The following is a 144179-nucleotide window of genomic DNA, read 5'->3' on the forward strand; positions in this document are numbered from 1 at the left end:
AGACGACCTAGGCAGCAAAGTTACGAACCATCACAGAGATGATTTGACCATCGTGTCAAAATTACATTTAAGGGTATGATTAATGACAAACCGTTTTAGATTTTTAAAGTAGGAATATTTTGATTCGCTCAACGTCGACGTTGCTGTTGTTTACTAAATTGAGGATATATTGTTCCTTTTGTTTGATACACTCATATTAAAATTGGTTACCAGTGTGGTATGGGTAGACTTTGGCTGAGATCTCTGCCTCTTTTCCTCATAACTGACTTTCAAAATTCTTACCCGAAAAGCAATTTTCGAATTTCTTTACTTTATAATATCACAAATTATCGCGATGGGTTATACATCGATACTTTGTCTATATTGCCATTCACTGCTAAGCATGGTTCTAGCAGACAGTAAATTGATGAAATACAGTACCAGGAAGAGCACTTTCAAATCTCTGGAATTGATAATATTTACAGCAACAGAACGTGCCGTTTACGCTATTGGCGTGACAGTCCAAAAATAATGTGCATTTCAAAGACGTCAGCGCGTGTCGACAAAATCCTATGAATAAACATCAGAATCGTCAAAAGTTGACAACATTCATTTTGTCTGTCGATAATGTCCTTAACAACCTATTCCATAATATCCAATACATCAGAAATATCCTTTATACTGGTATTAGCGGGTATCATTTCAAGTCATGATTAATCTCACGTTTTATGATTCCTATTAGCCTAAAATAATTCATAATCGACTTTTATGCAGTAACTTTTGTCACAAATGTGTTTTTCCCGCGCAATGATTACACCCCCCCCCCCCGACAATGATCTTGTTGTGTTTTTTTTAAAAGAATCATAAACCTCGATGTAATAATATTTGTCCTCTCGTACTTTTCTGTCCCCGAACTTTTGTTTAAAAAAGAAAGACTGAATTTTCGCGATAGATTAAACACGGATCGAAGAATTCAGTTGCCGAGTGCTATTGTAAGTTGTGGTCAATACAGCCGTGATTGAAGAGTAGATTTTGCAAAGACCGACAATCTTTGACAGATATGATTCGTTTGCCGCCAGCGGTAAAAAAGTGCAGACGTGGAGTTTGTATCTGCATAGTGTTAGTATTAATGAAAGGGGCTCAATTTACAACCTCGTTACTTACGTTCTTTAATCTAATGCAATACAATACGCCGTGTCAACATTGCAAAAAGTGGTCGGACACACTCTTCTTGTTGATAAAAGAAACGAATAAAAAGAATAAATACATTTCTAAAAAGCTGGGACTGTTGTCAGTTTTATATCGCCTGTATTTTCATAATGGGTTATTTCAATTGAGCAAACCGTCAACGGAGTAAAAAAATCTTCTCATTATGTTGGAACTAAGGCTAAAATAATTAAAACTTGCTCTTTTTCTGCTATAGAACGGGGAAAACGCTACGACATCGCACGCATGAATAACGCTTGTATCTGCGGGACGGGGAGACAATAATGCAATCACGCGTGTCGCAGGGAAGATCGTACAGTAGAATTCAAGTACTGGGATTAAATTCGTGCCATGAAAATAAACCAAAAGATTTTTCACTTCATTATTGTGTCACTGTAGTCATTTCAAACAGGATTAAAAGGAAATAAAAATATATTGCAATATTTTTATGTGTACATGATTCGCACCATCTTTGCCACAGCTTACATTTTAATGTTTAGGTTTTTGTTTATCATGCAAAACCTGATCCCCGATCTCCAGCATTTTGGATTTGCATCGTCAATGAATTTCTGCGTGAAAAAGGACAAATTTTACAGCGCACGATACAGCGGTGCCCGCGAAAACATCGCCTGTGTAGGTCTTGCTACGGTTTGGGATTGCGCTATTTGCATTGTGAAATGTGACGAGCGCGAATTTGATGGTCTTTGAATGGCATTTAAATGAGAATTTAACAAGGCGAACCACTTCCCTATTCCAGCAAAATCTAAATACAAATGAGCGGTAATAGTTACTTAACAAATCTCATCCAAGGTTCCTGTTTGTGAACCATTTAATATTGAATAAACCCGTGCCTGCAACAAAAGGCGATGAATTAAAGTTGTGAAAGCGCTCTGCCTATAAGTATCTCCTCTTAATATTATTTTAACCAGCCCCCTTTATGGAGCGATGTGCTCGTTTTTTACCCGAGTGCAAAATTAGTGCGCGGCGGACAATGGACACGAACCGCGCTGCAACGGCGACCGCTCGACGCCGGCACTGGAAAACGTCGAAAAGGACAAAGAGGGTGGTTGCACGCCGCCAAGTTATGAAAAGAAAGATTGACGAGTTTGAGATCTGATTCTCTCGCGTTGAGAAAACCATGTACAAACCTGAATGTAGATTTAATTCATGGGTTTTGATTAATTAACTAGGCATGACGTATTGGGGTTTACATGATAGAAATTCAGTTGACAGTTCATAGTCATTTAATCTGATGGACATACGGCAATCTATCTGTCTATCTATCGATCGATCTATCTATCTATCTATCTATCTATCTATCTATCTATCTATCTATCTATCTATCTATCTATCTATCTATCTATCTATCTATCTATCTATCTATCTATCTATCTATCTATCTATCTATCTATCTATCTATCTATCTATCTATCTATCTATCTATCTATCTATCTATCTATCTATCTATCTATCTATTTTTGCGTTGAGCGGTTTTTATCGAGTAGTTTTTGTGTGCACAACAGTCAACTCCAATATCTCAGAAAAATACAGTACAGTTTATCTATACTGTAGATTTAATAACAGTATAGTGTGTGTGCTCACTGCAATAGCATTCACAGTCCTTTCTGCTTCACTGCTCTCACCGGAACGCTAAAATACAACATGCTCGCTGCAATATTTATCCAGCATCGTTAGCTGCTGCACTTTGAATAAAGAATGGAGCTGAAAGACGTTTTGTTCGCTTCATTAGAGCCGTTTTTGTTCGCTTGTACTTCCATATTGATTCTTGAAAAGATAGGACGAGAAATAAGCGGTTTCCGGGTCCCGTGAGAGGAAGACCGGTGTGCGTTTAATTCTGCCGAGTAAGTGACTCGACCACCGCGACAAACAGGTGGAAAGCCGGTGTTGATGCACTCCGATTAACTTTAGTCGATCAACAAAGCGGAAAGCCGGAACATGAATCGTTGCAGACTGAAGTTGAGGGAATGATATATATATATATATATATATATATATATATATATATATATATATATATATATATATATATATATATATATATATATATATATATATAAAGTTGGTTACAATAATGGAGCTCGCATTTTTCTGGGCTATGAGAGACGCAGTAGTGCAAGCTCTATGTTTGTTTCTAATAGGATTGATAGTTTTGATGCTCTTTTACGAAAGCAAATGTATAGTCTGATAAAAAGAATATCTTACTGTGAAAATACAATTATTGTAAGAATGGTTAATGATGTACTGTTTTACAGTTCTGACTTGCATAACCTGTGGAGAAAGTCAATCTTAGTGAATGAATTTATATATGGATAGTATATCCAACACCAGTTGTATTTTTGTATCACAGTATCTGTATTTCCTTTGTGTAATTTATATGGACGAATGTAGTCCGAAATAAACGAGTATAATAATAATACATATACTTCATTGTATTGCTTTGAAGAATGTGGCTTGTGTTATCATGGTAGGTAAAAGTCAGGAAAATGAAGTCGAAGAAACTATAAACTATCAGGAGAAGGAATGGTTTCTGATGACAGATTATACAGATGTAGAATAGTAATGCCTAATAAGGTTAATGTTAACGCCGAGAGATCTCGGAGATGAGCTGCAATGAGTGGTGACACTGGCAAACACACACGATACTGACGTCACAGATGACACAGAGAGAATGATGACATAGTGAGAATAAATCCAGAAGGAAATATTGCAAAGAGAGGCTCTGGTTAATCAGAGAATCACTATCATAATGGCTCTATTGCTTTTTCACGATTTAGGTTCAGTTGTGACGAGGCGAAAGAGAAACGGAAGGGTATTCTATTTTAAGCACTTGACTTTTATCAAAATCTTCTTAGCTGTTTAGCTGTTACATTGACCTGCCACATCGCCAATTGCCTCCAATTATAAGTAGCGGAAATAGAAGTGTGGTCAAACAAATTTACACCCTCACAGCTTGCAAACATGTAACTGATCAGTTTCCTCAATCCGTTTCACCGTGTACATTTCAACGAAATATTGAAACTTTCCGATGAACATCACAATTTTAAAGTCATCGATATATTCGATAACAAGGTTCTCCACCAAGCAAATCTTCTCCTCAAAAGGAAGTAGTTACTTTGATCTATAGTTGGTCTCTTATTCTCTGTCTGCCTCTGTCTTTGTCTCTGTCTCTTCCTCTCTCCTGATTGTAGTCTCTTCCTCCCTCCCTGTTTCTGTCTGTCTGTTAGTCTGTTAGACTGTCTGTTAGTCTGTCTGTTAGTCTGACTGTTTGCCTGCCATTCTGTCTGTCTGTCTGTCTGTCTGTCTGTCCGTCTCTCTCTCTCTCTCTCTCTCTCTCTCTCTCTCTCGCTCTCTCTCACTCTCTCTCTCTCCCTATCTTTCTCTCTTTCTCTCTCTCTCTCTCTCTCTAAGATAACAGACGGCATCTACTAAAGCCTTTTAATAAAACCAATAGAGTGATTTGTATCGCTTACAGTAACAGTTCTACAGTTCCTCAAAAGGAATTGTTCCTACGTATAAAGAGCGGATTTAAAACCATTTAAAGTACCGTCAATTATTTACATTTCTCAATCCTATTGTACGATAACAGTGGGGACCAGAACGACTTAAACACGCTCCCAGCAAAGCAATAAGCCGGACGCCAATTTCAAACATTACCATTGAATAGTGATCGCTGGTTCCATATGTAATCGCTGTACCATTAACATATAAAACATTAATACTTGGAAAATGAACATTATATCAGTAATTCATTAAAAAAACACATTTTAAACGTATAAAATGTAGTTACTAGAAGTGAAGAACTGCCCTACTGAAACAAATTGCATTTTGTTTTTTTGTATATTGATGACGATTTAGCTACAGATACTTCGAACATAGCAAGTTGTTATGAAAACCGCGGACGAGGCTGAGTTGTCGAGTGAAGATAAACGAAAAAGCAAAATGCATCAAATTTTGACGAAAATATTAATGAAAATCATTGACCGATCACACGAGCCCAGACTTGTCACGTGACCCGCGTGGACAACTTTCCAGGAGGAGATTGTCATCAACAAACGCGTTAATGATTTTGCCCTGGTCAATTATTGGAGGTTGGCTGGGTGTAATTACAGTCTGTGCCAGGGCACATACAATGGCCCTGCTATAAAAACGACAGTCTGCGCAATCATAACTCAGAGATTATTGCGCAGTCCAGAAAATCAGAAGGTAAGAACTTCAACTGTTGTTTCCAGACTTTGTTCCGATGGAAATCGTTTTCTTTTGCGGAAATAGCGTGGCTTGGTTCGATTCACAAGGAATATAACATAGTTTGTGATATGGCTTCTCACTTTACGTAAAACACGCATCGAATAACGTATTTCAAAACGCTTGCGAGAGTGTATTAACAATTTTACTGTAATTTGTTTCATAGTATGGATTACTGAGGTCTAATATTCTTGCGGTGTAATTTCATTTTCGTCTTTGTATTTCCAGCTTTGTTCTAGTTCTAGTGTTTTTGTAGAATAATCTGGTGTAACTTTGTTCATGAACTCCCTCAGCTGGAACTCATTTAGACTCGTCACACTGCCGTTTTATCCTTATAATAATGAAAGACGTAGAGGTGATCAACTTTCCTTCCGTGAAACTTGTAGACATGCAATCAGAGAATCAAAGCATAAAATCTCGAAGTCTTCGTTCAAATATAACAGTGCCATTTGTTGATAGCATCTTTCAATTTCAAACTTTTGTATCGCTATATTTTTCTCAGCTTGTCAGTTTTCTAGAAGTTACGGCTTGACTGAGACATCAGCAGACGGTTTATAAGAGATATGGACTCATCGGCCTTACATCAACGTAAGTATTTAGAGAGAGAGAGAGAGAGAGAGAGAGAGAGAGAGAGAGAGAGAGAGAGAGAGAGAGAGAGAGAGAGAGAGAGAGAGTATAAAATCGCAAGGCGATTTAAAATTTGTAATGATAACTCGCGATAATGTCTCGTGATAATGGCAGTATTAACTTTCTGAAACCAGTGACATTTATTTTCGTTTCCTTCATCTTCACTGAAAAATTTTGTTAAAAGTTTATTGCGCGCGAATACATAATAATTATTTTCCTGTTTTCGTTTTGCTTCGAGCATTTTTCATGGCGTTTTGTGAGCAGTGATAATATCCAAACAGCACGAAGTCATTATTGGTAGAAAGTAGTTCTGACTCTAAGAGTTCCGTTCATTTCTCTCCGATGAAACAAGTAAAGGTTTACATGTTTTCAAACTGTTGTTTGGGCATATTCAATCAAATTACATTGAATATCTCGTTGAAACAAGTAAAGTGTTTTCTTATGTGCGACAATGCATACTAACCTGAAATGGGGAAATACTATTGAAGCAGTTTCTTGGAAACCAACATAACATAATATCACCGTGAAGTAAACCAACCGGGGGACTTTGCGTGAGACTTTCAAATTATCTAACGTTGTTTTACCGCCTCGTTTTAATAGAAAATCGTTTACGTATAAGATACTTAGACCAATATACAGCGAAATGTGGAGCGTCAAATCGAGATCAAAAGATCCCAAAGTCTGCGAGGTTGAAATTTTCCATCTCCAAAAAAAAGACTATGATTTAAAACGTTTATCATTGTTTTGTTTTATTTGGGTCTGCCAACTGTCGTGTGGTATTTGTTGCAGCGATTAATTTGAAGCAACCCACGGGACACTGCTATAAAATTGTTGTCTGGGGAGTTCTTTCACACAAAAATCAACTTGAATAGAAAAAGACACTGGTTGGTGTGCAATGACGATTGTCCCACGACGTTCCAAAATCCCAATATCCGTGATCAGTAACTCCCAAGTTTTTTAGAGCCGTCGCACTAATTAACACCCTTTTTGACAGTTCATTTGGGAATAATTGGTTGTCGTTTCGCGATCAAAGGAGAGCAATCAGTGGTAATTATTTATGTTATTGCTGTTGTTTTTGTTCGTTTTCCCACGTCTTGTAGATGCTCCAAGCACAATGCCTCATAATAATGTCGTTAAGTTTGTCATGTCCCCCTTAGTCAAGTGAACATTTCTTCTCAGTTCTAATTAATTCCTTCCGGTGAACACAGATTGTCCAAGTCAGTATTTATGTCAGCGTGTAAACTTAAGACTCGCAAATTCGAAATATTAAGCACAACGTCTCGGGACAAATCGATATTTACTGTATTTTAGCAAACCATTTCATTGATAATTACTCTTTTATTCCTACTGCAATATAAGCATCAATTAACAATTATTAATAGTTTGTGCAATTGAATTACCTCTTGATCTGTCGAAATATCTACCCTTGTCGAAATAAAATCTCTCTGGGCACATTGGAACGTTCTAAGTTTCATCTCAACTATTATTTTACATCTTTTCGTTCAATTTCTGTTGTAACAGTTGTAATTATTTTATCTTTATCATGTTATCCTAAATTAGTCTTCAAGAATTTTATTGCCCGATTACCTCGCCCTTCTTCAGATGCGAAATGAGAATCATTGAAGTTCCACCTTTACAAAATGACGGCTTAGTGGCATGCAGGTTCGTTATAGCACCACGCTAAAAATTACTAATCGCAACATGGACGGGCAATTTCTGATAGAGAAACGGCGTACTTTGTGACATGAGATTTAGCTGAAATAATCTACCCTCATCTCTCAACGGTTTGTTTTTTTTCAGAAGCTGGCAACCTGACCCAACTAAGTGGTGTATTCGTCAACGGGCGTCATTTAACGGACCCATTGCGCCATCGTATGTTGGAATTATCACACATCAGATCATCAGACCTATCCCGACAATTACTGTTATCACATGGATGCGTCAGTAAAATATTAGGTACGTTATCGACCGCTTATCTTATAATCGGATGTGTTATCAAAACGCCACTTTATGACAGGATGTTTCAGCTCTCAATTCAAGGATTTGACTCAAATATGCTATGGTTTCGTAATCCCTGCGATCAGAGATGTGTTGTCCGGTATCTCAAAAAATTGATGATGGTGGGTGGTGGTGGTGGTAGTGAGATGATGATGATGATGATTGATAACTTGATCAATCTATTTTAAGGAACAGTGGCGTTGTACTTTACAAATTTTGAAGGAAAACTTTACCGATTTAGAAGCTGAAACAAAGGGAAAGTAATTTCTAGTACCGATTCAATTTTGTTAATGCGCTCCTAGATCATATTGGTAAAAGTCGACGGTTTAATAAGTTGAAAATAGAATCTGTTTCCTAAGATCAAGAATTATATCAAACATTTCCATACATGTAAAATGAGTGTCCAATGTAGTCACATTGTACTGAACGCTGGTGTTTTGAAGTCTCATAGCTGAGACGACCATATACTGGCAGATATTTCTGATAGGGACAAGCTACAACGGCATATCTTCGGTGTCTATTTTGTTGTCTGTAACCGACGTTGACCTCTTGTTCACAACGTTTATTTAAATACTGCAAGCCAATTAATCTAAGTGATTTCTCAAATAACACAAAAATGGCTAAATAAACAATCCGAAGGGACCGTCTTTGTCTCGGCTATGTGTTGAGTGCTACAATCGAATGGCCATCCTCTCACATCGCATTACGGTGCATTTATGTTGACCGTTTTGTGCCATGGAAATGAAGCTGTCGCTAAGGGACCTTGGGCCAAATCCTCGACTTCGTTTCTCTCCATGAAAACAATATTTTTGTAGTATAGGCTACTTGGCTCATCGTTAACTCGGAAGTTAAAAAGCTATCGACCGAATCAAATCACGGTCCAGTTAGAATTCTCTCACGTTCAACTGACGTTGGACTCTATACGTGCTATTCAAAGCCACAGTGCAGATGTTGTCAAGGGGACAAACGAGGGATATTTTCTCACACTTCTCTATTCATTTCACTAAATTCACATGGCCAATAATAGTCGCAGTCAACGGCTGGTTCCGACTTATTCCGTCCCCATGGTATACGAATTGGTGCAGATATAGAGACTAAAACCAACCATAGCAACGCGATGCGAACACCGAACCTACTGCGATGTCAATAATATTGTGAAAACCCACTTATTATTAAATTTTTCATCTCTCTCTCTCTCTCTCTCTCTCCCCCCCCTCTCTCTCTCTCTCTCCTCCTCCCCCCCCCCTCTCTCTCTCTCTCTCTCTCTCTCTCTCTCTCTCTCTCTCTCTCTCTCTCTCTCTCTCTCTCTCTCTCTCTCTCTCTCTCTCTCTCTCTCAGCTGGGCGATACTACGATGCGGCATCTATTCGGCCAGGGACAATAGGAGGAAGCAAGCCGAAGGTAGCGACGCCGGAAGTCGTTAACAAAATCGAAACTTACAAACAGGAAAACCCTACGATCTTTGCGTGGGAGATAAGAGATCGCCTCATAAGTGAAGGTATGAAATTTAAATTGTTAGTAAAGCTTTAAATATTGATGTCGGCAGTGTGACTGATGGTGAACTGCTTGACTTCTCTTTTCGTCACCGTTCTCTAAAATGGCATTAAGATAAAAATGACTGATATTTGGGAACGTGTTGTGATTATAAAGCAACTACCCGTTGAAGGAACTCTGGCGCTGATGTCGCTTTGTTTACTCACATCAAGACGAATGATAGGATATCTAGCGTTGGGGAAACCCCTGCCTTTCTCCGTCTGATCGTACCATAAGCCTTTGTTTCATTTAAACTGCTAAAACTAATGCGATGTACCGTTGTCGCTTTTCGTTTCATTGCTTGTGATACCACTGAATGGCTGCAGTTATACTCGTCCCCGACAGTGTGCAACCCTCAACATTTGAATCAAAACTTTCACTTCGAAATATCGTTTTTCTTGATTACTGAAACCAACCATACCGCATACGCCCTGCTCAACGAAAATTGTTACTAATTAAGTCAATATCACGGTCCAGTGGAACACATTTTACCGTTTCCAATTGCGATTGTTTCTTGTATCAAGCTTAAACCATCGGGCTTTGTATCGATTACAGCAATGCCCCGGGGAGGTACCCAATTAAAATCCGATCGACATTTCACGGTGTGTTAAACTTTTGAACTTATTCATTGATTGTGATGTCTGAAACAAGAATGATTACTAGCGACGTATGCAACTCTTTTTTTTCATCATGGTCAGTAACTTGAAAAGAAGATACGCTACTATGAAAGAAATCTAAAATTCTCATCGCTCCAGGGTTATTCTCGCGTATGTTTTTGCTGAACTCTGAAATGAAGACGCTTCGAAAAGGGAACAATTTACTTCTCCCCGTTGTACACCGCAAATGCTTTTTAAATGTACCTTCGTCACTCTCGCCTGCGGGGTCTGTTAGTGCAAATGTGTGTATGTGTTTGTGTTTCCAGCGATTACAGAATTCAAAAAAATCGGATCGAACTCCTTACCGGTGGCCGAGGCAGGGTTTCAATGGTTTGAGAAGAGAAGCCACGTTTACGGTGCACCGTCGTCATGTCGACAGACATGTTGCAACTTTGTTGAAAAGTGGGGAAGGGCCACATATGGCGGCCAATCTGCCAATGTTTGCCTTCTCAACGGTTTACATTCTGCTTAGGCGTAGAGATGCAAAATGTGTGCAATCTGTCTCTGAACTGAGGAACAAGCGTTGTCCTTTGTGTCGCCAAGTATCAAGGCTTTAAAAGAACCCTGAAGTTTCGGTGTGAAACGAGAGGTGGCATCAGCCCGATGATAAAAACACGTCGACGGCGATTTGACGGGACGCGCGTCTTTGGTGTTTGCTTATCGATTTCATGTTCCGGCGATACTTTCACATGGCTCCATGAGAACACGATAGAGTAAGTGTTCAGCGACAGGGTGAGACTGGCCTGCTTTTAAATAGCGCTCTGTCGATGAAACAACCTAATTAGCCCTAGTAACGTTGCTACCTTACAAAATTTACTGTAAATCGCCGGAACAAATTATTAGAACAAACTTCTAGTTCTATAATTGCCTTCACGCAAATATTGTACTAAACCTTGGCTATACAACAACAGTTTCTTGTCCACTTCCTACCACATTCAGAAACGCCCAGTACTCAGCGTCTAAGTACAGTCCGCTTTGTACGGATCGTTCACTGTTGTAATTACTGTCTGGGGGAATGAATTGAACAACGAAGTGATACACATTGTGAACTCACAAAAGCGTGTACAATGCCCCAAAATAATGAATAATTCGTCATGCTTCATCAATTTGAATCACACAAGTGGGTTGCTTAACCTCCCAGTAAAGAATGGGGGAAACTTGTCCAAATCTACAGCTGTTTTCTACAATGGCTTGCAACAGAGCCCGGATGTACCCCTCAGGCTAAAGTGATCGCCAACAAATGCGGCTTACAGACACAAATACGTGCTTGACAACGCAGATTAAAGGAGACTTACGTGACAAGAAAAACTACATTAAAAGTAGAATGTTAAACTATACATAAAAATGACACATTAAGTTGCGCCATTATTTTTACGTGGTTTCTTACTTATTGAAAAATGCTATATTTTGTGAAACTTTATAAGCACCATGGTGAAACATTTCGAATCAAGGTTTGAGTCCAAGAATCATGTAATCAGCAAATCAATTAATTAATTGAAAACATAAATTGATTAAGTTAATCTGTAAAAACGGAAATATCTTGGGCGTGTGTTTCTTACAGAACAAGGGAAATAAATACATGCAGTAATTTGGTCAGGGTATTTTGTCTTGTTCCAAATTTTCACCATGTTTATTGGATCTACAGTCGCAACTCACTTTCCACTCAGAGTCTCTTCTGATCAAATCTGCTGTCTGTATATGTTACTTCGAAAACGCTGAACGTACTCCGTCTTTTTCACTGACGTTTGGTATTTTTCTTTTTTAGGTGTGTGTACGAACAGTACTGTTCCCAGCGTCAGCTCTATAAATCGCATTCTTCGAAACAGGGCAGCCGAGAGGGCTGCAGCCGAATACGCCCGAGCGGCCGAACAAGCTTTGTATCCACATTACCCAGTGTCTTGGCCGGCTGGTTCTCCGTTCACAGCGCCCTCTATGCTACCTCAATATCCGCTAGGTGCACCGCTTGCTGCTGGTAGCAACACATTCTGCCCGGCGTCGATACTTAGCGTACCCCCGGTGTCAATAGGTGAGATGTTTCATTTTGTCTATAATTTCCATGACCGATGTATTTTGACGGTTGTTTGTTACAGATAAGATAAGATCAATTAAGATCTTTAAGTTCAAAATTCGATTTGATCTTTTGACTTTTGCTTTTTACTGTTGTAATTTTGTTGTCACAGTTAGAGTTTACTCATCTTTCTCGCGGAATGTGAATGCATTCTTGGCGTGAATGTCAATTTTTTGAAGGAAAGATTAAAAGATACAATGACAGACAGACAGACAGATAGGTACACAGACAGAGAGACATACGGACGGACAGACAGATAAACAGAAAGAGAAAAAAACACAGAAAAAGACCACAAGGATCAGACAGAGACGAATAATTACCACCGAAAGGCCGACATAAGGAGACATTGACAATTTTTTCACATTCAGGAAACATTCAACTACATTTTTTTCATATTTCAGGTTTGACGCCCTCTACGTCGACTTCACTGTCAACACAGAATCGAGAGGAAAATAGACATCAGGATAACCTGGAGTCGCAGAAGAAAAAACTGAGACGAAGCAGAACAACATTCAACAGCGACCAGTTAGATATGCTAGAGAAAGAATTTGAAAAGACACACTATCCTTGTGTCAATACAAGGGAAGATCTAGCGTCGAAGACACAACTATCTGAGGCAAGAGTACAGGTATTTCACTCTGCGCACCCCCATAGTTCAATTGACTGTTCCAATGAAAAAGTGCAGGCCACTCTAATAACAAAATGTCCTGGTAGTCCATCATTTCAGTCACAGAGTGATCAATTTATAGGCATCATCGACAGCAATCTCCAGTTCACTATCGACTATAATATTTTAACATTTTTATACCCCCTAATATATAGTTTGTGACTAACGATGCGATAAAAACAAGTTTTACCTCTCATCATTTCGTTTGTCTGTTTGCTAATCATGCTGTCTACATTCCGCACCCCTCTCTCTCTCTCTCTCTCTCTCTCTCTCTCTCTCTCTCTCTCTCTCTCTCTCTCTCTCTCCTCTCTCTCTCTCTCTCTCTCTCTCTCTCTCTCTCTGCGAACTATTTCTACTCCGTTCTGTTTGAACCCGATTGTTAAAAGCAACTATTGAACAACTCTTGATCTCGTTGGCTCGGACGTCTTCCAATATCTACCTGTTTCGGTAATTTATTTTATCACTGAACATTAGCATAAGTTTCTTATATTTTTCTAACGAATTGCTTACCTTAAAACAACTTGCACGAAATATGGTGTCATTTTACAATCAAGCTGTAAGCAGTTGCATTTTATAGTTAGTCACTTTGTTTGTTTACTACTGGTAGGTCTGGTTTTCAAATCGTCGGGCGAAATGGCGCCGTCACAAGAAGATCGGATCCATGGCTCACCCAAGTCCAATGTTACCTGTGACGTCAGCTTACACATCGATATACAAACCGGTTCCCGTCCCGGAGAGGGCGCCCCCTAGAGTCGTAGCTCGAGAAGAAGGTTTGAAGACCCTCATTCCTTCACCGCATTCAGCTTTCACGGCGGCTTCGTCTCCGATCATGACGTCATCGCCCTCTTCACCATTGGTTGTTGTGACATCATCACCATCAACGTCACCTGTTACGTCATCAGAACCGTCTCCGAAAAAGTACACCTGAGTATGCTGATGAAGAATTACAAACTATCAGATTTGTTTGTTCACAGTGCAATCACATCAACCAACAGATGTTATCAAAGTAAAAAGGGACCTGACTTTAATGGCGCCATGTATTTCAGTTTGTTAACGTTTAGAAGAATTGGTTATCACCATGACCACCAATTGTCACGGCAAATTTCTACAGAATACAATGTACATACTTCAAATCACACACGGTAAAACGGACTCCAGAGCGATGTTTATTTATTTATTTATTTATTTGTTTATTTACTCATTCATGTATGTATATTATCTATTAAGAACTGACGGCAACTGTTACAATGACTGACGGTTGATATATTTTCGTTTGATGATTTTTTTTGTAAATATATCAGCAAATACTATAGCCTTACAATTCCCTGAACGTCGACGACACTGGACGACACTGAACGTCAACGACACTGAACGTCGATGACATAGCAGTTTTCCAACATTATGTGATGGTTATTCTTTAAACACATCCGTTTTCCTACAGTTAAACTTCAGGTGAATTACTCGCCAGCAGGAAACGGTCTTACCAAATAAATGACCCCGGTTTTCGAGAACGCTCGCCTAGCAACTGTAGATAAAGCGAGCCAGAGGGCATGCACATCGAGAACATATTATAAGTTGTAAATTTCTGACTCTTTGAACTCATTTTAAGGATGACATGCAGATACTGTCATCGCCTAAGGGAGAGATGAGGTGTTAATGCCATGAGGATATTTTGTCTGTACTGAAACACAGCCTGAGTGCAATGAAGCCATTCACCGGTATGTGCCTTATCAGAAGAGTTACGTGGCTAATTTTTGTTATAAAGTGTCTATTTAAGAACCTGTTTGCCTAAAACACGATATGCTTTACCCGTTACAATGTAATGTGTGTTCTACACAGTGCCTTACCCGAGTCTGAAATTCATTGCTGATTTCGTACAACTTGGCAGTGAAATATTTTTATTATAAATTAAATTTAAGAATATCGTCACTTCCCGATCAATCAGTTTCCTTGCATATATAAAGTACAACACGGCAATCCTACGTACTTAAGTATAAGTATAAGAATGTTTTAGAAAGTGCAATGTTCAGAGATTGTGATTCGAATCTCCCCTAAAACTTACAAGTTTCGGAGTGACAAGAGCGAAGTGCAACGAAAATGACTTTGAACAGAGAATTCACTATCATATATCATAATGACAAAATAGAGAAATTTCAACGTCTGCCTTTTCGACAAAATGTCGTGTACAGTTGCGTATTAGATATTTGGTTGTAATTTTCACACGTACACACACACACACACACACACACACACACACACACACACACACACACACACATATACAGAGTCATAAAAAATCAAATTCACAATTTAAAGCATATTCATAGAGATCCACCATGAAGTATCTTTTTCGTTTTTATTACATTATGTTAATTAATATATTGTCTGATGTACACATTTTGTTATTGCGGTCTTTGTGATTTTTCTTGTCTGCTGTTTTGTAAAAATATATTGTAAAGTCGTTGTCATATCAACATATTGTGATGCATTTTCTGTTTCATTATTTGTAAAAAGGAACTTTGTCATTGTGAAGAAGTAAAACTTGAAGGACATACAGATCTCTTAATTAATTATTATTCAAATTATCCCAACAGATGTCTAATCGTGCAATATGTGTTTATTTCCATATAAATCGCGCCGCTTCAGATATGAGCATAAAGCCTACGGGATCAACCGCTAACTTTCTTTTCACAACTTATATCTGCCTGTAAATACACTTGATGTAAGTTTTCCTGATTCAATAAACGTTATATCAAACTTAAACAATATTATGTGTCTCAGGCTACGATTTAGATTACATTGAAACTGTTCTCAGTGGAGTGCAGAATGACGTGCTGCGCTCTTTAGATAAACGTAAAGATGTAATTTTGATTTTACTCGACCTTTCTTCTGTTTCCTCTGCGTTCGGTACGATTGACCATGACATTCTACCACGCAGACTGCGTCATCGGTTTGGCATCACAGGTATTGTTTTGGACTGGTTCAATTCTTACATCAGGGGGCGTACACAGTCTGTTGGCGTCAAGTCAGTCCTATCGGAAGAACATGTCGTTGTTTGTGGTGTTCCCCAGGGCTCTGTCTTTGGACCGATTCTCTTCAGTCTCTGTGTGGCACCCCGGAGGACATCATAAACAACCATGATTTAGATTACATGATGTATGCTGACGACACCCAGTCATATATTACTTGTGACAGTGACCTGGTCCCCATAGCAACGACTGAGTCATGTATGGGTGAGATTCGGGGATTAATGAGGGCCAATATGCTTGCACTCAATGATGGTAAGACAGAGGTTGTGCATTTCTCCTCTAAATTTGGGATTGAGGGCCTTGTCCCTCGATGCAATTTTCGGAGTGGTGATGTCAGTGTATATCCATCTGACTCAGTTAGCAATCTTGGCGTCACAATGGACTCTGCCTGCACTATGTAAGACCATGTTACAAATGTTTGTAGTATAGCATCACATGTGATTTGGAGAATGGGAAAAATTCGCGATCTTCTTGACCAACATACCACAGAGAAACTTGTCCATGCCTTCATTTCATCATGTTTAGATTACTGCAATAGTCTTCTTTTTGGTCTTCCGAACTTTGAAATACGTAAATTCCAGGCTATTCAAAATTCAGCGGCCCGGTTTGTTAGCAGAAAGAAAAAAGGACCACATAACACCGGTGCTACAAAAGTTACATTGGCTTCCAGTCCAGAAACGACTTGATTTTAAAATTCTATGCTTCACATACAAAATTATTACAGGCCAAACCCCAGATTATCTAGCAGAAATGCTTACAGTACGTGATACTGGTCGCACCCTTAGGTCCCAATCCAGTGTTGCGATCATTCTGCATCAGCCAGTCTGCATCACAGCTTTTTATGGCAGCCATTTCTGTATGTGCCCCCCTTGTGGAATGCTATACCATTTGACATAAGGCTAGCTAATTCTTTTAAAAATTTTAGAAGTCGATTTGTTGGTTTACGTTATTGATAATTAAGAAATAAGCTTACAGTTCTAAATAAAAACATTCAAGATCAAAATTTGGTCCAATTTTAATGTAAATGGTCAAGTGAACCGATGAAATAATGAACTTTGCCCATATTTCCACTGCCATTCTTAAATGTTCGGTTGAAAAAATGGTTGACTGAGTAATGTCACGGATTCGATCTGAAGAAGGAAATTACAATCTAAAGAGGGGTAGTGGGGTTGTCTCTGTAAAAGCGAGTTACAATTACCATACTGTAGGATCTCTCCTGGGTTAGACTTACGCAGCCCCTCGCTCGATGGCTGGCTTCACCTCAGACCATAATACCGCCCTCAGCAGTTTAGCTGAGCAAAGTTTCGCTACGCTTTAGCACGGCTGGCTCTGTGATCGCTACTTGTTAGAAAGACCGTTGAGGGCTCATAACTGCGTAGCGGACGAAGGGGAGAGTCAAGGCTAGAGTGTTAGAATGATGCGCTCCCATAGTATGAGGGAGCGTAGCGTACACCGTCACCAAGGAGACGTCCCAGACTACAATTACCGCGGAAGGGTGATTGTATTGAGCATAGGTGCATGTTCCAACAAATCGATAAAACTAATGAATTCACACGCACCGTGTAGCGATGATGTGTTCGGCTTGCTGCGAATCCGTAGCCTCTGCCACTCGGGTAGCTTGGTCATTGGAGTGGTAGCACTCCCAGCAGAACACGTCAAGGAGTGGCAGGGCTCGTTTTCGGAGCAAGTGTTCGGCTTGCCCAACCCAATTAATCACACCATTTATGAGTTAGAGATCAAACATGAGTTTGTTTTACCGGAAGATCTGTAAATCAGACTGAATCAAAGTGACCAAGTAAGATGACAGGTAATTCAGAGTTTTAAATGGCCAGTAATGTTTTTATTGTGCACCATCATAAATTTTATCACCAACCCATGCATCTTATCGTTTTTCCACGCAGGCGAATATATACGTAAACCGACAAATCGACGGTTTCACAAGAGATACCATCTTGCTCGTTCAGTAAATCACGAATGTTTATCAGGATGTTGTACACTTTGTACGATTTCGAGTGATATTTTTACAGAAACTTTTTCCGAGTAAAATCAACAGATCTCTTTGTGTATAGACCTACTTTATTTCGCTCTCTTTACTTCACATCATAAGAGAGCGTTCAGTTATTATGGCCTAGGGTGGCCTGCAAATTCTTCCTGCGCATCAGTCAAAATAAGTGAACCCCCTACCCATTGCACACAAAAAATTATGACCCCCTTTTAAGATGACAAAAATGTCATACCCCCCCCCCCCATTATTGCTTAGGTAAAGCTGCACACACATACACCTCTGGAGGGGGGGGCAATAGAATCCCAAAAAAGATTCTCAGATTTTTCAAAACTCACAAGGTGTTCATGTTCAAATTTCCCCCTCTGACTTGCTATAATTTTGAAATTACCCCTCAAAGGGATTGGACAAATTACAGGTGGATTGCATATTTTTGCGCAAGCGTGTGTGTACCAATTTTGATATTTGGATTTAATTGATAATCAGTTGTTGATATGTTGATTCACCATACATGGTAGTCTATTAGAAAACTATGTAATACTTTTTCAATACAAAACTATATCTATGCATTTACAGATATCTGATAATTGACATGAAAGTACTTAATTGTAATAGGGCTGTTACAACTGGTATGTGGACAAAAAAAATGATTTTAGAATTAAAAATGTTCATTTACTATACATGGGATTCTGATAAAATTGTGAATAATTTTTTCCAATGAAAAACTTGCTATACTTGTGCATATACAGACGTTGAATAATTAACATAATTGTACTTGATTAAAATTTGATGGATTTACAGTTAAATGACTTCAGAGAATGAAATCATTCAACAAATCATTTTCATCTCTCAGAATATTTCTGAACACTGAAACTGCTTTTTGACGGGACGGATACTTATGAAAATTAAGTGACCACCCCTCTGAGCTGTTTGAAAAATTTATGACCCCCCTTTGCAGTTTTCAAATTTAAGGTGACACCCCCCTGGATTTGCTGGCCCAACCCCGGCCGTAAAAACTGAACGCTACCTAATGGTAATATGACCGTTGGATCTCGCTCACCAAACAGATCACCAAGGCATCTGATCAACGTGCAAATGAGCATGCTTAACCGGTTTTTTTGTTCATGTAGGAAAACAGAAAAAAACTTAACATAAACAACTGAAGTAAAAAGGGTAAAACTTGACCCGAATAACTAAAGTAGGCCGATTGATATTCAATGTGAATACCATTGTTGTCATTGTACGCTGACTACGATACGTCACTACCATCCATTCCTAAGCAAACAAATCAACATAGCTTTGCTTGCCAACACATATTTACAGCGTTTCTTATCAGGAATTTCTTTGTTGTTATGCCGCCAGAGTTTACAACACTACACCGCTCTATAGCTCAGCGGCTGTCTTTTAGCAGTTCATTTGTTTGACAGCGGCGCTAGTATAACATAAAGCCACTACCATGTTGCACAAAAATCGTCCTTTGTCATGTTTAAATTAAAGATTCGTTTTCTAATGCATGGCATAATTTTATAAGGATATATAGTTCATTATGACAAATTTGAGAACGTATGATGCTAGACTATTTCTAGCCATGCAATGGTAGCTACCGTGCAGAACGTATTACTTCCACCATTGAGAGGCGAAGTTTTCTTAGACCAGCCAACCAAAGAGCTATATTACATGAGCTGTTTTAACGTATTCCAATAAAATTAAATTTGAATGTGAAGGTGAAGGGTCTTCGCGATTGAGTCCATAGTTTTTTCCTCTCTTTTCCATGTTCTTCACGAGGAATATTGGGAGTAGCAGTTGCCCATCTCCACACTACCAGAATTCCCCACTGATCTGTTGGCACTATCAAAGTCCCCTCTGTCATATCTTTGCCCTGTGTTTCGCTGAACAACGAATGCGGCCTTACTTCGAGCGAAAAATTACTCACCTACCTGCACGATCCACTGATACCAAATTGACATACATTGCCTGCCCCCTCCCCAGCAAAGATCCCGCCTTTTGTCACGGTGAAGACATTCTCACGGACAGCTTTGTACGATTCGTCTGCTGACTTTCTTAAAGCTTCTTGACGATGCCGGGAAGCGGCAGGGAGAGGGTTTGTAGCGCATTTCGATGGAAACTCATCGTGGGGCATACATGATTCAAACTGAGGCTGTACATATCTGAAGTCAGTGAAGACTGCGAAAGGGATACAAGACGGATATATGAGAGCGATAAACAAACGTTAGGTCCGGTTCAGTCAGGATCACACGATGACGTAATGTCCAAAGTCGCTCAATGCGACTGACAAGTGTAATCAGTGAGATTTACCGAATATGTATGTTTCGTTTGTGTGACATCGATGTTCTTAGAAGACACGCCCATATATTACTCAGAACTTTTGCGCCGTGCTTATCACTGTTACATAATATTACAGCAGAGTTATCAAGTTCACGATTATCGATTCAGGGTCAACATAACGTTATTACATCCATAAACCTTACAGTGTCACATGCAGCATTCAAAGAAACGTACATGATTCACTTTTAGGATTCCTTCGAATATAAATTCGTTTTCAAGTAGACTTTTGTGAATTCACATCATTCAAATCATTACAAGGATAAAAAACTGAGTCGTTTTGCAATAATCGAAGAAAAATAACGGATACCAATCTCTGTGTCAGATTAAAGTAAAAGATAGAAGTGAATGGTTTTAAGAAATGACAAAAAACAAAACAAATTTGCAAAATAAATATCACCAATAGTATTTTAAATAACCATGCTTGAAGATGACGTGCGGCCAGACACTATGAAGTAATTTAGAGGATAATTTCTACTGGCGACTAAAAAGCAGTGACTGAAAAAAAAGCGAGGTCATATCTGTGTTGCTGTCACGTGACGATGGCCTGATTGGGTTGACTCTTAGAGGTTGTGGACGTGGCACAGTCCGTAACTAGCGGCAGTAAGCACTCTGGCGAGTGACAGGCTAAATTTACAACCCAGCGGATACATCTGGACAAACTAGGTCATCGTCAGGTGCCATTTAGGTCAACAGGTGAATAATCACGTGACGCTAGAGTAATCAAACAGCTTTTGATATGTGACTACCTATGGTTGTCGAATTCTTTCTTTATTTCGTATAAGCATGATATCAAGTGCAGTGCTTGACGCTGTGACGGTTACACCATTTTTATCGCTACTTTGACCCCGATAGTACAGCTGAGTTGATGTCAACGATAACATTGGACACTGCAGACTGTATTGATAAGCTGAACATGACGGATTCCAATACCTTTGTTAGAGAATAAGAGAGGTTATTTTACCTCAAATAGCTCAAAAGATACCAAATGTCAAAGCTTATGGCGTTAATTTTATCTTTGTGATAACTGATTCTATGCCCTAATGAATAGAAGTCCACTTACTGGTGATAAGCAGCTTGTGATAAAATATCAATAAATCATTAAATCAAGTGATCTATAGATCGATCAAGCAATCAATCAAGCAATCGGCCAATCTTTGTTATCACTGCATTTAGGTAGGGGTATTCTAATCATTTATCATCAGATCAACGTACTTGACGCTTTGTGATTAGGATAATCCGTAAAAGATTCAGTTGATCGTTCTGCCGGGCAGCGAATTTCAAATTTCATTTAACTTCGTGTGAAATATCCTGCCGATAATCGACAATCTACCTCTGTTATACTCAAAATCTTTCAATGAATTTAACATGTCAATCTACCAACGCAACAAATCAACGTGTCCCTCGACTAAATATCTTTTTATAACACGATTGGAACTAATTTGGGATCATTGGATTTTCATATTTTGCAAATTTCTCAAAAGTGTTAGGTGCCATATAGCTGAATGTTGCAATATCGCAAATATACTCATAAAAACAAGCGTGTAATATAAAAAGAAACGCAGATCATAGATAACATTTGTAGATTAAATTGGCATTTCTTTACCATCCAATTATCCCAAATTAGTATTTTGATGCACCAATTTTGATATTGGACAAATTTTGATGTGCTTTAGTTTAAGTAGTATGATCCTTTGCTCAAACTTTCCTCAAGAACTATGTCAACCATTCTCTTTCTCAATCAAGAATAAAATCGAGGGTCACCCTGACCATACTAGAGAAACAAATTACTCAAGAACAACTTATATTTAAAATTCAAGATAATTTTCATCCCTGTGTTAACGGGAGAAAAATAAAATTTTCGATTTGCGAAAAACTAAGGCGGTAAAATGTCTTCTTACTCCAAGAGCTTCAAAATGAACCCTTACAAGTGGTAGATCAGAAAAGAATTGTAAAAGTTTAAGGGTCCGAATATCTGTCCCCGAGGCGCGTGCTACCTTACCCATGATAGCTCCCACCCCCCACCCCCCCCCCCGCACTTGGTCACATGCTTTCATGCAGACTTCTACAAGCCTCCCTATCTCCGTCTTTCCATCGCCAAGATCCAAAGCGAACTCTCAAGATACCCTTTTCCAAAAATCTTAACATTGGCTCAGGGCATATTCCGAAATAGCAAATTACGGGAAAACGCCGCTGTCGATGAAGAGATGTCCAAGGTCACTAAGCTTTAATAAGGCTCAGGAGAGAAACCTGTGATCTGAATGTTTTATCATGTAACATTTGCTTTGCCATCACTCCGTACTGTACATCAGCAGAGTGTTGGTGTTTCGTTCACTGATTCACAGTCTCCCCCCCACCCCCCGATAGAAGGACTGTGACTGATTGCATATTTGCCCGTCTGCCTAAGAATCTGTCAGGAAACTGTTGAAACGCTTTGCGGAATGTTAATTCGTCAGATTCACCTGATAAATAGACCCTGGTCCATCACGAGACGCGAAACTAGCCCTGCTTATCACCTTCACAATGTCTATCTTAGCAAGCGCGGTTTGTTTCCGGAGTGATAATCGACGCTGGAGAATTACAGTTACGGAGAGTTCTTTGCCCCGTACATATAGCCTTCACAAAGTTGAAAATTCTACTGAAATATAGTTTCGATGCATCTTTGTTATCGTCCTGGGATATAATTTCATTGACAAACTCAATTTTAGGAGATAACAAGCTTTTCTCGAAATAAAGGAAGCGAGAGTTTTGATGCATTCTGCACTTTCTGTCGGTTCACACCATTACAAGTGATCAGATTACATAATGTATATTCACATTGATAGAATATCCTCGTCATATTATCAGTAATTCATTAGTTTTCCTCGCAACGACGCCAGTTTTACATTTCGTTCAAAATGACACTTGGTTTTTCGTAACACATAAATTTACCCAAACTATCACACAATCGGAAAATCACATATAGGGGGTTCAAAATGGCAATCAAATGGTGACATCAGTGTTAAACATACAAGGGTGATGACGGCGATGACAAATTTCGACCTCTTTAATAAATACTCAATACAATTACCATTTCCGATTCCAAAAGGCAATGTCCTCCCGTGGAAAATGACTGCAGGCCAGCTTTGATAGGTTTAACGGGAAAAAATCCTGTAATAGGAGATATTTTGTTTCGGTTAAAAATTGAATGGTTCCAAAAGAGATTGATTCAAAAAGATCCTTGGGGAAGTTTCAAAAATATATTCTAAACGCCTCATTTTCGAGGCGAGCATCACATCAATAAACCATACTAACAAACCAGTCTAGTCTTCACTGCCAGGCGTTACTGAACATTACAAAGTATCGGATTATTTCCTTTAGAATCAAATTTGTTGGACTAAATAATATATGATAGTTTGTTTGCCTTTTAAAATCATACCGTTGGTTGAGGTCATCGCATAAAAGTTCATCTAGGGTCAGGGGCTGTGGTCAACCAGAGGTCATTTTGCTCCAAAATGTGGAGCATTGAAGGAAAAGGGGAACATGATGTCTTTAGGGAAGAATTACTGTGAAATTATACAATAACAGTCACTCTCTACTTCTGCAAAAATCAAAACAGCGTGTTATATTTCAATTAAAAGTTCTGTTTCCCCTTTGATAGCATTTCAACGTTATCGCAGTTATTTCCTTTAGTTTTGCGCCGTTTCCATGGAGACGACAGACAATTTCACGTTTAGTCCTCTCACGCAACTCGGTTATCAGTTATAGTGACAAACCCTAGCGATTTAAATACCTGTATCTCGACCTTTGACACTTATACAGGTCATGCACGGTAAGGAGTTACCGCTTACCGCATTGGCCCCTATAGGCATACCGTTTGATAGGCAAGGTATGACAAGTATGTAATTATATCTCATTTGAATGGCCATTGTTCCAAATGATCAATTCTGGCTTCGTGCTTTGAATAATGTTGACATTTCTTTGTTTGTAAAACGTTTTAAAGTCCATTCGTTGAGTTTATATATGTGTTCAGTAACTCCATGACAGTTAACATCCACCTTTTCCTAACTTATCTAACTTATCCTTTCTCTCTATATATTTTCATATCCGGTTTTACCCTTCCTTACTCCCTCCCATTCTATTCGCCCCTCTTTTTGTTGTCGTCTCGCCCTTACAGATGTTTGTCTCTGCACCGCCACCCCTGCTTTTCTACCTGTGTATCTGACTGCCTGTCTCCCATAGTCTCACAACTCAAACCTGAGATGATGGCGAGCGAACAGAGGCGGCCATGCAGAGAGGCATGCAGCTATCCGATGCCGTGTACGTTAAGTATACAACATACTTTTGACAGAGTATACTCGCACATGTTGTGTATGCTATGTGTATATTCTGTGGGGTCATGTTCATAAGATTTATTGCATTCCGAGCCTCGGTTCATGGTTAGGCAGTATCTAGAGTTGAAGGGAGCAGCAAAGAGTGTCTATTCTTCTCCGACTGTGTTACTTCAAGAGTGATTCCATCCTGCTGGGCCACAAATATGCTTCAACAACACACATGATTACTAACGAAGAGTATGTGCCATCTGGATCAGATCCCATGAATTTAGAAGACATTTATGTACATTTAGATGGACTGCGATAAAGTTAATGTCGTGAAACTGTTTGCAGCTGTCGTCCCTTTAAGATTTAAAAATATTCCCTTCTTACCTAATAATGTCCCCTTTTCATTCCCACAAGAATTATTACCCAGTGTCTTTCTTGAGCTAAATAAATATTTCGCATTTTTTTACATTCTCTTAGACGAAGAATAGACAGCCCACACAGAAACCATTTGCGAACACTTTTTTCCGCACAGCTATGTTGACTGACCCTGTGTTGAACTCGTTTGACTGGCAGAGATAATTTGATACAGATAAAGACAAAGAGAGAGATGGACAAGCTGACTGACAGAGAAAATAAAAGAAGCGAGTGAGACATATGTCCAAGACGTTGAAAGGCTACATGGATCATACCAGTTTGATTGTCTGTCGACACTGCTGCAGGTTGCGAGATGAGCATCTCTAAAAATATGGCATCCAACGTCGATATCTATTGTGAAAGATAAGACAACGAAACATTGTTAATGTGCCATCTATTTATCACTAATTGCTAAAATATCGGCGTGAGATGACACCGCTACAGACCTCCAATGATACCAATGATACCTCAGTAGTGTCATCAAATTTTCAGAATCTTGCCTGTGTTCTGAAATGTTCCGATGTAACCATTGATATATATCCATCAAAATGTCATACAGCAAAGCCAGGTCGCATCCGCTACAATAAACAGAACCCCCTCCTCCTTCCATATCCTGTAAACCGGCATCCACAGAACAGTCAAGTGATGCGGGGAGATGGCAGTACATATCTATGGTGAAAGCCTCTTGGCAGCCAACAATTATCTCTAGTCTAAATTGCATCTACTCGCACTGTGAATTAAGTCCTGATAAAAAGAAGGAATTGAAACTAACATTGTCAATAAAAGTTACCGAGTTTTGACCCGCTTGGTTGATGTGATCGCCTGCCAGAAACAAGAAGTTAATTCTGTCAGCCGGTTCTGGTTGAATAGGATATCATGTTTCACTATATGTCGAGCTCTGTATCGCGCACGTTCCAAGTTATCTGATATGTCAGGCATCAAAAACTTCGTTAAACATAATTTATTATGCAATTCTGTCACTATTGTACGGACTGAGACCATTGACTGTGTTTATATTTATTGTGTCAATTTGGAAGAATCTCTTGCATAGGTAATTTTTTGCTATTTGAAGGACATGATGGAATCTCTTCTAATGGACACGTCCCATGGCACGTGATCCCTGGTATGTGATGCTACAGAGTCAAGTAAGGAGAAGTCCCTCTCCGCCCCCCCACTCGATGCTAATCTTCCTTCATGATCATTTGCACTTGTGTCAACTATCTACATTATCGTAACCATGCACGTCTTCGTAACACGACATCATCATCACCACAACCACCAACATTATCACACATGGATAGCAACCACCGTCGCAACAACCATCATCATCATCATCATCATCATCATCATCATCATCATCATTATCATCATCATCATCATCATCATACTAAGACATTTTTCATCACATTCTTCAGACGATGTTTGTGTAGAGAAGTCTTCATTTTTGTTGTGCTGTTGAGAATGCTTCATTGTCGTCTGTTGCCTAGGATACGAAACAACGCCACAATCATCCTTTCACTGGAAGATGACGTCATTTGGCGTTTCATGTAACCATATTTTAGTTACTTGTCAGTCACACTGAAGACACTGAGTTGATCAAGTTTTAATTTCGAGCTTAGAGCTCCTACTAAAGCATAAATCATGTTAGCAGTGTAATCAGGTAATGATTTACAAACTTTAAGACTGGCTAGCCACCAAGCCTGACACCGGACCCTAGCAATTGAATCGCTCCAAGGTGACCAGTAATGCCGTGTAGTATCTGGGCGGGGCTGAGCTTTGCATCGAACAAAATGCAACCTTGCATTGCATCATACCAACGTAATCATTCTTAGTTGTAAATGCTACTGTGTGAGATTATGAGTTATCAACGTTATCTTCAGAGAACAAGAATGAATATTAATGTTAATTTTAGTCTCTTGTCAACAATAGTTTTGATAACATAACCAGTAAAACTATTATGTAAGGCGACACAATAAAGTATATATGGTGTGTTTGTAAGTACAATTTATAACGGTGTTTTCATATTGATAGACAGAAAATAAATTGTTAACATTATGAATTACACCTCATGTGTTGCAGTATGTATGTATGTATGTATGTATGTATGTATGTATGTATGTATGTATGTATGTATGTATGTATGTATGTATGTATGTATGTATGTATGTATGTATGTATGTATGTATGTATGTATGTATGTGTGTGTGTGTGTGTGTATGTATGTATGTATGTATGTATGTATGTATGTATGTATGTATGTATGTATGTGTCTCTGTCTCAGGCATCATGTCTAAAGTCTGTAGGTGCGCATATCTGAAGATTGTCATGCGCCGCTTATTCACACACGTACAACACTTGAATCCTGATTGATTTAGTGAAAGACACGGCAATTCAATTCAGTTATATATTCAAATACGTCATGAAATTTATTGATTTTATGGCGAATGTTCCGCCCCGTTCGAGAAACCTCCAAACCACAATACTGGGTTTTATTCTGAACCGCACTACCAACACACATTACAGATGAATAAATCATCATATGTTTGTGTAAATTTGTTGCCAGACAGTCAAACCCAACATCTGTACTGTAATTATTGTCACATGCCACCGGCCTGTTATCATATCTGCCGTTTCTAAAGTTGTGCAACGTCAGATAAACAAAACCAACACTTCGTTTGATAATTGTCATACTGCTTTAGTGCTTTCTGAGTTAGTCATAATAGGATTTCTTGGACTAGAGAATGCTTTAGAGAATAAAACCCACCGCATGAAAAGAGTTAAATCACAGCAAATAAAATTTTAAGGATAGAGAAAAAAAGAAGAGAGACAGACAAACGTTTCGGATGCTGTACTTCGTCAGTCTGTGAAGAACGATGAAAAAATGTTTGTATTTACAAAATGGTTTATGAGTAACTTAAGTACTTCTACTGAACCATGACGTGAAAAGAATGGTGGCTTGTGTGAGGCGTGTCACATCAGCATTTTATGATTGTCAAATATTAATCTAATCTGATCGCTTAAACCGGTCAAGAGCCGTTATCGGACAGTTACTACTTAGTTAGGGCGAAGAAAATTTGTGCATTTACTTCATGTTTACATGACGGTCAGCAAGGTGTTCGGCGCTGGCGTGTCGCTTACGCTTCGATTCGGGTGACTTCCTTTGCTCTCTGTCGTCTGACTCCCTAGGGTTATACCCGACTGGTGTTCCCTGTTCCATTACACGGCACTGGTTTCTACACTAAAAGACAATGGCTGCCAAGTCGATCTCTGTGACGCGGACCCTGTCGCTGCTTTTGGTTTTCTTTTTCTTCAACTGTCTGCTCCTGCTTCGCTACGTACACAAGGACATGGTCAACGGTGTCGTTGGCAACGAACTGATCGCTCCGGGGCTGCCTGGAGACTCAAAGATTACAGGATCTGCGTGGAAAGCTGACGAATCTAGGAAACAAGTAAAAAGAAAATCAACTAGATACAGTGTACAAGGTAAGCGGAGCATGCATGAAAACCATTACAAGAATAAAGAAATTCTTCGAAGCATCAGGGGACAGACTGAGGTTGAACCAAGTACAAATGACTTCGATGAAGTGAAACCGAATGACAGTGAATTTGGAGATCAAAATTTTATTATAAACAAACCAAATATCTGCGATTCAAGCAAAGATATACTGGCCATAATAATCATAACAAGTCGACCCGGAAACGTTGCCAGCAGACAAGCCATTCGTACTACGTGGGGTGCAGAGATATTACGACAAAATAGTTCCCTGGCTGTGGTATTTTTTGTAAGTCACAGCACCTCTGACGGGGAACGACTCGGTCTCAGAACGGAGGACCAGACATACGGGGATATAATTCAGACCAAGGCCAAGGCTGCATCGAGTCATGGAAACAGAACATATTTAATACGGCGCCTGCTGCTATGGTTACAGCTTCACTGCACTGACACAAAATTCGTTCTGAAAACAGATGATAGGACTTTTATCAATCCCAGGAATTTTATCCAAGCGCTTGAACGGTCCCGTGAATCAAACTTTGCCGCTGGCATTCCGATAGTTTGGGACAGCCCCGAACGCGACCCTCGTAGGTGGCGATATGTTTCCAGAGATATCTGGTCGGAAGACACATATCCGCCATATTTACGCGGTCCGTCATACCTGTGGTCACGTGACACTGCGATACACCTATATTCCGCATCGATTGATAAGGATAATTTTCCAGTTGAGGACATTTATTAGGAATTCTATTGGAAAAATCAACGACATTCCTCACAAAATATAGGACATGGATATTAGCGGGAAGGTGCAGCAATATTGCGAATTCCGGGACCTTATTCTGTCTGGTGACAGACATCCTGATGAGATTCGGTTTCTATGGAGACAACTTCAAACAACGAAGGACATACATTGTGCCAACAATGTTGACATGAACTTGAAAAAGGAACTGTTGCACGAAAGTTTGTGAATAACAACCCAAGTTCATGCCTCGAAAGTGAAGAAAGACACGGTATCTTTCTTCTTATATTGGTGACGTCATCGGTTGAAAACTCGCAGCACCGGCAGTCCATTCGCAACACCTGGGGCAAAGCCAAGGACATCGAGGACAAACCGATCGCTGTCTTGTTCTTGGTCGATACCTACGGCAGTAACGAGGGCGACGGAGTTGACGGAAAGGAAACAGATACACTGCTTCAAGAGAATCAACAATCTTCGGACATTTTACACTTTCATTACAACACCTCACAACCAGATGGTAGGGAGAGATTTCTCTCAGCACTTCAGTGGGCTCAACTGTACTGCGCCGGCGCAAACTTTGTCGTGACAACTGCAGACGATGTTTTGGTGCATGCAAAAAATATCATCAGTTACCTGTCCAGTCTGCAGATAAACGAGGTTGCCATGGGTGACTTCAAGAGATCTGAAACGGAAAAGGCGATTTATGACATCGGGGTTGATTACAATAGAACATATGTAATGTCGGCCAATGTGGTAAAAACTCTATCGGATATTAGAGGCGCATGGGACTTTAGTGAGAACAATGCGCAGAAAAACTTTGTCCAGCAATTGTTAATTGAAGCTGGTGTTAAAACGACACATCACGATGGCTTTGACACGTACGGTACAAAGAGAAAACTATGTGATCTTGATAAGGTTATGACGTCAGGTGGATTCCACGGTGACCTGTTGAAATACTGGTCGGGAATCCAATTGTGGCTTAGACTTTGTACATTGCCCAGGTCGTGTATCCTCGTCCGAACCGGATAATGAAATACCGTACATCATACAACACGATAACGTGTGTGATGATTTCTTACAATCGAACAACTCGCTTCACGTTTTATTCGGGATTGTGTCAGCTCCTTTGAACTACGTCCATCGCATGGCAATCCGACAAACCTGGGCGGGAATGACTGAGACAAATGTGCCTGGAGTGAATGTCAAGGCTGTGTTTCTCCTCGGCCGTGCAAGGTCACCTTCTGTGCAGGAAAGGATATTGAAGGAAAATGACAAATATAAGGACATTGTTCAACAGGATTTCGCTGAACATTATCGGAATTTGACCAGGAAGACTATTCTGTTGTTGAACTGGGCGGCTGATTATTGTGCGGGGGCTCATTACGTCATCAAAATCGACGATGATGTGTTTCTCAATACCAAAAATATGCTGGAATTTTTGAGACAAGCTCCGAGAACGGGACTGTATCTGGGCGATGCAAAAATTGACACAGAACCGCTTCGTGATGCGTGGAGTAAATGGTATACACCGGAAGAAGCATGGCCCGCACACGTTTATCCGCCGTATAATAATGGCCCTGCTTACGTCATGTCGATGGATGTGGTCCGAATTGCGAAAACTGCTTCAAAGAAACACGTTATCTTTCCCTGGGAAGACGTGTATGTTGGAAATCTTCTTCTCAACACGACCATCAGCCCTCTGCCTCACCACAGCTTCGACACTAACGACATCTTTCGCGATCCGTGCTCATTGGCCGTTGGTTTAGCCTCGCATCATTTCACACCACAAATGCACTACAAATTTTGGAACCAGCTGAAGTCCTGCAGAAAGAACCGTTACAACTGCTGCAAGAAACAACAGGGATACAAACGAGAGTCGCCGAGGCTGCCTGCCAACCTGCTGGAAACGAGCATTTACGACCAGACCGCGTACTTGAGGCAGACTTGTAACCAAGGCGACCATCAAACTGGTATCCGCCTATTGATTTTGGTCATGTCATCATCACAGAGGTACGAGACCAGGAGATTTGCGAGACTTACCTGGACAAACCTTGATACCGATAATGGCCGCAAAGTGGCGACATTTTTCGTCGTTGGTAAGTCCGCAAAACCTCACATTAACAGATTCATTGAAAACGAGAACTTTGTTTACCGAGACATTTTGCAAATTGACATGCGTGATAAGACTTCAAGGCGTTACCTGAACGTCAAAGAACTGCTAGCAATCAAGGTAACCGCTGAGATTTGCCACTCTGTACCACACGTCATGGTCATAAGTGATGACGTTTTCGTCAACTTTAGAAACGTCATCGATTTCTTGGAAAAATATCCCCACAGCAAATTGAATCTCAAAGGCGGCCATTTTTGCTACGACGAGAACTGCACCTGCATAGATGACCCTCGTGGGCGGAGTCTAAAAAGTGTCAACGACCAAAATGTGTACGATGACGGTGATTATAACGAAGGTGTTGACGGTGGCGGTGACAAGGGAACACAGCAACAAACTATGTCATCGTTGTCTTCGATATTTCTGCTGAATAATGACACAACGGCCTTGATCGCTCAGAGTTTGCGTCGCCTGAAGAAAATTCCGACGAACCTCTACTTGGAGAAAATGCTAGAACGAGTAGGGAAAGACATCAGCACACATCCGGGCTTGGATGTGGTTGGAACGTCGATGGGAGGGGATGGTCTTGATAGTGACCAAAACAAAGCCACCGTTTGCTGGTTGCATAAAACCATGGCATCCAAGACGTTTGTCCAGTCTACCATGGCACTGATCGCCAGGAAACTTCATGATGGAGACTACTTTCAGTGCCACGGAAACGAGTTTAAGCCTGATGTTTTAGCTGTCTACGATTGCGACAGGGGTGTGTATGCGAGAACGGGTCAGAAATGGCAGCAGATACAAGAGCCTATAGTTTCCGTGAAGACATCGGCAGACATCATCATCAACCACCCTGAGAAATGTCAAAGAAAGAACGGACTGAAAAAGAACATTTTTATGTTAATTGTTGTGATGTCATCTCCTGAAGACCAGGACTACAGGGCAGCAATACGAGCCACGTGGGGTAACACAGCCAATGAAATAAAAGAAGACATCGTAGTATTGTTCATGATGGGGGCCTCCATGAACGCAGCTCAACAGTTCGAGATTTTGCGAGAAGACGGTATGTTTGGTGACATCATCCAAGGAAATTTCCCAGACAACTTTCACAACCAGACGTCCAAAACTCTGACAATGGTGAAATGGGCGAATACATACTGCGAAGGTGCAAAGTATGTGATGAAAGTTCGTTCGGATATGTTTGTTAACATTCACAAACTTGTCAATTTTTTATCGCACCCTCCCCCTCATCTGCAATCTGGTTGGGCGATTGGTCGTCTGCTTGTCGATATGCACCCAATACGCGACCCACACCACAAATATTACACCTCACTCGACGTATATCCAGATGACACTTTCCCGCCATACCTTGGAGCGACCTGTTATGTCATGACCAGTGACGTAGTACAAAAGGTGCGCCAAATATTGCCGCCATCAGCCGCGTTTCCATGGGAAGATGTGTACATGGGTATGCTATTGCAAAAAGTTGGCGTAGAGCTTCTGGACCACGCGTTCTTCTCAGGAGGATCAATCTTAGACAACCTTTTGCCGTGTGAAATGCAGTTATATTTCTCCTGGAGAGTGCGCGAACCGCTTAGCACCTACAACTATCAGGAGGAACTGCAGAATACGGACATTGCTGCATGTCCATCGGAGAAATACAATGACGTCACCCGCATAGAATTCAAAATTCGACCAAACCGATAAAGCAGGCACGTGCATTGGTAACTACGATGTGGTTTTCGTCGTGTTTTCAACCGCCAGTAGGGTTTCTCGCCGAAAGGCCATCCGCGAAACTTGGGGGCAATATTATGAACAATTTGACGGCAAAAGAAGCAAGACCATATTTCTGTTGGGTACAGATCTTTCAGCAGATAGCAATCAGGCCCAGATCGATCAAGAGTCCCGTCGCTATGGTGATATACTGCAGGGTTACTTTACCGAATCTTACGATAATTTGAGTTGGAAGACTTTGATGGCAATCAAGTGGGTGAAACTATTCTGTCAAAACGTGCAGTACGTCATGAAAGTCGACGATGACGTATTCATAAACACCGCCCTTTTGATGACGTCATTGCAGAATTTGAAACCAGAGAGAATGTATATGGGTTTCACATACGTTGGAATGATGCCCGTACGAGATCAGACGAATAGGAACTATGAGCCTCGTGATATGTGGCCAGAAAGACCATACCCACCGTACAACGCCGGGCCAGCATACGTTATGTCCAAGGACTTTGCGTTAAGTATTTACGGGGCTGCCAAATACGTTCACCGGTTGTTGAACGAGGATGTGTACATCGGAACGATTGCACAGAACCTTGGGATGACACCCAAACATGATGAGAGGTTTGATGTCCTAGGCGTGAATCGCCACCGATGTGTAATAAAAGACACAGTGGCCGTTCACTTCCGATCCTGTACAATTATATAAATTATGGTACCACACCAGAGAGGAAGTGAAATGCACTGCCAATCAACACAGGGTAATCGATTTCAATTTTCTTAAAGGAAAGACAATCAACATCGATCTCGACCTCAAACCTAGACTTGTTGAAGAAAGTAAAACTTTACCCTGCCCATCCAACACGTTCCTTCTCGTTGTTATCAAAAGTTCACCAAGAAACACCGAGGCGCGTGCTGCCATACGCAAACACTTGTCTCGTCTGCACTTTGAATCCACCATCATGGTGATTTTCGCAGTGCCGAAAATTACCAATCGACAGGTTTGACAGCTGTCGATCGGGAGATGCGACAACACAATGACATGGTGAAAATCGACATTTTGGACAGCCTTGAAAACGCAACGCGAATTTTCGTCACAGAACTCCAGTGGAGCGTGAAATACTGCCAAAGTAGCACATTTGTGTTATTCATAAATGATGGCACATTAGTGAATTTTTCAAATCTCATGAAATACCTCTATAAACAGCGTTACAAGAACTTTGCTGCCGGCTATGTTATCAGTGACGGGAAACCTGATAGGACGCCCTCTAGCGACCAATACACGCCTATTGATTTGTATCCGAGTTCTACTTATCCTCGCTACTTGAAAGGGCCGCCTTATTTATTTTCCACGGATGTCGCCAAGAGGCTTTCCAGTGCTTCGAAATCAGCTTCACTTTTCATATGGGAGGACATTTACCTGGGAAAACTAATTCAAAAGTTAAAAATTGAAGTGAAAAACACAACCGACTTTGACGTAGAGGGCTTTTCGAGGGCTGATTCAGAATGTAGTTTGAAAGATATGATAACGTCAAATTATTTCACTGCGACACAACTTTCAAACGCATGGCGAACTCTAACACAGATTTGCACAAATTCATAGCCTGATAGAAAATAGCCCTATGTACAAATACAACTCTCAACTGAATTTCGACCACATATCTCATATTTATTGTCTGTCGATACCCAGTGCACCAGAACAAATCAACTCGACCAATCCATCGCCATTGTATACTGTATAACACTGCAATTGTTTTTACTTTCCTTATTTCCACGTTGACTTTTCTCGTTTTCATCAAAGGAATTCGTAATATTCTTAAAAGAATACAGTCGTCGGAACTTCGCCGAAAGGTGGCATGGCATCCACACCATCAAAGTATCCATGGTACGATGGCAATTGATGAAAGTTAAAACATGCATGTCTTTCATAATCTTCATCGTATAATTTAAATGTTGCAGCTATGATAATGAGGTGCATCTAGATATCGTGCACGAAATACATTGTTTGTAAACATGAAACTCGCACAGACGCAGTTCCGACGACTGTTTCCCTTAAATGCAGGGTACTTTGATTTCTCTTTTACTCCCCTCCCATTTTAATCTCTTATCTTTCATGTCATGACCATCCGAGGAACTTGTTGACGATAACCTTTGACTAGACGTATTTTGCCCGTATGTGTTCATATGTCAATAGCATTACATATCTGACTGGGAGAATATTTGACTACAGCAACATGTAGCTGACAGAACCACACCCTGCTAAATACACTGTACCTTTGAAGCACGTGCATCTCATTTTGTTTTTGAAGAGACAATGTTCGCAGCCAGTGGACATATTGTATCATCTTACATTGTCCGTATCGTTCGGAATTCGCCAAGCAGTCCACGGGATAAAATTAGCAATCACCTTGTCTTATATCAACCTATTTGCAGTCAAACACTCATAAAATGTGTGTATCATTTTCTCCTGACATTGACGGCTGATAAAAAGAGTGAATATGTCTATGAAAAACAATTCAAGGCAGATGTCAAGTAGTCTATGAAGTGTATGTAGAAATTAAAAAGTAACACGATTAGAACCGATTTGAGATAATTGGATCTTCATATTTTTCAAATTTATCAAAAGTGTTAGGTGTCCTGTAGCTGAATGTTGCAATATTAGAAATTAATCAGTAAAAACAAGTGTATATATTAACAAGAAAATCAGATGAGCTTATATTTGCAGATTAAACAGACATTAGTTCACTATCCAATTATCTAAAATTAGTTCCAGTCGTGTTCAGTGTATGTAAGTTCAACTAATCTTTCTGAAATACGACATTTCTGAGGGCGGTTTCCATATTTACACACCACATGTAATTCTTCTAGCAAATTGATTGACAATTTTCTATGCAGACGCTCAAAATTCAGTATAATCATATATTGACAATCACGTTTACTGATCGAAAAGACGTACGCATAGATGGCAGAGCTCAGAGTATCGGTAGACTGGGGGAACGGCAGACAACCTATGTCAACATGGCATAAGGACAAGTTATCTCCTGCCGAAATTTACCACGTTAATGACTCGGATTCCCGCAATTAATTGGGCTTTTGCAAGGTATTGGGTAGATATCCGGGAGGAACATTAAAACATTAAAATTGAAACATTAAAATTTGCAACTCATTCATTGAGGTGACTTGATTCAGATTAATTCAGACACAGCGCGATGATAGGCGAAACAAACTCTATATTTCATATCTCTTTTTATAATTTATTTCTAACAGTTATAGGCCCTAGACAGGGCCAAGTATTATTTTGACATTAAAGATATCCTTATACGTAAAAAGAGCGTTATGTTGTCGACTGAAATCTATAGAGAAATGTTTATCTGAGCAATAACTTTGTCGATGATTTTCATGATATTTTCTTCAAGAACGTTTACAAGTACAATTCCTTGTTCCTTCGATATTAGGTCCAATGAAAAAAATTGCGTTTCGGGAAACTCGACTTACCCTATGTAAAACCCTCTGACGCTAAACGTTTTGTCTGATTTTTCAAATCGCCCATAATTTTGCTGAAATTTGCTCGTATTTGATGTGGCACTGTAAAATAGAAATAACAATTATGAAAAAGTTCACGACCGACCTACACCATTTCCCAAGGGCTTGTTTAGGGAAAAACACAAATTTCTTGTAAATCACGTAATTTATTGTTTGCAAATGAATTCTGGTACTGACTAAATTCAGTACATGTTGTGATTAATTAGACTCTACATAACATAGGATTCAGAGGTAATTGTGAGAACTTGAACTTCAAGCGTTACACTTGAAGGTTACAAACAGAACAAACATTTAACAAACATAAAATATACTCGAAATATACTACGGTAAAAGGCGATTTTTTTTTCATCAATGCTCATGGTTAGTCCACGAACTTATGATATCTCCAAGAAGGTAACGTATATTCCATGTTATCTTCCATTCCTTGAGATATTGAACTGTATCTCAAGTAAGTATGCTAGCTCTTACCGAGCTTGCAGCCATGGGTCCCTTCGTCCCACGCAATGATTATTGATCTGGTGAGTGACCTCTATGTGACATTTGGCTTGACCTTACACCGGCTGATTTACACAAGTACTTCATTTACGATACTTGTGCTCGGCGTGGCTCTAGCAGGTGTATTCGGTGGGCGTACTGTGTGACGTGGCGGTCGTTAATTTTGACACTTTTTTGCGTTACGGTAGAAACACAATTATTTATTTTCATGCTTGTTCGTCGACTGGTACGGATCATCGATCGTGTTGTAAAGAGAAACGTAATGTCTGACGACACGCACTTTTTCGCCCTTCACACTAAATGATACTATTTACACCGAGCAAAATGCTCAGTAACCGTCACAGCACGTAATACAGTACAAGTGTCATTGCTTTCCTTTAATTGTGAAAATGTGGAACTGTGTGTGTATCTACGGCGGCCAAAAATTACAGCTTTTTTTCCTCACTCGTAGCCCGAATGATAAGATGGAAGGCGGTTTTTAATGCCATTTTCATTTCTTTCTCTGTTTCATTTTGAGCTCACAATATCCAACTGTGGGCATAACGAAAACAAAAGCAAATAAATCAAAAACAGAGACAGACAAACAGACTTGTTGACGTATGATGGTAAAGCTAACGTGCAGTCGTATGGCTATGGTATGTGCACTAATCAGAATTGTACTCATAGAAGCAGATCATAACATTTTCTGCCGAACTAATCCATTTTCAAAACTTCATGCGATGACCAAAATCTGTACGAGTCGACATTATAAATATTCAAAACGGAACTGGCATTTAGAAGCACCGTACCAGTATACACAGAAGTTTGGATTCTTTCATATAAGTAGGGGACCAGACAAAAACAAATGCTTTTTCCGGCAAAGCAACAGATGCGGCGAGCGATTTTTATAATGACTAATCCCACTCAATATTTCACGACGGAGATTATATTTTTTGTGTGCAAGAATTAGCACTCGGAAATGCCTTGTTTGCACTCTTATACATATTATCTATATACAAATAACCATTTTGATGATAAAGTCACGTGTCAGTAATAATGATGCATGTGTGGGTATTACAAAGCGGAATCTGGATATAGTTCAATTACATGTATTCTTTCCAGAGCAGAACAAGAAACGGGAAACAAGATCAAGGAAAAATGCAGAACAAAATTGTTTAAAAAGTACCATTACGGGACGTACGTCACAAGTTACATTTCCTAAAGCTGAGGCCTAACCTTTCAAATTTTATTTCGGCTTGATCTTTTGGTCTGCAATCATTAGAGTATTCTTACGATTCATTTTACAAACCGGACAACACAGCAGTATGATTGTTGTCACGGTAGGTCGTTCATTAACTCTTTTTGGAATTCATAGTCGATGTAAGAGCGAGCAAGTCATAAAAATAACGAAAAGCAACTCGGAAAGTTTGCGGCCTTTGCCACGTGATAAAAAGAAGAGGATGTCGAAGCAAAAATTGCTTTAGGATCAAGGCACAGCATTGTATGAAGCCAACTCCTTGCTTCGCTTTACGCGTGCGTACAAGTCAAAATAATGTCTCTCTCACATCTTCAGGTAGAATGCGCCTCGAGAACAGATATATTCGGACTCTCAAACTTTTACATTTTTCCCCTAATATACCACTTGTTTGGGTTCATTTTAAAGCTAGACTGAGTGTAAGAAAACGTTTAAACCGTCTTAGTTTTTGGAAGTTCGAAAATTTTATTTTTCTCCATAGAGTTAACACAGGGATGGCAGCCATTTTGAATTTCAAACATCGGTATATCTTGAGTAATTTGTTTCTCTAGTACCAAAATTTGCACGGTGACCCCCCTATTTTTATTCTTGATTTTGAAAGAGAATGGTTGAAAGATTCCTTGAGGAAAGTTAGAGCAAAAGTTTAAGTCTTTCACTTTCGAGGTGCATACTACCTTAATATAAACTAACAAGCATAGCTTCACATGATGTAGGTAATCAAACTCGGGTACTACTTTCGTTACCAACTGTCTTCGTAACCAAAGCTTTTCACCTGACAGTGAACTAATCTCCACAAAAGTTTGAACTGACAATAAAAACAAGTTTAGATATCGTAAAAGAGAGAAAAAACCAAACACATTAAAACAACCGACAAAGAAAGAGTTGTCTGTGTTTGGAACTGACATGGAATCACTCAGGGTCATTGACCCGATAACTTCATTGGAGTGTAAGAGTTAAACGCCAGCCATGCTTTGCTGTTTTTGGTCTCTATCAATCGGCAAAAAATATTGAGCCGATGCCCGACAATTTCGCAACTAAATGTCTTCTACAAATCATGTAACACTCTCAGTTTTGTGATTGGATAAATGTAGAATGCGCCGGGGGTAAACTTATGACAGACTCTTTTCTGATATACCACTTGTGAGGATTCATGTTATAAGCGGTCAGTTTGAATTTAAAATACTGGTAAATCTTGGTCAATTTCTTTCTTAGTACTAAACTTTGCAAGGTGACCCCAAGTTTTGAGCCAAAGGTTGAATTATTCCTTTTGACAGTTTCAGCAAAAGTTGAACTGGTATTTCATTGAGGCGCATACTTACCTACCTCTGGAGGTTATTTAGCCAATAATTGACCTGCTGGGCGGCTGTATGTTGAGAAAAGGTTAATTGTATGCTTGAATTAAAGCATGAACTTCAAAGCAAGTTTATTTATCTGAATTTCAAAAGATAAAACGGAAAAAAATCGGACAATTTTGGAAACTTTGGGCGCTCTGGTGGAAAAAAGCGCCCCCACACGGCCGAACAATCAGCTCTGCCTGCTATTAAGGGAACTGAATTTTCCTGGGTTAATTCCTCACCTGGCTTTACACATCCCTACGAGTAAAAAAAAAACCACGTTTTTCTCACCTATCTTTTACATCTAAATCTAAAGTTAAACAAGTATGGCTGCATGTAGGAAAAATCGAAGTCAGGTACTGCTTTCCTGATGTTCAAAAGTTTCGACTGACATATGAAAACAAGTTCAGACATCCCAATAAAAACAGAAAAACACGAAACAAAATCATAACAACGAACAAACAAACAACCAGTGTGATGTTAGAATTAACATTGGCGCACTTACGGTCATTGACCTGACAAGTTCACCGGAGTGTAGAGTTCAACGCAGGCATACTTTGTTGTTTTTTTGTCCCTTATTAATCAGGGAGCTGTTATTCCGACTCTCAAACCTTTTCAATTCTTTTCTGATCTAGTACTTGTGGGGGTTTATTTATAGCTCTTGGTGTAAGAAGTCTTTTCACTGTATTTGTATTTGAAAGTCAAAATTGTAATTTTCTCCATAGCCTATCGGAGATAACGCAGAGTTTGCGGTCAGTTTGAATTTTAAAAAATATGCTTAAATCTGCTTGGGTAATGTGTTTCTCAAGTACTAAAATTTGAACGTGAGCCCCCTTTATTCTTGCAATTGATTTTGAAAGACAATGGTTGAATATTCCCTGAGGACAGTTTCAGCAAAAGTTTTAAGTCTTTCGTTGAGGGGCATACTACATAAAAGTGAACTGTCTTTGGGGGCTTTTCACTCAATTGACGTCGACCTGCTAGGTGGCTGTATATTCAGAAATAGTTAATTACGTGCTTGAATTGAAGCTTGAACTTCAACGCAAGTTTATTTATCTGAATTTCAAGAGAAAACAACGGGGAAAATTCGGCCAATTTTGGAAACTTTGGGCGCTCCGGCGGACCTTCTTTTTCGTTCGGGCCCGCCCCAAAACGCCACCACAGAGCTGAGTACTTGGCTGAAAACTACACGTTCTTTTAGGTAATATGCACCTCGAAAGTGAAAGACTTAAACTTTTGCTCTAACTTTCCTCAAGGAATCTTTCAATCATTCTCTTTCAAAATCAAGAATAAAAATAGGGGGTCACCGTACAAATTTGGTACTAGAGAAAGAAATTACCCAAGATTTACCGATATTAGAAATTCAAAATGGCCGCCATCCCTGTGTTAACTCTATGGCGAAAAATAAAAATTTTCAAATTTCGAAAAACTAAGCCGGTCAAAGTTTTCTTTCACCAAGAGCTTTAAAATGAACCCCCACATGTGGTATATCAGAAGAGAACTGTAAAGTTTGAGAGTCCGAATGTCTGTCCCGGAGGTGCGTTCTACCTTAACAAACTCAGACCAGCAATCTGGGAAGATGAAGAACTCTGAAAGTCTACAGGTAAAGAAATGTATACTTCCGTGGTTTCGGTGTGACTGAACGTTGAGGGCGTCTCTACTCAGTAATGCATTCACTGAGGTTCATGAAGTATGCGTCCTGAACGTATTTACATGATGGTATGGTATGTTTTAATATTTCTCGTTCTCTTCTTTTAGTTAAATGACTAACTTTTTTAAAGACAAGTTGCTTTCTCCTTTTTTTAACTTCTTTTTTCATTGGCGCGACATATTAAGTAATGTGGATGTTTTATTGATTTCACCACTTTGTTGGAATAAGATCTTTCACCCAGAAAGCTGCCTTAAAAAGTTGACCTTTTAACAAAACATTGCTTTCTGTACATCGTGCAATAAAGGCCCCTGAAGGACCATGGAAAGCTTCTAACATCGCCAGTGAATATTTTCAAGGGATATGATTTTGAGCTTTCCGGGGGGGGAGGGAGAGAGAGAGAGAGAGAGAGAGAGAGAGAGAGAGAGAGAGAGAGAAGAGAGAGAGAGAGAGAGAGAGAGAGAGAGAGAGAGAGAGAGAGAGAGGAGAGAGAGAGGAGAGAGAGAGAGAGAGAATTTTGTTCCTTGGAGCTCATTATTGAATGTCTAGAAATTCATATGCATCATTTTTCTTGGACCAAGTGAAACTTTGTTGTGTCAAAAATACACCGATGTAGCTAACTACTTACTGTAACTTGTCAAAGATAAAACAAAGGCATCAACTCTATTCACCTTTAACATGTTAATTTATTTACAAAATGTTCAGTTCATTACACTTGGATAAATAGTGCTATTTCATTTGCTTTGGGTTTTTCAGCTGACAAGATCAGACGCAAGCCACTGCACATCCATGAGGTTATATCACTGCTTACAATATGTAATCTTTGTTTGTATTTGAATGTGAGACTCTTAAACACGTTTATAGCATTTAATTTGGTAGTGAAAATGATTATTTCAGCAGCCTGACATCTAACAAATGAAAGTGGAAGTAAAAAAATTGTGTAAAAATTTGCAGAGTTACATTGTCATTGAAGGGCTTTCACATATAATCCTGTTGTGTGTGCATGTACAATGTAAGCCACTGCATTTTCACTTTATTGCCACTGGTGGCGCTACTGGTGGCAAGAGTTCAGGCTTGTGGTATAAAACACTGTTGACATGCATTACTGCATACAGTCTCCACAATTTCTAATTACTGTATAAAACAATAATTCATTAGAATATATCATGCTGCCATGCTTGGACTTCTACACTCAGTCTTCCAAGATACCTGGTGGAGTCCTTACTCTTTGTAGGCTGCTCTGAAATGCTATTTTTTCAAGATTGAAAATTTTGCACCTCTACGGAGAGTGCAATCTTCCCTCTTCAACGAAAAGTGCTTACTTCAATCATTTTCTGTCAAATCATTTGTACAATGTATTGCATCTTAGCATTGTAACATTAAGGTAGTATGCGCCTAAACAGTGAAAGACTTGACCTCTTGCTCAAACTTTCCTCAATGAAATTTTCAACCATTCTCTGACAAAATCAGGAATACAAATTATGGGTCACAGTGGAAAGTTTTGAACTATAGAAACTAATTACCTGACATTTACAGATTCTTAAAATTCAAAATGGGTGCAACCTCAGCGGTAACTCTGTGGGGGGAAAATACATCTTCCAATTTTCAAAAAAACTGAGACGGTGAAATTACTTCTTACCCTAACAGCTTTAAAATGAGCCCCACAACTTGTAGATCCGAAAAGAATTGTACAAATTTGAAAGTTCAAATATCTGTCCCTTAGGCACAGTCTATCTTAATCTCCATGCTCATATGCACTGTTAGAACCTGACTATGCTAACAATACAGCTGATCAAATTTCTAGTGGGAAATGATCTTCCTATCTCTGGTTTCTTTTGAAAATCAGCTCAAGATTTCTAAATGGCGCAACCGTAACAGCAAGATTTTCTAGTAAGGATAGGGAAATGCATACTAAACTCGTGTTTTGCATGTTGAGTTATAAAATATTAAAACTTGCAGAGACAGTAGCTAAGCCCTGGTTCAACAGTACAGTATTGCTACAGTCAAAAACATCACTATAGACATACAGAGATTTTGAACTGCAAAGAAATCACTGAAAGGTATGACATAAGTACACAGATACAATTGGAAATAGATTTACAAATTCCAAATATGACAAGTTTTATACATAATACACATGAAAGGATACATGTAATAGACAGCCTGTTATTGGGCATTTATTTCATTAGCCTCATTTGCATACAAGAATGATCCAATCAGGATCAGGATTGCATAATTGGAATAGCAGCATACCGATGTAATTGATGTTGTGAATCAGTTAAAATACATTATTTCACAATGAATTGCTTGCACATTTCCCCATGAAGTTTGACATTCGGAAGTTTTACAAGTACTGCAGTCTAGACTGCTATTCCTATGGTCTCATTTGCTGGTCCTATGGTCTAGTTTGCAAGTCCTGCAGTCTAGATTCCTATCCCTGCAGTCCAGTTTGCTAGTCCTGCAGTCTGGGTTATTGGTCTTATATAGAACCTTAATTACAGAAATCCATTGGTATTTACTGGTCTAACAGACTGAGACTGATAGTATTGCTCACTGATCTGAGTACACTATTTCATAGTGCTGGATTTTTTGGATTTTCTTATGTCTACTGTTTCGTCTTCTCTTGAAAAATTAATTTATGACTTAATTTAGATAAGATGGAGCACTACAGAGCAAACAGTGTTAAAGCTTCATTAACTTACAAAAACAATCCAATCGGGATCAGAATTGCATAATGTAGAAAGCACATCCATATTATTCATTTCATGCATCAGCTCAGCATCTCTGAATTGATCGAGCACTCGTTTCTTGGTCATGTTCAACCCTTTTACCATAATGGTTTTGCCTGAATCTATTGTTGTCAATAGTAAGAGCGGACCTGATTACAGATATAGAGGGTGAACAGGGTAACACTCTGAGTTCTTTAAGAAGAGTGAAACACTGATGTGGAGGTCAGAATTGACAAAACTCTGAAGACAGTATTTTGATTGTGACACCAAGCACTAAAGGATAGTTGCATTCTTTTTGTTACAAAAACATTTTCCTGCTCATCCCTCCATAGTATGTTGAAAGTATTAATTTTGTAAACACAATGTATTGCATACAATATGCAATGTTATTGCTGACCAATGAATCCCAGTCTTAAAACTTGTATTCAGTTGTCCACAGTAACATCAGATACTGACAACTACAGGCTTTGGTGTCAAAGTGAAAACTTTTTTATCCTGATTATGGGTGTCAAACAAGCACAGTGTACACAAAAGGAAAATCAATACTGGAAAAAAAACATTTAAATGTACCAAGAATATTGTTCAGACAGTTCTAAACATTCAATTCCTATACAAAGGATAGATTGACGTCTGCCATGTTGGATCAGAAAACATAGAGAAAGCACAGAGTACACTGTCTCATTTAAGGAACTGCAAACAATTCACAATGTTTAACCTGTTGATGACAATGCATTTTGGTCAAACCATTGTGGTGAAAGGGTTACACTGCACATTCTTTACCAGTGTTTTCTGTTCAGGCTGCAACACCCTGTCTTACTTTTCCCTGCGTATCTCGGTCACATCACTCAGCTTTCTTTCAGAATATTTATGCACTTACATTAAGGAATGACAGATTTGTTACTAGGAATTGAACATTATTGACTTATCTTTACAAAGCATAGCAAAGACACTGATCAACTGTGCCTTACTGATTTCACAGATTCAAGTTCTGGAATAATCCTCTGAACAAGGTGCACACGATGTTTGGTACAAATTATACAGTTTGGTACAGAGAAAAAAGGCAAACCAATTTTTGTCTCTGTTTGACACACATGTCCGGAGTTACAATAATGCATTGACCATTTAAATTAAGTTAATAAACTATAAACATGTTAAATATTCCGACTATAAAGGTCTTTTCAGCAAAAAACTTGAGTATTTCCAAAAAAAAGTCAAAGTCTGTATTCTGTACACAAAATCTCATTCAGTTGTTGAAGTGATGACTGTAAAGTTACGGCGGCATAAGTTTATATTAATTCATTTCAGGAGAGCTTTGCCGCACATTTCTCTGTGCTGCAATTTGGAGGTGCTCAGTCATTCCATTGTCATTTGTTCAGCAAGGTGCTGTGGAATTCTGCCTTGCCTGGATTTCAAATGAGCGCCCTCAGCGTCCACAACGGATATTACTTTGGTTTCAACATAACACTTCCAACACACAAATCACCACTTCCAGCAAGGTACTATAGAATGGTGGCCTCTTTCATCTTCCTTGCAAACATATAGCACTGAACAGAAGTTGTGATTTGCGCACTGAGATAGAGTGTGTAGACTATAAACTCCATCTCGATGGGCAGTGCGTTATGTATTTTAAAATCAGAGTTTTTCTTTCCCTACACCACCTCACTGTTCCTTTCTCTCTGCATAGACATTGATGTCTCTGAAAGGTCCTCTATACTTTCACTGCTATCGTCCGGAGTCTCTGTGTAAGGAGGTGGAAGCTCTGAGGGCAACAAACTTTCGTGGTGTTCCGTGTAGGGTGGAGGCTCTGGGCCTGAAGAGGGCGCTGTTCGTATCCTGCCATCTTCCACATAAACTATTGGAGCTGGGCGCACAAGTAGTGAGCGGTCACTTTCGTTTACAGATGGGAACAAGTCTGTAACAGAGAATGTAAAAAGAGGATGTGAAAACATATTCTTACTAAATATACATCACTAAAAGTTGATTGGGTCAAACTATAAATTTCCCATTATGCTGTCATCATAATTTTCCATTTATTCAACAGTTCCACTTTCTATATGTTGTAAGCCCTCGAGATGAAAAAGAAGTATTGTACAAAAAGAGTGGTTAAATTTCCAGGTGTACATGTACATATCCTTATTAGAACACAAATACACTGAACCTTCCATGAAAATGACCTGAGGGAATACCAAACATTACTGGAGTTGAGAAACATCCTTAATCTAGTAAAACTGTATTCAATATTTTGGGAGACAAAATATGCTGTGATATGACAGTGTTAGTATATTGACATAGGGAATGGGTTATGCTGTATTGTGTTCAATCTAACGATGGATTTCCATGCCAACAAATATTGTCATTAGTGACTTCACATGGAATTCATGGATTAAAATAGTGTCCAATATTCACCACAGCTTAATAACAGTCATATCACATTTGAGGAGCGCTATTGCATCGAGCAACATTTGAAATTAAATAATGAGAATTTCAGCTTTAGCACAGTAAGAGAAAAGCTACACAATTGCCGGATTAGGAACTTTTTTTCATTCTGTCTTCAAACAGGTTGATTCAACATTGACAACAAATCCATGAATTTTGTGATTTGATTTGACCAGAAACATTGAAAAGTAATTTGATTTTTAACCCTGATGATTTCTGTCAGAACAAAGGTGGTCACCAAGAAAATGGCAGGTATTTTGTAGTCTTACACATTCTGACAAGAAAAGATTGCTGTTGAACATCTGTTTTCTCAGTTTGTTAGCAAGCTAACAGCCTATGGAAAACCATCATATCATAGTTGCTAATTCATGCCATTAACACTGTCTCAAAAGCTGACTGTGAAAGGACTAGTTACATAATGTAATATTCTCCACATTCCATGGAAGTATTAAATGATGGTGCAGCAATGTTATCAAGGAAAATAATTCCCAAACAGAGCAAATCAACTTGCAATTTCTTCTGCATAGAGCAGAAATGACATCATTAATTTTATTGGTGCTATCTGGCTGTATCTGGTTCAGAAGCAAATCTACCCAGGTCTGCATGGCATATGAAAACAATAACATGGTGGAATAATAAAACTGTCACAAAATGTTTACCTAAAAAGGTTATATTCTCTGATAAAAATTGTACCTATCACTTGTTCCTGTCACCTAACTGTTGACTGTCTATAAAATCAGCTGAATTATAATGCTGATACCTGCATTCAAATATTTCAAAGCCACACCCATGAAATGCTGATTGCAAATTTTTAACATTCCTGGTTAATTTTTGTTCCCTCATTGGAATATTTTCTGTCACAGTGTTGCTTCACTGACTGAATGGAGCAGTCAGCTCTACTGCAAACACTGTTTTGCCTTGCATACAAATGACATTGGTATTGCCCCTGGACATGAATGATGAAATACAAAGTATGTACTTGCATACTGATATTTGCTATGGAGAAACATTTCGAGAATACAGACCACTACTCTGTAAATGATTTTCCAATCTGCTCTCTGTCAATTGTCATGTATTCAACCTATTATTTTACAGTACATTGCCTATAATCATTTGATATTATCAGATTCTGCTGTGACATTTATAAGATTGTGTTCACCACTGTCAAACTGATGTTTGGCTTGTAGTGGAATGAAACTGTCTGGTAGCTTGTAGGTCATGCCATAATGAATTACAGCCACTGTCAGGCTTCACTGACTGTGTAACCTTTGAACAGAGTAGCAAGGCTTTCTCAGAAATTTTAAAGTGAGTTGTGGTACAATTTCATTTAGTGTTGAAAACTTGCTCAAAGAAAGAAACATTTTGAGACAAGAATATTGGTGAAGATATGAAGATACATGTAAGTGGACACAAAAGGGTAGTAACTTAGGCCGGAGTTGTTAGTGATAGACTATATAGCTTGTGGCTCACAGGAAAGCCATTAAATTCATATTCAAAGGTTTTTGTCCACTGGTTAGTCTTGGCTGGTGCCCGACATCATTGTAAAAAGTTCACTCAACACAAGACGTGTACAGGGAAATTTGAATGCACAAAACATGACATAGATGAAAACCCACCTCCACTTCTCTGTAGTGATCTCCTAATCGTCATGACGATGATGCCCCTCTTTCTGGCTTTGATGGCGTAGATGGTGACAACAATGCTGATAATAAGGATGACAACAATCGCTATGGCAACTGCTATGAAAGATGAGCTGGTTACTGTGCTGTTGTAAAAACTGCCATCAATGTAAACAGTGGGGACTGCTGTCTTCTGCCATGCATCACGGGGTTCAAAGGTCGGCAAGTACTTAGGCAAATCCTCCAACTCCTCATGTGGCTGTAAAATTAGGGTCAAAAAGACAAAATTTTATTACGTGTTTGTGAAACCATCAGTACAGTGGGTGTGTAAGATGGAAAATGACCTCAACTGAACTTTCAAACAAAATAATGGCAACAATGTGAAAACCAATCCTGTTCTTTGAGTGTCAAGACATCACACTGTAGAAGGTGAACTTCTTTATCACCAGTTCACACAATAGTGCATTATGGGATACATCATCATAATATGAACTGCAGCATATCTACTGTGAGGCAGAATATGACACTTGAAGAGAGTTGGCTGGTCGTGGCTTATTTTTTTGTAGAAATGGAACAATGGAATCCTCTTTCACATTTTTTCCTCCTATTGTTCAGTAATTCAATGTACATTTCTAGACATATTTCCCCCATGGTACATGTTAGGCCAAGAAAAATAAAAAGTTTGTTTCTCATCCTACACATATTGTAAAATTGATGTGGTTATGTGGGTTTTTTCCTTCTCAATTTTTTATTCTTCAATCAACAAGAATGCGCAAAAAAAAAATGAAAACAACATATGTGTGCACTTTGAGATAAATGGACAGCAGTGTTGCTTTAGTATTTTTGTATAGCAACAGTTCTGTGGTTTGACTTTTAGTGCAGCAATGCAGTTTTGACAGCTTAATATAACAGTGACATATGTGTACAGTTCTGAATGGAATGTTAGTGTCAATTATTTTGTTTACAGTTCTGTGTTATACAGTACTGTGTTATGCACTATCGTCACGTATTTTTGCATTTTTTTTTTTCATTTTATTTCCTCATGAGCAAGAAAAAAGGTTGATGCAGTGAGTCAAAATTGATGCACGCGAGGATGAGAAATAAACTTTAGATTTTTCTTGGCTTTAGTGATATTTTTTGGCTGTACAACGTTTTGATTTGCATTGGTCTTGACCAGTGTACAAAACCCATCTATGTTCTCAGCAAATTATCATACAGAATTTGATAAACATTGATCACTAAATTTGGGAAATGTCCAGTCCATCTTGTCACCACTCAAATATTTCTGTTATCATACGCACCAACGGGTAACAAGAAACAGACCCTGTCATTTTGCAGGTTATACACACCATAGCAATCCTGTCTACTTTGTAATGTAATTAAGAGATGACAACTATTGTAAAATATTGCAGCTTATCAATTGGAATCATCTATTAACAACAGATAAGTTCATGACTTTTGGCAAATTCCAAACAAACTGTCATTTAATGAGTCGGTTTTTGTAAGCAATATACAAGATTCATTACAAACAAAACTGACATAAAACACCAGTACATGTAGATGGGAACCACTACGTACCAAGCAACCCCTTGTACTAACGACAGGGCAACTTTATTGACAACACAGGCAGGGCATTCTAGAACATTTTATATGATTTGCAGTGAGGTCAGCTCATAAAAATACTGTTTACATGAACCAACTCGATAATGAATATATGAGTGTGGAAAAACATGCAACTTCTTGTTTTGCCATTTAGTCAAAGAAGTTCAATTCAAAAGGTCTCTGGGAAATAGGTCAAAGGGTCAACACCTATAGGAACTTTCCACTACAAGTCTCACTGCAGGGAATCCAACCATCCCCTATGAGACATTTGGTATGACCATCCCCTACACGATTGAACACAATAGCAATGGGCTAAACCATTGCTAGTGGGGTGTAAAGTTGTTTTTGTAATGTGGATGTGTTCAGATGTTGACACTGGTATAACTTGAATCATTATTTGTTCAGAGCAGTGTCACACCTCCCACAGTCATTGTGACTCAGAGTGCATACAGTTCATCTGCTTAAATTCACACCATAAATGACAAGTCTGTAGCTCACAAAACATGTACACAGTGGCTTGGTCACAGTACTCCACATATGACAAAATCAAAATGAGAAAACTCCATGTATGATAACACACTATGAATATTGAAAACAACAGTAATGTATTTGCTTAATAGGATCATACGTCATGGCAAATTATTGAAAAATACATCAGCACTCAAACGTAAGCATTTTTTTATTTCCCTTCATTTTGTGTCCAGTTCACAGTATGTGTAAATTTGAACACCACAAAGCAATGGATTTTCAAATGCATAACAAGCCTGTTGATTGGCTCATTGACTTGGCACTCTGCCAAGTATCAGTCAGTCACAAAAGTTGTCATGCTGGGTGTCATTCACGGTGACTGAGTTCAACAGACTTTGGAAGGAGTCTAAAATACTGGCTTTGTTTCAAGAATAACACACAAAGACAAACACAGAAATATTGGCGTACAGCCATGTTAGTGAGCATTTCAAAATGGCTCATTTTTTGAGTTGTAGTTTTGTTCACAATGCAAATTACTAACAATACGGAACGTCTGAGCTCTGTAGATTTCCAAACAACTCACTTCTAAATGATTCAAACATGCACAAATATTCTATTTTGCACCAGAACACATCTATCATTAACTAGTAAAATTTAAACAGAAAACAAAAATTTGTATTAATGGCACAATATCTCTATTTTGTTGCACACAACTCGAAAAATTTTCAAAATTCTGTGATCTACCACCATCATCTTGCAAAAAAATCATTACATTTAAATTTCAACAATTCTAATATTCATCCTTTGGTCAAGAATCTCATTTACATAGCAGTGTTAGGTCAAGAGAGAAAAATTCAAGCTGATAAATGGTTAGACTCTAATTGGCTTGACTGCCAGATATCTGCAGCACTATAATGAATTTCTACATGTAGAAGCAAAGTATATATAAGCCAAGTAGCTAAAAACTTTGCATGTTTTGGCTCCATTCTGCCATGTTACTGGTTTTACAGATGGGACTGGCCAAGGAGGATATGGGATAAAATTGGTGTGTTGGAAATTTTTGCAAATCCTATATGTGTTCATGATATGTTTAGCTCTGCAACATTACATCATCATGGTTATCAAGTGGTCAACGCCCTGTACAGCAGTGTGCTACAATCCAAAGTGTCACCATTCTAAGTGTTTATTGCAATACACTGGTTTTCAATGAGAACACTTACTTCACAAAAAGCTGTGATGTAACTCTGGAACAATACTGACAGTGTGTCCAGAAATAGTGTGGTATCTACATATACTTTTGTGCCAACTCTTAAAGAAATTCAGACAAGACCTGTAGTTTGTAGTTTGTCCTATGGTGTGACTTGCGCCTTTCTGATTGAACTTGATGTTCATCAACTGAGGATAGTGAACGTAAGATTTCAAATTACAAAATTTAAAACATGAACATAAATCTCTTACACAACCAGTCATTGCATTTAAAAAGTGTATTTGAGCTGAGTAAGCTATATTACGGTGAATGTGACCCACCTGAGGTAGCTTTGGTATTTCCGGCACTGGGTCAGTCGTGTCACCAAAATACCAGTTCATTCCATCAAAGTTTCCGGGATCCTTATCCTGGAAGCCTTGAAGAATCTTGTTAAAAATGTCTATGAACTGATCTGATGACTCTGTACTCTGTGGAGGCGGTGGAACTGTATGCACAGACACAAAACATCATGTGAGATAGAATCATCAACAAGTGCTGTGGAAACTAGTAATGTACTTCTCAGCAGGAAAATTCTATCACGGCATATGGCAAATTGTCAAAAATACAAATCTATACCACATTTATAACACCAAAGTGAAATACAGTGTGCTTGCGGTCATTCTAATAATCATATCAACTACATTCCTTGTTCTGTCCAAACTGCACCATTGCATAGAAAAGTGTATTAATTTTAGCATATTAAATGAAAAGCATACATGTACATACCCTTCACATACACATGTACACTGCACATCAACAAATATTGCTACTACTCTACAATATTCAGAATCACTCTCCCTTCCAACAACAAGATTATGCTTTGTTTGTCATTTTAATTCATCAACAAATTCTGAGCTTTCAAGTCTATGCATGACTCTTAGGTCAATAAACAACAAATGTCTCCCGTGTTCATGTGCACCGGTCCACATTACACTGTATGAGATCACATTCGGAGATTGTAAATGAACTGAATTACAAATTACTGGAACTGAGGAAAACAAATGCTACATACATTGTACTCTGTGTTGGTCATGCCATGTGCAAGCTCTCATAATTTATCATATACCTCATATTCCATGTCACCATGGATGATGTCTCAGGATCAAGTTTATGCATTGCATGGAAATTCTTTCTTTTACATTAACATGTGTACATGTAGGTTTTGGAAGTTTTCAGAAAAAAAAATGTCTTGAAGAATTTCCCATTGTTGAGGATATTCTATCACAAAACCAATGCATGACTTTCATATTGCAGCAAGATGTTGCTTTACACATACACTCATTTAACGATGTAGTGACATAAGATGGTATCTCAAGATGCAATGTAGTTATAGGAATGAACTGTCTGTCTGGAAAACTGTCAAATATACCCATCTTAAATTATTTGTGTTATGTCAAACTGCTTACATGTACCTCTTCACATTAGAGAAGTTGAAAAGCAAAGTATTTATTACTTTGGCCTTTAAATGTTATGCAATTATTTTTGGCTTGGAATTTCATGTGGGTCAATAAAAGATGACCAGTCGCCATGAAGCATAAGAAGTCTGCTCTCAACCTGTTCACCCCCAATTCCCTGTGAAAAGGTCCACAATCACCATTGATAATGATGGGTTTGGGCTAAACCATGATGGTGAAAAAGGTAAAAGCCCTGACTGTAGATTAATTCATGAACAAACTTATCATGCAAGTGAGTACATGCTGATGCCAGCAAACTGAACAAATTTGTTCTACAATTGACCTGAATAATTGAAACCAATCTCAAAGATGTGTGTATTCTGTCAAATGTTGAATCATGACATTCAACTCTGATGTAGTGGGAAATTCCGAATCATTGTGCATGGTTTTTATGAGTGTGGGGATAAAATCTTTGAATTTGGTCAATAAATTTATAAGTGTAGCAAGGGTCAGGGGTCAACATGACATCATCACAACCCCATCACCTTACATGACCTTTCTGGTAATTCTGTGACAACAAATGCATCCATGTAAAAGGGGATCTGATTGGACACCTAATGTCACCCTGTATATCCCAAACCATGATCAGCCTATCAGAGGCACCGATCTACCTGTCTGTAGACAGTGTGTGATTGCTATCAATAGTGGCATGTACAGCAAAATGTCAACAGACTGTACTGCTGATAAGCTGAAAGCAATGACTGTTTTATTGGCAATAAATTCAACTCCCTGTTTACTTACTTTTAAAAACTGCTCCTTTTTCAACCAGTCTGTACTGGTAATGCTGCTAAATAGCTGAAATTTATACTTTTTTGTTTTCTTGTTGCTTAATTTAACAAAACCGAACACTTCTTGTAAAATCAAGCGATATCCCTGCGCAGACCTGACCATTACAGTCCAAGCAATCCTATCAATATACATGTATCTTACAGCCTTCACTTGTTATATTTTCACTGTATATAATTGAACAAAACACAAACCATGTGTCATCAAATAGAATTTCTATTTATAAAATGGATAGTTTAACTTTTACTTCCTGTTACAAATGCATATGGCATTCATAGAGTTTATTTTTGGACAATTACTGATATCTCTATGTATCATGTTTTATCATTAAAATTCTGTAACTGTGCTGAAAATTGAAAAACCCACCCATAATATTTCAAAGGATAATCTCTATGAGAAGAATGCGTTCATATTTTTATTGTCCTTCATGGTCGTGACGATTCATTGCTGATTCCAATGGAATTATTCACCATTAATAGCCAAGTACTCAAAGTATTTTGACAGTAAGGACAATGTTGTAGTTAAATTGAATTTATGAAAAAAAACACACAGTGACATTGTATTAAGCCAAAAGTTGAGACCTTCTAAGGCTACAGAGACCTACATGTAGTGTATGTTATGAAATGATACATTTTCCATGCTTTTATAACTGTGAAAAATTGCAGTAAAAATAACAAATTTGTTCCTAGTCATTGGCATTTCATACAAGAGATATTATGGGATAGGTTTTTTGGGTCACACTGGCTGCAAAACAATGTCCTTTGCTTTTAGCATTGAAGGGGTATGATGGGATAGAAGATCAAGTCTACAGATTTTAATGATATTCTGAATCATTTATCCCAAGTGTTGGCTGTGTCAGTGTGTGGGAATATCAAGGCAAAGAATGTTTTGAAACACTTTGCACGGACACCAGACCCATGACTAGAAGTGATGCACAGATAATCAGAAACCAATCTGTTTATTGGGTTGAACAGTCATATAATGAAGACAGTAATAATTTAATCAGATTTTATATTATGAAACAGTCTTGACACAATCAAATAGAGATCATGATTGACAAGGAAATAATTTCAATCATATCACATCAAGAATCATTCGGTGAATTATTAAATATTTATAACTTACAAGAAGTTGATTACCTAGCTCTGATATTTCTGCCTAGTGTCTGTGAAACACTTTCTTTTGCTATTCCAAGGTCAAGTTGACAAGTGTGACTGTAGTGTTAGAGTTAACATTGGTGAACAGGGAAATTATTTTAAATCAATCACTGGTGACTTTGGGATTCCTTAAACATATAGGGATACATGTAGTAGGGATCAAGAACTTGCCCAAGGCCCTTAGCAAAATAGTTTTAGCTCCTATCCAAATCTTTGTGTCTACATATTTTGATCTTGATCAGTGTGACAAGCCATATGTATACCCTAATGTTCTGTCACACTCAGTGTCTATAATGTCAAATTCAGAATTGAAAACCAAATTTAAATCCTTGCAGATATCTGTGGCATGCATGGTAAACACTACCATTCCATATTGCAAACAATTTAAAAGGCAAAGACCGCATCTTTGATGTTTTTATTTTACATTTTTTAAAGATCTTACCTGGCAAAAGCTGCTGCCTCTGGTAGTCCTTTGGTGTACTTTCACAAGTTGATAGAAGACATGCCAAGAAAACCAAACACTGGGCTGTGTGATACAAATGAAACCAAACAGACATACCATCATTCACAGTGCGCTGTGAAAGCCTAGTGCCTAGGCAAGGACAGCAAAGCACAACACTACACTGCAGTGCAAATATTTTCAGCAGCAAAACAATATTGTATAAATGACCTTTGTATATCCACAAGGTCAATGAGTATTGTAGGGGGATGCTATGGCATAACCTTAGTGCAAGGTTGCACATGATGATTCAGTCACACCCCCTAATTGCAGTGTGGCAAAGGTTCTGTTACACCCCACACCCCCTAATTGCAGTGTGGCAAAGGTTCTGTCTCATTTTAACCTCAATGGTTTGTCATACATGGTACAACCCCTTATTCCGAGTCACTGATGGGGCCAGTATAACTTGAAGGGGCAGCTAGGTCATTTCTCATCTTTATCTAAAAGTCAATTGACAATCTTGTTAAAATTTTGATGGAAAACTCAGGACTGATGCCACATGTCTTTAAGCACCGGATGTCAACAAGAACAAATCCGAAAACCAGGAATTGAGAACTTCCCTTAAGAGTACATGCTACGAAATTTTGCAAATACTACCAACACACAGTAAAACACACAGACAACATAAAACAGTTATTCTCTAACAGGTTTAGGGCCTTATTTTGATAAACCTGAAATATCACCATGTACTTGAGTTATGTTCACAGAATTAGACATCATAGCCATAATTATGAAGTATGTCTTCTCTATTCACAGCCAGCAATGACAGACGTACATTTAACCCTTTTCCTGCCAAGTCCATATTTCACCATCAGGTCAAGATGGTTAAAATTAATGAAACACAACATATTCCACATGGTGTATTTTAACATAATACTGTACATTTGAAAGCTGTTGAAAACATAAATACTGTAAACTTGATTTTTTTGGACTAAAGATGCCATAACAGACCAAGCCAAGTGGGTGAAAATACGTCATGTTTTGGCTCAATACCACTTTTTACTGACTTGGCTGATGGGGATGTCATACTGTCTGGAAGAAAAGGGTTAATTGATTCATAATTTGTTAAATTATGAGTGTTAACAATACGGCTGGTGAAGGATATGTGATTAGCTGCAATACTGTCGCGAGGTTTTGCTTGGGTATTTGGGTTGGACAGTAATTTGCCGAAATAAGCGGGCAAAACCTTGAGCTACAGTCCTGCAGCTTGTGTGTGACATTCAAGGATGTATGACAGTGTGTTCTTGAGTCAAGATCAAAGTAGGTCAATCTTCTTGGTCAGACATATCGCATGTCCATTTTCCCCTGAGGGTCATTTATTATATAAAGTTCATACAAATGGTCAAGTGTTCAGGGATGGGGTAATTGCTTTTGCTGTGTATCACTGTTTAATTTACATTTTGGAGCAGTCCAGCAAATTTTTTGAGCAGTCTTTGACTTTTTGATTCGATTCTATTTAAAATTAGGAAGCTAAAATAAGGATAACACGTAAATGGTAAAAGTTGGGAAATTCTAGGAGGGGGATGACGTTTTGCCGAGAAATGGTTACACAAATGACGTTTTGTTTCGTAAGTGACGTGTGTTCCTGTCGCTATCAATGTCACGCCATGGAGGTAGGTCACGCCATCCATCAATACAGAAAGAAATTATGTAACATCGAATTCAATTCAATCCATTCACGAGAGATTCTTTGCATTCACCCTGTTCAGTGAACGTGGTCACATTTTTCTAGGCAGAACTATATTTTACACATTACATTCTTAATCCGAAATTTTACTGAAATAATTTGTAAACTTACCCGCAGAGCCCCATCTCATTGACAATACATCCACCATATTGCTCGTACACAACCGGCCTTTCACTTCACCTTAGAAACTATATCACTGTTTAATATCTTTATATCCCTATAAACAAAGTAGTCTTCAGGAGATTCACACTGTAAGTTGTACCCGATGTCAGCAGATTGTGTTGTCTGAACTTGTCCGGAATCGAGAGTGGGCGGATCACCGATGAGCTGACTGGTACTGCAATGACAACACACGACAGAGAAATTTTGTGTCACGAACACGTGTATATTAATAGGCTTAGAGAACGTAACGTCCCGTCAGCGAATAACAGCATCACAAGAATAACATTTCATCACAACAAATGACGAGAATTACTCCGTGTAGATACAATCTGTGCTTTAATGTGAACACATTTCTACCTAAAATGTCTAACGATCTCATTACTTGGGGCCCTCGCCATGCTCGTGTCGTGCCACGCCGGCGAAAAATAAAGCGAGGAGTTTCCAGGGTCAAGCTATTGTAATTTCACCATACATATATAAATATCTTACCTTAGAATAACTGTCCTACGATATTGCCTGTAGACAACTGTGTAAACATATGATATACAGTGAACGGTATCAATGTTTGATAATATTTGTGTTGATATGCTGTGTGATCTGCGTGAGCAATATCCTGAGCGCCGGTTCGATGCTTGACCGTGATATTTTCTAAATTTGCAATTTAAATTAGGGTTATACCATTAGTCATAGAATCTAAGGGTAATTGCTCCCTCTGGTGCCTCTATTATTATGAAATAAGTTACTCTCTAAACGTGTTGCCTAGGTTTTTATGTTTAAATATACGGATTATGCCCAACTTTTATGAAAAACCGGTGAAATAATTAACTATCAATGTAAAGAAACTCACTGGCAGTATCTGTACTACCTACATGTAAATATGAACGAGCCTTCTTCCCGCCAAGAGTACGGCGCGAACACGGAAGTACTTTTCCACTAACGTGTTATTTGTTTGTAAACAAAGTGGCCAGGTATCATGGTGAATCGACACAATAGGCTACGTAGTTTTAGCGGGAAGGGAACGCCTTACTACGTCACACTGCCGATGGGATTACCATGCAGTCCCTCTAATAGCTTTTGATCCTTGCGTGTAATTTGATAACACTGGGTTATCTAAACGTAACAGATCGTCCATTTTTTTCTGAACATATTGACTATTGTTGTTAAAATATCTGACCAGTGTTTTTGACCCAGACTTCTTAGAGATTGAAGTAATCTCCATTTCATGACTTTGGAAATAGTCAGCCAAGCATAAGCTTAAGTCATGACATGAAACAAAATGATTCTAGATTACCAATTTTAGAACCGTCGAATGACATAAAATGTCCTTCATATTTCAATTAACTAAGCTTATGCTTACCTACCAAACCTCGGATTAAGAAAATATAGCGAAAGGGGATCAAAATATGCGTTCATATTTTTATTGTCCTTCATGGTTGTGACAATTCACCTCTGATTCTAATGGAATTATTCACTATTAATAGACAAGTACTCAAAGTATTTTGACAGTAAGGACAATGTATAGAAACAAATTTGTTATTTTTACTACAATTTTCAACAGTATTTATAAAAGCACCGAAAATGCATCATTTCACTACATGTAGGTCTCTGTGGCCTTAGAAGGTCTCAACTTTTGGCTTAATACAATGTCACTGTGTTGTTCTTTTCATAAATTCAATCTAACTATGCTTACCTAAAACCTCGGATTAAGAAAATATAGCGAAAGCGGATCAAAATATTTTGATATAATATGTCAGGCTTTGTAAGCTATTCCATACGTCTAGGCCTACTTTGTAGACAGGTGTAAAAGCAGGTATACTTTCCATACGGCGGACGTATACTACAATCAAAAATCAGTCCCCTACCGGTTGTTTGTAAGCTTATCTTGATTCAGATACATCTACGTTTCAACGATGTTAGTATAATTACGGCGGGCTTGACATTACCGGAGTCTCTCACAACGCTAACCAGTAAAATAACGTCATCTTCCATGTGACCAGGCATTGTTGAAAAATGGACAAACTAGTCACCATAACGTAAGTTGGATAACATATCCCAGTGGTTATTACAGTACAGGTGGCATTATGACGACGCAGGAGGTCGCCATTTTTACGTCGATCAGCCTATAGTTTGTTAAAGTGTCCGCGGTAAGGGGGCAAAGTACAAATGTTTGACTTACAAATCCTGTGTATGCTGCACTAAATGTCGACCATATTAAGACTTAATTGAAGTGAGACATAAAAGTCTCAGGCGGTCAACAATAGAAGTAAAGCTTTAGGTTATCCAGGAACATCATGGGATGCCAAAGTGCTTAAAAGATGATGAATGAGTTTATATAGTTCCAGAACTTACGGCATGAAGGTATTCACAGATCACTATCTCAAATTGAAACATTGAAGGGAATGCTCGGTTGATACAGCCCATTAACGCTATCTGCAAAAAGGACACGTTGTTACTGCAGGTACAAAATCATCACGTCCAACCCATAGTTCAATGAAAATATAAGTTTTATTTGCTAATGAATAAAAGTAAATTATAGATTAAATGAAAATGGATGTAAATAAATCTATGTGAGTTCTAGAATTATTACATAAATCTTTTCGACAGTCGAAAAAGACTACAGTTCATTAATAGGATTTCATACTTGTTATTTTCAAAGCTAATAGGCCTACTATGAAACCATACGGATTACGAAAGGAATTTTTGCTACCTTTAATAGATTTTGTCTTGTGCTGGGAGTATACGAAATTAAAATGCATTGTGGGTAAAAGTGGACTTCTCATCACATCAAGAATTTGAGATAGTGATCTTGTGAATACCTTCATGCCGTAAGTTCTGGAACTATTTAAACTCATTCATCTTTTCATCTTTTTAAGCATTTTGGCATCCCATTATGTTCCTGGATAACCTAAAGCTTTACTTATATTGTTGACCGACTCGAGACTTTTATGTCTCACTTCGGTAGCAAAATTGAACTTAAGGTACAGAGAATTCACACAAACTTTTTCAGTCGTTGTACAAAATCTCATTTGCTATTAACAAACCGTTCGTGGTCACTGCAATTGACAATTTAATCTACACAACATGTGTGAAAGTTGCTTATGGTCATTTCAACAGTCAAAAAACTAATCCAAAACACATGAAAATGGGAGTACGGGAACTAAACCACCAAGCAAGATAATACTGTAAACTTATGACATACGAATGTAAGCATTTTTATTTTGTGAGAATCATGGATAAATTACATTTCATCCATAAAATTGATAGAAAGTATCACATTTTCACATTCTGTAACACCTAAAGTAAAATGTACTTTCTTTACGGGTACTGTAACAGACAAAAACACCATGGAATTTGTTTCCAACAAGGCAATTGCAAAAAAATATCAGATACTTGACTATATCAATTCGACAAAGTCTAACATGAGACGTAGCTACAAAGTAAAATTGATCAATAGAAATTTTTTGGCCAAGATAAAGTTTTAAGCAAAAAAAACTTCTTTCAAAAGCGCTTGATGTATTTTTGCTCAAACACTGTGCCAGTTGGTCGTTGGAATTGCATTTTTGACCGATTTTCATATCCTAGGTTACCCACTTGTTGCTTACAGAATAATTGTCTGACTAGATGAATGCTTACACTGTAAGCAGGAAGATTGTTATTACTCAAAACATATGCTTTGGAGAATCTTCCTTTGCGTACCGGTTGCTATGCATAAAGATGCACATGACTTCAAATGCTCATTTTTACAGTTCGCTAAATTCACTTAGACATTAAATCTCATTTATGAAATTAATACCATACTGTGTTTTCATTTTGTCAAAATGTATTACATATTATAGACTGCTGTCTTTGACGATTTTCATCGGGGCTTCAGTCCGATGCCAGGAACCCACACAACCACCTTTGCAGAGTAATGTTGAAATCGAATCAGAAAGAGGGCAATGCGAAAAGAATTCTAGTCAATGTGCAGTGAGAGAAGGCAAGTATACTGGTATACATTTGAATGTCTATCCTTTTTCCCTTCCACTTCTTCGTCAGTCATTCCAATATTTAACTAAAATTATCTCAACGGTTGTAATTTTAATAGAAATGAACATGTAATTTTTTATTGTTCTTTAATGGGCTATGTAATTAAGGGAAGGACGTCGTAAGTAAAAGATAACACTGCCATTTTTAACAAACAGGCATGTGGTAAACAATTTAAGTCTATTATTTTGAAAAGGTAGAAACGTTTTGTTGAAAATGGGACAATAGATTTTGCATCACTGAGGTCGCTGCTTCGTACCGCATTTCTTTTTACTTGTATCCGTTATTCTACATAACTCATGTTTAGTATTGTTAAACAACGACGGCATCGCACTCTATGTTATTTGGTCTAAAGAGAAGGATCGTCTGGTATGCAAAGGTTGACAAATGTCGAGGAAATGTGAAGCAAATTCAACATGTGATGCATGTTCATAGTTCGCCAACCTTGTTGCTTCCAATCACTGTAAGACTTTCCAAATAAACTTAGGTCGCGTCCCTTTGTTTATATGATTGAGCTACTTCAGCTGCAGTCACCACTTTCGGCACAACCGCCGTTTTAAAAGTTGGATATGCACAGGGGAAGCTTGAATAGGTAGTGCTCAGCAACAGACCCGTTGTGTGGGTCCCATATACACAGAAATAATAGAAAAAAACTTCCTTAAACGTTTCATAAAAAATTATGGTGTATTTAGTCAGCTTAAGTAAATAACAAAAACAAAAACAAAAACAAAACACGGTGTGCATAACAAAACCTTTAGAATCCGAAGGTACAATTTATTGCTGAAACGCAGTCCTTCCACGTGGTCGGAGAGGCTGTGCCTGAGTAGACGATTATGTCAGTACCTGAAATCACTCGTTTTTTCCGTCATTGCTTGTTTATCATATTTGCATTTGAAACGAACGGATTGTTGAACTCAACAATTTCCTTTTAAAACGAAATTTATAACGAAAAGTAAAAATCAGTAAGCCAAGGGATAAAGTAAAAACTGTAAACGTTTTCAGGCTACTTATCTCAGCTGAGACGGCACTAGGCTTCAGAGTCAGACAGTGAGACAGACCGATGCAGTCATTGGCTTGAATGTTTGAGGTTGCACCAAGTCCACAGGATAAATCCAGCATTGCTGTGAAGGTCTTGAAATTAATAGTGCTGGAGTTTCCAAAGCCTTGAAGTAACACGTCAGAGACACTATCTCAAATGTCTGACAGAAAATCATGCTGCCCCAGTATAAATGGTTATATAAGAGAACATAAGAACAATCTATATCTTCTATTGATATGCTTATACTGCTCTAAAAAGTCTCCACTTGTGACTAATTGAATTTCCAGAAATTGTAAACATGACTGATTGACTTCAAGGTCATGAATGAAGGACCGTTACCCTAAGAATGTTCTAGATTATTTAAACTCAGGTCAAGAGTTTGGGGAAAAGGACTTACATAACACCTTGACTCACTGCATGTCATCCAAGGAATTATTTAAAAAAATTGAATTTCAGACGGCGTCATTCTGATAGCAGGCACTGGGTGGTGGCCGAGAACAGGTGACCTTTCCTGGAACATCATTCAGAAAGATATATCAACTCTGCTTAAGAAGACAGGGCACAGTGTTATATAACCGTGTTTGATGCTACTGAGGAAGAAATCAGAGATGCAAGAAACCATGGAATTGACTTGATCATTGCTGCAGAAGTTTCAGAAGACATGTCTTATTCAGATAGGCTACTCCGTCATCAGGTTTACTTTCCGATTCTTAAAGAGTTCAAAACATCTCCGTTATCATTGGCTATGCTGATGATGAAAGTCTTTCAGATGCCGCCCTGAGTATGCAAGATTCCTACTTTCAAGATGCTAGTTTTGTACTTTTTCTCACTCACATACCAGAGGATACTGACAAGGAAGCTTTGGTTATTGAAAATCATGCAAATAATATCCTTGAGCACGCTCGGTCTGCAAAATTTCTTATTTCCATAGGACCTAGAATATATTCGCACTTCAGGAACAAATTTCGTACTATTACGAAAACAGATTTTACTCCTGAACATCTGCAGTTCATTCCGGGTGTGGATGATAAAATATTAAATACTGGCGTTTCTTGTCCGTTTGTAGAAGGAAAGATTGAAATTCTATCTTTTGACTTCGCTGCTAAAAGTGTGTCGGATTGCACAAAAAATTCTGAAATTGCCGCTCTTGCAATCGGTAAACTTGCTAATGACACTGTTGCAATAAACAGATTGGTCAACAGATTTGAGTGGAAAATCCGTGGATTACCACAGAAAATTGCGCGTGAATGCCAAGATCTATTAAGGATCAAAACTGACTCCCCTCATGTATCCGTTAAAGCATACCCATTTTCAGGTGACGTAATTGAAAAAATATCAAATGATTTTAAACAATGTCATCTACATCTATTCACACCTGAGCAAGATCCGTTCGGAATGATAACTCTAATGTCCAGTGCAGCTGGTGTACCAACAGTAATAACTACACACTCTGGCGTTGCCGAATATTTGAAACAGGACATGATGGAACAATACAATATGATAGTGGTCGGAGGATTTGGAATACATGACGATCCGGCAAAGATTGCCGGCAGACTGAAAGAGAAAGTCGCTCACTTTCTCGGAAATCAAAACTCGTATGAAACCTTTTTCGAAAATGCCAAAAGACTGCAAAATATTTTAACAATGTCGATGAGAGAAGGATTTATTGACGATTCACATAAAAATTTGTCGACAAAATTCAAAGAAGAAGTCCACGCAAAGTTACAGGAAAGACGTTTTTCAAAAGGTAAGAATCCAAAGTTATTCTTAAGAATGCTGATGTTGACAAATATGTTGAATGATTAAAGACTTAAACGAAATGATACAAGCTTTTACTGATACGTTCAATTTTATGTTGTCATTGATGTTTCGCAGACAGCAACATTCCGGAAGGAGAGCATGTAGGCCTAAACAAATCAGGAACGGCTAATCGCACTGATGATATCTCCTTGACTGAAATGGGTAAGTTATGGAAAACTAAATAACTAGACAAATACTGATTAAAAACCAAGCAGACATTGAGGGTAAGAGTAAGAACTGCCTTGTAAAACATCATTTATCATGGTATAGACAACATGGTAATTTTACTAAAATAGAAGGACAGCAGAGGAGAGAATACTTACAGTTGTACAACTGAATTATAATCAGCAAAATATCGGTAACAATGTGTGTCTTTGTATTAGTCCTGACGTGGCCTAGACATCGTTGATCAATTTCTAATATTCTCTTTTTTGACAAATTCTTAATGGTATGACGTCAAATGAGACGAAATGTCTGCGTATGTAATAACACCACTTGCTTAGTTTTTTAGATTTTAAAAGAGGGTTGTCTTTTGACTGCTAATCTCGACATGACAAAATGCCTGCAAATTCTACACCATATTTATTTTAGTGTTCTCACCAGCTCGTCTGTATCAGTGTTATCCCTGAAAAGCAAGAAAGAAATTCACGCAGAAAGATTTTGTCTGAGCAGTGGACCTAATGCTGATAAGACGCTCCACTTTGGCTAAAAACGTCGTATGCTTGTTAACCATGTCTGCTTCTACTACAGGATATCAAATATCAATATTGTGCCCTTTTGTACTGATGAAAAATTACGTAATTCACGGTTTGTTCATTACCCTTGTCGCTATAATGCTAACGAAACTGCGATTTGGGATTTCAAAACTAGCTTATTACAAAATTCTTACAGTTGCAGCACTCCGAGCACGTTATAAGAAGTAATCTCTATGCTAAATATTATCAACTGCAATACAATCTGTTTAAGAAGCGGTTCCTGATAGTTTTTCCGTCAATGGTGATATGTGGCATACCCGATTTCGTGCACCTTGCTATCACCTTTTACTCACCAACATGTCATTTAAATGAAATTACTACGCACTGCCAGACTTCCCTGTAATCTGGGCAAAGCCTAAACCTATAGATCTTTCGCCTCAAGGTGGCTGCCTGGATCATCAATGAATTGTTTTATACCCTATTGCATCCGAAGGGCGCGCTGAAAATGGAAATGGCAGGAACTGAAAGTGCAAGAAGGCATTTGAAGATGAATTTGACATTCAATAAATTTTCAAGTCCTACCTTTGCAATGTACCCGTATCAAACACTTCTGTACTTTTGTTGACAGGAAGTCTAAAGATTGGTTTAAATCCTGATACTAAGACACCCTTGCAGGAGGATTTAAAAAACAATATACGCCAAGAATTAAAGTCATGTGATGATCTACCGAGATTTGAGAAGTTTCTGCGAAGTTTTGAGATCAAGTGTCAGCTCCTATTTGACCGTGGGTTGTCGGTCGTCCTGTTGTGTCCATCCACTGTAACTCTTGATATCTTGTGGGCTAACTATGAGAATGGTTCCCTGTCTCAGCTGATTCAAACAGACGTAGAGAAAAACGTCAAACTAAAGTCTGTTGGTGCAGGAAACCTAAGGCTGAGAACAACTATAGAGAAATGGCGCTACCGCCAATGCAAGTTGGGACTTGACATTGCCTATAGAGGTATAGTAAATTTAAATTATAGTTAAATTATATTCCTACTGAGAGCACAAGGAGACTTGAATTTGCAGCCAAGTATTGTTGACATTTCAATTGGTCAAAATATTCGGACAAACATTAAACCGATCTACAAATATCTCTCCAGATTTTTTGAGATTTTTAGTAGTTTTTAGTAAAGTCTTGAAAGAAAAAGCTCTAATGTTACTATTTCGTGTTTCATTATCGGTATGTTGGAATCATTAACCCATTTCGTGGGACTAAATATTCAAGTTACTAAAGCTTTAAAGCAATGATTGTTTAAGATGTTTCCATTTCTATGTGTTAGGTGCATTTTCGTCTCATTTATGCCAATAAAATGCACCAGGAAATAATGAGAAACCTTTTTATAAGTTACCCAATCTCGCTAAGATCTCCATCAACATGATCAAAAACGCTTCTTATGTTTACACGATTATTTGCCTTTTCCAAAAGTTACATATGAACTGGTTAAGTTTGGATACATTGAATACTGGATATGGTTAACTGAGCAACATTTCAATATTTCCTGTTAGCAAAGGCATTATTGTTTGTTTGTTTGTTTTACAGAGCAAGAACGTGCTGCGGCAAGACTCTTCTGGATTGCCATGCGTGGGTTATGCTTTATAGCAGTGTTGATTTCCATTGTAAGAGTACCATCACTTGCACATCTTTTGCTTTTTAAAGTAGACTCCATATTGACTCTGAAAATGTTATTTGTTTTTCCTTATTGCCAATATCGTCTGTTCCTGCGCCCTGTCAGCACGACTATGCAAATGTGAGTCACTAAATGTCAAAACCAATCAAAGTGCTGATATCATTAGAAAAATTAACTATGACGTATTGCAATGTACATGTAAACTATTGAATTTGAGTACTCTATTAGCTCTTCTCTGTGCAAGTGTATAATTGTGAAAATATCTGGTTTTACGCAATTTCTGAAAGATTTCATCAACGTTGTACGAAAAGATTAAGGTAAGTGTATTTTTGGAGAAATGAAAAAAGCAAAGGAAAAACAATAGTAAAGATGCCAAGAACAGCAGTTATTCCATTCAAAAGGCCGAAGCTATCAAACTCGCCTATCAGCATTCCAGAAAAGCAAAGTGGTATGCGATCTGACAAACATATTACTGTACTTGGTGTGCACCAAGTGAAACTTCTCAAGCTGCGTTTTGTAATCTCGAGGGGCATAAGCAAAACATTGTACATGGCATTATTGAAATTCAATTCAATGCTTTTATTAGCAGTTTTCGAAACTCTGCACAGTATTTCAAAGATATATGTTATATATTGCAAATCACTGGGTTTAAAAGTTACAAAACTTTGCTCTTTAGCACATTACATATTTCAGGGCATCTCAGGGAATCGGTCATCAATACAATACCACCCTTAATACTTATGTGAATGAATGAATGAATGAATGAATGAATGAATGAATGAATGACTGACTAATATATAAATAAATGATTCAACAGCAGGTCTTGCATTTTCTGTTCGTTTTCAATTGACGTACAGAAATGTTTCAACATTTTCTTATCAATTTTATGCCTTATCCCAAGATTTATTTACTTGTTGTAATCATATACTAAGGTAGCTTTTCATACATATTCCATTATTTTTCTTGCTTGAACCTTGCAGTCTTTCTGGTACAAGTCACAAAGAAAGTCATGAATAACAGAGGTCAGTCACTTTGATTTTGAGGATAGTTGCAATAGTTGCAACTCTAAATTCAGTTCGTAGTGATACACCTTCCAGATGTTTTAAGGTGGAATGTGCTTTGAGGACAGATATTCGGACTCTCAAACATTTTCATATCTTTTTTGATCTACCACTTGTGACGGGTTTGGGCAGTTTGTAAGACCCGTCGAGTAAGAAAACATTTCACAGCTTTTAAATCGAAAATTTTATTTTTTTCTATACAGTTAACACAGGGCTGGTGGCCATTTTGAATTTCAAACATCGGTAATGCTCACTTTGTTTCTTTTGTACCGAAAATTGCACGATGAATCCCAATTTTTATTCTTAATTTTGAAAGTGAATAGAAGAAAGATTCCTTGAGGAAGATTTGAGTGAAAGTTTTAAGTCTTTTTCCATTGAGGTGCATTCTATCTTAAAGCATGTGGATTCAGTAAATCTTAAAATTATAGATTATCCAAAGCTCTAATAAGTCTCTCGGCAAACCAAATACTGCTGATTATAGCATAAGAGCATTTAAAGGACAAGTCATTGTAACTCTTCATGTTTTCCAGGGTTTTCTTGTTGAAAGTGTCAACAAGCTTCTCTAGGTTTACACTCAACTGTTACCAATCGTAACAGAGGCCAATTAAATATTTCCAGCCAATTCAATGCTGAAATTGAATGCTCTGTAAATGAATAAGCTCATCATTCTAAATTGATGACAAAAATCAACTAAAGCCTTTCCTTTTATTATTTGGAACAGTGTCACTCATGCAAAATGTAGCGTCAAATGCAAATACATGAGAAGTTGTCAACTCCCATTCTGGTTAACATAATTGTGTAATATTTGATGACAACCATACATTCCAACAACATATTGGTGCCACTTGCAGTGCTATTCACTTCCTCCTTCGCAAAATTTGTCGTATCAGAAAGTTAACCTGTCCAGAGATTCCTGTGCCACCCTCGTCCACGCCGTTATGTCTTCACAGCTTGACTACTGCAATGCTCTACTATATGGCTTGCCCGATACACAATTACAGCAGTTACAACGTGCCCAAAACACAGCAGCTAGAATTGTTACAAAGACCAGGAAATCCGACCACATTACCCACATACTTATGCAACTTCACTGGCTTCCAGTACATCATCGCATTGTATACAAACTTTTGCTGATTACTTACAAAGCCCTAAATGGACAAGCTCCTCAATATCTCAGGAATTTAATAACACCTTGTGCCTCACCACGTGTCCTTCGTTCATCTGATCACAGAGTAACATATACACAGAGTGGCAACACCTATTGTTTAAGGCGTGAAGCGGTTACGTAAGCAATCCATGTTTGCCTCGCCTCACGAAGCTCTTGGCTCTCTTTTCCGAAGAGTGCCGACGATGCACCCTTCGGTAATTTTCGGATTTTCACCAATTGTTAAGCGAAAGTATGTTCGACAAAGTTTGTGTTGTTGTTGTCGTGTGGTGCTGATCGGAATGGATGTGCTGGCAAAAACGGGAGTGTTTTGAGCTTCGGGAAAGTGGATTTTACCGTTTTAAAAATTCCTCTCATATTTTTATGAATATATAATGAGTGTGTTTGAACCAAATTTGAAAGTCTTTTATCGATACTGTCTGGTTTTACTCAATGGTTTACGGTCAGTTACACCGTCTTTTACACGTGCGCCAAGAAAGGACATTTTTATGAAACTGCTGGCGTGTTATGTTTTGATTGGCGTGAGGCAGTGTTTCTGGCCTGAGAGCTCACAAAGTAACTATGGTTGCTACGCGACTGGCAGTGCGATGCCATCTCGTCGTATGTTTCGCATAATCTCGTGTAATTATCAACCACAAACCAAGCCTCCAAAAAGTTTAACACCTTTGAAGCTCATTTTAATATGAAAAGCCAATAGTCTACCGAGACGACCATGGAACAAAAGGCATGCAAGTGTTGCCACTCTGTCTATGATATTACTCTGTGATCTGATAAATGCCTTCTGCACACACCTAGATGGAATCTGACTACCTATGGTCGCCGCTCCTTCTCTGTAGCAGCTCCTGTCCTTTGGAACTCTTTGCCCCTAGAAATAAAAACCTCTCCTAATGTCAACATTTTCAAAAGACACTTAAAGCGCAGTGGTCGTCGCGCTGCGCGTGCGTGATTTTTTTGTTGATAAACATAAATTTTTGTAAACATGTCTTCTCAACTTCAATAGGAGTGAGATGGGAGCAGTCCCCCACTTTGTTAAGGCCTTTGTAAGACTCAACATCATGCAATAGTAAAATATTAAGATCGGAAACGAACTTCAGTGGTGTATTTCTATCTATAAACTCATGTAGAGCTACGAACATTGAGACACTACACTCGGCACATTATGTCGCTGAGTTTACTGCACGCAGTCACAGTGAACAAATGGGTTTGATCGCGCGCGTTCACGCTGGTTGTACACAATGCTATGTACAGTACAGTGAAAATGCATAACTAAAATGATCAACATTGCCTATATATGTAGACCAGCAACAAGCACAATGCCTAACACAAAAGTTACACTCAAGATCATGATCGGCAAGCCAGAGCAGGACACGGGAGATGTTGTTGGGAGACGGCCACCGCGTTGACGTACACGGATAATCTGGTCCCACAACGTACCGGCCCACGACGACTTGGCCCACAACCAACTGTTGATCACTATGTCTTACTTCTCCTAGTATTACGTGGTAAGAAATAGTAAGATGACAGGAAACAATAGACAAAACGAGCGGGTTTTCGCGGCATTTGGCAGGAAAATTGCACGGCTACACCGTGCGTAGACGTATCGAGAGATCCTGTGCCCCGGTCCTGTGGCACAGTCATGGCAGTGATCCAACCGCTAGCTGGTGTAGGCCTACCGGTGCTGGTCAAACTTCGTTGTTGTACCTCCTGATTGCCGGGTAGGTCTGAATCCTCTTTCAAGTGAGATAACCCCCACATAACAAGAAGACCTATGAAAGGTCCTTCGCTTGACTTGATACCTGCACTCGGAATTCTCGTTTGCACCCCCAAACGGGGTAAACTTTGTAGTTGAGTTGGATTCTCCACAGCCGAGTGTAGCGCGCCATATACCCGGTTTGACACGAACGTTCATACAGACCACGGAACGGAACAGATGCAGAGATGCTTCTTGCTGCAGCGGGCATTGCTCTGCGAGCTGTAGATTTCTGTAGTTTGGGTTGTTGTCTTTGTACTCCTGTCGGGCCTCTTGAAATGAAAGCTCTCGTCCTTGCTGGCGATGTCGAAAACTAGAGCCCGGTCGTTGATAGTCTGTTGGCGTATACATGCGTACGTCTAGCGATATGGCTCGAGCGATAACAGTAGCCGAGCCCCATTCAACTGATTCAAGAAAATCATGAGCAAATGTGATCTCAATCCAGAGTGCAATTATTGTTCAATATTCAGCAGATATTTAACTTAGATTAATTGACCTTTTATTGCGTGTTACATTTAGTTAGTTGGTATGCTTGTGACAGATCAGCCGCCATTTTAACAAGCGGCAATATCGCAAACATTACAATCAACCCGTAACATGTGCGGCGTTCTTGGATTTGTTTACAACAGAGGGGGACCCCCTCAGGAGGATGCGCAGCGCGACGACCACTGCGCTTTAAAAACTTACATCTTTCAGAGAGCATTTTCATTGTAACTCTAAGCGCCACTGAGCATTGTTTAACTTTGGATATTAGGCGCTATACAAATTTTCTAGATAGATGGATAGATAGAAAGATAACATGTGTAATTTGAATAATGAATGGTTCAAGAATACAGGCAAATCAATAAAAAGAAAACATTTTCGATCTTTCTTTACAAACTCTTATATATATATATATATATATATATATATATATATATATATATATATATATATATATATATATATATATATATATATATATATAGCCAAACCTGCCAATTTGATTAATTCCTAGATGCTAGTTACCGATGCGTTTTCATTTACATGTTGACCACGCAGGTGAGGTCATCACCTTTCACTGCTTTTGTTTCTTGAATCTTTAGGAACTTAAATTTCTTTATTGAATAACTTTGGGACAAAAGAGTAGCATAACCTACATAGACAGGAAGGATATTCACCCAAACAAAAGTTTCATTGATGAAAGTAGTTTGAATGATTGTGAATGCACTGTGCTATATTTTAATTATTGGTAGTGAGCTTGTATTATGTGGATACAGAATTTAACAAAACAAAAAGAATGAAATCTGAGATACTTGCTGAAGATAGGAATACCACTCTGGTACAGCTTATCACCAAGGCTTACAAAACATACTCACTTAAAATACGACTTAACAACATTTAATCTTCTGAGTAGTAAATTGGTACGGGCTACTGTTAACCCTTAACAATCTGTTTTTGTAACTGATTCATTTTACCTTTCTACTTATTGTTGTTGTTGAAAAAAAACATAACTTGTATGGTCATTTGTCCTGTACGGCAACACAAAATGATATATCCTCTAGCGATGAAACTGCAATAGGGACATCTGCTGTTGCAGGTACCACCGATGATGTACAGAAATCAACCACAGAAGTTACGAAAAGTAATAATGGCGATACAACTAGTGGAGCTGTATGTAATGGTGAAGACAAACTGTCGATGAATTGGTTCCTGGTACACCAGCAACTGATGGTTCTTGTACTGACTCCTATGATACAGCTTCTACTGGTGATATTGCTGATATTGCACAGCTCAGTGACGCAGGTACTGAACGGCATATTTTGTACTTATTGTTTCAGATCTGTTGAAGTACACTTAACATTAACAACATAACAATACTAATTCTTCGTCATATGACACAATATATATATATATATATATATACCAAACTTGTTTGTATCTTCTCAGAGGGGTAAAGTGCTCGATGCAGGGATGCAGAGCAATATTACAATATTAAAATATTGTATTGTATTGTATATATATATATATATATATATATATATATATATATTATATATATATATGTATATAACAAAAATATCAAGTACGAAGAAATTGTGTATTATTTAAGTATTATATAACACGAATTACATCAAGTACGAAGAAATAATATATTTTGCATCCTTCAATCTTCAGACAGAAGTGAAAGGCCTCTACACTCTCCTTTATATGGTTTGGACGTACCATTTTGTTTCTAGGTTGTATTAAAATTTGATAACTAAGGTCTGTTTTGGTGGTGACTCCGAAGCAAATATTATTTCTTAAATTTCTTTAGATATTAATATGTAAATACAGATAAAGATGTAAACACTTCCTCAGTATAAGCTGATCCCGCTGTCAAGGCATGCCTCAATGCTTTACACAACAAATATGTTGTAGTTCCTGCAGACAAAGCTTCAAACAACATTATTTTTGTATACATAGCTAGTGTATAATATAGAAGGACAAAACACTGCTTGTGTTTTATTTGATGCCTTAACCACATAAGAACCCTTTCAAACGATGCTTTACCGCAGGATCAAGCAAATGCACTGCTGAACATCTGTCACAATTATTAACTATAATTTTATCCACCATCAAAATGGTCTTTTTCAATAGTTTGACAAAGTTTATGAAACGGATGGGTTCAATCAAATTCTGATACTAAAAATTCAAAGGAATTGTTGCTTTCGGACTTAAAATCAGGAGAAACAAGTACAAGTCAAGCCGGACATTGACTTTTCCACATTAATACATCACAATTGCCCGTGATCAACTAAAGACAAGGTGACATCTCTTATGAAGCAAGCTTTCCTGCATTTTAAAATGGCAGTAAAAAGTACCAATACATAAATTTTTTTAGTAAAAACATGGAAGACAGGCACAAATATACAGAACAAAAATTATTAGCTCTATTGGCTCGCTCAAAATTAGATATGCACATAATTAATGAGGTACAATATGTGGTGTCATAAGGTGTCCCATCATACCATATATGAAGGGTGTAGCACAGTGTTACTGAGTTATGGACAAATATGTATATTTGAGGTCAAAGGTCACAAAGGTCACGTGATAATTTTTCAAAATATCTGGAATATCTGCATGAACGGAGGGACATGACCCAATCTATAAGCCCCTGGACTTCATCCTTGGGGACTAAAAACTGTGTCACTGAATCCTTTTGCAATATGAATATGATGAGAAACTAAATTTTTATTTTACTTGGCCTTATACATGGGATTCTATGGACAGCTGACTTATACATGGTAGTCTATGGTGGTGTAAACTAAAAAGTCCTCTTACACGGCCAAATTGATGGCATTGTGAAACAAATCGACATGCATCTATATGGGGTAGGGTACTATCCTTGTGCAAAATTTGAGAGAAATTGACAAGGGCATGTCTGAGATATCTGCGTGAACGGATGGACGCACTGACGCACGCACGCACAGGACATGACCAAACCTATAAGTCCCCTGGACGGTGTCCCTGGGGACTAAAAAAACTTGTAGACAACGAAACTTATTTGATTTTTATCATATTAGTATTTATTGTCCCTAAATAAAACCCTGTGGTCTATCTTGCCTCTATGATAATGTTAACAACATACGCTGTAAATGAAAGTGTCAAGATGTGTACTTCTACAATTCTTAAAAAAATAACTTAGAGATGCACTTCAGCTAACGTAGAAAAAGTTATATGCCACATGATGAAATTAATATCCTACAAAATTATCTTTTTAAATCTCAACAAATGCCCTCTTCTTGCACAAATACTTGTACAGCATGGATTGAGTGTATTGTGATGCCCTGTGGTAATTCCAGAAAATAAAAGACTCAAAAAAATCATAATTGGCTACCAAATCACTGAAAAAAGCTTCACATTTTATATAATACAAGTGACAAGTCACATTCTGAAACAATTACTAACATGAACTGTGTAGGAATTCTCTGCAATTAACATAATAACTTTCAGTGTTTTGACAAACAGTTTCACTCAACCTTGCTTAAAAGATGTATAGTCTACTGACATTTGGGCATGGAACGCAAGATGTATTTGTCCTACAGCACTGAGGTTCAGTAACAGTTGCAATGACAAAATTAACATACAACAGGCTAAAGTGATACAGATGACTATTTTTTTTTTCAACATTAGGTTTTCATGTAAGCACATCACAGACTAAATAAACACAGTGTGTGTATACCACACATCATATCACTGTAGTTTTGTTTCTCCCAATACCATTATCAGAAAGCATTAGTACAGGTTCAACTTAAATGTCAGGAATGTCAAAGTAAAATCCATCATCTGACAGCTAGCTGATGACAATTAGAAATGACAAGACACTTGATCTGTTTTGAAATGAACATTTGGTGATGTTTGTCAGAGCCTGTTAGAAAGTGGCTGTAATTAAGGCATTAAAGCATGCACAGTACTACTTATTGACAAAGATTTACACAATATTCCTCTTTCACACATGGGGTGTGATAAAATTTAGCTCTGTTAAGTCACACTTATACATTTAAGGTGATCATAAGTACTAAACAATAGTACTGGTAAAGTGGACATCATTGTACCTGCAAATAGTTTCTTTGACAATAATTCAAGCATATTTTCTCAAAATATTTCCTCTGAAGTCATTATACTGTCATCAAAATCACATAAAAAATTCTGGAATATAATCTGAAATACTAAAACCAGATACTTTTGTTCGATCAACAGCATCCAACACAGGACCACAGCTGATTGGTACCAAACGCTATATTAGTGAGAAAATAAAGGTTTATGGGAGACATGGAGGTGAGTGTATGAGGAATCCTATTGGTGGTGAGTAGTATAGTATTGGTACAGCTTAAGAAAGCTCGGGTCAATCCAATGCACCTGTGACCTGAGTCTCCGTGTTCAGTGTAGGGGTTAAATCTGCACGAGGAACAACAATTATTATTTCATGAGTTCTCTTCACAATTCAACGGTTATTTGATTAGATTATTTTGAATTTTTTCTAGTCAATGACATTACATACTAAGAATGAAAAATAGTGTCATTGTCACTTCCCTAAATTGCTCACTGACATTTGGACCAACCCCCAACCCAACAAAATACACACATGCAAATCTCACCAGATTTTGAATAAACTCAACTAAGTTATAGTCCTAGACACATGCATACCAGTTTCAAATCAATTGAACAAATAATTCTGAGATGTTTTTTTAACCAGAAATTGGAGAAAAAATTGCCTCCAAAATACAAATAATAACATTTCACCACAATTTGAACACTTCTGAATGGTGAATTCCATAAAATCATGCATACCTAGTTAAAAAACAAACCAACAAACAGTTTCAGAGAAGAAGATATTCTGGTTGTGCATACCCAAAATACACAGCCCTTTTCAAATTCTCAGGCATAGAACTTTTCCTGCACTTATCTTCATCTCTGTTCAACCAAACTTTGAAGAGACACCTGTAACCTACAGAGTTCCATTATAGACAAACTCTGCAATGAGAGAAGATTGAGAAACAAGATTAATTGAAATTTGAAATTATTGTAAAATTTAAAGTCAATGGCTAAAGTGTTTTAGTCACTTTTAGTGCTTTAAGTGCTTAATTTACAATATCAAATACATTCGTGTGGCTTAAAAATCCAGCAAGAACTGACATTATTAAGGGTATCAATTAAGCCGGTAGTAATTCACAGGCCTATCAATTTGAAAAAGTAATCCAATCCCCGCTGGCAGAGATTGACAATAAATGATGATAGAAAATCAGAAATTTTACTTATGACCGATAGACTCTATGAAATCTTCTATGTAATTCGCAATCTTCAAAAAAATCTGTACAAAAATATACTGCAAAGAAAGATTTTACACAGAAGTGTTCTCACATCACAGTACACAGCAGTGTTGTCACATCACTGGACACAGCAATGTTGTCACATCACTGGACACAGCAGTGTTAACGTTCTCACTGATGATCACGGCAGTAACAGTTCTCACATCACTGTCCACAGCAGTGTTCTCACACACAGCAGTGTTCTCACATCACTGTGCACAGCAGTACTGTCCACAGCAGTGTTCTCACATCACTGTACACAGCAGTGTTCTCACATCACTGTACACAGCGGTGTTCTCACATCACTGTACACAGCAGTGTTCTCACATCACTGTACACAGCAGTGTTCTCACATCACTGTACACAGTGGCGTTCTCACATCAATGTACACAGCAGTGTTCTCACATCACTGTCCACAGCGATGTTCTCACATCACTGTACACAGCACCCGTACGAAAGATCAAAACTTGCTACATATTAGTACATATATGTTACAAATTTGATACACACTTTAATTGAACATGTGAAATATGCACCAAGTTTGTACTAGTTTGGTACACACGATGGGATTTTCACCATGGTAGTTGTGACATTTGTACCAAGCTTGTAGATATATGTGAAATACAAATCAAGTTTGGTACAAACTTCAGATTTTTTTAGCTGTCCCACGTGGCACTGTTTTGTCACAGAATTGAAACAATGATCGAACTACGTACCCTGTGTTCATTGTACAAAATGACAAAGTAATTCTTTTTTTTTCAAAAAAATTTTAAATACTCTCGGTTGTTAAACACATATGAATTAGGTTACGCGTGGAATGCACAAATTTATAAAAACCATTGAGGTAGCTACCTCCATATCAAACCATTGCAACATCATGAATGAAAAACATCAAAAGTCAACTAAGCTGCCATTTTTCAAACAATTTCCTTGGACATATTTTAAATGATAAGGATCCAAAAATGGTACTCGAATTCCATTTAAAGACTTTTTTGTTCCGTTCACTAGTCGTAACCACTGAAAGTACCTGTCATGTGTCCGCCAAAACACATTCACACTGTCATACCAGTACGCTCAGAGCAGGGAAAAGTCATTGCCACGGCTATAAATGATACTTGCATTATTACACATGTCCAAAGACCATGGATCCCAGCTGACACCAAATGTCTTCAAATGATTGATTTCAAGTGCATAAAAGTTGGTCAAAAAGTAATATACTCTCCCATTTCTCGAGAAACTGACGTTTCAGATAAATGAGAGCATCGAGGTCACAGGTCACACAGCCTATTCAGTGGCGTCGCACATAGTCGGAACGCACCAAATCGAACTTCTCTACGTGTGGGGTATGGAACGAAAAAATTCAAATTTATATCGCCGCATTCTGCAATAGAAACCACGGAGATTTTTCGCTTAGGGTCTGTCTACCCGTGTTCCGTGTGCCGTAAAAAACTAAATACTATGGAAGATATCAACGTAACCTATAGGGTGGAACAGACGTTTGACACAAAATTGTCCATTTTGTGAAAAAATATGGTGAAAAACAAAGTCGTCGCGTGCGTTCCTACCCTCAAAATTACTCACACCGCCCTAAATTTTAGCGTTTTACTCCGTCACCTTGTCGTCCCCAAGTTAGATTTGGCCAGTGATCGATAGCGCAGATACTAAGTTTTGAGACTACGTATTCAGTTTTTGTATTAAAGCCGTGAGACGGAAATGTTAACTTAAAATGTGCCCAAAACACCATCGACCATGACCTAGCGAGTAAATAAAGCCGCCCCCTACCGACGACCTTTGCCATCTGTTTCGTTTTTTTAGAATTTCATTTTTCATCATCATTGCCTTTTTGTTCAGAAATCATGCTTCGTATCCATTATGTAACTTGTTATAAATGATTTTTTCCTTTCTTTTAACAAAGTAAGCATACGTCTGATCATTGTAACACAACCTACATCCTTTTTTGGGGAAAAAGGTGTTTTGTTTTAAGGCACATTAGCTGTATTTTAGGATGATTTTCAAATATGATTTCCAATCAAAGTGACTAAAGCCAAAGTTCTTCCCAAAATGTGATAAAAAAGTTTCCAAATTTGGTGAAGAATGTACAACTTAGATTTTTAACAATACAATAATTTTTGGCTTCCAAATATGGATCGAGTAATGACAAGGAATGCAAAAGCTATCTTTGAAAATCAGATAATATATTTTGGTGAGCATTGCAAAGTGCATGTGTAGAAAAGATACAGCTAATGGGGCTTTACTGTATATTTCAGGTATTATTTGCTCTTATGTCTAGGCGCACATCCAGACATATATTGCCTTCAAAATGATTGCAAGACTGCTGAGACTTTGGTTTAGTCATCTTGGTATTCATTTCAGGTAGAATAAAATATTTCTGTGTCATGCATTTTGTAATTTATCAAAGGGTACTACACCCAGACAATTTTTGAAACACATTCAACACTTATTCCAAGCTTCCATATTGCCACAACTAAATAAAATTGCCGGACAGTCAGGAATATTGTTAATGTCAACATTTTATTGCAAAATTAAATCAAAAAAATCAAAACATTCTTCTTGCACTTTCTGTGTCAGTTCTTTCACTGTATAGATGTTCCGTGATCTGCAAGTAGAAAACAAATGTAATGACAATACATTAAATGGGAATTATAAATAACGTTTTAAGGTATGTATCGGAAATCCAATTAAAAAAAATACACCTTGGGCCTTCTTAATGTACATGCATAGATCACCTAGAGCTCTCACATCATCAGCTGTTCCAACACCTAGTCATTTACTCTGGAGGCTGAAGGAATCGCGATTATAATCTTATTTTTTTCAGATCCCCCCTCAATACCCAAAATAATTTTCAAATGCCCCCTCTATATGATCAAAATTTTTCAAGTTTCCCCCAACTATCACAATCCCACATATTTGTAAAGGATGTGTATGCATCACGTATTGCGGCGTTCCGCTCACAGGTGTTCAACACTACCTGCTATTAGCACTTTGTAAAGTCATATTCCTGAGACAAGTTCTTAAATTGATTCATCTTAAAGGCATCAGTGAACTTTTTGGATTTATCGGTCAAAGCCATCTTGAGTTCATCCAACTCTGTCCAGGTCAATTATTGCTGCTGAAGAGCACAAAAAATGACGATCATCAGAGAGTAGGCAAATTGTGAATTCTGGCTCGTTGCCATGTTGTCAAAAACTGAGCACAGTGACTTACCAAAAATTTGTTTCAAAAGTCCAAGACATATATGAATAGATGCTACTCGAAATGGACAATACTGGATGGCTAAAAAGTTCCATCAAATAAAATGTTTTAATCTCTGAAATTTTGGGTGTAATAATGGCAAATTTGGTTAAAAAATAAATAATGCCATTTAGTCACATATTTTTTTCATTTAGTCCTCACTGTTCAAAGTTTTACTTTTGTATTATTTCATAACAAGAATATGAAAATATGGAAAATCAAGCATGGTGATCCCATCTTTTTCTTTAATATTTGATTTATTCTCATATGCCACAATTCAAAAATTCACGATAACTTTTCAAGTCCCCTGGTCTTCCATATGTTGCTCCCTGGCCTGTATGTTTCACTGACCACTGTCATCGTCATTTGACCGAAACCCTTCTTCAACTACCGTGTACATCAGAGTCAGAACTATCTCTGCACTGCTCAGGTATGCAGTAACAGTGACACTGCAGTAGCAGGGCTGAATCTGATAGTGATACTTGATAATTTTGACAATATTTTTGTTCAGTTTATACAACTGAGTTCTTGTTCTACCCCTGCAGCATCTAGAACTGTCCAATATTCAGCTTGCTATCACAGCCTGTGTATGTGTACCATGCATTTGTATCACTGACTGTCAGTCTGAACTCTAATTAAATTGTCACCAAATACATATTTGTATATACAGGTTTTGTCGACAAACTGAATATTGTGTGTTTGAGCATGCTGTAGGGAGACAGCAAGAAACTGTAGTTGATATATTACATAGAAATATTGCAGAAATCAACATTTGCAGCTTCTGCCCTGTGTAACTAGGCTCATTTGGCTTTTTACGACAAATCACACATGTTTTAGATTTGTTCTAAATAAAAGTCATGAAATGTAACAAAAATGGTTCTAGATTTTGTTAAATTATTACTAACATAACAACAATTCGATGACATAGAAATTGTATTCATTTTTCATTGAATTACCTACAAAAACTTTGAATTGGAAAATGTAAAACATAAAAGGGAACCAAAAAATTTTCAAGTTCCCCCTACAGGTGGAGCAAAATTTTCAAGTCCCCCTCCCCTCTACTACCCAAAAATTTGCGAATCCCCCCTGAATTCCTCCAGCCCCCTTAACCGTTTTTTGTGAACGCAGCCTTACGAGTTTTATGCATGTACATATTATTGACACAAGTATATTTATCCTACACATAAACAGATGCTTTTTATATTTTAGAATGCAGCTTTTAGCATATCAAACAGAGAGCTTGTCATCAGATCTGTGTATATATTTTTTGATGAAAAGGGAAGAAATATTATTTCTCTACACAGAATGTTGCGATGGAAACTAATGAAACTGTCAGATACGGAGGAAGATTTTTCGCCCATCCCAAAGAGATGTTCTGCAAAATAACAGTTCCGTTAAACCCTGCAATATTATTTTAGTTGCAATCGATTACCGGGCATGACAGTTGTAAGGCCTCCTTGGCTCACTTCCGGTTTGTACATAGCTGAAAATAAATCGCTCTCAGAATGCCATCCGATCTTCCCCAAGTCCGATTTTGCTCCAGCACATTAAATGATGAGTAAGGATACCGGGGTAATAAATTTACCAAAACTTTACAAATTAAACCCATGAGACGGAAATGTTAACTTCTCAAACGACAGTATTAATTTCGCAAGTTTCTGCCAGATATGTCACAACCCACTCACAATTGACATTGAAAGTTTTTGCCGTATTTCCGAAAAAAATGTAAATATTTGGGGAAAAGCCATCAAAACAACTGTCGGACCATCAATCTACTAGAACCAATGCACTTAAAACATATTTATCTAATTTAAGGGTCAAAATTTAATGAAATTTGGAGAGCTCAGCTTACCTGATGTGTCGCCCTGTCAGTCAGCTTCGACTCGGTGGCGCCCGTCGTCTCGCCTTAGCGACGACAGAATCTGGAATAGACACGCCTAGCAACAATGGAAAAATCGCCTATGTGCGTCCGCACTGATTATGTATTTGAACTTCGACCTTACAAGATCACATGTCGTGAAGAGAGAAACTTGATTGGCTAATTTGGCCAACACCAGCATTTGAATTCCACTGCACCATAGCAAGTCATGGATCATGCACTGCTTCAGCAGTCAAATTTACAACGTTTTTACCTGCCGTTTTGGGGAGAAATTGTAGACTATTTCTGTCATCGGACGATTAAGGGAACAAAGAAGAGATTTGGAGTACAATTGTTGTTTGATGAAGGACACATTGCCTCCGTTCGACACCGAGAGTTTATGTAAGTTAAACACATTCAGTGGATCATGGATGTCCGTTATACACTCAAATGACCTTGGACAATTCCGCGGGATTTCAGTTAAGTTCAAGCTAGAGTTTGCCGCTTTGACACTTTCCATGCCACAGAGGACCATTTCAAACCAACCACTGTTCATTGAGAACATCATGATGACAAGAAGTGAGACTGTCCCTATCGATCATTGCATTGGTTCTTATGATAGAAACTCCACTGCATGCTGTGCATTGGACAAATCGGACATGGCAGAGTTATTGTCATCACAGTTGTCAGTATCTTACGGTGGAAGCAATATTTTGGACTCGGCGGAACTAATCTATCATCCAAGTGATTAGCCCTGCGTACGATGCTGTGTGTTCCGCTACAGCTAATAGCCCCGCTCACCACAGTGGCTACCAAGTGATGTGGAATGTGGTTGTGTTTAGTTGTTTGCTTTTTGAAGTTGGACTGAACACTAAGTGTCTGTTCAAATATCGCTGTTAAGTCAAGGTCATCCCATGAAGTTTTTTTTGTAGCTCTGGACAATGTTTTCGATGCTTTGCGTTTTGATTTGAACATGTAATAAAACTCTTATGTTTTCCATGTACATTCAATCAGAAAGGTATTTTGAAATGTTTAAAGTGAATTTTATTCGTCAACAAAAAGTATATATGTCACAAAAATTACAAAATTTTTTGAATAAGTTTTTCATAGTTAACTATCTATGAGACTTAATATTTTTTCACCACTCAGTTTCTATTTGGTACACATTTAAAAAAATTGTGATCTGTATGATCTTCTTTAAAGAGACAGAATTTACCATTTTTCAATCTAAATTCCATTGTCAGGGAATGTTTTGAATTAGAGTGTGCTGTACATATATGCCAAAAAGAATATATTTTACAGCTCATTTTATGTATAAAGTACAAAGATTGTATGTTTATTATAGTAGAGATTGTACTGTTTTATTCTGCAGTAATATATTGTTTTTTAGTTAACAAATTTATTGTGTGAGAAGTTTTTTCTTTTTACAGTGTAGTATAGTTGAATGTGTCGTAGGGTGAGTGCGTGTTGGATGTAGTTATATCCTCTCAACTTTTTCATAGGTGTTCAACCTAACATCTGGATACATGACTCTAAGGTGAATTTTAGAATCTGCTGCTCACAAGGTAAACATATCTAAAGAGTGTACATTTATAAGCCAGTTTAGAAATTATCATTTGTATACAATACAATGGGAGTAGCAGCACGATGATGTCATGTACCACATGTTGTGTGAGCATTACTTTGAAAAGACGCTGTCAGGAATTACAATCATCTAAATCCCCTGAAATGTTACCAGGGCAACAGTAGGTCTGCTGTTGCTAAGGCAACAGATACCATGCCCATGATATTGAATTCCCCCCCCCACATCTCCAAGCTTGGTGCACACTCAATACAAACAAAAACAAAATGACCTCTACATTCTCTGTACAAACTTGGTGCAATGTTCATCACACTCTCCACACATACTTGCTGCAAACTTAGCCTATGTTTGAATCAAAGTGTATATAACTGACTAGCAAGATTGGTGCTTGTTTGGATGTCAGAATTTGTATCAAGTTTGTAACAAATAAGGAATGCAAACTTGTGGCAAATTTTGATCTTTCGTAAGGGCAGTGTTGTCACATCACTGTACACAGCAGTGTTCTCACATCACTGTACAAAGTGGTGTTCTCACATCACTGTACACAGCGGTGTTCTCACATCACTGCACACAGCGGTGCATGTGTTCTCACATCACTGTACACAGCAGTGTTCTCACATCACTGTACACAGCGGTGTTCTCACATCACTGTACACAGCAGTGTTCTCACATCACTGTCCACAGCAGTGCATGTTCTCACATCACTGTCCACAGCGGTGTTCTCACATCACTGTACACAGCGGTGTTGTCACATCACTGTACACAGCAATGTTGTCACATCACTGGACACAGCAGTGTTCTCACATCACTGTACACAGAAGTGTTAATTGTCACATCACTGTACACAGCAGTGTTGTAACATCACTGTCCACAGAAGTGTTCACTGTAAACAGCAGCACGTGTTCTCACATCACTGTACACAGCAGTGTTCTCACATCAGACTGCACACAGCAGTGTCACATCACTGTACACAGTGGCGTTCTCACATCACTGTACACAGCAGTGTTCTCACATCACTGTACACAGCGGTGTTAGCTCTCACATCACTGTCCACAGCGGTGTTCTCACATCAGACTGCACACAGCGGTGTCACATCACTGTACACAGCGGTGTTCTCACATCACTGTACACAGCAGTGTTAATTCTCACATCAGACTGCACACAGCGGTGTCACATCACTGTACACAGCAGTGTTCTCACATCACTGTACACAGCGGTGTTCTCACATCACTGTATACAGCAGTGTTCTCACATCACTGTACTCAGCGGTGTACATCACTGCACTCAGCGGTGTTGGGCGACTCATTGCACGCAGGGGTGTTCTCACTGCACACAGCAATGTTATAAACATAGGGCCAAAGTCCCTGAAGCTACTATAGACATGGATACAAAATTAAGTATTTCCTAACTGTATGAAATTATCTCACTAAGGTCATCCTAGGGACTTGTAAACCAAATATTAAAGCTGTCTGACCAGCGGTTTTGAAAAACAAGCGACTCAACAGTTGACAGAGCTCTGCTGTGTTATGTAGAGAATAACCTTTTGTGACACATGTATTGATGAAGAAGGTGGATATCTTTGATTCAGGATGGCCTGACCAAATATGGAAAAAAAAATTCTGTAAAAATACAAATTTGCATATTTCATCACAATTTGAACAAATCTAAGTTGGGTTATACCTAGGGACCTGTATACCAAATAACAAAGCTGTCTGACCAGTGGTTATGAAGAAGATTTTTTACCAAAACCCCTTTTTTGGTGCTAATTTGCATATTTTCAACAATATCAAAAAATTAGTAAAAACAGTTTCTCAAAATCATATAGTTTATCCACACAACAAATATCAAATCAGTAAGTACTGCAGTTCTCAAGATATTTGAGTGGACGGACGCCTCACAAACGGACATACATACATACATACCCCGGTACATACATACATACATACATACATACATACATACATACATGTACATATGGTACATACTATATTAGTCTATAGTAGCTAATAAACGAGAGTTAATTACATTCTATTTAAAGTAAACAAGACTTGCTTAAATCAAGCTTTGCGTCATAAAAATACAGCATATCTGTCATATCTATCTGTTATAAAGAATCTTAAGCTGGTAATTTTCATCCTAACCAAGCACATTTTAACTTTCAAATTAACATTGTAAGTAAGTTCTGTTGAATAAGTTGAGACTGTACGTACTCAGAGAAAGCACACTGAAGAGACAAATGTTTGAAACTTAAGAAGTTCAAGGTCATCAAAAGCATTGTAAGGAGTCATGTAACACTTTCATTGCACTGTTTACACAGATTGCATAATTGCTATAAATAGCACATGAGGAATCTTACAGCCCAGCTTTACCATAAAAACCCTATCACTTTGACCACTCTATTTTTTTCCTCAAAAAGTAATTTTATTTTATCCTCAGCAAGTCAACCATACATGAAGATTAGAACTTTCTCTATCTCTATTTATTTGACCACCCTATCATGACAAACTATTACGAGCAATTTCTTTGAGATAACATACAGGGCACAATAAATGACGGTTCAGAATATGTCAAAGTTGGGATTCAGGAAAGTTTTTACATGTTTTAATCCTCAAAGATGGTAGCATTTCACTATGGACTGTCAAAAAAGTTGAACTTTCTGATAATTCTACACTAAAATTATTTTGGCTTTGATGATTATTCAATTATTTAAAATCATATTAATTATTTTTTTCTGGATGAATTGATAGGATTTATACAGTACAAGAATTACATACAATGTAAGTCAAACAAAATGACAAAAAAATTCCTTAAAATACACATTTGCATATTTCATCACAATTTGAACAAATCTAAGTTGGGTTTTCCCTAGGGACCTGTATACCAAATAACAAAGCTATCTGACCAGCGGTTATGAAGAAGAAGATTTTTAACCAAAAACACCTTTTTTGGCATTAATTTGCCTATTTTCAACAATATCAAAAAATTAAAAAAACTAGTTTCTCAAAATCATATTTTTAATCTACACAACAAATATCAAATCAGTAAGTACTGCGGTTCTCAAGATATTTGAGTGGACGGACGCTCACAAACGGACATACATACATACATACATACATACATACATACAGACTGACGACGGACGCCGGACGGATACCCATCCCAATAGCTGCTATAGACTATAGTCTATAGTAGCCAATCACTGCACACAGCTGTGCATGCATGTTCTCACATCACTGTACAAAGCGGTGTTCTCACATCACTGTACACTGCAGTGTTCTCACATCACTGTACACAGCGGTGTTCTCACATCACTGTACACTGCAGTGTTCTCACATCACTGTACACAGCATTGTTCTCACAATCACTGTCCACAGCAGTGTTCTCACATCACTGTACACAGCAGTGTTCTCACATCACTGTCCACAGCGGTGTTCTCACATCACTGTACACAGCGGTGTTCTCACATCACTGTACACAGCGGTGTTCTCACATCACTGTACACAGCGGTGTTCTCACATATTTCTCACATCACTGTACACAGCAGTGTTCTCACATCACTGTACACAATGGAGTTAGCTCTCACATCACTGTCCACAGCGGTGTCTCACATCAGACTGCACACAGCGGTGTCACATCACTGCACACAGCGGTGTTAATTCTCACATCAGACTGCACACAGCGGTGTCACATCACTGTACACAGCAGTGTTCTCACATCACTGTACACAGCGGTGTTCTCACATCACTGTATACAGCAGTGTTCTCTCATCACTGTACTCAGCGGTGTACATCACTGCACTCAGCAGTGTTGCGCGACTCATTGCACGCAGCGGTGTTCTCACATCACTGCACACAGCAGTGTTATAATCACTGCACACAGCTGTGCATGCATGTTCTCACATCACTGTACAAAGCGGTGTTCTCACATCACTATACACTGCAGTGTTCTCACATCACTGTACACAGCGGACAGTACTGTGTTCTCACATCACTGTACACAGCGGTGTTCTCACATCACTGTACACAGCAGTGTTCTCACATCACATGTCCACAGCGGTGTTCTCACATCACTGTACACAGCGGTGTTCTCACATCACTGTACACAGCGGTGTTCTCACATATTTCTCACATCACTGTACACAGCAGTGTTCTCACATCACTGTACACAGCAGTGTTCTCATATCACTGTACATACAGCAGTGTTCTCACATCACTGTACAGCGGTGTTCTCACATCACTGTACACAGCAGTGTTCTCACATCACTGTACACAGCAGTGTTCTCACATCACTGTACACAGCAGTGTTCTCACATTACTGTACCGGTACACAGCAGTGTGTTGGGTTGGTGGGATCTGCACTCATGATGGAGGAATAAAATGTCGGATTGAGACAACGCACACCAGACTTGTCTTTACACTAAAATCGGAGGACATGCCAACATCCTGGTAATTTATTTACAAGAATGCACCTCATGAGGGCGCTATACACATTTATCGGTACCATCTACTACAATGAGTTTTCACAGCTGTTGGAATGAGATTACAAAGAATGGATATTCTAACACCCCCACTTAATCTCATCTCCGCTTGTGAAAAAGTTTACATGACATGAAAAATATGCATATTTTCAATAGAAAATCTTGTATTCTCCATTGATGCCATGTTACATTACGGACATCAGAATACAATTATGCAAAAACATAGTTTCTGAACTTTTCCAGCTTAAACTTAGTTGCTGGCTTAGTCAGTATATCAGCCACCATGTGTTATTTGTAGGACAATACTCCAAGACTATTTTGCTATTAGCTAATTCATGGCGAATGAAATGGTAACATATGTCAATATGTTTGACCTTTGATGGTTTACTGGGTTTTTGGCTAAAGCAATTGTGCCCTGGTTGTCCTCAAAAATCAAAACAGGCACTTTATGTGTGATACCAAAATCATTGAATAAGTGAATAAGATAAAGACATTAAATTCTTGAATAGTTGCTGCAAGTGCCATATATTCTGCTTCACAGGAGGACAGGGCAATAGTTGGTTGCTTCTTAGACTTCCAAGAAATAAGAGGACCTGTATTAGTTAGACTAAAACAGTATCTACTACCACTACGTCTATCATCTGTACATGATGCCCAATCTGCATCACTGTAACCCATTAATGTAAGACCATCATCACATTTCTTGAAACACAATTGATAATCAAGAGTACCCTTTAAGTATCTAAACACATGTTTAACTGCCATCCAGTGAGCTTTAAATGGTTTTGACAAATACTGTGACAGCTTGGTTACAATCTGGTCTTGTACATGTCATTGCATATATCAGACTGCCTACAGCCTCACGATATATTCTAGCATTAGCTAGTGTTTCATCATTACACACAAGCTTTTGTTCTGAGGGAGTAGACCTTGGTTTACATTCAACCATTTCGAATCTTTCAAGTATTTTACACAGATACTTCTTTTGGTTCATTTTAACAACACCATCACTTTGTTCAAAATGAATCCCCACAAAATAGGAAAGTTTTCCAAGATCTTTCATTCTAAATTTAGCTTTCAGCATTTGTTTGACATTACACAATAAAGTATCATTGCTTGCGCCAATAATAAGATCATCTACCCAGATAAGTATTACAACCATACCATCATCAACCTGTTTTGTTATACAAACATGGGTCAACGGAACTCTGTATGTAATCATTTTCAGATAAGTAATTGTGTAACATACTATTCCAATTTCTCCCTGATTGTTTCAAACCGTACAAAGACTTGTTCAATTTACACACAAGTTTACCTGTGTTTGGAATTTCAAAACCTTCAGGTTGCTCCATGTATATTTCACAATCAATTGGAGCATTAAGATATGCAGTTTTAACATCCATTTGATGTAAAATCAAATCATACTGTGCAGCTACTTGCAAAAACATACGCAATGAAGTCATTCTGGCAGTTGGAGCAAAAAAAAGTTTCATTATAATCTACACCCTTCATCTGACTATACCCTTTTGCAACATATCTCGCTTTGTAAGTTTGGGAACCATCAGAACTTTCTTTAATAGTATACACCCAACGACCCCCCACTGCTTTTCTACACCCTCTGGTAAAGCACTAATGTGTCATTTTCTTTCAGAGAATTCATTTCATCTTGCATAGCAATTTTCCATTGTTCAGAGTGACTGGCGCTCTGATTGCTTCTGAATAACTCTGAGGAAAATCAGAAATCCGGTAACAATAATCAACACTAGACATTACCTGATCATCTTCAAAATCAGTAACATAATCACCTAGATATGCAGGGGGTTTTCTTACTCTGCTAGGATACCTTAAATTTCTGTCAGACGACTGTGGATCCGCAATCGCTTGGCCACCAGTTTCTGACATTTCAGCCCCATCTGAATTCAACTCAACTTCATCACTACGTGGTTTCAGAACGAAATCATCATCAGTATTCAAAATCTCAGTTTGAATTTTCTCATCTTGTTTCTTACAAGTAGTACCTTTCGTCACAAATTTCACAACTCTGTGTTTCATGACTTTGCCCGTTTCTGGATAGTACACCAAATATGCAGGACTACCCTTGTCATATCCTACAAAGATACCCTTAGCACATCGTGGATCTAATTTCTTCTTTTCATAACTATACGCATAGCATTCGAACCAAATACTCTCATGTTAGCTAAGTTTGGTTTTCGACCAGTAAAGGCAAAGAATGGCGTCTGATCAATACGCTTATTGTAACACCTGTTACGTATGTATGCAGCTGCCATTACTGCATATGGCCACATATCTTTGTCAAGATTGGCCTGAATAAGTAAACATCTGCCCATTTCAAACAATGTTCTCCAGTGTCGCTCAGCAGTGCCATTTTGATGAGGAGAATAAGGTGCTGAAGTTTCATGCCTTATTCTATTCTTCCTGAGAAGTGACTTGTATGCCCTTGAAAGGAACTCTGATCCATTATTTGATCTCATAGTTTTTACATTTCCCCATGGAGCAGAATCTGCTAAAAATTGCTCTGTGGCAGCTAAAGTATCACTCTTATATTTCAGAAAATACACAAACATCAAACCTGAGTAATAATCTGTGAAAATATCTGCGTACCTGAAATTTTCATTAGATACATGATCAATAGGCCCTGCCAGATCAGTATGAACCAACTCTAATGGGACGGTTGAGCGAGCACGGGGACCTCTATTTCGACTTTTGTCATTTTACCAAGTGCACAAATACTACAATCATCAGGTTTAGAAATATGCCAATGACTTTCATACCATCAACAAGTTTTTCAACTTTTAAGATATCGTCATGGTTACAATGACCAAGTATTTCATGCCAACTCTGTAAATCATTTGCATAGTTAACATTATCAGAAGTAACACTATCAGCACATGTTGGAAGATAGAAGAGTCTTCCATGTTTCTCAATATCAAACTTCATATCATCCCTGTGAAGTAATTTTGCAGAGTTAGGTTGAAATATTACGCTTACACCTTTTTCTGTTGCTGCCTGTACTGAAAATATGTTCTGGGGATATGATGGAATATACAAGGCATTTTTCAGTAATGCATGGATGCTTCTGCCATGAACATCAACCAACGGAATACTCACATCACCTCTCTTGAGTGCTACATTATTAGATTTCATACCATTTGCTAGCTCAATATAGTGCTTCTCTGGTTTGAATGATGCATCATAATTTATAAATTTGGACTCATCAGTAATTATATGTGCAGTGGCACCACAATCTACCAACAACATATCATTTTTCATCTTACTCATATCTCCAGTGTACATATTAGCATGAAATGCAAAAGAATGTTCATCACTTGACCCTGTTACTTGTTTAACTGAGTCTTTGCTTCTACTGTTCCTGTCTTTTCCCTTTTTACGACACGTCTTGTCCGTGTGGGAAGAGTTTCGGCAAAAACTGCACAACTTACTCGGCTTCTTCTCACACTTCCAAGCCACATGGCCCTGCTGACCACATCTAAAACATGTGATATCTTTTATAGTTTTAGACGACGTTTGATATGCAGACTTGTTAGCGGCGTCCATGATTGAATCATCAGGTGAAGTGGAAGATCTAGTCCGTTCAGTGTCCTCAAAACTTCTCAAAGCTATCTTGAATCCTGAGAATGTCTGAGTCTTTTCACTTTGGGTAACAACTACAACAAATGGCTTGTAGCTGTCGGGCAACCCTTTCAATACCATAGCAATCAACAGGCTGTCTGTAACAGTTTCACCCGCATCTCTGAGTGCTGCTGCAGTAGTCTCGGCTCGAATGACATAATCTGTGGCAGTTTCATTTGGTTGCATGACCAAGGATGTGAGTTCTGTATATAATGAAATAACTCTAGGCTTGCCTGCCCCAGCATAATGTTCTTTCAATATCTTGAACGCTTTACGACCGTCATTCTCAGCATCTCTCATGACTAAAGACAGACTTTTATCATCCAAGAATTGAATTAATTCAGCATAAACTTCTTCATTTTTAGATGCATCTACCTCCGTTCCGTCTGGTGTCATGACAATGTCTTTGAGTTTTTGCAGTTTCAAATATCCTAGAAACTTTACCTTCCATTGCTCAAATTTTCGCTCATCTCCATCGAAAAATAATCTTCCATAACGCCCATAAACAGCTGTACTGGGCCATAACCTGTTGGGTTGGTGGGATCACTCATGATGGAGGAATAAATGTCGGATTGAGACAATGCACACCAGACTTGTCTTTACACTAAAATCGGAGGACATGCCAACATCCTGGTAATTTATTTAAAAGAATGCACCTCATGAGGGCGCTATACACATTTATCGGTACCATCTACTACAATGAGTTTTCACAGCTGTTGGAATGAGATTACAAAGAATGGATATTCTAACACAGTGTTCTCACATCACTGTACACAGCGGTGTTCTCACATCACTGTACACAGCAGTGTTCTCACATCACTGTACACAGCGGTGTTCTCACATCACTGTACACAGCGGTGTTCTCACATCACTGTACACAGCGGTGTTCTCACATCACTGTACACAGCGGTGTTCTCACATCACTGTACACTGCAGTGTTCTCACATCACTGTACACTGCAGTGTTCTCACATCACTGTACACAGCGGTGTTAATTGTCACATCACTGTACGCAGCGGTGTTCTCACATCACTGTACGCAGCGGTGTTCTCACATCACTGTACGCAGCGGTGTTCTCACATCACTGTACACAGCGGTGTTCTCACATCACTGCACACAGCGGTGTTCTCACATCACTGTACACAGCGGTGTTCTCACATCACTGCACTCAGGTGTGTTCTCACATCACTGTACACAGCAGTGTTCTCACATCACACAGCGGTGTTCTCACATCACTGTACACACCCGTAGCGGTGTTCTCACATCACTGTCCACAGCGGTGTTCTCACATCACTGTACACAGCAGTGTTCTCACATCACTGTACACAGCGGTGTTCTCACATCACTGTACACAGCGGTGTTCTCACATCACTGTACACAGCGGTGTTCTCACATCACTGTACACAGCGGTGTTCTCACATCACTGCACACAGTGGTGTTCTCACATCACTGTACACAGCAGTGTTACACATCACTGTACACAGCGGTGTTGTCACATCACTGCACACAGTGGTGTTAATTCTCACATCACTGCACACAGCGGTGTTAACCATATCACTGCACTCAGCGGTGTTCTTTCATCACTGCACACAGCGGTGTTCTCACATCACTGTACACAGCAGAAAAAATTCACAACAAAAATCAAATAATTGAATGTTGACATCCTTATGTTTCGGACCAATATTCCAAAGTCATGATTTCTTTCAAATTTTGCATGATGGAGGAGGATTAAACAAATGTTTGTTCCACAGTCGTATAAAAATCACACAATAAAATCATAATTAATGAGGAAATATTTTTACTTTAATACATACAAAGTCACACTAATTGAAGTGAGTCAGTGAGAATATGTGAAAGGATAGAAAATAAAATCAACTTAGTTCTACCTGCCTTTTAACTATTCATACACAGTCCCTCTCCATTGTCCCTGGGCTCTCTGGTCTACATGTACATCTCTACTCTACCAAACTTAGAAGGGGAACTGAAAACAAAGAAAAATACCACAATGATTGATCAGAATTGATAGAGAACATATCAGGGCAACACACCGTAAAGTTCAACTTGCCTTCTCAGATTAACACACTTATCATACACAATACTACGTACAGAATAAAATTAGATTTGGTACAGTGACATATCTGCATGAAAAGGCAAGTTATTTATAACAGCAAATTTAACTTTATTATCTCTTTATAAGATCACTGTAATTGCCCTGTGACTATATTGGAGTGTTTCCTTGAATATGGGAAGTTTATCTGACCATCCATAGATGATGAATTATATTTTTACAATCAACACTCACTTTTAAAACCTATCAATGAGTGTAATGATACATGTATCTATGACATGTTAAGGGGATATTTTTATAATAACAAGATTGTCATGGCAATATATGAGGGTTAGATGGAAAGTTTTGAACCAAATTATGAAGTCGTACTGTGGTATTTATTTTTCAACATAGTCCCCCTTGCGGTTCACTCACTTCTTGGAGCGGTACTGCAGCGTTTGGACCCCTGCTTTGTGGAAGGGTTTATCTTGTCATGAAAAAAGTCCTCAAAGGCCGATATAATGTCATCATCATCATCATCAAAATTCTTTCCAGCTAAATGTTTCTTCATGTTGAGGAAGAGATGAAAGTCTGAGCGTGCCAGGTTAGGAGAGTATGGTTGGTGTAAAACGAGTTTGAAGCCGCAGTCACACACTGTTGCCATGGCATGACTCTGATGACTGCAGACTTGTTGGGTGGAACATAATTTGAATAAATCATTATGTGTGGCATGGAGAAAGGAGGAATTTAACAGGGATACTCAGAATTTCAAAAAACAGTAACACACGAAAAAAATGTGATCTGATCTGTATCACCATGGTTACATACCTGACAGGAGTGATCAAGGCCCACAATTGGTTCCTGACAATTATATATAGTTACATAATTTCTTTCCATTTCTGTTGAGATAAAAGAATTGTGATACCTAGGATAATCTAATAGTTTAAAGTTACATTCTTTCTATAGCAGTATATAGCCATTATTTGAACTGGAAGCCAATATGTGGTAGCTTGTATGCTTGTCTCTGCACTTTGTATGTACATAAATGTGCATGCATAAAAGCCTAAAACTTGAAAGAACAATGTATTGCCATATAAAGCATTTAGCCCTGTGAATTGTAACATTTCTTTCACTCATGGAGAGACTACACTGTAAAATATTGGCAAAGTTTTATTCTGCACAGACGTAGATCATTTATGGTTACATTTTGAAGTCAAAGTTTAGATACAAAGATATAAAACATTGAAAAGAAAATTAAAGTTTTATAATTGATTTGGCATTTGATAATCTGCATTATACATCTACCATCGAGAACAACAGAATTTAGCGTGCGCTAAAAAGCCGTACGGAACGCCTGTTCCGTAACACGTACGGTTTCAAGGCGCCCCATTTCCTGCAGTTGTATCTGTGTGTTCACTATTGAACATTTTCAAGGGACTCATAGGACAGGTGCCAGAACATATCTCGCGCGCGCTCTGTATGTACGTGTGTAGTGCTCATGCACACACACTATCCAGAACTTGCAGAAGCGCGTCCGAGATAGCGTTCCACACTTGCGCTATAAATCGGAAGAAAAATTGTTGACATTGCACGAAAACGGTCATTACTCTGACAATTTGATGTCCCAGTCACGAATATAAGATGTATAATAATAAGGTTATTACGAAAATACCGCAAAGGATGCACTCGGAAAATTGGCGCCGCGCATCACCCTCCGCTTCGTGTCGGGCAGTACGCTGCGCCAATGTCCTCGTGCATCCTCTGTGGTATTTTCGTAATAACCTCATATCATGTCAATAAATGTATTTTAATTGAAGACATTGTACACTGTATGAGTGAAGTAATAATCTGGAAACTTCCCCAAGGAATCTCCAATGGTACAAATCATAACGAGAGATAAGTCATATGGGCTATCTCCAGTACTATGGAGCATCACTTAATTTGGAAATGACCAGCTTGTTTGGTGTCTCGCATGTGGATGCATCATGCACTCCTTTCCAAAACAGATCATTATAAATAATCATGAATAATGTGACCTCTACTTATCTGCACTTTCTAAAAAAGTTTTCTTTATGTTTAATTTGCAGTCATAAATCTTCTTAACAACTAGTGTGGGTTATTTGTAATCCACTTTGCCTGTTTTATAGATATCCACATTTAGATACTTATACTTGCAAGCTGTGACAAAATTAGGCTGTGCTGCTTTTAAAAGCTTCACTTTTCAGATATCATCAAAATATTCTTTAAAAAAGTGCTTTTCTAATGCTCAAAGATTGAACTCTTGTTTTCAGATACAAGCATTCCATTTGCTGTTTTATAAAAACATTAGAAATTTTTTTAAACGGAAGTTTTTATAGGGACAGACTGAACAGTTTTGTTTTCTTCATTACAGACATGACATATAACATATGTTCATTGGCATTACCAGTACTTTCTTTTATGATAAGAAACAGTTCAAAGGAAAATGTTAAACTTAAACATAACATGATATTGACAAATATTGACAGTGCACTATCTGACACTTTAGCAGTAACTCATTCTTAAACAACTTGCAAATAATCAGTATATATACAAGTAGACATCGATGTATTCTCAGATTTCTGCTTGTATGTTTCCACTAACCTATTCATACTATCAGTGTTCTCCTGAATAAGGTAACAGGGGCGTGGCGCCCTCTTGTAAATTCCGAGCGCCCCCTTGCTAGAAATGAAAAAGATTTATTTTTTGAAACAAAAACAATAAAATGTACGGGAAAAAAAGTTGACAGTGATTTACAAGCAAAATGCGAGCGTGAGCGTCGATCCTAGCAGACTACAAACGTAATTCTCATCGATCTTGCAAATCTCGCGAGTTTGTGATGTCATCCGAGATAATAAGCCCATGTGCAACTCAACGTACAGTGCGGACGCACATAGGCGATTTTTCCGTTGTTGCTAGGCGTGTCTATTCCAGATTCTGTCGTCGCTAAGGCGAGACGACGGGCGCCACCGAGTCGAAGCTGACTGACAGGCGACACATTAGGTAAGCTGAGCTCTCCAAATTTCATTAAATTTTGACCGTTAAATTAGATAAATATGTTTTAAGTGCGTTGGTTCTAGTAGATTGATGGTCCGACAGTTGTTTTGATGGCTTTTCCCCAAATATTTGACATTTTTTTCGGAAATACGGCAAAAACTTTCAATGTCAATTGTGGGTGGATTGTGACATATCTGGCAGAAACTTTCGAAATTAATACCGTCGTTTGAGAAGTTAACATTTCCGTCTCATGGGTTTAATTTGTAAAGTTTTGGTAAATTTATTATCCTTACTCATCATTTAATGTGCTGGAGCAAAATCGGACTTGGGGAAGATCGGATGGCATTCTGAGAGCGATTTATTTTCAGCTATGTACAAACCGGAAGTGAGCCAAGGAGGCCGTACAACATGCCTGGTAATCGATTGCAACTAAAATAATATTGCAGGGTTTAACGGAACTGTTATTTCACAGAACATCTCTTTGAGATGAGCGAAAAATCTTCCTCCGTATCTGACAGTTTCATTAGTTTCCATCGCAACATTCTGTGTAGAGAAATAATATTTCTTCCCTTTTCATCAAAAAATATATACACAGATCTGATGACAAGCTCTCTGTTTGATATGCTAAAAGCTGCATTCTAAAATATAAAAAGCATCTGTTTATGTGTAGGTAGGACAAAAACACTTGTGTCAATAATATGTACATGCATAAAACTCGTAGGGCTGCGTTCACAAAAAACGGTTAAGGGGGTGGAGGAATTCGGGGGGATTCAAAATTTTAAGGGTAGTAGAGGGGAGGGGGACTTGAAAATTTTGCTCTACCTGTAGGGGGGACTTGAAAATTTTTTGGTTCCCTTTTATGTTTTACATTTTCCAATTCAAAGTTTTTGTAGGTAATTCAATGAAAAATGAATACAATTTTTATGTCATCGAATTGTTGTAATGTTAGTAATAATTTAACAAAATCTAGAACCATTTTTGTTACATTTTATGACTTTTATTTCGAACAAATCTAAACATGTGTGATTTGTCGTAAAAAAGCCAAATGAGCCTAGTTACACAGGGCAGAAGCTGCAAATGTTGATGATTTCTGCAATATTTCTATGTAATATATCAACTACAGTTTCTTGCTGTCTCCCTACAGCATGCTCAAACACACAATATTCAGTTTGTCGACAAAACCTGTATATACAAATATGAATTTGGTGACAATTTAATTAGAGTTCAGACTGACAGTCAGTGATACAAATGCATGGTACACATACACAGGCTGTGATAGCAAGCTGAATATTGGACAGTTCAAGATGCTGTAGGGAGTAGAACAAGAACTCAGTTGTATAAACTGAACAAAAATATTGTCAACATTATCAAAGTATCACTATCAGATTCTGCCCTGCTACTGCAGTGTCACTGTTACTGCATACCTGAGCAGTGCAGAGAAAGTTCTGACTCTGAATGTACACGGTAGTTGAAGAAGGGTTTCGGTCAAATGACGATCAAGACAGTGAAAGATACAGGCCAGGGAGCAACATATGGAAGACCAGGAGACTTGAAAAGTTATCGTGAATTTTTGAATTGTGGCATATGAGAATAAATCAAATATTAAAGAAAAAGATGGGGTCACCATGCTTGATTTTCTATATTTTCATATTCTTGTAATAAAATAATACAAAAGTAAAACTTTGAACAGTGAGGACTAAATGAAAAAAATATGTGACTAAATGGCATTATTTATTTTTTAACCAAATTTGCCATTATTACACCTAAAATTTCAGAGATTAAAACATTTATTTGATGGAATTTTTAGCCATCCAGTATTTTTCATTTCGAGTAGCATCTAATTCATATATGACTTGTACTTTTGAAACAAATTTTTGGTAAGTCATTGTGCTCAGTTTTTGACAACATGGCAATGAGCCAGAATTCACAATTTGCCTACTCTCTCATAATCGTCATTTTTTGTGCTCTTCAGCAGCAACAATTGACCTGAACAGAGTTGGATGAACTCAAGATGGCTTAGACCGGTAAATCCAAAAAAGTTCACTGATGCCTTTAAGATGAATCAATTTAAGAGGTTGTCTCAGGAATATGACTTTATAAAGTGCTAGTAATAGCAGGTAGTGTTGAACACCTGTTAGCGGAACGCCGCAATACTTGATTTTTTCTGCATACACATCCTTTACAAATATGTGGGATTGTGATAGTAGGGGGGAACTTGAAAAATTTTGATCATGTAGAGGGGGGCATTTGAAAATTATTTAGGGTATTGAGGGGGGATCTGAAAAAAATAAGATTATAATCGCGATTCCTTCAGCCCCCAGAGTAAATGACTAGGTGTTGGAACAGCTGATGATGTGAGAGCTCTATGTGATCTATGCATGTACATTAAGAAGACCAAGGTGTATTTTTTAAAAATTGGATACATACCTTAAAATGTTATTTATAATTCCCATTTAATGTATTGTCATTATATTTGTTTTCTACTTGCAGATCACGGAACATCTATACAGTGAAAGAACTGACACAGAAAGTGCAAGAAGAATGTTTTGATTTTTTTGATTTAATTTTGCAATAAAATGTTGACCTTAACAATATTCCTGACTGTCCGGCAATTTTATTTAGTTGTGGCTATATGGAAGCTTGGAATAAGTGTTGAATGTGTTTCAAAAATTGTCTGGTGTAGTACCCTTTGATAAATTACAAAATGCATGACACAGAAATATTTTATTCTATCTGAAATGAATACCAAGATGACTAAACCAAAGTCTCAGCAGTCTTGCAATCATTTTTGAAGGCAATATATGTCTGGATGTGCGCCTAGACATAAGAGCAAATAATACCTGAAATATACAGTAAAGCCCCATTAGCTGTATCTTTTCTACACATGCACTTTGCAATGCTCACCAAAATATATTATCTGATTTTCAAAGATAGCTTTTGCATTCCCTGTCATTACTCGAATCCATATTTGGAAACCAAAAATTATTGTATTGTTAAAAATCTAAGTTGTACATTCTTCACCAAATTTGGAAACTTTTTTATCACATTTTGGGAAGAACTTTGGCTTTAGTCACTTTTGATTGGAAATCATATTTAAAAATCATCCTAAAATACAGCTAATGTGCCTTAAAACAAAACACCTTTTTCCTAAAAAAAGGATGTAGGTTGTGTTACAATGATCAGACGTAGGCTTACTTTGAAAGGAAAAAATCATTTATAACAAGTTACAAAATGGATACGAAGCATGATTTCTGAACAAAAAGGCAATGATGATGAAAAATGAAATTCTAAAAAAACGACAGAGATGGCAAAGGTCATTGGTAGAGGGCGGCTTTATTTACTCGCTAGGTCATGGTCGATGGTGTTTTGGGCACATTTTAAGTTAACATTTCCGTCTCACGGCTTTAATACAAAAACCGAATACGTAGTCTCAAAGCTTAGTATCTAAGCTATCGATCACTGGCCAAATCTAACTTAGGGACGACAAGTTGACGGAGTAAAACGCTAAAATTTAGGGCGGTGTGAGTAATTTTGAGGGTAGGAACGCACGCGACGACTTTGTTTTTCACCATATTTTTTCACAAAATGGACAATTTTGTGTCAAACGTCTGTTCCACCCTATAGGTTACGTTGATATCTTCCATAGTATTTAGTTTTTACGGCACACGGAACACGGGTAGACAGACCCTAAGCGAAAAATCTCCATGGTTTCAATTGCAGAATGCGGTGATATAAATTTGAATTTTTTCGTTCCATACCCCCCATGTAGAGAAGTTCGATTTGGTGCGTTCCGACTATGTGCGTCGCCACTGGTAGGCAGCCATATTTGCATGGCTCAGTCCGTAACGGTACGTTAGCCACGGCCACTCCATAGGGACCGTGCATTAGGTAACCGACTTAGCTGAGTAAACATGGCAAGGAGCTTGAGGGTAACCAAGGACAGCAGAGTACACTGAAGTTTTTATGGGAGGTTAGAATTTTGTTTGTGTATTCCTTCCCAAAGCAAAATTACCTAATTTTAGGCTCGGTCAGACGTGTATCAGGATGAGAACACGTGAGTGTTATGGTGATAATTTTGACATCGATGAATAAATGTATGTCTCTAGACTCGCTATATTTCGTTTTCAAATGTAATCTTCATTGAAATCCGTGAACTGTAATAAAAGTTATGGAACACTGTTTCAGATCTCTTTTCCTTTGAGTTTTTATACGAAAAAAATATGCCCCCCAAGCCTGAGTTTTATGGTCACCGTGATAATTTTGACATCGATGAATAAATGTATGTCTCTCGCTATGTTTTCGTTTTCAAAAAATGTAATCTTCATAATTGAAATCAGTGAACTGTAATAAAAGTTATGAAACACTGTCTCAGATCTCCTTTCCTTAGAGTTTTTATACGAAAAAAATCTGAAAAAAATACTCCCCAAGTGCCACCAAATAACACCATTTTAATCTCTGTTTTTCAAAAGCTCCAAAGGCAGGAGGGGGGACACCCCCCTCCTGACCTCCCCCCGCGACCGCTAAAGCGGTCGCTTGTGGTGCTTCGCACCACGTCTTCACCCTCTTATAAAAAAATCCTGGGGAGAACACTGCATGATACCATACAGATTAATTATCAAACAATCTATGAAAGCTGGGCCATAATTTACCACTGTACGCAGCAGCTCCAGAGATTATTCAAGATACAATCTGCTGTCATTGCAACAATTTTTTATGGCCTTCCTTTTCTTGAAGCACTTTTTTTTGCACTTTTTTTCCTCTAAAAATTGTTCCTCTAGCAACATTTTTTTTCAAATCCTCCAGCCCCCCCCCAACCCCCCTCCCTAAAATCAAATGGTCCACACCTTAATATTATTATTTACCCATTACGTATGTAGCTGATGCTTTTAGACAGTTGGTAGTGTTAGCACTGGTTGACACTGAATTTTAAAGAAATTTGATTCATTTTCATCATTCATTCAATTTTGCACACTATGTTACATACAGTTAACGTAGTATTGACAGAGTTTTTAGATGAACTGTCACTAATGTTTTACTGTTTACAGCCATTAGGAACAATTCTAACTACCGGTATGCTACCATGATAGAAAACAATGATAATGCTAATGAAATAATCCTGTAGGAATGTCAGTCACAGCAGCAGCAATGCTGCATGGGATTATGATTTTGGTAAAATTTGTCCTCAGGAATAATTGCTCCATTTTACTATCAAATACATCCATTGCTGTAGTCATAGATATGAAACATTGGAACCCAAATACAGCTAGATCACGTGACCAATTAATTGAAAATTTTAGTGGCAGTACCTGTCACCCAAAGCACATTTGACAGGCAACATCAGTATTCCTTGTTACTATGACATTATTGCATGGTTTCTTAGCAAAATACATCATTTACAGAGTCAAGTATTCGTCTTTTCATGTCACCGTCAACATTCCTTTAGTTTTAAAGATTCCTTGCCTGTATGGATTTTTCTTTGAAATATTTCTCCAGTAACATAATACATATTAAAATTAGCATCATGTCTAAAAATTCTGACACTCTGATTTTTTTATTTTTATAAATTTGTAATAAAACATAAACACCTACCCTACAGGCCTGTTCTTGTTTTCTCTGTACTTGATAGGATGACAGCGCCCTCTATCATATAGTTATTTTGACGACATCATGGTGTTTGCAGTCCATTCCTCAATTTAAATAAAACAAGAAAAAGAATAGTTTGTAAACAAAGCAAAGTAAAAACGATGGCAATTAAGTCAATGTTTTACATTTACAAGAGTGAGATGCAATTAAAGGGAGTGAAGCTGAAACTTTTGATAATTTGATGCACTATTTCTCTTTGGATGTCAAATTTAAGTTCTGGTATACACACCAGTCATCATGTTGAAACAACAACATCTAGTTGCTAACTCAGAATCCATTGACATGTAAATGCACTGTTTCTGTTCACATTGGAATTCTAGTCTGGACTAGAATTCACCGGTCAATAATAACATCTTGAAGTTCACCCATTTACAAACTGAGTTGACGATTAGATTGATTGATTGATTGATTTATATGGCAAATGGACAAAGCCCTGCATCATACAAATTCAACTTGACAGCTGACATGTTGTAAAATCAATGTCAAGTACAGAAGAACAGTAGAGTGAATTGATGAGTTCTATTATTGACCTGAATAACAAAGAACTGATGTCAGATTTAAACTGAGATTTTTTAGAATACAAGTCAGACTGATCATTGTGATTCCTTTGATGTACATGCTGTGTTGGTATTTCTCAACTGTCAAGATAATCTCAAACAACATGGATGATTTTAAGGTTTTGACAGAAAAAGGAGTCTTTCTACTCTAGGTTGGTATAATTTTTTAGCATTCATTAAATCAACTCTGTACTGCAGGATGGGGAAACACCATTTAATAAAGTACAAGACATACATTGCCATAACATTGACAAATCTGACTCCACTTTAACTAAGGCAACAAACATGTCAAATACTGATATGATATAAATTTTGATCCAAATCCTAAAAAGGTTGCTTTAAAAAGTATGAAAAATATTTGTCTAAAATTATTTACCAACAAAATCAAAGATCATATTACCAAATGGGTTATGTATACAGCTATAAACAGCGGTATGGCATATAAAGCCATGCCTTTATTATTTGGACATTTGGTCCAAAGGACTGCAAACTCAGTACAACACTAACTCTGAATCAATACTGAAAATCATTCCATTTAAATTTTTTGGGGGTTCTTGTTAATATATTCTATATACCACTAAACTTGCAGTATGCTCACAGAAGTGTTCAGCAATTTTCTTTCAGAGTTAAAAGTGTACAAGTTTTGAATCAAACAGAACATTACAAAAAAGGCTCTTAAATTTTTTAGCTTAATTGTGACTATCTCTGTGAGTTTCCGCAAAAGCAAGTCAACTTTGTCTTCAAATTTTAAGTTAAAATGAATGCACAAAAATTAATCTCTAAACAATGATAAATCATAAAAGGTCTGTGTCAAAGTATGTGTCTCTGGCTGGTATAACAACTTAGAATGAGACAGAAAATACACTTTTAAGATCAAAGTTTCAGTGTTTTCAAATAGAATAAAAAGAGGCTGGCCAAAGTTTAAATCTGAGGCATCATTCTATAAAACATATTTATGCATGATAACTCAGTCAAATTTTACAAATCTCACATTTAATAATGTAAAATGGCAGTAACAATTTAATAAATTATGGATATAATCTTTCACTCCTGTCATACAGAAAAAAATCTTAACAACAATAAATTTCAAAAAATAGAGAAGTGAAAACTTACCTGCAGTATTGTTTACATTTAGATTGACCTTTAAACTCTTTGTTACTCCTCAGGTTCTGAGTGGACAGTGCAGGTATTGGGCAGTGTGGAGTCTGGTACAGAGCCAGGACAGTTTAATCAACCCAAAGGTCTGGCATGGCATGGAGATCAGCTTGTGATCTGTGACACAGAAAACCATCGCATACAAATACTCAATAAGAATAAGGTGGTCATAGAAATTATCAGATTTGATGGTCAGTTTGACAATAAATTCAAGCCATGGGATGTGGCCATATCCCCTGATGGTCACTTCTTTATCACTGACATCGGTAATAACCAAATAATTATTTGTGATCAAAATAAAAAAATTATTCAAATTATTCCCCAAAGTGCAAACATTGAGGTTAGGAGCATTACTGTAATGGCAGCATTTATTTTTGTCACTGACAGCAAAGGTAAAAGTTTGATCAAATACAACATCAAAGATGGAAAACTTGTTGCAAGAGTCAGTGATCAATTCAGTTATCCATACTCTGTAATGGCTACTAGCAACAACCATCTCTTAGTGTCAGATAGAGACAAACATGTCATTCATGTTTTAGATTCTGATTTGAATTTTCTGAATTCATATCGCAATGATAGGTTAAAGTATCCACGAGGCTTGGATGTCGATTCACACGGCAATATTTATATTTGTAGAGAGGGTTATGGCATTGTAAAACTGAGATCTGATGGACAATTGGATTGTGTATTATTTGAAGGTGTTGGGTATTACCCAGAGTTCATTGCAGTCAATGATGACATCACAACAACAATTGCTGTCACAGAGTGGTGGTCGTCTCTGTCCTTCCACCAAATCAAAGTATACTCTGTATCAACATAGATATGCATTACAATCTCATCAAAATATCACCATTTTTAACACATTTTTCACATCCTACACCCCAAGTTTGGACTAAAAATCTCTTGTCCTCAACTCGATACAGAACTTCATGTGCATCCGGATCAGAATTGTGAAAATTTTGGTGAAAAATTCAGGAATTTTTTGAAAATGCATTGAAAGCAATGGACGGTCTGCATCGGTGACGTCATCGATTGTTTTGTTGACTTCAAGTAAAGTAGGTCAGTAGGTTTTCTCCATTTTTCTCAAAATCCAGAAATTTTAGACATCAAGTGTGGGCTAAAAATTTCTTCTTCACAACTCGATGGACAAGTTTATGGTGGTTGAAAACCAAGTTTTAAAAATTTGAGTGAAAAATTTCTGACATTTTCATAAATGCATTGATTGCAATGAGCAGTTTGAATTGGTGACGTCACTGGAATGCCAAGTAAAGTTGGTCATGATAAGAATTTCTCAATTTTTGGTAGAATTACAAAATTTAGACATCAAGTGTGAGCTAAAATTTTATTGTGTATGAGTCGTTAGACTTGTCTATAGTGACCAGAATCCATGATGAGAATTTTTGTGAACAAAAATGAGTAACTTTTGATGAATCATAATGAATGAATGAAAACAATCAATTGATTCTTGAAAATGCAATGTTTAAAATTCAATCATTATAATTCTCAAACTGGTTTTCGGACTTAAAATTGATATCTGTAATTTGTATGGATTGACTGCTTTCACTGAAAATAAAAACCGGCGATTTTATAATTTTCTAAACTCCAAAAAATGGAATATTTTGATGAGATTGTGTATCGGACTGTCCCGACAAACCATCAGATCTCAATTACATCAGAGACAAACGACCGGTACGGTTGATTTGTCAGTGAAATCTACTTGTTAAACATTACCTGTATATCCTGTGATAACTCCTGCATAATATGCAACAAATACTTCCATCCGATCGCGATGGTAAATTCCAAACTGTCCATGATCTGACAGTGAGCAAGTGATGGCCAGCTGGGATGGCCGGCCATGAAAACTTGAAGTGAAGCCGGAGTTTGGTAAAGCGCCCCCTCCGGCAGATTGTGAGATTCTTTTGAAAGAGGGCGCTGTTAATCTAATCGTCCAAAGTGCACACCCATAGTTTCTGGCGATAAGTATGTGGCTTATAAACGGATAGAGCCGACCATATATTTTCCAGACAAAAAGATATTTTAGCTTTCAAAGATGTTACTCGAATACATTTTGAACATAATAAATCTGTCGGGTGAAAGCAAACGCTGTTGTAATTGACTTATCGAAAGCCTTCTCCTTTACGTTTTCGGTCAAAAACTACACATGACTTTTAATGTCAATCTATTGGAGAGAAAAATAATAAATATCTAACGCTTTATATTGTATTTCTTGTACTCTAGGTTACTATCTTTAAACGTACTGAAAGTATAGCGTTTTGTTCGTATTTTTAATTGTGCAAGTATATTATTTAATTGTTAGTCACTTGTACTAATTATCATAAAATGACCGTAAACTAGCGCAAAGTAATTTCTGTGAGTATGTAGGCCTAAGCTTACCAAATTAAACCATGATAAACTCGATTCCCGTATGTGTGAAATATCTATGATGATAATTTCTTGTGCATTTAACGGATTTCCAAAGGGTAGACAAAACCATTGTACATATTCATTGATACATTTACAGTGCATTGTCAGTATAAAACTACACATTCTTGTTCGGACTGTAATTTTCAGTTTTATTTGTTAAGACGAAAAACCATATGTGCTTCATTTCATTGTAATTAATTGTATACAGTGTTATTATCCTGATAATAGACATGTTTATTTTATAACAACTTTCCTTTTTATCCAAGGTCAGTGTGAATATTTTTTCTCGTTCTTTTTCTCTCATCATCATTAAAACGATTACTGACATGTAGGCTACATGTATACATTAATTTCGTAGTTGTGAAGATGAACCATTCCGATTGCCACTGAAACTGTTGTCAATCACTGTAAACTGAATAAAACATGTATACCGCTTCCATTTTTATGATGCTGTCTAAGTTTTTATGGAATTACATTTCATATTCTGCACGGCACTGTAGACTGACATAATTCTCTTTTTAAATGTATCACTATTTGAAATAATTAGTTTTTACTTTTTTTGAAAAAATGACAAAGAAATTGCTTAAATATATAACAATTCAGTATAGTCTTCTATTGTATACTGCCCTCTACGGTAAAACAGCTCGAGTTACTTTAATGGGAGAAAGCTAGATTTCAGCGATCTTTTAAAGATAATTCAACCCGATCTCTAGGAAAATGAAAAAGTACATAATTTTCCTCGAGATTTTCGCTATTGCTCACGTCAGCTGAACTTAAATTGAAGTGGTTCTTTACTGTCTTAAGATCAGTTCGTGTTGACATAAATTGCACAAACGGCCGACATAGTAAGTATGGTAATCTATACAATATTCTCAAGAGAGGCCAGTCACAGTCAACACTGTCTTTTTTACTTCCGTTAAGAATTGTTCATCCTCTACGGAGCAATATTATTGACATTGCTGCGTACTATTTGATACATATTTCAGTATGAGGTCATTTCCGAGTGGGCGTAGCTTTGTTTTCAGAAGGACGAGTAGTGTAGATTCGTCTAAAGACGGATAGGTAAAGTTGACCTTGAAGGAAAGTAATTTATAATATAATAAAGCAACCTAGACAGGAGCCAACACGCACCTGTGACTGTAATTAAAACTTTATTCAATCTTACTTAATAATTCTATGTGTAATGAAAATGGTCATAATTAATTTCATCCGGAACTCCACTGTCTATGTATCAACCTGCTTCAGAATTTTGTGTAAGATAAAATTGGAATTCGTTTGAAAATAAAATTAATAGATTTAGCATTGTAAAAGTTTCTCTTCTAGAAATAAGAAAAGGTCATTACATTTTCATTTATCGATATTTTTACGTCTTTAATAGTCATTACACAAATATCAATCCGTAGTTATTCAGTTCAGTTCAGTTCAGTTTATTTCAATACAGGGCCTCGGCCCATCGTACAGAATATTTACAAAATACATTAAATATGATCGATGGTCAGTGAATTTCTAGCCGGACACAAAAAAAAAATGTATAAATATACAAAATCAGACAGAGAGAGGAAAAGGAAGAATGGTTATAATCCAGTAGACAAATAAAGATACAACAACAATTCAGTATATTCAATGAGTCATAACAGATATCTGCTAAATTGTCAAATCTGAAACTATTTCATCACGACGTTTAAATGCATTCCACAAATACTTAGAAAATTGACAAATAACTTGTGGATTTGGGGAAGATAAAATTCTAATCAGCTTGTCCTGTGATGGATTTATTCTAGTGACATTGGTATATATTCATCTCTAATGTCTGCATACAATGGACAAATAAATACAAAATGAAACTCTGTCTCAATAACTCTTATATCTTTTGCATTTTTACAATAAACACATATTCTTTCCTGATGTGGAAGCTTTAAATGACGCCCGATCTCGACATAAGTTTATGGCAAGAACAGCGAAAATTTGATAACACAAATTTGTACTTCTGGCTTAAAATATTTAAATATCTTTCCGGTTCTAGTAGCGATTTAAATTCACAATACAATGTTAATCTAGATGACTCTGTGATTTGTTGATGCCATTCCTGTCGGTAACAATCTTTAATTCTAAGTGTGAATATATTTAAAAAGTATTCTGGATTGCCAATTTGTTGCTCAATCCAGGCGATACCAAAACCATATCTAAAAAGTAAATGTCTGATCTGAGTTGCCCAAGTTTCTCGGCCTGCATCGTCTAAGCTCTTTAGCATGTTATAACATGCCTTTGAGTATCTACTGTTGTCCATGCAAAGTAATTTTAACCAAAATGCAATACAACGTTTAAAATAAATACAACATAAAGGCAATCTTCCACACTCACCAAGTACCGCTTCATTATTGGCACGGCTACTGACACCTGTTAAATATCTACAAAATTTTACTTGAACTTGCTCTATACTTTCAGAATAAACAAAACCCCAGATTTCACTGCCATAACAAATAGCAGGTACAATAACTGAATCAAACAATTTAAAAGCATCTACAACAGGAATTCCCCCGAGCTTTCGGATAACAGTTTGAATTGAAAAAAGACTTTTTAAGCCCCGTGTGGCTAAGTTTCGTTTTGCTGGTGACCAGGACAGTCTGGATGAAATCAGAATACCAAGATAATTGTAATATGTGACAGTGTCCACTTTCTTCCCCGCGAAAAACCACTTCTCATAGTTTCTTAAATAACCTCCGTTACGAAATACAATGATTTTTGATTTAGAAAGATTTACCTCCATAGCCCAATCATTACACAAATATCAATCCGTAGTTATTCTTATATATTAAAAAGAAAGCGGTGAATACAATAATAAGGTAAGCATGTATTATAACGCATTTTTCATTCATTTTCTTATTATTATTATTACAACATCAACACACAATTTATGTGCAATGTATACTTTTTAGTCACTTCTCCCTTTGATTTTTCCATCGTTACGTTTACTTCAACATTGAAACCATTGTTGCTTGTGTCACGACGGTTGTCATTTCTGATCTTCCGATATATATCATCATGATATGTTCTCAGTCTTTCATCGACTACTTTTGCCTATTTTCAATGGTGTAGACTCCCTTACGTATTCTGCTTGCAAGTTTACTGCTCCTAATTCAGTTCTGCCCTTCATTTTCCACTCATCCTTTATGAAATGCACAGATATACCTGTAGTTTTTTTCTTATCAGTCAATCGGAGATCTAGGCTTATAAGTATTTCTCTCGATATGTACAATCGTACATAGGATTGTCAAAATTGTTACGTCAAAATTCAAATACTAGTAACTTTCAATTTGCAGCTCTATGTTCTTTCTGCAAAAACAACGAAGAAACTTAACTCCATATTTTACATGATTGTCAACATGTGCTGTTATTTTTGGAATCGTTTTTATGTAATTGGAACAAACATTAAAATTGAGAGTAAGACCAAAAAAATTGCAGATCATTCCAGGTGATCCCAAACTTTCTATTATTGTAAATTTCCTACTGCTTATTGGTAAAAGGTACATTTATATCTGTCGTTGTAAAAAGGCACTACTCAGCTTATAGCATACAAAACATTTGTTAACTCTGTACAAAAAAAAACTGAGTTTCGCATTGCCGTTAGCAAAGAGAAAACGTTTGCACATAAAGTGGGAATTTACAGTTCTAATATCCACCGAGATCGATGCACAACAGATATGACACATGAATAATAATGTATGATGAATGTTCAATATTTTATTGGCTTCTGTAATGTATTTTTTTTCTCAGATTCATTAAGATATGTATTAAAATAATTTTGATAACTGCAATAAAAAAAAACTTTTAATTTTCAAAAAAACAAATATTTTTTAAAGTCGGTTGACCACTCCCACTTCAAATGAAGATTGAGTAAGAATGCAACGATAATTTACAATGTCTTATTTCATATTAACGCCAATAGCTTGTTATTTTGCAACTTTAAACAGCTTAGTGAATCTCTCATCGTAAACGTCACTTGAAAAGTAGCAATCGCGGAGAAAGAGCGAACTATGTGTTATAATTTTAGTCTTCTCCATGTACTTAATAACAACTCGGTTATTAACTCCGTTATAATGATTACCTAATTTACCTTTGTGCGTGATTGTACTTCCATAGTACTACGATTGTATTGTTTAAAGTATCACGCTTACGCATCATCCGTACCTGTGTATATACACATACATACACACACACATGCACATTCGCACACACACACACATTACCGCACGCACGCACACACACACATACATACATACATACATACATACATACATACATACATACATACATACATACATACATACATACATACATACATACATACATACATACATACATACATACATACATACATACATACATACATACATACATACATACATACATACATACATACATACATACATACATACACGTAAATATTGAAAACAAATCTTTCGCGACAACTGCCTGCATTTTCATATTCTCTCGTTGGAAAGTCTTGATATTGTGTCTCAGATGTTTTGAAGCGTGTCTGCTAATTGGTCATTCCACCAAGCAAACGCGGAGATTAAAAAGACATCGTTACTATGGAGATAAGTTATTTGAGAGATATGATAGTCAGACTTGACCACCTGAGCCAGACACTGATACTTGCTGAACTGAAACTTGGATCATTCATTTCTTCTGTGCTTTATGTCCCTTTGGAGACACTCAAGGCATTTGAATTCCACGGAGTGGATTTCATCTGTGTCCACTGCATCAATGGACGAAACATCGACAGCTTCAAAATCTCCGTCTAAAATCTCCTACCCGTTTTTGTCTGCTGTCGATTAATTAGCAAGACAATTAGATATTATTCCCTAATATTTTTCTTCGTTCAGCGAAGGAAATACGAGTGACGTAATGACCGTGTCACCACGAGTCGTAGACGAGTGGTGACACGGTCATTACGTCACGAGTATTTTCCGAGTGAATGAAGAAAATATTAGGGAATAATATACTTATCACATGCACAAGCCAATAATTCGTTATTTTTTGCAAAATAAAATAAGTTTTCCATGACGATTCCGCGTTTAAACTTTTGAACTACTTTAGGAATAAATATCAGTACGCCGTGCACAAGTTGTCAATCATTTCCAGTCGTCCGTCGTGTGCATTTGCGCTCACGTTCGTTCGTGTGTGGAGCAAATGACAGCTCTCGGTCTACATGTAGGCTACCTTCCGCAAAGTTATACTCTATTTCAAAGATAGCATAGTCCTAGAAATTTATCACAGACGAAGATACGCTATTTTTCGGGAACAAATATCGACTGAATCTCGACGGCGCGAACACTGTAAACGTCGCGCCTGACCCTGTTTGCAATGCGTACGGAACCCACGGTATACGCGACCAGCTTCGAGTTCGTTGTTTCCGCAAATTATTCATGTAATTCCTTCGGAATATACAGGCGGTACACTCTTGTGTTTTCATTGTTCGGATTAGTAATGTCGTAGTCTGTGAAAATATCGATTTCATTACATGACTTTTGATCGTGGGAGAAACATCGGCCACCATTTTGTTTGTTTACATATTTACGAGCACACCGAAGATCGACAAAAAAAAGGTCCGACGCACCAAAATTGATGACATAGACGCGGGTTGTCGTGACGTAGAACGACCAGAGAATAAATCCCGTATTTTTTGTTCGGAGACGACAAACTGGGCTTGTGCATGTGATAAGATGAAAAGTTCGTAAAACCTTATTTATTCACTGTAATCATTTCAATTGTTTGTTTCATCACGCAATACATGAAAACAAAGAGACTTCTATACATTTTGATGCTTCGAGTTTGACAATTTCTGGAAAAGCATATTGCTATATATGGCAGTGCACGTGTGTGCATGTGACTGCAAAGAGTTAATATACATTATAAATCTATAATATATATTATATATATTCGATATATAATATTATTATGAATATTATAATTCGATAATAATATATATTCGATATATTAAATCGAAGTCTTTCAAGTATGATTTCTCAATAGAACGAAGTTATTATGTTGTCAGCAAATTTATTACAATAATTCAATGATCCGCAACGTTATCGAACTTTCGATGTCACAGAGGATGCGTCTTTGCAATTCTAAGTATTGTAGTTGAATGGTGGTGAGGTGGAACAAGTGACAGCTTTGATGCCAAAATACAGCTTGTTACAGAAATGATACACATGATTTCTAAATCAGGGTCAAAGGTGACTAAGGAAACCCGTCAGTCTGCATACGCGTAGTATGTCTTCGTTGGCAATATGTCTCATAATATAACACGGAAAACACAGACAAATCCTTTTCTGGATCCTAAGAAACGCGTCCAAGGGAAACATGAAATTACCTGACAACCCTCTGACCTCACTTCGTTTGGACATAGTCACTGTCTTAGCGTCCCATGAAATAACATAAACCTGGGGCGTGTTACAACCGATAACGTAGTAACTAACCGATAACGTATCAAACCCGATAACGTAGTAAAAATTAACCGATAACGTAGTAAATCAACCGATAACGTAGTAACGAACCGATAACGTAGTAAATTTTTCTAACCGATAACGTAGTAAAAATTTACCGATAACGTAGTAATTTTTCCTAACCGATAACGTATCAACAAATTTACCGATAACGTATCAATGAACCAATAACGGATTAAATCAACTGATAACGTTGAAAAGTTAACCGATGCAGCATCAAAACAACCAATAACGTATAAATTAACTGATAATATCTGATTAAGCGATTTATGGGGAGCGATAGATTGATCGATTTATAGATAGATAGATATTCGATAGATAGATAGTACTTGGGCAAGATTGATTGCTATCTTGATTCATCACACTACCATTTGGTTTTAAAGCCCTCTCATTCTACTGACATGTGTGTATTTGTTTTGAAAGAAATCATTAGCTATTATAGGAAACGAGGTAGCAATATTATTATTACGTTTATGGATGCTTCTAAAGCATTCGATCGAGTTAATCACTGGACACTGTTTAAAAAGCTGATATCTAGAAATGTACCAATTCTTTTTGTAAGGTTATCTGGTACAGAACTCAGAATATTTTTATTCGTTGGGCCAATTGCCTATCTGACAGTTTTACAGTAGTCAATGGTGTTAAGCACGGGCGGAGTTTTATCTCCGAAGCTTCAATGTCTATGTTGATCATCTGAGTACAAGACTAGTAAATTCAAAAGTGGGATGTAACATAGGTGGTGTTTTCATAAATCACTTAATGTATGCTGATGATATCTGTTTGATCAACCCTTCTGTCAAGGGAACTGAAAAACTGGTTGACATATGTAGTCACTATGGCGACCTGCATGACATTACTTTTAATGCGAAGAAAACACAATGCATTTTCAAAACGTACTCTGATTGTATACACCCCACCTGTTTATCTTAATCGTATGAAAAGTATATTTGTAGCAAAGAAAAGCATCTTCGGTATTTGTTGATGGATCAGTTTAGTGATAATGAAGATATTGAGCATCAAAAGAGAGCATTATATGTATCTGCATATATGCTCTTGAAGAAATTTCTTTATGTTCTGTGACTGTAAAGTATAATCTTTTCAAAGCATATTGTTATCAATTATATGGTGGTAATCTGTGGGTTAATTATACTGCTGGTGTCTTGAAAAAAAGTGAAAGTTTGTTACAATAATGCAGCTCGCATTTTTCTGGGCTATGAGAGACCCAGTAGTGCAAGCTCTATGTTTGTTTCTAATAGGATTGATAGTTTTGATGCTCTTTTACGAAAGCAAATGTATAGTCTGATGAAAAGAATATCTTACAGTGAAAATACAATTGTAAGAATGACGTACTGCTTTACAGTTCTGACTTGCGTAACCTGTGGAGAAAGTCGATCTTTCATGGTTAGTGAATGAATTTATATATGGATAGTATATCCAACACCAGTTGTATTTTTGTATCACAGTATCTGTATTTCCTTTGTGTAATTTATATGGACGAATGTAGTCCGAAATAAACTAGTACAGATAGATAGATAGATAGATAGATAGATAGATAGATAGATAGATAGATAGATAGATAGATAGATAGATAGATAGATAGATAGATAGATAGATAGATAGATAGATAGATAGATAGATAGATAGATAGATAGATAGATAGATAGATCGATAGATCGATAGATCGATAGATCGATCGATCGATCGATCGATAGATAGATAGATAGATAGATAGATAGATAGATAGATAGATAGATAGATAGATAGATAGATAGATAGATAGATAGATAGATAGATAGATAGATAGATAGATAGATAAGTCGATCAATGTATCGAAAGATAAATCGATCACTCAATCGATAGATCTATCTATCGATGGTCGATCGATCGATCAATAGATCGATAGATAAATTGATGGGCTTATCGATCGATAGAATGAAGCATCTATCATTTCGATAAAAAGATAGATCAATCAATCGATAGATCGATCGATCGATTCGATAAATTGGTCAATAGATAAATAGATAGATAGATCGATTTGATATCACATTGTCTCGTTCTCAATTTTCTTTTCTTCTATTTATTTTTTCCCTTTAGCGTAAATTGTTACAGATTTCTGCAGCAAATTAACCGTGTTTCGACTGTTTTTATGATAGTACGAACGACTAAGTTGAAGTCAATGTTGTCAAACTACTGGAATTGGTTTGGGAAGTTGTTTCTAGTCTTGCTACAATAGCTATACAGTTTAGTTCTAGTTGGGTAAAATTCAAAGAGATAGTATACTATCTCTTGAATTTTACCCAACTAGAACTAAACTGTATAGCTACTGAGCAAGACTAGAAACATAAGTACTGATGAAACTAAGGCAGGGTAATGAGCGGCTGTTGGTTTCCACAGAGAACCCTACCGAGAAAGAAAACTATTATGTGTGTATGTATCGGCTATAATTCAGAAAGAAAGTATGGTTGTAAAAGCAAGATGAGAAACAACTTTCCAAACCAATTTCCAATTCAATTAGTGTAGCAAACATTTAGATCAAGTTAGTCGTTCGTGCTGCCACTAAAGTTATACAGGCAAGTCATGTAGATACTTTCCTTTGCATGAAAATGTGATTATCACAAAACATCTTTTTAACGAAGTAATCGTACAAGCTGCAAAACGGACTAGAAGACTTTTTTCCTATGGGATTTTTTGGCTCTATCTAACCAATTGCAATACCGCAATCACCGACAGCCAACATCGCAACTTTCGCACACATATCGGATACGTCACCAATAGAAATAACTGCGTGATTAGTGATTAACCAAAGAACATTAACGATTTATTCGTACAATTGACGATTTTTAATGTTATTGAAAATCTCCATCGGCTGTATTTGAAAAAGGGTAAGCATATCAGTGATTAATATGCAGGAACCTAATATAAATGTATGAGTGAACTCTGGTAAGGCCTAGAAAAATAAAAAGTTTGTTTCTCATCCTAGACATATTGTGAAAATGATGCAGTGACGCGGGTTTTTTTCTTCTCAATTATTTTTTTTTTTTATTTTTCAACCAAAAAGAACACGCAAAAACATGAAAACGACATAGGAATGCGCATAGATAAATGCACAGCAGTGTTGCTTTAGTATTTTTGTATAGCAACAGTTCTATGGTTTGACTTTTAGTGCAGCAATCCACAGTTTTGACAGATTAATATAACACTGCCATATGTGTACAGTTCTGAATGGATTGTTTAGTGTCAGTTATTTTGTTTACAATTCTGTTTTACACAGCACTGTGTTATGCACTATCGTCGCGTATTTTCGTTTGTTGTACTTGGGCCTCAGCCCAAGTACATTTGTTTTCATTCCGTGGGAAAAAACTCTGTAAGGTATAGCCATTTCTGGCTGAGACCAGGGAGGGCAAAATGTCTTGGCTTCATCATTCTTGGCATAATAAATGGCGTAATGATGTTAACTGAATGGAAGTGCTGCTCTCAGCCAGTCTTGAATAAGTGAGATGTGAATATTAATGCTTCTCTATCTGAGTTTTTGCCACAAAATCTTCTGAATATAATCAAAATGCGCATCGAAATGCAACAATTAATGCACCCTCCGTTTCCTAGGCGATGGCACGACCCTTGCTACACCCACTGGACGAGCCAAAGTGGGAGGGGTAATTTCAGTTTGATCGAACAAGAGGGATCGAGACCAGAATTTAACATTTAAACTTGAAACATGTTTAATCGCTGACAAGATGTGGACTAGTGTTAATCAAATTATTAGTGTGAAAAGGAAAGGTTTTATATCCCGGACACAATGAAAAACATTACGACTGGAAACTGTACCCCCATTTGAGAATAGTAATGCCCACAGCGATGGTGAACACTTATCCTTGAGCTGAGAAAACCAGACCATCATTTCGAAATAGAGCTGCAGATTCGAGAAACTCGTTCAAAATAGCTAGGTACACCCCATATAGGGGTGGTTTCGAGTTTTGAGGGCAAATTTCGCCTCCTTCATATAGAAATCGTACGTTTGTTTTTCCAGGAGAACACACCATTTGACACAAAATTTGCATGTAAAGGGGTCGCCAGCAAGCACGTGGTCAAATCTGGCATAAGAAACAATATGAAATGTTGGGTAAAGCCAGTCCAAAATAAACTTATCTGAACTTTTGTGTTTTGTAATTTATACCACTGCAGTAACATTACCTTTTTTTGACAACATCACACAATGTAATACGTTTTGAAACTGAATACTCCGACGTATTCTGTGTCTCCTTTGCTAAAAAATACGGTATGCCGATTACCATGTAAGGAGATGATGACGTCAAGACAGATTTGTAGCGTTTGGTCCTAGATGGTACACGAAGTTTTGTCAAGGTAGCTTGTGTATTTATTTTCTAAATGGGAGAGATTAGGGTCGATCTAAACGAAGGCCGAAGAATGTTATGATACTCTAAGCGAGCTGAACTCTAACGCGAATGGTTGGATACTTGGAGGATGTCTAGAATGATCTCGTCTCATTAAGATTATTTGGCGGTCAGTATTGAATTTCAACTGCGTCACAAGTTTGCGAAATGAACGGTTGAAGACTTCAGCTAGGGAATTAACTCGCTGAGAGGTACCACTAGGATACAACTACACAGTGACGCCGCAAGTTGAAGTGGATGTTGTTTATTGCAAACGCTGTCAGCTTGGCCGACCAAAAGTCATGCTCTTACATCAGAAAGTCATGCCGAGGCCAGGGGAAGCCTAGACCGACAAAAGTCTAAGCCTCCCCCACAAAGTCTTGAATCTAAAGTCTAGAGTCCAAAAGTCTCCTCCAATAGTCTCCAATCTGATATACTCCGAAAATCGGAAACTCTGCAAATCTGAAGATCTGAAAATCTACCTATACACATGAAAACTTCACATTAAATAGACAATTTTGCAAGGCGTAACCTGAACATGTAAAATACATCACAGGAAGTAACTGTACATTGGCTAAAAAGTATTAAAGACACTTGATTGGGTAAAAGATAAAAATCCAAGTACTTGATTGGAAGGAAGTTTCTAAAATATTCAGAATTATTCTGCTGAGTTGGCATCCCAACTAACGCTTTTTAATATTTATAATGTTCTTCTGACAAATGCCGACTTCTAAAAATAATAGTAACTACCGCTCCATGGTCAAGACTTGTGGAGCCAGAATTTGATTATGTATGTATGAGCCATTGTTTCATGCCGAGTCAATTAAATGATGACCACCGCGATGTAGCCACATCGGTGTCATACTTCATTGTTTTAGCTTAATTGTCCGTTCGAGTACCAGTATCAATGTCAATGTCAGTAAACATCTTTTGTTCGTATTCATCTGACCGGTAGTGGCATTGTTCGTTAATTAACACCTTGGCAATGATACTTGAGGTAATAAAAGAACTACCAGTAATAATACTCCAGTAAACAAAAGAAAAGACCCTCCACGTTGTACCGTGTGACATTGTTTATCTCCGTGAACGTTCGTTATGAGTTCAACAAAATTGTACATATTTCCTATAATACTTTTACTTAAAAATTACAATCGTAACACTCCCCTTCTTTAAAGAAATCGTCCCGATTTTCAATAACCACTTCAAGTTTTTTTTTTCATTTGTAAATCTCTTTGTGAAAATGAATGAAAATAATGAAATACTTAAAAGTTTAAAGTGAATGTAAAAATACAATAAAATGAAATAATAAAATGCTTAACTAAAAATTCATACTAGTGTAAAATACAATAAAGTGTCTAAATACACGCAAAAGCTTTAAATACACCATTACCAAAATACAATAAATTCAAAACAACCCGTAACTCAATAACTGTTCAAAACTAAAAAATGCGACGTCTGATAAAAATTCCGGAATGATAAAAGTGTGAGCTATACCTTTAAAACCCTCCAAAAATACAATCACACAAATAAAACACTCTTCTCTTCTTATGGGGGAGTACCATAATGCATAGAAGATTCATACTCCTCATGAAAGGTATCTATGTTACACCTTGTAAATCTTCATCCTTATTACGGCCTACAGTGGCCTTCATCAACATATTATCATCTTTGATAGCGCTATCGTTTACTATTTCTCCTTTCTCTATTTCAATATCTTTTATTATTTCTCCTTTCTCTATTTCAATATCTCAATATCTTTTATTATTTTTCCTTACTCTATTTCAATATCTCTTATATCATCATTCACAAACAGACGTATTGTCTTTGGTTTTGCTGACTTTGATAAAGTCTTAGGCTTAACTGCAGTATCCTTTAAATCTAACTCTTTTATTTTCAGGTACTAATCTAACTTTATTATCTTCAAGCTTATTACCCTTTATTCCACACACGGAATATTGATTTGCCCCAATTGATTACATTCGAGCACCTTTTGTGGATTCTTTCTGTTTCTTCAAAATATATTTACTTAGACTTTGAAAATTAAGGACCCGAATGGGAAGGGCGGAACATCATAATCTACCGAAGCTCTCACGGGAAAGGGGGAACGTCATAATCTCCGACAGTTTATCAAAGAGAGGAAAAAACTAATTGTTACCTCAATTAAGTAATCACTTAATTAAGTGAGTATGAATCAGGCTAAATTTGAATCAATTGATCAACAATTCTCATTCAAGTCAACATTCACACACACTTCTTACATTAAAGGCCTATTTCCTCACACTCTTCACATTCACACATGCATTAGATGCTAAAAACATTAAATGTTGAATTGCTGGTTAACTCGATGCAACAAATTGTAGGTTGATCATTAAATTACGTAAGGCTTTTAGGAGAACGTCTTCCAATTATCCGCACTGGATTTTTCTTTAAATATTCTTTAGCTAGTTCATTTAAATTATTTTCATCCTCCCAGGTATTATGTTTGCTAGCAAAGTTTTTCCACTTTACCAAGAATTGTAATTTTCCATTTCTATAGCGCCCTTTAAGAATTTTTTTTACTTCGTAATATTCATTTGCGTCTGATTCACCTTCGCTTGTTTCATCAGTCTGATTAGTTAGAGTCGTCCTGGGAGTAAAAGATTTTGAGTTCGAATTATTTCCTGTTAGTGTATGATATGAACTCTCAGGTCGTTTATCATCAGAATTTTCGGAATTTTGGAGATCTACATTTTGGTCTACATCAGGGCTGGTATTAGCCGTTTCATCTTCATTGACAGTTGTATGTTCATCATTGATTAATTCATTTTCACTATTCGATTCAGAGGTGTTAGAATCGAATTCAGATGGCCGTAAATGAGCTCTCTTAAGCCGGTTAAAATGAACAATCCTTTTGTAGTTCCTATCACTATTGTAAAATCGGAGCTTATAATTAACTGGACCTATTCTCTCTGTGACAATGTATGGGCCGGTCCATTTATGTACAAATTTCCGATTAACTCCAGGTTTAATTGATGGTTTATATAGATAAACTGGATCGCCAACCTCGAAATTCTGTTTTGCAGTGGCTCTCCGATCATATCTTTTCTTCATTGCTTTCTGATACTGAGTAATATTTTTCTTAGCTATCTTAAATGCTATATTACGTTTTGCCGCCATTACTTTCAAATGAGTATCAATATTACGTGTTCTACCTTCTACAGGCTGAATTTCAACATCTAAAGGGAGCACTGCTTCTCTGCCAAAGAGTAAAAATATGACAGTACCCAGTTGATTCCTGGGGACTCACTCTATATGTAAATAATACTGATGTTATAAATCTATCCCAATCTTTTTGTTTTTCATCAACAAACATTGATAACATGTTAACTAACGTTCCGTTAAACTTTTCAGTAAGGCCCGACGTCTGAGGCCTGTACGGACTGCTTGTTCTTCTTTCAACATTAAAATATCGACAAGTTTCTTGAACAACTTGAGATAAGAAATTAGATCCCATGTCGCTCATTAGGACCCTGGGACTCCCATACACGGCTATGACCTCATCAAATAGTATCCTCGCTACTGTTTCAGCTCTAGCATTTCTTAATGGATAAGCAAGGGGAAACTTAGAAAAGTAATCAGTAAAAACCAGTATAAATTTGTGCCCATCATAAGTACGAGGAAGTGGCCCAACTATGTCACAACCAACTCTTTCCCATGGTCCCGATACTGCAATTGGCAACAACTTCGCTTTCATGGCGATGTTTGGACGTTTACGGGTGTGACAATGAGTGCAAGTTTTAACATATGTATTTACATCCCTAGCCATTCTTTCCAATAATACCTTGCTCGTAAAACTCCTAAAGTTTTCGAATATCCTAAATGACCTCCTAAAACACAGTCATGTGCCCTTTTAATTACATAATTCCTTCAAGATTTAGGAATTACTACTTGTCTTACACAATCTCCTTTAAATGTAGCTTTCCCAGTTGGTTTCCAAAAATGAAATAAAATCCCATCGACTATGTCAAAGTTTGGAGCTATACTGGTAATTTTACGCGCTAATTTAGTGTCATCTGGTATTTTTCCATGCTCTAGGTAATTAAACAATTTAATTAAATAAGCGTCTTGTCTTTGTTTCTCACCAATATTATTTATAACAGTCTCATCTATCTCAACATTACTATTATCATTACTTTCATTTTCAGTATTACTAATAAAACTTTCATCGTTAGTCTCGACAGAATTATTTTCCTGTGTCTCACTTTGAATAGCTTGACTATGTGTGCTCGGCTGATTACATTACCTTCAGAGAGTGAATTGGGCTCAATTAACATAAGATCTGTATTGACTGATTTGTCAATTAAGGTCTCCCTATTGTTTAACGTTTTACTCATTTCAGGGGTATTGTCTAAGTCAGTAACATCAGACTTGTGTCCCTGACATGATAAATATGGGCGTCTAGACAAAGCGTCAGCATTCATGTGTTTTCTTCTTAATCGTGCAACATGCATGCAAAATAATGAACATGAAACGAAATTTCTCCACGTCTCTCGTGTACAAACATAGCCATTGACATCGGGCTATTATCATATCATTTTCCAATATACATCACACTTTATAACTAAAAACGCCGGACTCTCCGTATAAACTTAAAATACCCATCAATATCGGGATATTGATACTATTCCTTCTGGTCATTCAGAAATGACGGAATTCAAAATACTCTTTAAAATATACAAAGCAATACTTAACTTTATCAACTTTTTTTCTTCTTACTCAAAAAAATCAGTTACACAAAACAGAAAGAAACGCTTGCAGTGTGTTTACAATTACCGTTGAATAAAGACATTCTTCTAAATCATTAATAAATGATGATTTCTTTCGTTGCGGATACACGCTATCAGAGAAATGACATCATAGTCGAGTATTGGCCAATTTTAACGGTAATATGTCAGTTTAACAGCCTGACATGAAAGGATAATATACTGCGGAGTCAATTTTTTTTCAGTTCATTAAAGTACATGTACAGTGTTCTCTTCTATCTTGATTTGACTTTTTTCATCTCCAATGATTTAACAGTCGCTTCGCCAAACAATTCATTGTAAATTGTCTCACCTTTCATCTGTGGAGCTGTCTTGCAGCCGGATGCCACGGTGTCTCTCTCTGCAACCATGTCAACATCACGCTGAATGGACGGCTCAGGCTGCTCCTGGTGCGTGGAAGTACTAATATCAAAACCAGCAAACTGTTGAATCATCATCTTACATTCTCCTCTCGGAAACCATGGTCAGAAATTCTTTGTTAAGTTACCCATCATCTTCTGCTTTCGCAGGACGCAATTCAGCCTCTTTGGGTGATGACATCAGTGCGTTGTTGTATGGCCATCAATCTGTCTTTGTTTGTTGAGCAAGCCATACCGTATACACTGTTTCTTGGTGTCGTTTACCAGAACTTCCGACGTTTGAGTAGTGCCCGGACAGTTTCTCCACCACGTGTTGCCGGCTATTTTAACGGTTGAAGACTTCAGCTAGGGAATTAACTCGCTGAGAGGTACCACTAGGATACAACTACACAGTGACGCCGCAAGTTGAAGTGGATGTTGTTTATTGCAACGCTGTCAGCTTTGCCGACCAAAAAGTCATGCTCTTACATCAGAAAGTCATGCCGAGGCCAGGGGAAGCCTAGACCGACAAAAGTCTAAGCCTCCCCCACAAAGTCTTGAATCTAAAGTCTAGAGTCCAAAAGCCTCCTCCAAAAGTCTCCAATCTGAAATCGGAAATTCTGCAAATCTGAAGATCTGAAAATCTACCTATACACATGAAAACTTCACATTAAATAGACAATTTTGCAAGGCGTAACCTGAACATGTAAAATACATCACAGGAAGTAACTGTACATTGGCTAAAAAGTATTAAAGACACTTGATTGGGTAAAAGATAAAAATCCAAGTACTTGATTGGAAGGAAGTTTCTAAAATATTCAGAATTATTCTGCTGGTTGGCATCCCAACTAACGCTTTTTAATATTTATAATGTTCTTCTGACAAATGCCGACTTCTAAAAATAATAGTAACTACCGCTCCATGGTCAAGACTTGTGGAGCCAGAATTTGATTATGTATGTATGAGCCATTGTTTCATGCCGAAGTCAATTAAATGATGACCACCGCGATGTAGCCACATTGGTGTCATACTTCATTGTTTTAGCTTAATTGTCCGTTCGAGTACCAGTATCAATGTCAATGTCAGTAAACATCTTTTGTTCGTATTCATCTGACCGGTAGTGGCATTGTTCGTTAATTAACACCTTGGCAATGATACTTGAGGTAATAAAAGAACTACCAGTAATAATACTCCAGTAAACAAAAGAGAAGACCCTCCACGTTGTACCGTGTGACGTTGTTTATCTCCGTGAACGTTCGTTATGAGTTCAACAAAATTGTACATATTTCCTATAATACTTTTACTTAAAAATTACAATCGTAACAACACATCGCATTTTTATTTTAGTATTTATATTTTACAAAAGATTTAAGAAGCAATGATTTTGTCGAAAATTCTGAAAAAAATGTAGGAAGATTTGATCGCGAACACATTTTCACTTTGGGTCAACTAGCCCTGCGTTCGATGCTGTGTGTTCCGCTACAGCTAATCGCTCCGCTCACCACAGCCCTGCAAAGACCCGTACGTAGGGTGGGTGACTCAAATCCATTTTGGGACTTGACGTAAAAAGCCAAATTACTGCCGAAATTCAGCGTTCTTGGGCCCAAGTCGTATCCCAGCCTGCCTCAGCTACTCGATCGCTTCCAAAAATGACAGTCTTTTATTCACTTCTCGTAAATAACTGAAATAACCGTCGATGTCGGCAACTCTCTCGCTAGCCCTGCGTACGATGCTGTGTGTTAGTTGTAGCACATAGCATCGTACGCAGGGCTAGGGGTCAACATGGGGTCGCAGCCATGTTGCCTCAAAACTTATTTCTGTCTGCACTCAAAACTCAAAAATGTCGGATGTGAACCTGAAAAATCGATGCAATTTTGTCAAACTTCGGCGAAATTTCAGCCTATAGACAATATTTCATCTAGGTATGGTAAATTTACTGAAATTTGATCGACAAATAATCCTGAGCTTGAACGCGCGTGACAGCTCGCCTTCGAGTTCTCCGGGAAGTCAAGTATCCAGCTGCCCATACACAGTTGCCCATATGGCCAGGTTTACGAGATTGTTTTCAAGCGACGGCGGCAGACCGTACGGGGCTCTGGATATGAACCTACCTCCGGTGTAGCTGTAATAACTGTTGCCTTGTTTTTAGTGCTCACGGACGAAGTCCTGGGGAGTTATAGGTTTGGTCAAGTCAGTTCGTCCGTCCGTCCGTTCACGCAGATATCTCAGACATGCCCTGGTCAATTTCTTTCAAACTTTGCACAAGAATAGTACCCAACCCCATACAGATGCACGTCGATTTGTTTCACAATGCGATCGAATTTGGCCGTGTTAGAGGACTTTTTAGTTTACACCTCCATAGACTCCCATGTATACAGTTCTCCATAGACTCCCATGTATAAGGCCAAGAAAAATAAAAATTTAGTTTCTCATCGTATTCATATTGCCTAAAGGATGCAGCGACACAGTTTTTTGTCCCCACGGATAAAGTCCAGGGGCTTATAGATTGGGTCATATCCGTCCGTGAGTCCATCAGTGAGTCCATCGGTTCACGCAGATATCTCAGACATTTTGACAAAATATCATGTGACCTTGGTGACCTTTGACCTCAAATATACATTATTGTCCATAACTCAGTAACCACAAGTGCTAAACCTTTCATATTTGGTATGATGGGACACCTTATGACGCCACATATTGTACCCTATTAATTATGCGCATATCTAATTTTGAGCGAGCCAGAGCTAGAGGTCTGATTTTGGTATATAGGGATAAGTTAACAATATAATTTGTTTGACAAAACGTCACGTGACCTCAATGACCTTTGACCTCAAATATACATATTTGTCCACAACTCAGTAACCACAAGTGCTACACCCTTCATATTTGGTATGATAGGACACCTTATGACACTATATATTGTACCTCATTAATTATGCGCATATCTAATTCTGAGCAAGCCAATAGAGCTGGATGTCCGATTTTTGGTATATAGGGATAACTATAGGGTAGAAATCTAAATATGCCCATCTAAATATTAGACATCTACCATCGAGAACAAAAGAAATTTGCTGTAATTTGAATATTTAAGGAGTTTAAGCAATTTCCACTATAAATAAAGAACCCCTGCCTCAAACTCCACAAAAGTTGCTAGACATATTTTGCCGTTGTCATGCCATTGCTTCGTTTAATAACCAGTTAATCAAATGCCTAATTGACAGGAGGAAATTCAAGACCATATTTGAATAGTAGTATATATTGTCCTCAAAATTACTCTATCACGGCCCAAGTACTCATTGCCTTCAGCAATACTGCCTTGTTTTTGTTTGTTTTCATTTTTTTCCCCATGAGCAGAAAAATGGTTGACGCGGTGGGTATGAATTGACACGCGCAAGGATGAGAAACAAACTTTTATTTTCTTGGCCTAAGCTTTTTCTTTTCTATCAGCACTATATACGACTACTCAATAATTTTGCGATGCCTCCGTAATCCTACTTCAAATAAGATGTGACTTGACGTGAATCACGACAGAAAGGATAAAAAGGAAAGAAAAAGAAATATGTTGTCTACAAAATCTGTTAGCTTGCTTACAGGAGTAACTTGCAAAATTAATGAATTTTGATTATAAGGAATTCAATTGAACAATGAGTCCAGATTTACCTGTAATTCAGTCCCAGAATGAGAGTTACATTGTAAAGATTTATTGCCATTTTGATATTAGTGACGTTTTAAGTAACGGAATTTTATAATCGGTCATGTCGTAAACTTTTTTCCAAGTCCTCCCGACTTGAAAGTGTGTCGATAAAGACACTCACATGTGTGTTGTATCTTTAATTCATCCTCCAGGAATATTTATTAATTAGTTCGCATTTCCCTTGAATTGATGAAATTCGATTCGTGATGTCTGAGTAATATCACGGAAACAGTATACTCCAAGTATATGTAACTCTGAAGGTGTAACTGATTGATTTTGAAAAAAATGAAAGCTACAACACTCGTTTACATTCAGTTAGTTTCCATTTATTAATACTTTATTGGTCGATTGATAATTTATTTGTTGACTTGATGCATTATCAGTTGATTGGAATCTTTACTCTTTGACTTGGCTAGGTTATTGGTTGATTTGATACCTAATTGGTTGATTTAATACTTCATCGATCGGTTGATTTGATACGTTATTGTTCTTCACTTAGCTACATTATGGCTTGATTTGATACACTATCCCTCTATTATCTATCCGTCGATCGATCTATCTATACATCGATATATATATATATATATATATATATAGATCTATCAATCGTTCTCTTAGTCGAGCAATCGATAAATTTAATCATTCAATCGATAGAAATATCGATCGATTGATAGATCAGTGCATCGATCGATCAATCAGTCGATCTATCGATTGATCAATGGATTGATCGATCGATCGATGATAGATTTATCCCTATGAATCTATTCCGATGAATCACTTGACCCAATACATTATCAGTTGATTTGATACGTTATCGGTAAATTTGTTGATACGTTATCGGTTAGGAGAAATTACTACGTTATCGGTAAATTTTTACTACGTTATCGGTTAGAAAAATTTACTACGTTATCGGTTCGTTACTACGTTATCGGTTGATTTACTACGTTATCGGTTAATTTTTACTACGTTATCGGGTTTGATACGTTATCGGTTAGTTACTACGTTATCAGTTGTAACAGGGCGTCGCATCGAAATAATTCAATGAAATATAATTCTCATTATGGAAATAATAAACTTTATTAGATTACGGAGGACGGAAGTAATTATTTGATTGCTTCCTTTATCTATTTTTGATTTGATAAATTAATCATATTTCAGTCTGCAGCAGTGTTGGTGCAAGTGATACAGACATTGCTATATCGTCAATAATTTTTGAACGTTGGCGACACATGTTTTTCATCTTACTTGTTACATTTTATCATAACGTATAGGTGCGAAGATTTGTATAATCGTCGCTGGAATGAGGATCAGCCCTGTGCAGCAGTAGAATGCCCTTAACATCTACTACACTGTCTCTAAGACTCATACATTTTGTGAGTCTGAGACTGTATGGCTGAATCCATTTGACTTTAACTAAACCCAATTCACGCTGTTGCTCATGTGTAGCATGAACCGTACTGAAACCACCTCCACGGATTTGCCTTCAATTTTCACACAAATTGTCGTTAGCAAGGGGCCGTGGATAATTAAACCATGCGCACGGTACACGAAACTTAAGTGCGTTTGTCCTCAAACCCCCTCCCCCTCCCCTAAACGAAAGTTTGGAAGTGAGAAAATCCAACCAAGTCTCATTCTGTATCTGCATCAAACAATCGGTAAAAACGTCGCTATGAAATCACGCATAATCTACCGACCCCCCCCCATACCCCGTCAATCTCTGTTCAGTGCCAACTCAACAATGACGCAACCAATAGAATGAAATGAAACAGTGTATCCAAAATGATTGTTACCTTATTTTACTCGTGCACTGATTCACATGTATGTCAAAAGAATGCTGGTGTAGCGCCGGTGCCGTACTGGCCTGGTACACGCCAAACAATGTAGGGCGATATTTTGCGATACATAAAAACGTGTAGCGAGATGTTGCGATATGAAAACTTGTAGTGCGATGTTTGCGCACGGTAATCGAAATACAGCCAAACCCCTCCCCGCTAAAGTTGCGTTTACCGTGCGTGTGATTTAATTATCCACGGCCCCTAAGTCCCTTAGTTTCAAACGTCCCATGGTGCGGAACTTGCTCTACATATTCCAGGCAGGGCAGCGATATGGTTACGTCGCTCAAACTGTTTATATCTAACTAAATGTTTTTAAATTGTATTCGCTGTCCAGGCTTGGGACTAGTATCTTAAGGCTTGACGTTTTCCCAAATATGAATTGTCAAATCGGAAAAAAGTAGGACAGTGACACATGAAAGGTTTTTACGGTAAATTTTTATTACAGTTTTTTCTAATTGTTCATTCTTTACTTTACTGATCAAATAGCGCGAACGCCGTGATCATTTGCAAATCCACAGTCTGGTTGTGGTCTGATTATCTTTTACTGTGATGCAAGATCGATACGCTTCACCTATCATAAATTACAACAGGTGACAGTCAGTACGTCAGACTTTGAAATGCCGTGAAAGTGCCGCTGTATTTGTAAAGACTGTGCATGCTGGAAGAAGAAAGTAGCAATAAAGATGACAGAGATCCCTTTTCGATATATTTTAGTACAGATCAATCATTCCGTCGGTACACAGACCCGCTCGCTAATTCTTCATTCAGTGTATCAACGGAAATTAGGAAGAACATTATCACCTGATCACGATCAGTTACTTCTTATCCCATCGAATTATTAATTCAAAGAAGTCACAATCTCGTTTGGGAAAAATACTGGCAGCCCTCTCAATTATGTAAAACATGTACAAAAATTTTGATTCAATTCTGTTAGGCTGTTTAATCCTGGGGGGTCTGGAAGATTTTCGAAAAAAAAACCCAAAAGATTCCCAGCAAATGTCACTGAAAAAAATTCAGTCAGAGAACGCTCGACAAAAAAAGATGGGAGAGTGGGGAAAAATAATGTACAATGGATCAGGTAAAAAATAATGCTACCACATCAATCTTCCAGCCCCTCTCCCCAAATATATCACATTTTTCACCCCTTAATGCAGTGTCAGAGAAGTGTAGTGTAGTGTAGTGTAGTGTAGTGTAGTGTAGTGTAGTGTAGTGTAGTGTAGTGTAGTGTAAGTGTAGTGTAGTGCAGTGCAGTGTAGTGTAGTGCTGTCTGATCACGATGACGATGCAGCCCTTGCTTGTTATTGGCAATCTCTTTTGCTACTATAGAAATGCTATTCCAGTCAGAAAGAGAATACAGACATAGCATACTCTTTACGTCAGTAAACCGTAGACTTTCACTAAACAAGATTAAAATAACTTCCTTCAAAATTTTCATTTGAAATTAATTCGGATGATCTAGTGGCGATCTCAATCAACCTACCACAGCATCCCTGATTAGAAAATATTGCACATATCCCAGCCCCTGCAGATTCGAAAAACAAGAAAATTCCAATTAGTATCTTTTGCCGCAGGGCACTTCAAAAGCACATAAAAATCAAAGAGGTAAGATACAACAAATAGACAAATAAATTCATGTAAGTTTTGGAGAAATACATCTCTTATAATCTTTTGCGGAACAATTGGTCTTTTTTAATGTAATTATAGAGTTTCTATAGTTTGGCATATGTAGACAGTTGTTTGGCAACTACAGACGAACCGGCGATATCGCTTGCTTATTATTTACACAAATACACAGTGTATTGTTTTTAGGGACTGGTCAGTTTCTTCAGCCTGGGGGGGGGGCGGTGGATTCATGGGGGGGGGGTCACCCTGTTTTTGACTTTGGTGATGGGGGGGGTCACCGTGTTTTTGAAATGCCCAATAGGGGGGGTCAGTGTGTTTTGAATTTTGAAACAGGCTCATCATTGCCTAAAATGCTAGTGTCAGCCACAAATTTCATCATTCAGTTGTATTTTTCGGCGCGCCCTTCGGGCGCGTAACTTTAATAATCAGTCATATTTTCAGCACGCCCAACTTTAACATATCAAGCATACATACATCAGAGATATCTGTATGTTCAATATTTTTCAGCGTGCTCTTCAAGCTCATTACTTTAATACTAGTATATCAGACATTTTTCAGCATGCCCTTCAGGTGCATGACTTTAATATACAAGGCATATATATCAGAGATATCAGGATGTTTCATATTTTTCGGCGCGCCCTTCGGGCGCAATACTTCAATAAATCAGAGATATCTTGATGTTTGCTGAGTGAAAGTGTACCATTATGAAATCTGCATTTCATATGAAAAGGATGACAAATTCCTGACACTTTTCTGTTCTCTCTATGAGAATTCAGTATGAGAAAGCAACATGCACAATATTTCACAATATATATTTGATACAGTGACTTAATTTAGGGACAGAAAAATGACAAGATATCTTTCCTTCTCATTGATGCAATTATTTTCCTTTGTGTCACAGGTTTTCTGAAGAAAGATGCTTTTTCATGAACAAAATAACAGTTAAAAAAGGCAGTTTTTGTCATGTTTAGCTGTGCTTTTATGGTTTCAATGTTACAAGGAAAGGTCCTCTCAGACACATCAGATTTGGCTGAAAAAGCTCTCTATGGCTCCTCAGGAGATTTAATATGATGGTTGGCAAGTCTTAAAACCCATCAAAGTTTTTGATTCACTGCTTTTTCCTCTTTGATATTAATGATTGTCATCCATTTCTGTACAACAGTTCAGGACATCTGGTTAAGCATAGAAAGTGTGAAATACATTCACAGCTCATTCAAAATACAGCTCATTCAAAATGTACTGTATTCAAACTTTAAGATTGACACTTTGAAATTCCTATCTTACAACTGACATGTCAACAATTTCATTAAAACATAGAATGACTATTTAAAATATGAATATATGTAAAATGTAAAATATAATATATATATACGTATATAGATATATGTATATACCAGTATAATATATATATATATATATATATAATTTATGTCCACCTTTTGTTTTACCTATGTCGGCACCAGGGGGGGGGTCACCCTGTTTTTGAAATTTGGAATAGGGGGGGTCACTTTGTTTTCAAAAATTGGAATAGGGCGGGTCAGCCACTTTTTGACGTCGGCAAAAAATAATCCACCGCCCCCCCCCCCCCCCCAGGCCGAAGAAAATGACCAGTCCTTAGTATGTCGTCTTATTCCCGGATACTTCATTAAATAAATTTCTTGCGTGATCGACTATTTGCTCAAAGAAAATGACAGTTGAATAAAACCCGTATGAATACGTCATTTCCGCTCTAATCATAATACTACAATTTGATTGGTGTTCAGAGTTTTAGAACAAAGTAGCATGACATTTGCAATTCAAATGTCAATAAGTGGCGTGCCCTTGACACCTTAACAATGAGACTTCATCGGAAACTTTCGAAGTCCCTCAGGTACCTTGTAAAATTCATCAGCTTAATTGCTGTCATTTTGCTCAATGGTAATTCGTTAAACGTCAAGGACATGATTGAGATAGGAAATGTAACAAATTGCCAATCGGAGTATTTCAATTTTTGATAGTTTCTTATCCAGTGGAAGGGTCGGAAGAAGTTTCCGAAGTTCTCCGAACGCAACATTGAAAGCTTCGACTCTTATTCTCTCCCTGGTCGCATGCGCTGTTCTATATTTGGCAGTGGCCCTGCGTCGGCGACGTCGTTCTTCACGCGTGAGGTGAGCTTCCTTGCGACCGTTTGCACCCATGTTATGGTTCTCGTTTTGAATCTCGTTGTGATTTTCATTGACTTCCGCTTCCGATGAGATCTCTTCCGGTTCCTGTTTAATACTTGGTAGCACCATTTTGTGACGACACCACGTCTATCCTCCTGGCCTTGGGCTCGGCCGTTCACCAGGAAGTGGTTAACCAGTTCTGAAATGAATCAGATATTGATCTGTAAAACTTCCTGTGTAATCACTTTGTGTACGAACACTGCCATCGTGTCCGTTGCACAGAGGGGAAAATTATGACTGAAATTTATTGAGATACAAGGATGTGTGCATTCATCTTTGCCTCACACTATCGTTAGCTCAGCCATTTCTATCATTTCGTTGAGAATAATGAATCCAATTATTTCGATTACACAATGTACAGATGAAACTCCATAATGGCATCTTACAGTCTAATCTCTTAAACGCTATGTTTAGGGATTGCAAAGTGATGGGAAAGAAATAGCGAAGTAAACGTTCATCGTCTTCTACACTCATGCTGATGGCGAAATATTCCAAATATCCATCAATCCATCCATTCATCCACCAATACATTCATACATTGATACATTCACACGTCCATCTTATTTGGAGACAGTAACCGTACATGTAGTTGTTATGATGACCAGATTTTGCCATGCTTTAAAGCACGCAAAAAAAACGATCAAATCACGTTGTCTTTGTGGCACGGGTAGACGATAGTGTAATAGGTCTAAATCTGCCACAAACTCATGAGATTATTCGTAAATAGATTTTTCGTGACATTTCCTTTGTTCTCTTGAACGCTTAAAGTCAACACGGTAATATATTAGTAACTCCCTGACAAAGTCATATTATTTTTTTTTCTTTAAAGTTCCTTCATTATTTATTCCCAGTGGAAAGAAAAAAGTTTACATCACAGAATGTATGTACGACAGTTTCTCAAAACCTGGTGGCTACACACTTAAACTATAACAGAAAAAAAGATGAAGTTACAAACAAATTCCTTCGTTGTAATTCACATTGCAATAATTGTCTCAGATGTGACTTGTTTGTTTCTGTACAATGAAATTTGTGTATTGTCCATTTTGCTACTAACACAATTAAGTTGAGTTTGCTATTCAAGTTTCTATTAACATCTACTCCACACACTATATTTTGCCATGATAAATGTATCCATATATTATATAAGTTCTGAAACACTTCTTTTTCTATCGTTTTCCATACTTCTCTAGCAATAATACATTCAAAATAACGATGTTGAGTTGTATCATGCAAATTACAAAACTTACAAAGAGAGTTTTCCCTTAGTTTCCAAAGGTGCAATTTTACATTATTAATGCATTTGTTGTGCAAAAATTTCCAATGAAATGCACGCACTTTATTTTCAGACGTAAGTTTGTTAGCAAGTATCCAGATATCTTGCCAATTAGCCACCTGCTTGAACTCTCTTCGCCAATTCATTATACTGGCTGGTTGCGAAAATTGACATAGCAAAAGTTTGTACACATCCTTAGTTTTCAGTTTCTGTAGTTCAACCTTCTTTTTGTCAGTTACAATATATTCTACCTTACGTCTCAATCTTACAAAAAGTTTAAACTTAGAATTCCACAAAATTACCTTTGCATCACTGTCAACCAGCTCTTCATGTTGTGGAATAGAGTTCCACGATTCTAATACATGCTGATAAAATAAAGGTAACCTCGATTGCAAAGCTTCTGATGAAATTATATCTCTAGACAAAAAATCTCTTAACATCGAAAAATCTGATAAGGGTTCCAATAAATAGCAAGGGTAGTTTTTCCAGCATGCATCACTTCCACTTATTAAACGTGAAATCCACATAAATTTCAGCGCTTTTACCTTTAAACAAAAATTAGGCATGTTGCATCCACCATCACATAGTGGCCCAGCGAGTACATTTCTTTTTATTTTACCAATACCTTTTGTAATGAAATCGTAAATTAATCGGTCAACTTTTTGAATTACATACCCTGGAACTGCTATCATTGATGCTAAATAAGTTAACTGAGAAATCCCGAGTGCGTTAACTATAAGCACTTTACCATAAATAGTTAAATCCCTCATTCCCCAAGACTTCAAAATATTCTCGAATTTTTCAAGCTTTGAATCCCAATTCAAATGCTCGCATTTTTGTCGGTCATATCCAAACCAAACTCCTAAAGCTTTAATCGGCTGGTCAGTCCACTTCAGACCAGTAACCGATTTCACACATTTTCTTTTGTTTCTTTCTTTACCCAACCATACACCCTCTGTTTTTTCTTTATTTACTTTCAAACCAGACGTTTTCTCGAAGTCATCCATAATTTCCAACGCTTTTACAATCGAATTTTCGTCTTTTACAAATAAGGTAGTGTCATCAGCTAATTGGGCTATTTTTGCAACACTCCTGCCACAATTTTTACATGGTAGTGGTATACCCTTTATGTCATCACATTGACGCACTTTGCATGCCAAAACTTCAACACATATAATAAAAATCACAGCGCTCAAAGGGCACCCCTGACGGACTCCTCGAAAAAGTGAAAAGAAATTCGATAACCACCCATTATTTATGATACAACTTTGAACATTGGAGTAAATTACTTTCACCCATCTTCTAAAGTCGGGACCGAAACCAAAACTCTCTAATGTTTTGTGCATAAAGTTCCAATTAATACAATCAAAAGCCTTCTCGAAATCAACGTACAGGACTGCTCCAGGAATATTGTACCTTGAAGTGTAATGATACATGTCTTCGATCAGCCTAACAACTTCACCAACAAAACGCCCTTTAATATATCCTACTGATCTGTGTTTACAATGTTTGAAATGATTTTTGACACTCTATTTGATAAAACGTGCGTAAGAATTTTATAATCAACACACAATAAGGAAACTGGGCGCCAATTCTTTAAATACTCCAATTCATTTTTCTTGTGAACAATGAAAGAATACCTCTTTGCTGTGTTATTGACAAACTACCATTCTAAAAGCTTCATTAAATGAATCAACCATCAAATTGCCTAGTAATGGCCAACATTTACAGTAAAATTCGATGGTAAAACCATCATAACCTGGCGACTTGTTCTTTTTCATCTTGTGTAATACATGGTAACATTCTTCATTAGACACAATACCTTCGCAAACTTGCCTTTGTGATAAACTCAATTCAGGTAGTTGAACATTACGTGTAAAATCTTCAAAAGAAATAGTTTGTGGAATTTCCCTGTACAAGTTGCTATAAAAAATTGACCTCTTCATTTAAGATGGAGTCCAGATCTGACAACAGTGATCCGTCCCCGGCTCTGAGTTTTACAATATTTTTCTTTACATTATTCCTTTTCTCTAACCCTAAAAAGTATTTTGTGCTCTTTTCTCCTTTTTCCACCCAACGTGCTCTTGATCTGATTTGACTACCCTCTGCTTCATTCCGTACAATTTTCTCCAATTCTGCAGAGATTTCTTGATATGAACAGTAACTTTCTTCTGTTGGGTCATAACAGAGTACTTTTTCTTTTTGTTTTAACAATTGCTCAAGATCTTGTTTTCTACTACGTTGACATCGACTCTTGTGACAACTATAAGTTACAGTGAAGTGTTTCAAAGATTTCTTAAATAACTCCCATTTTGTTTGTTTGCACACAACGTGTTTATAATTGTCTTCACATTTATCAATAAAAAGGACTAACTTGTTCAAATAAATATTGTCTTCCAAAAGACTATTATTAAATTTCCAGTAATTTGGGCCTTTTTCCTGCTTACTGTACACAAAAGAAAGTTCAACTGCCATATGATCAGTACAACTTGCAGATATTATTTCACATGATGAGGTGTTCTTTTGTATTTCACTGGACACTAGGAAGTAATCAAGACGACTCTGTGTTAGAGGATTCTTTCTCCTCCATGTGTATTGCTTACTGTTAGGGTGTAACTTACGCCAAACATCAAATAAATTACATGAACCAATAAGATTCTTTAAAGATATTCTTGCGCTGACATCATCTAAGCCATCACTTCTTTCGCTACTGGAAAACTTGTCTACTTTAGGATTGAGAGATACATTAAAATCGCCACAGATCACAATATTGTCGTCGTCAAACATTGCAAGCTTTACATTGTTGTACATAATCTTAAAGAAATTACATTTTGCATATGTGCGATTTGGTGCATAGATATTGAGAAGATAGAACGAAGAACCTTCTAGGCCAATTTTTGTCATAATAAAACGACCATTCTTATCTTTATGGATCTCACTTACTGTAGCTTGAATACTATTTGCGAGCATTATTGTAACTCCACAACTGTGAATCGTGCCGTGACTGTATAAAACCCGACCACCCCATTCTCTACTCCATATTTTCTCATCTCCTGCTTTACTGTATGTTTCTTGTAAACAAATTATATGAAATCCCTTTTTCCGACACCAATTAAAGATAACATTTTTTTCACGTAAACCTCTTACATTAAGTGTAACTATTTTACATGACATAATTTCCAATGTTAAAAAATTACAAAAGTAATACTATGTTTTCCAGATACTTAAATCGACATTGCCCTCACGTGACTGTCCCTTGAACTATCGAGCAAGCCTGACTTATCAGGAGAGTTACTGACCGTTGATGGTGTTCTTGCAAACTCTTTTCTCTTCTTCTGTAAGTTTTCAACCGGTGTTGGCGGAGATCTATTCTTCTTCTTTGACCCAAGTCTCGAGAAGAAGCGAGCGATACCATGTCTCTTTTGACTTCTACTGTTTGGTGTTGCTAGAATGCTCTCTTCAGATGGCGATATCAGTTGATCTTTGTTGACTTCCTTCTCTCTTGATACTGCTGTTTTAGGGCTTGGATGTACTGTAGCTGTTGTTGTCAGTTGTCGAGTTGACTGTGTGATATCTTCAATGGCCATATCAATCACTTTCTCTGCCTCTCGCACTCGTCTAGAGTAATTGTCGACAAATTCATCAACTGCTCTTGTGCCAGTGGTTGGAAGTTTTGGACATGTCGCAGCAATATGACCAAATTCTTTGCAGCTGTAACATCTCTTTCCTTTCGAACAGTCACTACTTCTATGGCCAATTTGCTTGCAGTTGTAACATGTCGGTGGTGGACGGTTTGGGCAAGCCCTTGAATCGTGGTCTTCGCTTTGACAAAAACGACATTGATTGGGTTGGCCAGTGTAGAAAATTCTGATAGAGTCGGAAATCTTCATACCGTCTTCGTCTCTCTCTAATTGCACAAAATTTGGTATCGGTATCTTGACGGATGTCACATAGCAAAACCTATTGCCGTTGTAATACTTTGTCCCATCCAAAGGGTCAGTGACGGTACAACGGACAACAGGATCAGCTTGCTCACAGTACTTGCTGAGAAATGCGGCTACTGTTGAGTTTGACACATGAAGTGGCACATCGTGAATAGATATTCTAATTTTTGAATTTTGCTGAGTGCTACACATGTTCAACACAACTTGCATTCCACCGATGTCAATGTCGTATGTCAATAGCTTGTCTCTGCAATTCTCATTCTTTGCATAAATTGTCCACTTTTTGTTCTTGGAATGTACTGTACGCCGATAATTCCATTTTTACTGACCACCTGTTTACATGCGTGGATAACGTCCATCTCTTTTAGACCCTGAAGTTTTTGGTTGAAAATGCTAAATTGTACCTTGCAATCATTGCTTTTCAGTATACTGTTTGTACTTTGTGGCGATTCCGTGGTTACCATTGCTTGTTTCTGTGACTGCGCAACTTGTTGATTAGGACTTGTCTTCTGAGTTCGTGGTGTTTTTGACTTTGGTGCTGCTTGTCGTCTTCCACTAGACTTCCTTCCCATGTTGGAAACCAATAACCACTCTTACTCACCCAAAAAGGCATAGAAGAGGATGAAACAGCGAGTAGAACCTCTTTGTCGCAAACAGACACAACTGCAACAAAGTCTACTCAACCAAGAAGAAGTTTTGGTGGCAAAAAAGACGAAACTTGCGGACGAGTTGCACAAGGTAGTTGCCGCTACCTAGCGCATGCGCATCTCTCCTTAAGACAACACAGCCATACATTAGTAACTCCCTGACAGAGTCATATTATTATCACAAAGGAAAATTCAAGATTTCACTGAACGATGGTACTAGTATTACTTTACATACTGAATGTCAACATTTCCTTTACCATACAGCCCTTTTCTTCTCTAATTTGGTTGTTGAAAACATGACATTGTTGTTAAATTATAATTTAAAAACCAACACCTCTTTGTGCAACTCTCTCACTCTCTCTCTCTCTCTCTCTCTCTCTCTCTCTTCTCTCTCTCTCTCTCTCTCTCTCTCTCTCAAAATTCATTCATGTTAAATCTGACAAATATGCTATCATGTGAAACTTTGAATTGATGTAATAAGCTCCCATATGTGCCGTAAAGCAACTTATATGAGCGTTATGACCATTACTTGATGGCATTTTTTTCAGACATGTCAATTGAGTATTTTGCCTTGAAAATGTAAAATCATTATAAACGGGGACTTTGTTGCAGTTAATCAAGCAATTTCTACTTTCTGACCGGTAACTTTAGATGCTATTTCAAACATTTTACAAGTTTGTAATGTCAATAAGCCATATTGTCTATATTTAACACTTCTGCTTGCCAAAGAAAACGTTTGCCATCATAATAATCAACGGTTTCACTTCTTACCCGCCACAATGACTAGCATTAAAATAAGGGAATAATGTAGTTTCGTGCTAACATTACTTCATCAGGTCTCCAGGGTATTCTGAAGACAACGACAGATGTTCACATAGGAGACTTATGCCCTTATGCCCTGTGGACACCCTCCCCACTCGTTTACTAATTAGCGGTATAGGTTTCTACGCCCAGGGGACTCTGAAATTATTTTAATGATTTTGTTAAAATCGTGACTGCCATATCACTGAGATCGAGGTCCCAGAAGAGCATACTTTAATAGTCGCGCCAGCGGCTTACTGACTACGCATGCGCTTATTCATAATATACTATGCGAGTAACCGGAAGTGTACCCTCGGCCTTCTTTCATGGGCGCCGCCATGTTTTTTTTTTGAGTACGCGTAAATAAACAAATACGAAACAAATTACTATGATATAACATGCCTTTTATAAAATATACCTCTTTTATTAGCCAGTAAATGTTATTATACACCTTGTCGCTGATACAAAGTATCGTTGATATAGATAAACGGAGAAAACTGTCGTGCATATGAACGGGGGCATACGCAAAGAATGCTGGGATTGAATTATAGAAGAGCGCCCCCTGTGTCAATAATTAGATTCAAAAATTGCAAGTTTTGAGACGGAACGCTCTAGTTTTCAGCTTGCAAGTGGAAGGTGTGCAGTGCGGTTACCATTGCAATGATAATTATTGCATAATACGTCCCTTGTTTAACGCAATAGGCTGTTATCATTGTAAAAATTACCAATTTTATCCAAAATTTTTACACGCTACAGAAAATCTATACCTGCCCTGCTGCAGGGTTTGAGGGTTTGACGTCGTGTAACACTGTAAGTACGTGAACTGCTTTCATCAGAGGGAAACTGGGCATAGTTGTCATATAACCGTTTATGAAGTAACAATTACAGTTTATCATGAATCAATACAAAACATTGCCAATCTTAACCCTGGCGCGACACCAAGGGCTGAGCCCTATATAATATTAGTAGAATACCTATTTACGGTGAAGAATCTTCTAAACAGTGTCGTTCCGCTGAGAAAATGATGTTCTCACATTCTGTATACTGCGTTATTACAAAGAAGGAAAATGTAACTCAAACTCTTCCTTTGATATATATAATTTTCCATTTCTTACAAAAGCATTCCATCTTCTTTTGTGCAGGATTAAAAATATAAAGTCAAACGTTGACCTATAATGTGGGAAGCAAATACAAATAGCATGGCATAGAGGGCAGTCATTCAAACGTGCCAGTACACGTAATTGTACAAGACTGTCGGTTGAAACGCGACCAAGATTCAGACTGAAGTTCGTTTGGGAAGACTCTTTCACTTGCTGTTTCGGTTGTTGACGGATAGCCAAGTCCGAAAGAAATATACATACACTTTGCTTACAGCCACAATCCCTAATCCCTGGTTCTCGTAGCTGTTCTTGTTTGCACTGACTATTTTGTTTACCTTGAAATTGAACGCTTTGTTCAGATACTTGATTTATTTGGAGTTAACGCTGATACACTTCCTCTGCTTTTACGTTCGTGTATACTTCGACAAGGAAAAATACCTTCGCTAATGTTTATTTGTATAGATTGTCACCAACCTTATTGATACGCTTTTTGTGGTTTCTGTCTGTCCCTGTCTATATCACTGATTCTCTGGGGGATGATGTTTCTGTCACAAAGACAACGAATGGAGGGCAAAATATGACAAGAAGCAGTAGGTAGAATATTCAAGTCTTGATGGTAACTTTCGTCTCTCCCAGTGTATTGTTTTCATCTAAACCATGTATAGTCATTCGGAAATGGGAACCTTTCAACTCCTGAAAGTCTTTATCATAGCTGTAATGCTTCACTATCGACTTCAATGTCCTCGATCAGCGACAAACTTTGACCGTTACGTAGACAAAGGACCCTAATGCTCGTTATCCCAGACGACCTTCTCTTAGACTTACACCAAGTCTCCTGGAACATCATAGAATGTTTTGATGACTATAGACACTTAAGAAAAAGAGTCAAAAGAGTCAAAAATCTTATTTTTAAATCCAAATCACAGTACTACAACAACCTCCTATCTTCTCGTGACATGAATATATCGAAGAACTGGAAATCATTTCGCGAATTTGCTCCATCAAAATTGTCAAGTACGCCCACCAACTTAGATCAGGTAAAAAGTATTTTCACTGATCCTAAATAAATCTCAAATACATTCAATAATACTTATTAACATCATCAACAAGCTGTCCTCCAAATGTAACAGTAGCCCAGCCAATCTTGACAAATGTCAGATTTCGTCAGTATCCAAAATAACCCTCTTTCAATTTTCAACATCCCACCAATGTCTTTTAATTTTGTTCTCCCCAACCCAAATCTCTAAATTGTAAGAAATCTTCCGGTTTAGATTAATTACCACCCAAATTCTAAAAGTTGGCTGCCAACACTATAGCACCTTCCCTCACGTATGCATTTATCTGCTGCATTATCAAAGGTCAGTTTCCATCTTTATGGAAATTGGCTCGTGTCAGTCCAATCTATAAAAAAGTCCAATAGATGAACCTGGTAACTACGGTACAGGCCAATAAGTGTACTTGCTGTGCTTTCCAAACTTCTTGAACGCCATATTCACAATCACCTTGTAAAATTCATGGAAACACACAATCTCTTCCTTTCAAACCAATCTGGATTTCGTGCCAAAAACTCTTGTGAAAGTACTCTTGTGGTCTGGTTATCTCATGGACTAAAGAAATCGATCGTGGAAACATCGTTGGCTGAGCAAAACGTTATATCTCGTTGATCACACAATGTTGTTGTCAAAACTAAAATCAATGGGTGTTCTGATCATACGCTGTCATTGTTTAAATCATACTTACTCACACGTAAACAATTTGTGCAGTTTAAACGTACAAACTCAGATGTAGTTGATGTCATGGTCGGTGTGCCGCAAGGTTCCATACTGGGGCCATTGCTCTTTATTATTTATGTTAACGATTTGCCCCTTCACCTTGAAAATTCATGCTGTACTTCCTTTGCAGATGACACAACACTTCATGTTTCAAACAAGTCCTTAAACACTATCTACTTACCTGAATGCTGATCTAAAAGTGTTGACAATTGGTGTCTTACTATCAAAAATTTTGTATCAATTCTTGTAAGACAATGATCATCACAACTTCTCTGAAGAGACAGCACATTGACAGTGAAAACTTCAACCTAACTTTGGCTGGTAAAACTATTGACCGCGTCTTATCAGAGAGGTTACTAGGGGTCACTATTCTAATAACCTAGACTGGTGTGATCACATTTCAAACCATTGAAAGCAAAATCAATTCCAAATTGTTTCTTTTGGCACGCATCAAAAATTTCTTCCTCTCCACTCACGCAAGCTATTCTATTACTGTTTCATCTCACCACACATCAATTACTGTTCTAATGTTTGGAGCTTTACTTCCAATAGCAATATCTATGCATTGGAGCGTCTACAGAGACGTGCAATGAGACTTATTCTTGACACTGTTCCGCCTCTTTCCACTTATCAAATGTATACTCAGCTTCATTGGCTGCCGATTAACTTGAAACTCCGTTTTAACCGTATGGCCCAAATTTACAGAGCAACTCACAATCTAACCCCTGACTATATAACCAGTATGTTCAATAATTATATCCCTTCAAGATCACTTCGTTCCTCCAATCAAACCTCCTTAAAGTTCCCAAAGCACACACACACTTCTTTATGAAAACACCTTATCTGTGCGAGCTTGGATGAATATAACAATCTCTCCAAATCAATCAGAGACTCCGAGTCACTGACTACTCTTAAGAAATCTTGTAACAACTTTCTGTATTCTTTTACTTGTCTGATGCCTCTTCGTAGTTTTTTTTTTGATATTTGTACTTCTGTGTTTTTCTGTGTTTTCAAGTTGGTGCTGTAATATGATTTTCTTTTGTCTATTCGACCTCCATGAAAAGAGGTGTTTCACCTATGGAGTTATCGAGTTTAAATAAAGATTAATAAATAAATAGATCCGGAGACAGGACAAACAACCCTACATAGAACGCTTTACTTATTATACAACAAAAACTGTAAATTACGTAAATCACGATTTGGAAGGGATACAACGTCATGAATAAGTCAAGAGATTCAACTTGATGAGGAACAGAGGAAAGGATAAAATATTGAAGCCTTGATGGCGATTTCTATTCACACATTTATTGAGTAAGCTGGATAATCAGTCACCAATTTTTTATTTTTTGTTCGATGTTATGCTCCATTAATACGATATATCGAAGAAACAGGAGCATCACCGTTGGTCTTTAGGAAAACAGGACCATGGAAAGTCAACTATTATCGAAATGAATGACTTTTTGTTCCTTGGTCAGAAGCCGACTACCGCTCTGAGTGACCGAGCGTCCAGTATTGGGATAAACAAAGGACAGAGTCGTTTTACAATAACTTGATTGGTTTTCGCGCATTTGACCGAAACAGTGCACTAATTAGAATGTGCAATTATCTCTTTAAATGGCGACACGTGTATACTTTTAAATTACTGTGGTTAAATTAGGAAATTAAGGTTAGTATTATGACGAAATGCCATATGACGATTTCCTTCAACCTGAGTATGATCTTGGTTGATACATTGAATCAGTCTGAGACTTGAACCTTTGCTAATTGTGGTTATGACATATTGCCTTCAAGTTTGCAACATTGTAAAGAGAGAATTTAAATGTAAAATTCAGGTTCAGTTTGCAAGATTTCGCAGTTCGTCAAATAATCAATTCAATTTCTGACGTGTGTTATGGTGATATTTGTGTTCGCCACATACATTATGAAAGTTTTATTATATCAATGATTAAAAATGATAAAACAAGTATCAAAGTGTTCAATAGCGCGTTTTTCGGAAACTGAAATCGGCTAAACAGAAGATGATTGTTTAGTTAGCGTACTTGTTTTTTGTTGTTTTGTGTTTATTTGTTTGTATATTTGTTTTGGGGTGTTGCATAGACTAATGTTTGTAATTGGTAATGAAATTAAAACGATTACCTATGAAATTTCATAACACAATCGTTTATTAACTACTAGTTTTGAATATACTACTATATTAAAAAAATACATGTACTCCGTCGAATTGCTTGAAAACCTAAAATTGAAAAACTTTTCTTCTTTTTATCATTTATAACAACATTATATTACTACCATGAAATGTAAAACCAAAGAATATTTAACATGCAAAATCATTTATATTTTTGGTCGTTTGTTTAGCTGTCTGTCTGTATGTCTATCTATATGTTTCTGACATCTGTCGTGCAGTCTTTGTTAAATACAATTTCTTCAAGTGACAGGAACGGTAGCTATTGATGATTTTTTCACAATTAAAATGTTCAATGTATCAACTACTATTTCCTGTTCCACTTTGGAGAGGTTTATTTAAATTCCCAGTATTCAGCTTCTGAACACAACAAGTCTACATTGTGAAGTGCATAATATTGTGCACTTGTGGATCTAGGTCAAGAATAAATTTTAATGGTATACAACAATAACAATGCAGTGTATACATGCAATGGCTATATTTCTTAGAACGTCAACATGAAGAGTAAAAAAAACAAACTATAGTGACACAGAACAAAAATACTGGGGAAAAAAATCAGCAAATGTTACAGTTACTTGCCTTTAATATTCAGTTACTTGATTATGTTTAATAGATGTATATCTTTGTACGTGCACATCACTGACTTCAAAGTTACACAACCTTCAGAGATGAATTAAAGCGCAGTGGTCGTCGCGCTGCGCATCCTCCTGAGGGGGTCCCCCTCTGTTGTAAACAAATCCAAGAACGCCGCACATGTTACGGGTTGATTGTAATGTTTGCGATATTGCCGCTTGTTAAAATGGCGGCTGATATGTCACAAGCATACCAACTAACCAAATGTAACACGCAATAAAAGGTCAATTAATCTAAGTTAAATATCTGCTGAATATTGAACAATAATTACACGCTGGATTGAGATCACATTTGCTCATGATTTTCTTGAAGCAGTTGAATGGGGCTCGGCTACTGTTATCGCTCGAGCCATAGAGCTAGACGTACGCATGTACGCATGTATACGCCAACAGACTATCAACGACCGGGCTCTAGTTTTCGACATCGCTAGCAAGGACGAGAGCTTTCATTTCAAGAGGCCCGACAGGAGTACAACAAGTTGTACAA

At 37.6% G+C, this 144179-nt stretch overlaps 5 protein-coding genes across 7 annotated transcripts; 4 read left to right on the forward strand and 1 right to left on the reverse strand.

The window, feature by feature from the left end:
* Nucleotides 1-5275: 5275 nt before the first annotated feature.
* LOC139125296 (paired box protein Pax-6-like) lies at nt 5276-15764 on the forward strand. 3 transcript variants are annotated; one of them, XM_070691396.1, is made up of 7 exons: nt 5276-5409; nt 5951-6036; nt 7876-8031; nt 9412-9570; nt 12027-12287; nt 12731-12957; nt 13604-15764. In XM_070691396.1, exons 2-7 carry the CDS (start codon nt 6012-6014, stop codon nt 13922-13924), a joined length of 1149 nt encoding a protein of 382 aa, XP_070547497.1. In that variant the 5' UTR covers nt 5276-5409; nt 5951-6011; the 3' UTR covers nt 13925-15764. The 3 variants fall into 3 exon arrangements, with proteins under 3 accessions (XP_070547497.1, XP_070547499.1, XP_070547498.1); XM_070691398.1 differs by having other exon boundaries at nt 12731-12945; XM_070691397.1 differs by having other exon boundaries at nt 7879-8031.
* A 13636-nt stretch (nt 15765-29400) lies between these two features.
* On the forward strand, nt 29401-36466 carry LOC139125587 (uncharacterized). Its single transcript, XM_070691689.1, has one exon. It carries the CDS (start codon nt 30462-30464, stop codon nt 33129-33131), a length of 2670 nt encoding a protein of 889 aa, XP_070547790.1. The 5' UTR covers nt 29401-30461; the 3' UTR covers nt 33132-36466.
* Nucleotides 33529-33858, forward strand: LOC139125231 (lactosylceramide 1,3-N-acetyl-beta-D-glucosaminyltransferase-like). Its single transcript, XM_070691328.1, has one exon. It carries the CDS (start codon nt 33529-33531, stop codon nt 33856-33858), a length of 330 nt encoding a protein of 109 aa, XP_070547429.1.
* Nucleotides 36467-43553: 7087 nt separating the features above from the next.
* Nucleotides 43554-57898, reverse strand: LOC139125515 (uncharacterized). Its single transcript, XM_070691580.1, has 6 exons — nt 57738-57898; nt 57198-57423; nt 55343-55426; nt 51785-51948; nt 48185-48446; nt 43554-46044 (listed from the first exon to the last, which is right to left on the reverse strand). The coding sequence occupies exons 2-6, from the start codon at nt 57232-57234 to the stop codon at nt 45782-45784; spliced, it is 810 nt and encodes a 269-aa protein (XP_070547681.1). The 5' UTR covers nt 57235-57423; nt 57738-57898; the 3' UTR covers nt 43554-45781.
* Nucleotides 57899-59141: 1243 nt separating this feature from the next.
* LOC139125297 (uncharacterized) lies at nt 59142-106501 on the forward strand. The gene is made up of 9 exons (XM_070691399.1): nt 59142-59281; nt 61085-61224; nt 62767-64057; nt 64186-64272; nt 65434-65805; nt 66388-66464; nt 67456-67497; nt 75174-75251; nt 103530-106501. The coding sequence occupies exons 3-7, from the start codon at nt 63094-63096 to the stop codon at nt 67486-67488; spliced, it is 1533 nt and encodes a 510-aa protein (XP_070547500.1). The 5' UTR covers nt 59142-59281; nt 61085-61224; nt 62767-63093; the 3' UTR covers nt 67489-67497; nt 75174-75251; nt 103530-106501.
* The last annotated feature ends 37678 nt before the right edge of the window (nt 106502-144179 follow it).

The sequence above is a fragment of the Ptychodera flava genome, assembly GCF_041260155.1.
Source record: "Ptychodera flava strain L36383 chromosome 3 unlocalized genomic scaffold, AS_Pfla_20210202 Scaffold_25__1_contigs__length_14229661_pilon, whole genome shotgun sequence".
NCBI lineage: Eukaryota > Metazoa > Hemichordata > Enteropneusta > Ptychoderidae > Ptychodera > Ptychodera flava.

Bases quoted from the DNA above. Each gene is read 5' to 3' on its own strand.
- LOC139125296 (XM_070691396.1), top strand. From the start codon at position 6,012: ATGGACTCATCGGCCTTACATCAAC. The intron at 9,571-12,026 runs GTATGAAATTTA...TTTCTTTTTTAG, and splicing joins AGATCGCCTCATAAGTGAAG to GTGTGTGTACGAACAGTACT. The intron at 12,958-13,603 runs GTATTTCACTCT...TACTACTGGTAG, and splicing joins TATCTGAGGCAAGAGTACAG to GTCTGGTTTTCAAATCGTCG.
- LOC139125587 (XM_070691689.1), top strand. From the start codon at position 30,462: ATGGCAATCCGACAAACCTGGGCGGGAATGACTGAGACAAATGTGCCT.
- LOC139125231 (XM_070691328.1), top strand. From the start codon at position 33,529: ATGGGTTTCACATACGTTGGAATGATGCCCGTACGAGATCAGACGAAT.
- LOC139125515 (XM_070691580.1), bottom strand. From the start codon at position 57,234: ATGGTGGATGTATTGTCAATGAGATGGGGCTCTGCGG. The intron at 55,427-57,197 runs GTAAGTTTACAA...TGTATCACACAG, and splicing joins AATGAGATGGGGCTCTGCGG to CCCAGTGTTTGGTTTTCTTG. The intron at 46,045-48,184 runs GTGGGTTTTCAT...TCTCTGTTACAG, and splicing joins ATCACTACAGAGAAGTGGAG to ACTTGTTCCCATCTGTAAAC.
- LOC139125297 (XM_070691399.1), top strand. From the start codon at position 63,094: ATGCAAGATTCCTACTTTCAAGATGCTAGTTTTGTACTTTTTCTCACT. The intron at 64,273-65,433 runs GTAAGTTATGGA...TTTTGTTGACAG, and splicing joins TATCTCCTTGACTGAAATGG to GAAGTCTAAAGATTGGTTTA. The intron at 65,806-66,387 runs GTATAGTAAATT...TTTGTTTTACAG, and splicing joins ACTTGACATTGCCTATAGAG to AGCAAGAACGTGCTGCGGCA.